Source organism: Callospermophilus lateralis, chromosome 1, assembly GCF_048772815.1.
Source record: "Callospermophilus lateralis isolate mCalLat2 chromosome 1, mCalLat2.hap1, whole genome shotgun sequence".
Classification (NCBI taxonomy): domain Eukaryota; kingdom Metazoa; phylum Chordata; class Mammalia; order Rodentia; family Sciuridae; genus Callospermophilus; species Callospermophilus lateralis.
Genome location: NC_135305.1, coordinates 72,270,071 through 72,414,249, shown reverse-complemented (window position 1 = coordinate 72,414,249; position 144,179 = coordinate 72,270,071). Strand labels below are relative to the sequence as shown.

Genomic DNA, 144,179 nt, shown 5'->3' with positions numbered 1-144,179 from the left:
GATTTAAGGGGAAGAAAGGCAAACATATTAAGAAGAGTTAAGAGGTCATTGTCCCAGTTCAAGTGTGAGATGATGGAGGCCTGAACTAGATGTAAGCAGTGGAAAAAAGGAAAAGTAGCCAGAATCTGATACATTTGAAGAAAGAGTCAAGAGGATTCACCTTTGTAGAGTGTGAGAAAGAAGGGGAAATTTGAGAATGTCTCAAAGTATCTGGCAAGATGAATTTGCCATCTGCAGAGATGGGGAAAGCTATGAGAGAAGTAAGCTCACAAGCGAAGGATACGAGGAGCTCTTTGTGAGGCCTGTTTAATACACATATTTGACATCCAAGTGAGTAGGGAAGTGGTCCACACTGCAAATATTGAGTTTAAGAATATTCAGAATAGAGGGGGCATATTTAAAGCCTTCAGTCTGGATAAGACCTTTGAGAGTTCAGAAACAACAGAAAAGGGAAGTTCTTTTAAGTACCAAACCAGGAATTTGGCTGATGATCCAGAAGTAGGAACGTGAGAGGCAGCAGACAGTAAGGAAATAAAGAGGCCAGGAAAGTGCATGTCCTAGAAATCAGTAAGTTGAGTTTGAACACATCTGTTCTGCCAAATGCTGCTGGTAGGTCATATGCAATAAGGACAGAGAACAGACCACTGATTTTAGCAACATGGAAATGCTTGGTGGTCTTGATTAGAGGAATCTGGGGAGGGTCAGAGTGAACTGAAGAATGAGTAGGTAGAGAGAAATGTTTGAAAGTATAGAAACATATTTGATGGAGTCTCACTGTAAAAGAGGAAGGGAAACAAGGGATAGCTTGAGGAATAAGTGAGGTCGATAGAGACTTTTTTAAACTGGGAAAAATAACAGGAGGTTTGCATGCTGATAATTCATTTAAAGAATATAAATAGTTGCCAGAAAATGAAGCAAAAGTTGGAAGTAAGATATCATTTTTAAAAATGCACTAATTTCAAGAAAGAAACTAGTCTGTCATAATTATTTTTTAAGCTAAAAGAACAGATTTTTAAAATTCTACTCTGAGTGCACAGTGGAGAAAAAAATGCAAGGAGGAATACAATCTAATGAGAAAGCAATAAATCTCTTTATTTCAAGATCTCTCCTCTCTCCACCCTACCTTCTGTATTTTTAAATTTATTAATGAAATATTTGTTTTTTATTGTTGAGAAAGAAATACAATTATATTTCCTGATTCATAGTTAGTGCAATGTATATTATTTCTCCTTTTATGTAATCCTTTTCATAATCATGAAGTATGATATAGCAATTTTTTCCTCTGCAGCATTAGGGTTATAGCATGAGTAAGAACTACCTGAAAGGTGGGTAAAAAGAGAAGGTTCCCTCCTCACAATGTCCAGAAAATTATTGGTAGATTTGGGATAGTGCCAAGGAATTTGCATTTTTTACAAGCATGTCCAGATGATTCTGATTAGGTAGTCCTGAACGAATCTGATGAAAACTCAATAGAGCTACAGCACCTGATGGAGGTCTTTGAGATTATGAGGAGATGCTGGGCTGCTAGCTCTAATGCTGGCAAAAATGCGGATTGTAATGAAATAGAAGAAGGCTCCCAGCTTTTTCAGACTTGGGCTATGCTGCTACTGGATTAAAATATAAGCATATTTTATGTGTTAGTTAATTATTTCTTTGGTTCATTCCAAATCTGCTGTGAATACTAAAAAAGATTAATTAGTTTAATTTTGAGTAGGATTACAGAATTATTTATGGGTTTCTGTTTTGGAGCCTATGCCTAAATGATTGGGCAATGTCTTTACCAATAGGAGCTTTAAACAATGTATAACACTATAAATATTTGCTCTTAAGAAGCAACGTTTTAGCAGTGATAAGTAGCCAACTCTCAAATATTTAAAAGAGCCTATCCATCACACAGGTTACCCATATTCCTTCTTTCCTTTTCATTTTATATTCTATACATTTTAACAGTAAGCCTACCAGAGAGCAAAGTAATTAAGAAGGAAAACAGGTAAACAAAATGCCCATGATCAAAAATCCCATATGCTTTATGTGTTTGCAGAGCAGCCTAATATGTAAGGCAGCAAATAGCTTGCCTTGAAGAAATAACATAATAAAAAATGATGTTTTAGTCAGCTTTTTTCGCTACTATGATTTTAAAGACCCAACCAGAAAAACTGAAGAGAAGAAAATGTTTATTTCAGGGCTCACCTTTTCAGAGATCTCAATCCATAAACAGCTGACTCTATTCCTTAGGGCTCAAAGTGAGACTGAATATCATGGCAGAAGAGTGTAGCAGAGGGAAACAGCCTACATGATGATCAGAAAGCAAAGAGAGAGGTCTCCACTTGCCAGATACAAATATGTACCCCAAAGCCATGCCCCCAATGCCACACTTCCTCTAGCCACACCCCACCTGTCTTCAGTCACCACTCAATTAATTCCATCAGGTGATTAATTCACTGATCGGCTTTCATAACCCAATCATTTCTTCTCTGAACCTTCTTGCATTGCCTCACATGTAAGCTTTGGAGGGACACCTTATATCCAAACCATAGCAAATAGAAATTATGTGGACATTTGTGTCATATTGACAAGGTAGATGACTTACATAAATACAAACACCAGAAAATGACCCATACTTAAGACTTTTGAAAACAGACACATAAGTGTGAATTTGTACATCATTGCCAGGTACAAAGGAACAGAACACAAGGAATTTGTCAACATCCATTTTTGGAAGAACTGTGTTAGAAACAAAATATTAGACAGTGATTTTCTTCAAAGAGTTTACAGTTTAGAGAGACAACTATACACCTATCGTATAATTCACTGAGTGCTAGAAGAGAGCAATGGTTATTGCTGAAAACTTAGGAAAGGAACACAGTCTATTCTAAGGCAATGGTTAGGAGATCTCTGGGGAAGTTGGTGCCTGGGCTCAACATAAAAAGGGTTGTTCAGAATGAAGGCAAAGTTGGGGTGAAATTTAGACAGAAAGTTTGCAAAGGCATTGAGGTGTGTGCTGCATAAAAAGAAATGAAACTACGAAATTTGAACTAACAGATGAGGAAAGCCAGGACCAAATCAAGCACAGGACTCTTCTGCAAAGCCTAGTAGTTTAAAGTTTATCATGAATGCTCCAAGAGGTCAGGTAACTGTGGAACTTTGGACCAGACTTGGCTGCCTACAATCATACTTGCTTTAAACAGCACAGTTTTTACAGAGGAAACTGGAGCTAATATTTAAACAAATCAGAAAAAAAATCATAAAATCCAGTTTCTTCCCTGAAAATGAAAAAAAAAAATTGATGCATAGAGTACTTAGGTTGGCATAATAGCTTAGGAGGCACAGACAGAATTTCAACATAGACATAACTGGCTACAGAGTTCCTAGACATGATCATGACTTTATGATCAAGATAATGTAGGATTTAGAATGGGAGTGTAGATCAGTGGTAGAGAATGTCAAGGGCCTGGGTTTGAACTCTAGCATCACAAGAAGGAAACAAAGAAGAAAGGAATGAATGAAGGAAGGAAGGAAGGAAGGATGGAAGGAAGGAAGGAAGGAAGGAAGGAGAAAAGGAGAGAAGAAAAAAGGAAAGGCAATCTAGGATTTAAAGCACATGGCATGGGATGTCTAAGTGACAGCCTGTCATAATGTCTATGATGTGACAAATATCAGAAAAATTTACACTTGCCTTTTTGTTCTGTGAGTTATGACCAGATACAATTAAATTTGGAAGAGGTAGGAAAGGTTATTGTATAATAAGGGTTTTTTTAAAAGATTTTTTGAACACAACTTCTGTTTGTCTTGTGCAAAGATACTGCCTAATTCTCATCACAAAATAGATGTCATAATGTCAATAGAATGGATGTAAGGTGTTGTTACATCCTTCTAATCAAATGGACCTCCTCTCTGTGTGTTACCCTCACATACCAAATGGTCTATAAAGACCAACTTAGTGAATGAGTGATGATACTGATAACTTTGGAATAAACTTCTACAAGGTTGATGTAGGTAGCAAGTCCATCAGAATGGCAATAAAACTTTGGAATGCCTTGGAAAATAATCTATTTCCTTAATTTTTGTTTATGTCATTTTTCAAGATTCAGGAAATAATACTTCTTGTTCCCTTTTCATTTTAAAAACACACCATATTTATATTTGAAGATAAGAAAATTCATATATGCAGAACTTTTAAAAGGAAAAATTACTACTCTTCTTACAATCAAGGGATAACCACTATTAAAGTTTCTATGTATTTCCTTCAAGATATGTGTGTTTGTGAACATTTAAAATTATATTCACATGCACATGAAAATGTTGGCAAGTTGAATAAACAGAATTGAGTCACAATTACTATCATCATTCTAAATGGTTGGAGAACATTCTATTAGATGATTCTGCCATAACTGATCATATGTATCCTCAACTGTTACCGGTTTAGTCAGGCCTAATTTTTCTGTGTTCAAAAATATGCGAAATTTCTATGCATCCATGTCTTCACATTTCTCCATTGCTTTTCAAATATGAATTCTCACAACTTTTTCTTTCATTCCTGCTGCAGTTAGAATCTGGAATGTCCCCCCAAGGCCCATGAGTTAAAAGATTGCTCCCCAGAGTGGTGCTACTTGGAGGTTGTGGAACCTTTAAGCGGTAAAGCCTAGTGATAGTCATTAGGTCACTGGAGGCATTTCCTAGAAGTGGAGAGTGGAGTAATAGCCCCATCTTCTTCCATCTCTTTTGGCTCCCTGAGGTGAGAAGCTTTGCTCCAGCACATAATCCTGCCACAAAGCATGTGCTGACACAGGCCTTGAGCAACAGGGCCAATTGATTCTGGACGAAAACTTCCCAAGCTGTTAGCCAAAATAAACCTTTATTATTTTAAAATGGATTTACATCAGGTTATTTGTGACAATAATGGGAAACTAACACAAGTCTCTTTATGTGCATTTTCACTTTTTTGATACATGCTGTCAAAAACTTTGATCAAATTTTCAACCGGATGATATTCAATATCATCATATTTAGTTTATTCAAAACTAATTTTTTTAAAAAAGGTAATATGATAAAGGAACTATTGATGTATGATTTCCCAAATACCAAATATTTAATTATGTTCTATTAATCAGCAGCTACATCATCATATTCTAGTTATTATGTACATATTGAATTCTATTTTTATATTTACTTTTTCTTTCCAATTATGTGTTTATTAATCTTATGCATATACAACATTTTACTCATTAATAGTAATATAAAATATATTTCAAATTATATCTCAAATACTCTTCTTTTGATGAAACTTTGGGACATTTTCTTATTTTCTCATTTATCTAAGAAAATTTTAATTGGGCAAGGTGCAGTGGCCCATGTCACTAATCCTAGAAACTCAGGAAGCTAAGGTAGGAGGATCACAATATTGAGGCCAGCCTTGGCAACTTAGTGAGACCTTGCCTCAAAATTTAAAGTAAATGTATCTCAGTGATAAAGCTCTCCTGGATTCAATTTCCAGTACAAAAAAAAAAAAATTTTAAAAAGAAAAGAATAAAAGAAAAGCCTAAAAATTTGAATGGGATGTTTAAAGAAATTGTGGTAAATTTATAGATCCACTTGGAATAACTTGACATCACTTCAGTATTGATATTCTCATGTTTTCCCTTCAAATATGCAAAGTTATTTTATAAAAGACACCAATTTTATAGTTTTTGATATATGTTCCATCCATTTGTATTTGGTATTGTATTGTTATTAGAAATATAGTCCTTTTATATTCTAACTATTTTTGATTATATGTAAAACTGCTATTGATTTAGATGTATCATTGTCTACTTACATTTACACATTCTTTTAATCTATTTCAGTGGACTTTTGCTTTGATTTTCGAATAAATGAACATATTTTGGCATTCTGTCCTTAGTCTTCCATTGTTATAAAAATCTACTACCAAGCTGTTCTTACATTATTAGACAATCAAAAAGTATGCACTACTGGGCATGGTGGTGCATGACTGTAATCCCAGCTGCTAAGAAGGCTGAGGCAGGAGGATCAAAAGTTCAAAGCCAACTTCAGCAATTTAGCTAGGCCCTGTCTCAAAAAGGGGGATGGGGATGGGTGGAGATGTGTTGAAATGCCCCTGGGTTCAATGACTGTTTAAAAAGAAAAAATAATAATAATAATTCTACCAAAATGTAAATCAGAGAACATATGTGGATAGGACCTGATGGGTTAAATGTATCTTCTGAAAGCAAAAAATTTTAACACTACAATGAGCGAGAATTTAAATAATTTTTAATAACATTTTCAAACATCTGTTCTTTGTCATGTCCCAAACTTTCTGCTCATGGTAGCAAGTGGGCTTTTTATTTTTCTCTAGTTCTTTCTGACTTACTAAGTTCCTTGAAGATATAAAATACACAGCAAGCTGGATACAAATGGAAAGAAAAGCAGAGAAATCAGTGCTCACTGATCAGTGCCCACACAGAGTTTAGCATGGTATCTAGGAAATATTTGATTCTGAATAAACTTCAAATAAAAGTTTAACTGTGAATAAACTCCAAAGGCCTGGAAAAAGAATAAGAACTTAAAATTGACTTGAACTACTAACTTTAATATTAAAAAAAAACTTTTCCAAACACTGTGATCTCACTTCTGGGAGCAAAGGGAAAATGTGACTACATAAAAGAACATTGCTTATAAGAAAGTAACTAAAAACGCAGTATCCACTTAATGTGATGACACACTGCCACCACTTTTTCCTCAGTTGTCATATTCAAGAATAAAGGAAATCATAATGAATAGCTGTTGGATTCAAAACTGGAGAATTATAAGTAATCTCAAATATTACTCCAACTCATGGAAATCTGGTGTATTTTTTCCTTAAGATTGGAGTGTGATATCTATTAATTTTCTGTTTTTAAGCCTGTTTCTCAATGGAATAGATGTTAATTCTGACTGAACTTTGACTACTTTGACTATAACCCATAAATATATTTTACCTCATTTTTTTTCTGAAGGAAACATAAACTACTACTGTTTCCTGTATCATAAGTAATATAGGTAAATGAGTTCCTTTTGATACAAAAAAAAACTGCACTAGTTTGAGGCAAGAGACAGTTGAAAAGAATAAAATTAAATCTGACTTTTATCATGTTTTATTGTGGGCCATTCCTTAGACAATTAATGCTTAGGCTTCAAGATCACAATTTTATTTTGAGATGTCAATTTTGAGACAGGGAGAAAAAAATGTTCAAGGCAATGATAATGTCCCACTTTAAAGTTCTTATGTTTTTGCTTAAATGGTTATAATAACACATGCTGTAGAAATTTTCTATATTTATTTTGGAATTACTGCTATGTGCATATGTATTATTCTTGGTAGGATGGGCATCTTCATATCTAGGGCATCCCACTATGATGTCTGATTATGTTCCAGCTGGTCTTTCTCTACTTAGGAATGAAATTTTTACTGGAGTAAATTTAATCAGGCAATCTTGTTAAATGTGGCACTGGTCCCAATCAGTTGAAACTTTTGAAAAGGGAAAGAACAAGAGGAGAGACAAAAGTTAGTTTTTAATATCATAAATTTCTCCAATGTGCGTTCTGAAGTTGGATAATCTTTGGTTCATATCCTGAATTTGTCCCTTCCTAGTTCTATGATTTCAAAGTTCTGCTTCATCCTTCCAATTCTTAATTTTCAGTAAGTTGGAAAATAATACTAATAGACACATCTTAGCCTTACTATGAGAACAAAATGAGAAAATGTGTGTATGCATACACTTAACCAATTATCTGGCAAAAGGGAAGTGGGCAACAAATATTTTATTTTCTTATTACTGTTATGTTCCCTAACAAGTGTTGAAGAGTGATTTTCAGACTTTTACTTGAGGTTCATATTAATATATAGATTCATGGATCTCTCATAATACCTATTGCTTCAAGATTTGTAAGGTTGCACCCCAAAAATCTGTATTTCATGAGAAAATTCTTATGCACATAAAAATTGCAAGACTGTTACCCAAATACTTTTTTTTAAAATTATTTGGTACTGGGGATTTAAACGCAGGGTGCTTTACCACTGAGCTACACTCCTGGTCTTTCTAATTATTTGAGACAAGTCCTCACTAAATTTTGTGATCCTCCTGTCTCAGCCTCCTAAATTACTGGGATTACAGGTGTACATCATGGCACCTGGCTTGAATTTCATTTTTACAATGCTGTGTTCTTATAATATAGGAATAGTATAAAGCTTCTTTTGTAAAGGTTTCATATTATCTTATCAAAATGCTGCCTTTCTGAAAGAAAATAAATGTACATATCTGATGTTTCTGTTTAAAATGCCCAGGGCCTGCAGGGGAAATGCTGGGGAGTGATATGGGCCAAATTATATTGTTATATTGTGTGCATGCCATTATATACAAGTATAATGCACTAATAAAAAATGTGGAAAATAAATTAAATGCCCAGGGCCACTTTCATGCAAATCTGCTTCCATTCTAGAGTTGTCTTCTCTGGAATTTCACTTTCCTCCCTGCTCCCCCACTCCCAGCCCCCAACACTACTAATTAGAGCTTTCTAAAACATTCACTGCATACTCTTCTTTAGAATCATTCTGTACATGGTTCTGCACTCCTGAAAATAAAACCCAAAATTCTCAACAAATATGATGTGTAACCTTTCTTTTCAGCCATATCTGCATCTGATCCTGCTCTAGAGTACTGCACTACAATAGAAAAGCTCAACATTGTAAGTAATCCATTGTGCCATGTTTCCATGCCCTTCCTGTTAACAAATGACCTTAAATTTCTTCCTGTTGAAATCATGTTCACTAAGATCCAGCTCATAAGCCATGTCCTCCCAAGAGCATTTCTTAATCTCTGCAGGTGAAGGAGATTATCCTCTCAAAGTTCTTAGTTTGTAATATTCTAATGACAACTTTTCTTTTTCTGTATTGAGATGCCCCCTTCTAGATATTTAATTCCATATAGCAAAGAACACATCACCTCTGCATTTTATGATCCCCCAAAGTGGCATAATTCTGGATTAAAGATGTCTTAAAATAACCCCTCAATGAATAATGGTAGTAATATGTAATTTACCATAATGGTTCTCTAAAGACACTCAACTTATACTTATCTTCTTGTACTTTCAGTTATTTTTGAAATAAAAAGGCATTCTTGCATTATTGAATGTATATGGTTTTAAAATTCACCCTACCTAATACTATCAATATAGTTGAAAACCTGAGAACCACAGTGACTTGGCCAGATCAAACAATTAAGACTGGCACTGAAGCCAGTGCCATGGCACACACCAGCAGCTGGTGAGGCTGAGACAGGAGGATCAAGAGCTCAAAGCCAGGCTCAGCAACTCATTGAGGCTCTAAGCAATTTTACAATACCTTGTCTCTAAATAAAATATGAAAAGGACTGGGGATGTGACTCAGTAGTTAAGTACTCCTGGATTCAATCCCCAGTAACAAAAAGAAAAAAAAAAGAAAAGAAAAAGAAAAAAAAAAAAAAGACTGGCATTGAGTTCAGAAGTATGTTGGATTAATTCCCTGTTGAAATAATTTATACATTTATTTCATCATCAATTAGTGTACTTATTTTTTCTTTTGTGAAAGTTTGCAACAATGCTGTATAATCAACAATCACAGTTACAGTGGTGTGCAAGAAGCATCTACCCTAAAGCTTAGGAGACAGGTTAACTGGTTCATCTGAACAATTAATCTATAATTATGCAGTTAGCCATACTTTTTGTTGATAATACTGAAATAGTCGAATTCTTAAATTTCTTTCAAGCCCCTTTGATAAAAAACATGAAACAGCATTAAAACAAAGTAATGTGGAGAACTTAGAGCTCTAGTAACTGTTTCATAAGTCCTCCCCACCTTGGAAATTAACATGAAATTGAGCCAGAAACAGTGACACAAGTCTGTAATCACAACTTGTGTAGATTGATACAGCAGGAGTAGGAGCCCTTTATTGTAGGACTGAAGGGGTATATATACATTACACACAGCTTATCTTAATTAACATAAACTAGATACAGCAGTCAACCAATAAGGAATTTTCACACTTAATGGCTCGCTGGCATTACTTCATAAATCACTCCCTCTGCAAAATGCCAGGTGCCATCTTGACTTGTTTACAGACTCTAACACTAAGGCAAGAGGCTAACTTGAGTCCAGGAGTTCAAACCAGCAAGGATGCCATCACAAGACCTGGTATCAAAAAATGAACAAAAGTAAACAAATATTCATGATGTATATGAAGGGATAATTCATTGAGATACTAATTTGTGCTTTGTTTTCCCTGCTATGAAAGGCTCAGAAAGAAATAACACTCTATTTTTACATCTATCTTCTCTTCCTTCCTCATTTTAAAAAGCAGCCAGCATTTCAGTTCCTTTTTTTTTAAACCTGAAGATGAATACCCTTCCTGATTTTGTTTTCAAAAGCCTCACCTCAGCTTATGAAGAGGTTATGCTGAAGTTTGAAAAGAGAAGCAGAGAAATGAGGAAAGTGCAGGGGGCGGAAAGCATCAAAGAAGAGAGAGAAGACTGACTAGGAAGAAGATGGACATCTCCTGGGCCATCTAGGCCCCATTCTTATTGAAACAACAGAGTATGGAAGAACTTAGGGCAGCTGGTTCCACATTTTATTGATGTATTATAATTGTACATGATCTAATCATAATTCATACATGTAAACAGTATAACAACATAATTTCACCAATATCATTCTCCAACACTTCCTCTTTCCCTCCCCTTCTCACATCCCCTGATTCCTTAGCCTACCATTAGACACTCTAGGAATAGACTGAACTGTTTCATTACCCTCTATGTCCAATTTCATTGGCCAAAGGAAATAATTGCAAAACCTCTATTATTACTTCTAGTGGAAGAAGTTCCAAAGTCTCATAGCAAAGTGCATGGAAGCACCAGAAAGATGTGAAGACTTGAGAATAAGATCTACCTACCTCATGTGTATCTACAGTTACTTTCTATTCTGCATATATCTATATAATATCTGAAAATGAACATAAATTTTAAAATAGTTTATTTTTAAAATTAAAATCATAAGTATTCCTCATTAAAAAAAGTGCAATTTGTAAGAGAGTAAGGGAAATTAAACCTATAGAAATGTATATTCCATGTACCCATTATAAAAGTGACAAAATACATACAGACAGTTTTGATTTCATATTTGACAAAATGTATGTATGACTGGTTATACTAACTATTCTTTATTACTCATAGTTGTCATAGTGTGAGACATTACAATAATTTCTTTCACAGCAGAAATTGAAATGAGTAAAATTATGTTTAAAATATTAATGGTTTGGGTTTTGTTTCTTGCTTGTACCAAACAGAAGAATGAAAAATTCTGGTTTTTAGTCTAGTGATAGAATTCACAAGAAAATTGCTTAAGTTTTAAATTTTTAAGTCACCTTGTTTGACTCCAATAAATGTTACCAAAAATTTTAGACGCAAATAAATCCTTCCTTAGAGAAGACTTCACAGAGCACATTTATATAAATACATTCAAATATATTTTGCACATTTCCATGTGAAAATGACCATTAAACAAAATACTCAACATTTAATAATTTTAGCAAATCATTGCCTTCTTGCAGGATTGCTTTTAACCTAAGCAAAGGCTTATATAAAAATGCATTGATGAGCCATATTGTAAAGTAAGATTTTACTTTAGGAAGCTTGCCATTTTTATCATGATACTTAACATAATCTATAATTATGCAGTTAGCCATACTTTTTGTTGATAATACTGAAATAGTCGAATTCTTAAATTTCTTTCAAGCCCCTTTGATAAAAAACATGAAACAGCATTAAAACAAAGTAATGTGGAGAACTTAGAGCTCTAGTAACTGTTTCATAAGTCCTCCCCACCTTGGAAATTAACATGAAATTGAGCAAGAAACAGTGACACAAGTCTGTAATCACAACAACTCTGGAGGCTGAGATAGAAGGATGGCAAGTTTGAGGCAAACATGAATAAATTAGAGAGGCCCTCAGCAATTTAGTGAGACCCTGTTTCAAAATGAAAAGCATGAAAGCATGCCTGTAGTCTCAGCTAATGGGAAGGCTAAGGTGCCGCAGTCTGGCTGCAGCAAAATAACCGGGGGATGATGAGCAACTTGTGTACATTGACACAGCAGGAGTGGGAGCCGTTTATTGTAGGACCGGAGGGGTATATATACATTACACACAGTTTATCTTAATTAACATAAACTAGATACAGCAGTCAACCAATAAGGAATTTTCACACTTAATGGCTCGCTGGCGTTACTTCATAAATCACTCCCTCTGCAAAATGCCAGGTGCCATCTTGACTTGTTTACAGACTCTAATATTTCCCCCTTTTGTTTAATTTAAATAATGACCATAGTGGTTTTTACATAAACACCATAAATAATCTGCTACAAGCAGAAGGGGAGGATACAAAATGTCACAATACCAAGCCAATTGATGGCTCCATGCAAGAAGCCTTTGGAAAAATTATACCAGCAATGACACCGTTTGCAAAGATACCGAATTATAATTTGTTGTAGATTACAGTTTGTTGTCTCAGTCCAGGTAAAACAGTGTCTCAATAGATTAACTCACAGTCCAGATAAATCATAGTCCAGCTAAGTTCTGCAGGCAGCTAGCTTAAATCACAGTCCAGGTAAGTCCTGCAGGCAGCTAGCTTGATCCGAAGTCTCTTCTGTTTCTCAGCAACACTGGAAATTCTTCCACCCTCGTCCTCACCAGCACTGGGATGAGGGCAGGAACTCCAGCAGTGATGTTAAAGAAAATCCTGTAGTATTCCAGAAGGCACTAAGAAAACAACCTTCTGAACAATTTAGTACATTAAATTTTACATTTGAAACAAGCCTCATTACTCATTAGGTTCCAGGTGTGGGAAAACCATTGTAGTTTAGTTATTGGCATTGAAAATGACCAAACATCAGGGACACTGGTAGCGTCTTCTGCCCCTGTAGCATCTTGGGCAGTCCTAGATGGCCCTGGGGAGTGTTTTGGATTCAAACTGCTTCCGTGCACAGGGAGCAAGTGCCCAGGAGACTGTGCCTCCAGGTCAGGTCTAGATTTGGGCTCTCGTAGTAGCGTCCCGCTCCCCGGGCGGGGGGCAGGGAAGAGCCAGCTGTTGTCGCTTGGAAAGTCCTTGTTGCGCCATGACCAGTTTATGCATGTGGCAACCGCCAGGCCCATTCATGTACCCTCCCGGTAAGGAAAAGTATTCAGTAATAGCCTTTTGTTGCAACTTTTTTCCTGATAATCTTTCCTCCTCTAAACTTTTTTCTTTCTGACTAGAGTTCCTGGGCTTCTATCAACACATGCCCCAATTATTCTTGGTTCCATTGGGGTGTCTTTTTCCCTTAGTAATTTACTTAATATCCCTTCTATATTTTCATCACAAAGACAATACAACATTTCAAGACAAAACACAAACATACTGTATCAATCTTCTCCATTTTCTCAAAATGGCCATTTTTCCTATCACCCTATCTGCTTATGGATGAGCAGATTTGTTCCTGTCCTATCTAGGGATGGGAAGTTTTTTTTTTTTTGTCACTCACCCCCGAGTGTCCCAGGGCTCCCCGGACGGGCCACCATCTGCCTCAGTCCCCCGGCTGCAGCAAAATAACCAGGGGGTGACTAGCAACTTGTGTAGATTGATACAGCAGGAGTAGGAGCCCTTTATTGTAGAACAGAAGGGGTATATATACATTACACACAGCTTATCTTAATTAACATAAACTAGATACAGCAGTCAACCAATAAGGAATTTTCACACTTAATGGCTCGCTGGCATTACTTCATAAATCACTCCCTCTGCAAAATGCCAGGTGCCATCTTGACTTGTTTACAGACTCTAACACTAAGGCAAGAGGCTAACTTGAGTCCAGGAGTTCAAACCAGCAAGGATGCCATCACAAGACCCGGTATCATAAAATGAACAAAAGTAAACAAATATTCATGATGTATATGAAGGGATAATTCATTGAGATACTAATTTGTGCTTTGTTTTCCCTGCTATGAAAGGCTCAGAAAGAAATAACACTCTATTTTTACATCTATCTTCTCTTCCTTCCTCATTCTAAAAAGCAGACAGCATTTCAGTTCCTTTTTTTTTTAAACCTGAAGATGAATACCCTTCCCTGATTTTGTTTTCAAAGCCTCACCTCAGCTTATGAAGAGGTTATGCTGAAGTTTGAAAAGAGAAGCAGAGAAATGAGGAAAGTGCAGGGGGCGGAAAGCATCAAAGAAGAGAGAGAAGACTGACTAGGAAGAAGATGGACATCTCCTGGGCCATCGAGGCCCCATTCTTATTGAAACAACAGAGTATGGAAGAACTTAGGGCAGCTGGTTCACTACATGAACCTTTTAGGAAGATCAATCTTGAAAAACTTAGCAAACATTCTTTTGACTGACATTTTCTTCTTTCTAGAGGATGTGGATTTGTATATTGAGCATGTCACTACAGTCCCAATTGACTGAGGCACAGAGAGCTTCTCTAGTTTTCCAGTCATCCTGTGAAATTACTGAGTTCTTACGCAAAAATCCCTAGACAGGTGAATGGATGTTGCCAAAATGATAGAAGTTGGCTCTCTTACCAGCCAAGGAAGATGAAGCATAGTGTCAGTTTTGATTTGATTTAATGACATAAAGATAAAATGAAATTTTTTGTGTGTTTGTATGTTCCAATAAAATTTTACTTGTGAACTGTGAAATTTAAATTTCATGTATTTTGTTTTTAAAATTTTTTCTTCCACATTTTATTGATGTATTATAATTGTACATGATCTAATCATAATTCATACATGTAAACAATATAACAACATAATTTCACCAATATCATTCTCCAACACTTCCTCTTTCCCTCCCCTTCTCACATCCCCTGATTCCTTTGCTCTAAAATACTGAGATAAATTGAAGACATTTTTTGTTTTGAATTGAGGAATTAAAAGTTATAATGGCTGAGGGTATTGAGTAATAAAATATATCCTTTGAAAATGCACTAGGACTGAAAATAGCTCAGTAGTAGAGCACATGCTTAACAGATAAGAGATCCTGGTTCGATTCTCAACACCACACAGATTAAAAAAAAATAAAGAATCAATATGAATGTAAGAGTCTTCTCTACTCTGGAAAACAAAAGGCAAAGTTCCAACTATATGTAGTATGTCAAAAAAACATGTTTCAATAAAATTGAAATAAAGTTGTAGTTTGTTAGAATGGCTTATTCTATAGGTTAAAAATCTCCATAATTTTTCAAAGCATAGAAAAAATGTGAAGCTCTCAGATTTATTTTTAAAAAACCAAGAATGAAACCCAAAATTTAAAAAGAATGGAATATTCTTTAGTACTTGCCGGTGTATGTCACCTCTACCCAATTTGGTGAACTAACCAAAAAAAAAAAAAAAAAGGGACAAAGGAAACATTACCTATCTTGTTTTATTTGTGAGATGCCCTCCATATGGTTTCAAAGAAAATCCACCCTCAAATACTCTTTTATATGAATATTTTCAACAAGAATGTACCATCAAGAATACAAATAGTAATAAATGCAGAAGAGGTCAGGTGCAATGGCATATGCCTGCAATTCAGAAGGTGATGCAGGAGAATAACAACTTTGAGACCAGCCTCAACAATTTAATGAGACCCTCAGCAATTTAAGGAGACTCTGTCCTAAAATTTAAAGAATTAAAAAGCACTGGGGATGTAATTCAGTTGTAAACCACCTCTGGCTCAATCCCCAGCACCAAATAAATAAATGCTAGTGAGAATGCAGAGAAGAGAATACTTATACACTGCTGATGGGTTTGGAAGTTAATACAACCACTATTGAAATCAATATGGAGGTTCCTCAAAAGACTAGAAATGGAACCATCATGTGACCCAGTTGTACCACTCCTTGGTATTTATCCTAATGAATTAAAGTCAACATACTATAGTGATATGTGTGTACCCAAGTTTATGGCAGCACAATTCACAACAGCCAAATTAAGAAACCAGTATAGTGCTGGGAATGTAGCTCAAGCAGTAACACGCTTGCCTGGCATGCGCAGGGCGCTGGGTTCGATCCTTTTTATTTTATGAAAATAAAATAAAACTGTTGTGTCCACTGAAAACTAAATATTAAAAAAAAAAATTCTCTCTCTCTCTCTCTCTCTCTTAAAAAAAGAAAAAAAGAAAGAAAACAGTCTAGGTGACTATTAACAAATGAATGGATAAAGACAATGTGATATATTTATGCAATGGAATTTTATTCAGTCATAAAGAAGAATGAAATTATGTCATTTGCAGGAAAATGGATGGAACTTGAAAACATTGCATTAAACAAAATAAGCCAAACTCAGAAAATCAAGGGTTGCATGTTTTCTCTCACATGTGGAAGTTAAAGAGAAAAAAAGAAAGAAAAAGGGGGGACTCACATGGAAATAGAACGGAAATCAGTAGAGAAAGTGAACAATGGGGAGGGTAAAGGGAAAGGAAAGGGAAGGTACTTGGGAATGAAGTTGACTAAATAGTATTTTTTTCTATTGTGTGCATGTACAAGTCTGAAGCAGGGAACTCCACTCTTATGCAAAATTAAAATGCATGAATGTAAAAAATAAAAAAAAGAAAATATTTTTCTGTTTAAATTAACAAGCATGGATGTCCAATGATGATGGAATATGGAACTATAAAGGGTGAGATTTGAAAATGTTTTAGGCAATAACAGTGTCTTTGAAATAAGTATCCTCCTTTAGCATATGTATTGTATTTAATTCACTAAAGGTAAGAAAAGTGTATTTATTTTATTTATGATTTTCTTAAATAAATGCCCCGTTCTAGAGGCATGTACTAGACATATGCCAACTGCTAAGCAAGATCAGAATTTCAAAATGCCAGCATTCTTTTAAATTTGAGTTCAGAAACATTACTGGAAATCAGTCTAATCACTGTAAAGTCAAAATATGCATACATATTTTTTTCACATTTGCTTTGATCAATAGGAATCATTTGTAATACTTTAATAAGATTAAAATGAAATTATTCACTTAAACTCCAAATATGTGGACTTAATCACATGGTTTTAGGACAGAAACAAAAATAGAGATGAGTAGAAATTTCTTTTTTTATAGTTAAGCAAACTCAAGCGTAGTCATGATAGAAATTTTGAAAAGTTTTGGAGTGGGCTATGTCAAATCCAGAACACAGAGAATTTTATGTCATTAATCTTTCATTTGAAGAAAATAGAAACAGACATATTAAATAATTTTCTCAGTATATTTCTGACTACACTTTGTATTAACTGAAAGGGCAAAAATATTTGGTCAATAAAGTAAGTTTTCTCCCATTTCCCAAAGAAAAAATACAAATAACTAACACAAAATAGATGATATCTATTATGATACTTATTTCACTGTCTTTTTGAAGTGTCCAGGAAACTTTTACATCTAAACACTAAAAAAAAATTGTATCTTTGCTTTCCTTGACTGCCAGAAAATATGCCAGTCAAACTTTTAATGAGAAGACAGATTATATTATGAATATATTTTCTGTCTCCCCCTTTATGGGTTTAAAAGATGTATTTATATTATATAAACATGGACTTACCCTAAAGTGCTCTCCCTTTTAATTCTTGTCTTAAAATTTCAACTCTTTCCTTTATAGACTCCCTGTGCCCAGAAATTATGCCCATATATATGACTTTAGTCAGGAAGCAAATTCTTTGTTATAGTTGAAAGCTGCCTCCTGATAATATCAACACCTATTTATTAAATTCTACATATTGTATCCATTTTACCAAACAGAAAGGGGACATTCCTTTTCTTCATAATTCTTCCATTAAATATATGCCATTTCATGAAATGAGAGACTTGTTGAACCCAAGCTAACCATGAGAATGAGATTATGAATATGAAATATGTGTATACATTCTATCTCTTTTCATTCTTAAAAGTGGGAGACAATAGAAGGGAATAGGAAAGAATCTGGATGCATCCAGTGGTTCTGCCCTTTGAATGAGACATATGAAACTCCGACTTCATGGGCTCCACATATCATACCCATAGAAATACAAAGACACAACGTTTTAATGCTTATTGGGTTTTGCATTTTAATTTTTTCAGTGTTGTTGTTTTGTAAAAAGTTTGGATACATTAGGGTTTTGGAAAATCTGGTGCCCTGTTGGGTACATGAGGATTACAAGAGGGAGAGTTGGAAGAGGATGGATGTCATCAGATCAGAGGACCAGAGTGGCAGTATGGATTGTGGGGAGGACAGGAACAAAGCTTCTGCCCTGTAAAACAGAATGGCAGGGTATGTTGAAACTAGACAATACTCCAATCTCCCAAGGGAGAGAATCTGGACTTGCTTCCTGGGATAACTACTGTGCTCCTTCCCTGCTCTTTCCTAGGCTGGTCTACTTTCAGAAAGTGATTTATCTGTCTGAGGATCCAAAAAGGGAAGAGAAAGTAAAGTGAGAGGAGGGAAATGGGAATCGCAAACCCCACAGCTTGAGAACCTGGACTGAGATAGTCACTGTCCTGGGTCGAACCTCAGCCACCCCCTGCCCTTCTCTGAGTGGCAAAGGCTCCAGCTCACAGGCTACAGTACCCAACTTCTCTAATCGCTTGCACTTGGATCTGGTTTGGGATGAACACTTTTGCCAGGCTGTGGGCTTTTGCTTAAATTTACAATTTTTGTGTTCGCTAGAAGCACTGTCTATGGGCCTTCACTTGTACTTTTGTCTCAGGCCATGAAAATATTAAGAATTTGGCTTGTTTTTAAAAGTCATTTTAGCCATTCTCAGTAATAGTTGTTCATCTAAGATTCTCCTTGACTCACAGGGACACTTGCATACTAAAGGCTCTCATAAATGCAAGAGTGCTATTTTTTTTTTAAAAAATGGTTTAATTATTTTCAACCAAGAGTTCCTTAAACTTTCAAAGTTTTCATGGCAACTTTTTATTTGTTTGTATTTTCCAGATAAATCCTCTAATGTCCTTCCCTCAAGACACACTTTGGGAAACTGTTCTGTTTATTGTGTAAGCAGAGTTGTTCAGAAAACACCTTGGAAAGTGTTTAAAATCAGATCTAAGCCATTATCCATTAGTGTTTCCCTTTGCTGGTTCTTCATGTTGAATCCTCTTTTTAGCATCTTCTCTGCTGCAAAACAGGACATTAGTGCTGCTATGGTGGTTTTGTTCAAAAGATCCAGTGAGAAAGTTTGTGCAGTGTATGATTTACCTACTACACAGCCTATCATAAACCAGAACTTTAGTGTCTTTTTCCAGTTTTCCCTCTACTCCCCATATTTTGCAAATGAACAGTTAAAAATCAAGACAGAAAATTCTTTTTTAAAAAAGAAGTTTCTCCTATCCAAACTTTTATGAATTCCTAATGGTCCATTTTACTTGTCGTGGGCTAGTGAGCTACTTGCTAATTCCATGGCTACTGAAATATAATTTTACATGAAGCTAATTGAAAGCAGATCAATTTTTAGAAAAAAATGTCCTTGAAAATGTCTCTTTAATTTTCATTTAATTTGAACAGATTCATTTGCAGTCCTTACTTATTCATGCAAAATTCACATTGACATCACTTAGTTCTAAACCAAATTAGGTAATATAAGTTATGGAAGCAGAATCACTGAAGAATAAGAATATCGTGTTGGGGCTGGGGATGTGGCTCAAGAGGTAGCGCGTTCGCCTGGCATGCGTGCGGCCCGGGTTCGATCCTCAGCACCACATACAAACAAAGATGTTGTGTCCGCTGAAAACTAAAAAATAAATATTTAAAAAATTCTCTCTCTCTCTCTCTCTCTCTCTCCTCTTAAAAAAAAAAAAAAAAAAAAAATATCGTGTTTATATTCTTTCTACAACCTAAATGTAAAACTGAAGAGGGACTAGAGGTGTGGCAGAATGGTAAAATGCTTAGCATATCAAAGGGTGACAAGCAACTTGCATAGATTGATACAGCAGAAGTAGGAGCCCTTTATTGTAAGACAACAGAGGTATTTATACATTCCACAGCTTATCTTAATTAGCATAAAATAGATACAGCAGTCAACCAATAAGGAATCTCCACACTTAATGGCTCCCTGGCATTACTTCACAAACCACTCCCTCTGGCATTTTGCCAGGCGCCATCCAGACTTGTTTACATACTCTAACATTTCTCTGGCAAAATGCCATCCTGACTTGTTTACAGACTCTAACAAAACCCCATGCCCTAGGTTTTATCCCTAGCACCACAAAAATAAGTATAAAAAATTAAAAATAAATAAATAAATAAATAAATGATAGAACCAGAGGAGATGGAATGGTCTCAATGAAAAACCAAATGGGATCAAGATGTTGCAATGAGGTGGGCATGGTGGTTCATGCTTAGTCATCCCAGTGGCTGGGGAGACTAAGGCAGAGGGATCCAGAGTTCAAAGCCAGCCTCAGCAACTTTGTGAGGCCCTAAGCAACTCAGAGAGACCCTGTCTCTAAATAAAATATTTTTAAAGGGGGAGGGAGATGTGACTCTAGCTCTCCTGGGAGCAGACTCTGGTACCAAAAAAAAAAAAAATAATAAAAAAATAAAAAAAAAAAAGTGTTGCCATGAACTTAAGTGAAAGCACAAACGAAGCAAAACAAATTGTATGCTTTGTTGTGGATAGTCTGAAACAGGACTCATAGGATAAAGTAATATTTTCCATCTTACCTTGAGCAAGCTAAATCCTATGATGAAAATAAAATAGGTTAATATGCTAGAGAGTGTCTGATTTAGGATTGTTAAGGAACAAAATTTTACCAAATTGAGTTTTAAAAATTTAACTATTTTTTTTTTAATTGTTGACTTATGAACCAGGCTCCATCCAGACTATTAAGTAGAAAGGAGTTCCAATGAGCTAAGCAAATGGGTGAATTTTACTGGCAGAAACAATAAAAGAGAGATGAAGAAAGGAAAAACTGGCAGATGGATTATCTTTCTTATAGGAATATAAGAAATATTTTGTTGAATTAGTGGCATTTGGTTATCTTTTATCTCCCAGTTTCTTGGAAGGTCAGATATTACAAATAAACAACTGAATTTTCTTTGCTGATATGGAATCTTAGTGCAAATGACATCATTTTGCTTCTGTTGCATTTTCTTTTTCAGGGGAACCTGAGCTGGGTCATGGAAGAGCCCTCTGAAGAGGTGTTTTGCTGTTTTGTGTCTCTACTCTTAGTTTATGATCTTGTCTTGGTGGGGAATGCTCTTTACTATGCATTCCTAATTTAACACAATATCTGCATGTATATAATGATGAATGTCCAATGAAATTTCAGATGAGGAAATAAGTTTAAACATCAGCATAATTAATTTAGTTTTAACTGAACAAGTCTTTAGCTTGAGATGTCAAACCCTTATATGATACTGTACCTTAAAATTCTGTATTACCTTTGCTTTAGCAGATTTAAAAATAAAGTATGTATTAATTCTATCAACAAATAGGCATTGGATGGCTACTACTAGGCAACCATTCTATTATGTGATGGGAATATAATTACTAACAAGCTAGAATCCCTCTGTCTTGGAATTTCAGGTCTAATAGTAGAAGTAGTTTTGTATAAATAAAGATAGCAAATATATTTATTCAATTTGTGATGGATTAGACATATTGAAAAGAATAAAAGGTCTTGCAGCCAGTTCCCAAGATGGCCACCTATGATCTAGCCCCCTAGTCTTCATCCCTTCTGTTACCCTACTCTTATGACGTAGAAAGGTCGATCTGTGTCATCAATAGCATAGGACAGAAGCTACGTAGGTCCTTTCTAAGAGAAGATTGTGAAAGGATGTGGCCTCCATCTTCGACTTTCTCTTTGGACTTATACTGGGGAGGCCATGTGGTTAGCAACATTATAGAGGAATCCACATGTCAAGAACCTGAGGTATATGGCCAAGGGTCAACAAGAAACTGAGACCTGACAAATACCACAAGTGCACTTGGAAGCAGATATTCCAGCTGCAGATGACTCACCCCCTTCTCAATAGCTTGATGCTCAGCTCAAGAGAAACTGTAAGCCAGAAACACCGAACTTCTGGTGTTCCAGGATTAAGGTGTTTCAGGATTCTTCAGTCACATAAACTAGTAAGTGTAGATGGATTTAAGCTGCTAAATTTTGGGATACTTTGTAATTCAGTGATAGATGACTAACAAAGGTCTTTCAATGCAGATATAACCTAGAGTGTTTTGACCAGTGACCAGATATTGAAGGCTTAAGTAAGAATTGGCAAGATCTTTTAAAGTATGGCTCTGTGTGTTGGAAAATAAAAGTAGTTATGTCATTGATAACGAACTAGATGAGCTATTGATGTGTCTTCCTGTTAGAAGGTTGAATTATCTGAATCTGAGCACTCTTATTACCCATTATGTCAGGAATGAGTCAAATGACAAGAGCTATTTATAATAAATGTCATGGCCTTTTCCTCTATTTTAACTGATAACACTTATTAGTTTAAGAATTCTGAGTAGATTTCAGTAGGAATTGGTGTGACAACTAGTGCCTGTATAGAAAAGAATATCTTTGTTTTGACTCTAAATGCAAAGATTATTTTTAGGTCCCATCAATACACATACTGCAAGCAGTGAAATTCTGCGTTTTGGATGCCTTTTTGAGAATGCTGCCTTTCTTATTGACTCAAATGATGTCAAAAGTGTCACATGCGAACCTTTCCTAAGAAAGTTTAGACCCCCATTGATAAATAATTGATAAAAAAAATTACTTCTGGGTGGACCATATTGCTCCTGAATATATTTGACAAACCAATGAGGATTGATGTTATCTGACACATTGAAGAAGGGAATAATTTCAGTTTACAATCTAGTGAATCAAGAACAAAATCCTGGGTTTTATTTAGAATGTGTCAAACAGATACAAAGGAGATTTGTAGCTTTCTTTGATGTGCTCACATGAAATGCCTGTAGTCAAACGGCTATTTTTAAACTTGAGAAGAAATTCAGGACAAAAGGAACATTTTAAATATAAAAGGGAATTCAAGAAGATCACAAAGAAGTGAAATCACTATTACAAAGTTCAAAGACACATTGTTCTTCAAATACCAAGAAGCTGACTTAAATATCATTGGTGACCCTTATTCAGAGGAGACTTTCTAGGGTTTAAGGAAGTGATGGACACAAGGCCATTCTTTTTGCCCCCTTTTAGAAACTGCTTGGTTTTGGACTACTATTATGTTTTAGTTTCTTGAGACAAAGTCTCCTGTTGTGCTAGACTTTTGAACTCAGTAAGGAGATCTTAACTGCAAGATAATGGGTATGCTGTGACAGGCATCAAGTCAGCTGACCACCATAGAACAGGGAGAGGACTCTGATGTGTCAACCTCATGTCTGAGCAGCAGACAATCCCTTGTCTGCATTGGCACCTATATGGATAGAAAGCCAGGAATTTGTTTTAATCGTGGGCAGGGCTATCAGGCCCGTGTCAAGAACAGTCCTGAAAGCCATATAGAATGTTGCATGGACACATCTCAATGGCTTTAGACAAATGCAGGTTGACCTAGAAAGGAGATATCTACTGTCATATGCTATAGAGAAGTTCTAAATGCATAAGGGTGGCAACTTTTATGGAGTACCAACTCAGCTAGACAATTCACATGAATTAGTTCATTTCTTCCTGGCAGCAATTTTGGAAAATAGGCTTTATATCCATTATACAGGTATGGAAATTGACACTCAAAGAGATGAAATAATCTGACCTGTGTGAGAGCCAGAATACAAACCCATGCTTGTCCTATGCCATTTCTCATTCCACCACCACACAATGTTTTTTATTTTTTTTCAACATAATCATCGATTAAAAATATGAAAATTGGGGGATTTATTTTATAAGGAGTTGCAAGAACATGTAGTATGAACACTTCATTTAATAAATAAAAAAGAAAGAGGTTACATTAATACAAGCTATGATTCTGAATTACATACTTCAGATATTTTGCTGTGATATGTAAATATCACAGCCTCAGAAATCACAAAGAATATATTTCTGTGCCAAAAAAGGAAAATTAGAAATTAATAAACCTATATATTACAGAAATATATTTAGATTCATGTAACTTTTTAACATTTTTTTCAATAATAATTGAAACATAAAAATATTTTCTAGCTTTATTGAAGTATGATAAAAAATAAAATTGTTAATTTATTATAATGAAATGTTTTGATATATATGTACATTGTGAAATAATCATTACAATTAAACTCTAACATTCACCACTTAGTTACCTTTTATGTGTTGGGGTGGGGTAGTGAAAGCACTTACCTGTTCTTACCTGTTCTCAGGAACAAGAACAGATTTTTATCTAAAAGTTATTTGTACTCAGATTTTTCTTGTCTTTTTAGTTTAGTAATTGTGTGTGTGTGTGTGTGTGTGTGTGTGTGTATGTGTGTGTTTTGTTTGCTTTCAGAGCAATCATTGCCACAAAGTACTTAGGTTAATAGTTGAAATTTGTTTATATTTTAAAGGAAAACAGCTTATAAGCTTCCTGTCCATTCATTTATTAATTCATCTGACAACATACACAAACACCTTCTATGTGCTTGTGACTAAAAACACAGGATTTCATGGAATTTATTAAATGGAAAGAAATAATAAACATCTACACAGAATACAGAACAATGAACAAATATCAGCTTGAGATCCCGTAGTGAGTTTCCCTAAGTCTAATTTGGGGTTGAGAACTAGGAAAACATATTTATTCCAGGAGGAACTCACAGGGCAGGTACTTTGGGGAGTCAGTCTGAAAATATTATTCCTCCTAATGTTTAATATACATAAAATGTTAACTTTATTCTTAGTGCTTTAAATCATTCTAAATCAAATTATAATTCAGGAAGATAAAATTATTTTTCTATAATGGACTTTTGCAATCATTTTTTTGTCTTATTACTAACCTGCCTTTTACATTTGAAAAAGCATAGTAAACACATTGGCATTTCTCATTGATGTCCATAGAACAATCACAAGAAGTGGTGATTAGTGAAAGTCTATTGATATTTTACTGTTTAAAGTTACCAATTTAGCATAACCAATTAGAAAAAAAAAAAAACAAAAACATTCAAATGATTCCCTTTCCAAAGGATTCATGCTTTTGTCCTTGCTTATTAGTTATTTCAAACTTTATCTTTCAAAGATAATACCCACTGCCACCTATTCTGTAAGAGTTTCTGTTGCTTTGCAATACCAACTCTAATTTAAACTATTAATTTGTTCTTCCATTAGGTGGATTTTTTTTTTAAGTATGCCTATGATACTTGCATTGTAACAATCCATTTCAAGTACTAGAAGAAATATTTATTTATCTTTTATTTCCTACCTCCAACCAGACCTACTAGTGGTAACTATAACTTTTGATGAAAGATGGATGGATATCTTTCCATGTCATTCTTTTTGATGATAAAATGAAAAAAACAAAAACAACGGGCTGGGGTTGTGGCTCAGTGGTAGAGTGCTCGTGCTCGCCTAGCACATGCGAGGCCCTGGGTTCGATCCTCAACACCACATAAATATAAATAAATAAAGGTATTGTGTCCAACTACAACTACAAAAAAAAAAAAAAAAAAAAAAAACCCAACATTTACAGGTAAATACAGTATCTATAAAAAGAAATTCAGTGTAAGTGTAATCATTCTCAGTGATGATATTGTCCCCGAATGCTGAATATTGGTTCTTAGAGGGATAGATCTTAGGTATCACAGTGGTCTTTGACTCTCCAAGAATAGAAGATATAAACAGGTGTACATTATAATTGCATTATTAAAATGTAATGGGAAGAAAGCAAATAGGAATAAAAGTAAATGTTGTAACAAATTTCTTGGGGAACAATAAATAAAAAAGTTTGAGAATATGTATATTGTTTATATAAATTGGCACACACCCATGTTTATATATATATATTATTTGTTTTTTTTCTTTTTTAAGAACAGTTGTATGATACTGAATATTCTTTTTCCTGCTTTTTTTCCCAGTTAATATGATACACCAAATGTAAGTTGTGCATGGCACATGTAGATCATTACAGAAGTCAGGTAGTAGCATAAACAAGACAAGCAAACATTGAGGAAGAGTGAGGACCGTGGTAAAATTGAGGAGTGCATATTTCTTTAAATGAATCATCAGCTCTTTTAAATCAACTCCTGCAGATGGTTGCCATGTGAGAATTGGGGCCCAATGTTATATTCCCTGATTTCCCCAGCAATACTGGAAGGCTGGATTTTTTTGTGTAATCTGAATTTTAAACTTTAAATATGAATTCTCCACGAATATCAACAGTATATGGGTCAAGCAAAATACATGTTTGTACTAGTACACACTGCAGGCCTCTCAAGATTCTCCAAGGAATCTCTGCTGCGAGATCAGTTGCAGAAAAATTTGCATCAGAAATTCAATGTGACTTGTTTTTTGCACCCCAGGTCAATCCTGCTGAGTTAGAAATCCTCTGCATCCACTTAGGAATTTGTTTTGGGTTTTTTTTTTTTTTTTTTTTTTGTACCAGTGATTGAACCCATGGGCACTTACCACTGAGCTGCATCCCTGGCTCTTTTTATTATTTAGTTTGAGGAATCTAATTTTTTTTAAATACAATGTTTCTTATGTTATCTCAAGTTTGTGAACCAAAAAACTAGCATACCATAATTGGCACATAACCATAATTGAATTCCAAAGATTGAGAATACCAAGCTTTGTTAAAATATTTTTTTTTCATTGATGGATATTAAATTGCTTCTAGATTTTTCTTTCTATAAATACTTAATTATATCCTAATGTATCACTGTTTTAATATTTGTGGTACAACAAATCAGGATTATTGGATCTAATTATAGGGTCTAATAATATTATACATTTCAGGATCTAGTACATATTATAAAATTACTTTTGAAAGATAGAAAAAAGAAAAACATTCACATTTCAACTAGAATATATGTGAGAACCTTCATCCTAATATTCATACTTCTGTATATTTGAAACACTCCCAACTTGAGATAATAAAAATGTTCTTTATTTTTAAAATATCTGTTGTCCTCACTTCCAGTGAAGAATTTTTTTTATCATATGTTCATAAGTTACTTATATTTTCTCTACTTGAGAGAGTTTACAGATAGAATGGGAAAAGGAATATCTTCTACAATGTCTTTCTTTGATACTTTTACCTTCTTCCTAGGCTCCACCCTCCTCCCAAATTCCTGCTTCCTTTCCCACAGAGAGCCTATTAAAGCCACTGATAATCTGTCACCATTCTGTTAGGACTCTTTTTCCATTGGAATTATTTTTAAGTGTTCATTTCCTTTGCCAGTTTTGCTACTTAGTAGTCTATTTTTTTCCCTTATCTGTTAGATATAGCCCTGTGTAAACTAGGCTATCAAAAATTTGCATTATATAGTATTTTATAAAACAAATTATTAAAGTATTAGTTTACTTAATCTAATTTTGAGAAAATTCCATTTTAATCATATTAACCCTTTTAAACAAACAGCACTATTTTAGTTTGCTTCTTAAACTGCTTTAAGAAATTCACTTTAACTACACGCATTTTCAGTATGATGCCATAAGTTAACTGCAGAAAACCAATTAATGAATATTACTTTACTTCACGAAATAACAGCAAAGGAACCATAAAGATTTAAATAACTTTATACACAAACTATTTAAAAGTTTTAGAACTTTCTAAACTAAAAAATGGACTTTTTTGAGGGGGGATACTTTCAAGAGTTCTTATTTTAAAACCCAAATGGGATTTCAAAATACAAGTAAATAAATGTCAAAGCTTCTTGGCCTCTGCTCTACCATTCTATGTCTGAAACCCTGCCAAAATGAAATTTTCCATTCAAAAAGGACTGGCATTTACTAAGTTGATTTTTAAAAGACATTCTCAAAAGTAGTGGAAACTTTGTGCAACTTTTGACATTCTTCTCTTGTGGATAGAACTGTTGCCTCTGTGGACATTTTCCACCACTGTAACATTTTCTAAAAAAGTTTCAGTCTTTCCAATGTCTGGCCACTAGGTCCACCCCTCCACCCAACCCCTGGTCCAGTACCCAGCATAGTAGATAAACAGCCCCCAGGCCAGAAAGTAGTGTTTCACTAAGTTTCAAGGCACAGAAATGATGAGAGAATATATCTCACTAAGTATCAAAGTAGAAAAAGAGAAGAGAAAGTGAGAGAGAGAACCGGCAGGGTTCAACCTTTGGCTCTGAAGGGGAGGACTTGTAACTCAACGGGCTCTACTGTTTAAAACAGAGCTGTAGCCAGATGGTTGCTTATTCACATGAGAACTTCATTTTCAGTTACTGGAAAGTCATATAGTTAACAGATACGAGTCCTTTAAAAAAATTCAAAAGGGAAAATATGGAGTCTCTGCAAAACGTAGTAAAATTAGAGGCTCAGTGCGCCGCTCCAACTGCCCCTCCACCCTAGGGATGGAGAAGGGGCGCGGGAGCTTATCCCGGCCTCTGAAAGAGTGATGACATTACCCCGGCCTGGGAAGGAGTGATGGAGTTTGGAAATGGAAACTAGAACTATCAGTGAAAACCTCCAATATTCCTAAAACAAGCTTTAAAAAATTGTCACTGTGGAATAAATCAAAGGTAGAAATGAAAATTACAGCGCGTTAAGTGAGCCAACGGAGATCTTTCTATAATCGATCTGTTGGCACTTTTAACACACCTTTTGAAGCAACAAGCTAGTTACTAGTCATTCCTTAAAGCTTTCTCCCCATTCTCAATTCTCTTCCTTCTCTTTTGCGCAGCTTTTTCCTTTGCAGCGCACCCCGGAATTATTCCCGTGTGAGCATTCCTTTAATTTCGAACCTATTTTTTTCTGTCCTTATTGCTCCCAGATCCAAAGCGCCTCTTCCTGATCTAGTATCTGTTTCACTGATGCGACTAAGAGGAGGTGGCAAGGCATTAAAAAAAAAAAAAAAAGTTTTGCTGTTTGGGAAACTTGGGCCTTTGTTGTGTCATTTCCCCTGCCCCTCCACGCCCCCAACCACGTGACCCAGAAAGGCCGGAATTTTGTGAATGAAGCCGAAAGGTGGCTGAGGGGGCGGGGTGGACTCCGCCCCCTTCCCTATGTCGGCCAATCTCCGAGCGGAGCGCTGCGGGGTCAGCAACAAACAACAATGGGCTGGGAATTTACGGTTCGTTATTGGCTGCAGGAGAAGCTCGCGGGGGCTCTGAACTGAAGCTCCACCCTCTCCCGGTTACCCTGGATACCCGTCAGGGTCCGGCGGCAGAGGTCTGTCAGAAACTTGCTCTGCTTACAAGGTCTTGCTTAACCTGGGAATGCATAGTGGCAGGACACCCTTCTTACCATCCCTTCTAGTAGTTGCACCCTGAGAAAGCACCCGAGAGCCTCGCTATTCCAACCTCCGGGCCCAGGCTGTTCCCGGGATCCTTTCTTTGCAGGAGTTAAAACACAGTTCCCGCTCAAAATGCTTCTAGATAAGAGCGCTGTGAACTCAATTTTCAGCGAGTGCACGGTGTGTATCCTTGCTGTTCATGGCTATTAGTTGTCCCCCCAGCAATAAATGCTAGGTTTTGTTTGTTGGTTTTGACATAGATATTGTCCCTCCTCCATGGGTCCTTAGTTGAGTCTTCGGCGCTCACACTCCATTTTAATGCGTCTCTAAAGGTTCTATTTAAGGAAGGGAACTTTCAAATAGAAATTGAGAACCGCAGCACGTTTCCTAGTAGGCAAAACGGCTGCAGGAAACTTCTTTTGGTCACTAGCTCTGGCTGCTACCAGATTCACAAATGAATTTCGTCACCATTCAGTTCCCGGTTCTTTCCCCTTGGCCTCCTACTTCCCCAGTAGGACCAGGGCTTCCAAAGAGACATTCAGTCCTTCAAGTCCTATAGGAGAGTCAGGGAAAGTGACTTCAGAGATGCAGTTCTCACTTAACGTCCTAGTTATTGTCCTTGTAACTCGAGCTCTCTCACCACTCGCCCCCAACTCCCGGCTCTGTCTGTTTAAAAGCTGGAGAGGAAGTGAAAGCGTCAAGTACAGTAAGTGACACCCTCCGCCTCCATGTATACATAACAAAAGCTCAGGAAACAAGTCCTTAGGATATCCAAACCACCCTATCCCCTCGCAGTTCCTCCCCACCCCCACAGTGGACTTGTAGTGCCTTTAACCAATGTTCACGTAGGGACAAATGTTATTTTTTGTATTTCCTTACCCAGATTGCAATATAGTTCTCCCTCCCAGTATTACAACCTCTCCTAATAAACAATTCCTCGATTTTATACCCAGATGTTTTCCTCAAAGATTCTTTATTTTTTCTGTCCCATGAGCTAATTTTAGTTAGAATGGGTCTTAAAAAAAAAAAAAAATGGTTCGATAAGCAATGGTGAAGGTTAGTATTGAAAAACTTGGGCCAAAAGCTTGGTGGGAATGAGGCTAGACTGCGAGGTGGGATCCTTGTCAGGTCAAGAGTAGAAGGGTTGGAGATCTTGGAGGGGAGTGCGAGGAGGAAGCACGGGCTTTGTGGATCGCTTTTCTGAGTATATACCTGAACCTCAACAACAATGTTTAAGGAAATCAGCCCAACAGTGGACCAAACACACCAGTATTGAGAACTGGCGATTCGGTACACATGGTTTCAGTATCCCCAGGCGCCTTAACAATAAGCAGCGAGTTAGGAAGGAAGTCGATTTCCTCCATGGCTTTTCCAGGGTGCGGACCCTGCGCCTGCGGACGGAGAACTCGTTTGGGCCGAGGGGCACAAGAGACCCGCGGGAAGGGGCAGCAAGTCTCCTGATTGACAGCCCGAAATCTGATCTTGTGAAAGAGACGTGGAGCCAATGGGAGGCAGCGATCCATCAGTTTGGATTGGAGGCCCCTGGAGGAGAAGTAGAGGAAAAACCACCGAATTGAGCTCTGTCAGAGTCGCTTTCGGCTTGCAAGGGGAAGTGCTGGGCAATAATTAATGTTTTTATTAAATTTGGAGGGAATTTTTTGCAGCCGTTCGCCCAGCGTGGCCTTCAGGTGGGTCTTTCCAACAACTTTTTATGTCTCTCCAGATAATTGCATGGTTGTGGGTTGCAAAAACTATCCTTATGAAAGAGGTGTCTCCGTCTCTTTAGTCCCGTTAGGTGCAAAGCAAGTCTCGCTGATCGCCATTGCTAGTTTTGCACACGTTTGCGAGTCAGAGCTGCCCGGGGTACACCGACCGCGCAGGGAAACATCGAGAGTGTAAATAAATACATCGCCTCTTGTTCGGATTTTTTCTACTACCGAAAATATGTAAATTGTGAACTCTCTGGGCTCTCTTTGGATCCAGGTGAAGGAGGCGGTGTAGGGGAGGGTTATTTTTGTGAATGGGACTGTCGGAGGGTAATTAGCTATGCAAATTCAAAAGCTTCATTCATGATTTTTTTTTTTTTTAAAGCCTAAAAGCCATCTTGTTCCCCTCTAGGTTGATAGAAGTCCAGATCCCGAGGAAATCTCCAGCTAAATGCTCAAAATATAAAATACTGGGCTAATATTTGCGAAGAGCAGCAGAATGGATGGATTTTATGACCAGCAAGTGCCTTACATGGTCACCAATGTGAGTGATCAGTTCGAAAGTTGCTGTTTATAAACTTGACTCCAACGGGGGGTGGGGAGAGAGAGAATGAGAAGGGAGGGGGCAGGGGGTTGGGATTGCAGATACTTTATCTGCTTTGTTGCCACTGTAGGGCGACTGTGCTTCTAGAAGCCCAATCTTCAAAATGAGCTTACCTTTCAGTGATTTGGATAAGGCATATTTTTATTTTTAAGACTCCTTTTTCTGATTAAAGTGCCCAAGATGAGTGGAAGAGGAGATGGAGGGCAGCAGCAGCTGCTGCACTCAAAGTTTGTGGCTGGGTTTGTCTGCCACATTGAAAAGAATGAAGTTGAGACAAATGCTGACACTTTTTGTTTACATGGGTTTTTGTTTTTTTGTTATTTTTTTTCTCATTTTTTTCTCTCTTTTCACTTCTCCACTCTTTTTGCTTTTTGGGGGGAGGGACTATGTGAGAGAGAGGATATAATTCACTGTATTTTAATCTAGTATTGATCCAGCCTAGAAACAATGTTAAGTGTTATAATTTAATGTTCAATGCTGAGATACCCAGAATATGTATGACTGATAAACAGTGTTAGGATCGGCGGTGGGAAGCAACTCTCCATGCTTATTGAATCCTCAGCATAAGCTTTCACTGTCAAATGAAGGCAGAAACTGAATGTTAGAATTGATCCTGTGAACTTTTATTTTTTTCTACTCAAAGAGAGGATCCAGTAGACTTATGTTATATATGCATGTATTTTTTTGTGTGACATTTGAGGTTTACATTCTTTTAAAGGATTTTATCTTTCCCTTTGTAGAGTCAGCGTGGGAGAAATTGTAACGAGAAACCAACAAATGTCAGGAAAAGAAAATTCATTAACAGAGATCTGGCTCATGATTCAGAAGGTGAGGTTTGATTTTGAGCTGAATCCTCCCTCTTTACCTACACTCCATTCTCCTAAACAAGGGGAGCACTTCATTCTTACCTTAAAAATAATAAACTTTGAAATTACTGAATTTAACTAAGACCTTACTTGGAACAGTTTACATTATATGATGGTTTGCCCAGGGAAATATTTTATGGTCCTGTCACAAACTAGTAAAAGAAGGAAATAAAAACTTAACAATGACATTTTTCTTTTAATCATTGTTTTGTGTTTGCTTTTGTCCATATGGCATATAACTAATTCCATGCTCTAAGATAACAGTTTAAATATATCCAACACAGTAGGAAAAAGTAAGCAGTTATAATACTGCTTATGTTTTTCTTTCAGCTTTATTATAAGTCAAACAATAAAAAGATTGTTTGATTTCCCATCTACTTTAAACTAAACTAATACACCATTATCAAAAATCTTCATGGGTGAGTTTGATGACTACATTGTGAAGTCATCACATCTTGTTAATAGGCCTTAAAGTGTTCACTGAATCATACTTAAGGCCTAATTAATAATTACAATACTATTTAGGAAATTAGGTTGCAGATTCTTTTTATGAACTGTTGGTAGGAGGTTCAATGTATTATAAATTATTTCAGCCATATGTGTGCATTCATATTGAACTGAAGATACTTAGATTTATTTAACAGATTACAGACTGCAACTTAATTAGGTATTAAGTTGAATTCTGAAACTTCCTCAAATCTTCATACTTATTGAGTATCCCTTTCTCTCCCCAATATGACAGGATATGCAGTTTTAAACTTGATAATAAACTGGTTCCAGGGGATTATCAGTCTCTGACTTTTATAAACCTATTAATGTGGAAATTTTTCTTTAAAAACTAGTATGTAAAGTTGTACCTTTTACTTTTGAGGCATTAAACCTGTAAACAGTACTTTGAGAGTTACCACAAGTTCTGTTAACATCTTGTATATAAGATTCAGAAGACAGACAAAAAATGCCAGTCTTTCCAATCTTTTCCCTACTCCTGTTTTAACCAGAGTTGAGTATATTTAAGGAAGGTTTTTGTGACTAGAACACCTTCACCTCAGTCTTTTTGTGAATTCTAACATGTGATTTTTGGTTTCGCTGAGCTACTTACTTATTAAGCTATTTGTTAAATAAAACTGGGGGGGGGGGGAAGAGGAGATAGACTATAATTTAGTAGATTAAAGAATTTCTTAAAATGTTGTTTAATAGGCATCAAAAGTAGGCAGGGTGATTGAGATAGTTAAGCTAAATAAATCCTATTTTCTTCTATCCATTCCTTTTCCCTAAATTAAATTCATATTTAATGCCAATTTCATGACAAACATTTTTATTTAATGAAGTCTAAAGATTTGCAAATCTTATTTTTATGTCTTTGATTTGTTTTTTAGAACTCTTTCAAGATCTAAGTCAATTACAGGAAACATGGCTTGCAGAAGGTAAGGCAAAAAAAAAAATTGCTTAAAAGGGGAGAAAAGCAACTCTAGAAGGGGGGAAAAAAGTCCTGAACTTGCTGTCTTAATGTTCAGCCCAATTAATTGAGCTCTAAAAGAGCCACCTCATGTGTCATGCATACATTAGAGCCTCTGATGAGTTTGTCTTTGGGGACTCTGGGGCTGCGCTACCCAGTGTCATCACAAATTACCAGGAGAAATTGCTTCCAGCTCACAATCACATCTGCTTTTGGCAAGAACTAATGCACCAAGACTTCAAGTTCTAAGCCTCTGTTCAGATTTTAATTGCAATTGATCAGGTTTATATTATTGTACCTCGAGAGACCTCCTAGAGCCAGAACCCGGCTGGCTTGCTGTTTCCTTTAGAGCAGCGCATATCATTATTTGGTGTTCTGGTGGAGGACTTTTCTGATGGCAGAAATTAGTTTCTCTGGGTTCATCAGGACGGGATGCTTCAAGATTTAAGTGCAAGTGTCTTCTTTCCACCTTGCTCACAACACAGAACATTAGGTGTGTATCCAATACTTAGGAAATCTTGGGGTTTAAAATCAACCTTTGGGAGATTTGAGATTTAAAAAATGTTTTGTGTGTATTACTGTGTATGTGATATTTATTGAAATTGACCTTTGCTATTTTGTCACTTTTATTAGGATTTACTTAATATTTAGCAAGGAGATATTTAAAGGCATTTTGGATTATCTTTTTGATAAAGTTTAATGGTGTAATCTATTATATATTTATTGTGTGCAACTTTATTTAAAGAAACAAAGAGGCATTGCATTAGTAGCTTTATACTTCTTCAGAAATGTCTGATATTGAGGGATTTTTGTTGGCAACTATGATTTGAATTTTTTTTTTGGATTTGATATGATCAAGGTGAAATATTAATTTTATGATTTGTTTTGTGGGAAACAGAAAATTATAGATATTTAAGTGCTGGCTGAGTATAAACTGTGTTCTGTGTTCACATTCTATGGGAAATATGTCATTTTTGGAAAAGATTTTTAAGATGGTTAACGGGAAAGAGGGTCTCTGAATGGAACCCAAGTGCTCTTGTGGCTATTTTAAGGCAGACTGATGTGTTTCATCCGGTGGTCTTGTATGCAGTTGACCAAGTTGCTGTTAGCATGTAAAATAAGTTTCTTTGTTTTGCTGATATTCTAGTTTTCCAAAGAGCTTTTGCAGTCTTTATGAATCTTTTAAGTTAAATGGCTTTCCTAGTAGTCCTTTGAAAGAATGATTGTATTTGTATGTTAATGAAAGGTAAGTATTAATGAAAGTTTCCCTTATACTTAAAGGTCATTTTGCTTGTCCCTCTAAATGAATCTTATTGTAATACATTACTTATTATTGCAATGTAAGACATACATTCTAACATTACTTTTTATGGAAAATTTGCAGAGATTCTTGTGTTAACTTTCAGCTATTAGTTTTGAAAAGTTGAAGACTGAAAGGACTTTATATTTATGAGGGAATTTATTCACTTATCCAAAATAACTTACAGTATTTCTTTTAATTGTTGTGGGAGGTTTATTGGTTTTTAAGATGTTTAAATCTGATTGATTCCAAGTCAGTGCACTTGCTGGCAGATTTTGAATGTGCATAGCAACTCTGTTCCTGGAATTTTAAAATGTGGAACTGACAGACTCTTAGTATTTTATAATCAGTTTCAGTACATTTTTTTTTTTTTTTACTTTTGACTTGTTTGTGTTTTGTAGCTCAGATAAGTGATTTGAATAATTTATTTGAACTTACTTTTAAAAATTGTACAAAATATTCTTATTCACGATTATTAACATTCCTATAAAACAAATCTGAAGATTTAGCTTATATTAAATAAATCTAGAAAATTACTAATGTATTGGTTGGAATATAGATTTTTTTTCTTAGAAAAACACTCATAAACTTAATTAAATTCAGGAATTACTCAGGTGTGCTACAATTCACAAACTGGACAAGATTGCATTTTAGAATAATTTAAACATTTTCAAAATAGTTTATATTAATTTATCAAGCCATGCTGTAAGCAAAAAGTTGATAATGTAATTTAAAAAAACATCTAATAGTGAAAAAAGTTGTTTTTACTATTACTTTCTCTTCTTAGTAATTAAATATATTATTTTGCATTAATATTTTAACTGTACTAACCCAGATCTTGAACAATATTAGCTAAGAAGAGATGGCCAAATTACCTTGGTTTATTTATAGCTAGATTTATCCATTTAATCTCTTTCTGGATATCCAGAAATTAACATTGCTCCACTGGCACACTACAAACGATTTATATATTTCTTTTCATAATGCTCCATAGCCAAGAAAATGACCATGAATTTTAAGGCATCTTGACCCTAAAAAAAAAAAAAAAAAATTGGCAACTAATCAAATTTTTCCCATGAGTTAGAATCCCACTGGGAAGTTAAACAGTCTAAAAATCTTATTTGACATGAGAATCAAGTTAGTTGTAATGTGTCATATGACTATCACGTTTTTAAAAAATTATCAAAGTCCCTAAATCTTTGAGAAATAATATATATAATATGCTTATTTGTTTTTTTTTCTGTAAGAATTTTTACATATTAGACTAAGTGCAATACATGGATTAGTCATGAGTAAATTATTATGAATTATCAAATGTGTTTTATCTCTAAAAGGAAACTGGGAAAGGTAAGGCAGTTCTATTGAGGATTTTAATGCAACTAGTATTTTCAATTCAAAATATTCTTTCACTTACCCCCATATTTGATTCCAATGAAGTGATGTAAAATATGTTTTTTTAAGAATATAATGTCATACTAATATCAATATCACTTTCTAAGCACTAGCAATGCAGTTTAAAGTTTTTTAATATGTATATCACAAATTAAAATATTCATCTTATTCTAAAGAAAATTAAAATGCTAGTATTTTCAATGACCATAGCAGCAGTTAAAACAAAAACAAAAACAAAAAAGAAAACTCAGAGAATATGCCTATTTTAAATTTTGCTACAGATGCTTCATGTTGTACTTTCACCATGTACAATCCTTTATTGATTCTTTGTCTTTTGAATTAGATTGATATCGACAGGAAGGCAATTGCGATTATTTGATCCCATGAAATAATGAGTTCAAATATCAATCCTATCAACATCATGGATAACTTCTGTACTTAACCTATTTGGAGTGCTGTAGTGTCTAGTGTCCTAAAAAGTCCTACTTAAAATGGAACCTCTTGTGTATGAAGGACAGAAATAGAAGGATGGAAAAACTGAGTGAAGAAAGGGTTATATTCTTCCAAACTGAAGTTTATCACAGCTTATCTACTAAAACAAATTAAAGAAAAATAATACATTTCAGTAAATATCTGATGTAAATGCATAGCTGCTTTTGACTTATTTTGTGTGAGTCTAAGAGTCTTGAGGTTCCATTTCATCAGTAATATTGAGGAAGAAGTCAACAGGGGTTCACCGCTTTCCGGGTAAAATGTTTTTCAATGGTGTAGTAAGTCACGTTTCATGCAGCTGTCATACTTTCAAAGTTTTGTTTCTAAGAACAAACTTTCTATTCCAAAGTTTATTGTTACTTCATGAAAATAAGTTTTTTTTTTTTTTTTTCTTTTGCCTTGATGTGACCTTCCAGTAATTGTCAGGCTATCTTAAAAGTAGAGATGTCATTACTTTCCCCTCAATTGCTTTTAAGACTGAAGCTAAATTTATATTCAAATTCATTTTATGATGTTTCTTAGTTAAATAATATGTGCTATTTTTATTGTTTAAATATTCTACTTTTTAAAAACACGATATTAGATATGTGCTTTTTTTTTTGCCTATGTTGCAAAGAAAGGAATAAAACTTCAAAAATGACATTATTTTATGTGATACACACAAAACAGGAATCAAGAACTATACATTAAAAACATTCATACAATTTCTTAGAAATTGATATGGAGGTGTTGTTAGGGTGGCTATCACCCCTTTATTTGTTGTAACAGGATATACTATAATATAGAAAAGACTTGATTTAAAGATAGCAGGTAGAATAAATTTTACTTCTAAATGTTCATGGAAAATATGTAAATGGTTTTCATTTATGGGCTATTTACAAAAAGAAAGATTTCTTTTTCCTTTTTTTAAATAGAAAAATTGTATTTGTTAAGGGAGTGTAATTTTTTCCAGGGGATCCTAATAAATGTTAATGAAATATTGCTGAACTTTTCTAGTTCAGTTACAAGAAATTTGTAATTTCTTGCATTTCAGAGAAAAACTTTATTCCCTTTGATTTATGTACAATTTTGCAATAAAATGATAATAATAATACTGTCAGACTTCTGTGGCATTAGAGAAAATTCGGGGCTGCAAATAACTAGTTGACTCTGAGCTTCACTTAAGTTTTCAAGTCACTGCAGATCAATTTAGTTAGAAATTGAAGCTGATTTGAGGTTCAAGACAAGTAAAAAAAAACTTACTCTTGTTTTTTCCAGAACATATATCAATAATATACTAAAGGTGTTTCGGTCATGTGGAAATAGCCTGCTTTTTTTGTTTGTTAAATGTGTTTATATTTCTGCATTAATTAATGCTTTTACATTGGAACAATCATTTTAATGTTAAAACCGGATGTGGTATAAAACTATGCTTAGTGAACTGATGATTATTTTGTTCCATGGCCCGAAGCAGCTTCAATTTAGGATTAAAAGGAATTCACAGCGCAAAGGTTGATTTTCTTGTTGTTTTACTTTTACTTAAAATAAAGTATAATTTCTTTGAAAAAATTTGTTTCTAACCTTTTGATTCAAAGTGAAATGCTACCAAGTTCAGCAATTATCTGCTATAGTTTTAAGTTAATCAACTTGAATATAAGCCAGTAAAATAAGATATTTTTTGAATGGTTTTTCTTTTCCTTTCTTCTTTCCTTCCTCTGATACTCCCTTCTTTTCTTCCTTAGTTTTGTACATTTGTGTTTCCCTGTAAAGCATGATAGGTTAAATATATGTGTGTGTATGTATAAAGTTGTCATTTATTTAAATGTGTTTCTTAATGGATCTGAGCTCTATTTGAGACAGAGCAATAAAATTGGTATGTTTATATTTCAAGTTCAAGTTTACTTGCTTTAGCTCTCTGGAAGGGTGTGACATGAAAAGCTTGTGGTTGGGCCACATGGCTCATGCTGGACTGTGTTTTTGTGAATGGAGGCAGAACTCCAGTCCTGCCTGCTTGTCTTGAGGAATTGCTGAGGAGATCAGCTGTCTCATTCACGGCAGAAAGAATGACTCATACATCTTCCGCCTTGTTTGGCTCCAGGTCATTGTTACAGTGGATAGAACTGGTTTTAATTAAATATTAACCCCTTTTATACTTGACATTTGCTTTATTTGTAATTTTTCTGCTTTTTTTCCATAGCTTTAAAAGAAAACCCAACAGGCACCTAGTTTTATGAGAATATGGGGGAGGGGGGGTTACTTACTTGCCTGTGACCTTGAAAAATTTTTAAATGCTAACTTTTTTTTTTTAAAGTAGTGAATATTATTTTATATAAGAGTTAAAAATAGGCATAAAGTAAAGGCAAGCTATATTTATAATTGCCCATCCTCAATGTAATGTTAGCTAGGGAGGATATTAAAGTTAAAATTGGGCATTGATGATTTTCTGACATTTAGGTGGTCATTAATATTTTTATGAAGTTCTCTCCCACAATCTGTATTGTGATGTAGTAAAAAGAGAGAAAAATTAAAGAACAACTTTGGATAATAATCTGGGTAAAGCAAGTAGCTGAGAGTGCAGATATTACCCTTTTAAAGCCCAGACCCTGGACTTGATGGCAACTTGTCTTAATGTTAATGAACTGATAGAGCTGCTCCAGCTATTACCAATAAAATCTACATGCTTAATCTCCTTGAAAGCCTTTTATTGGTCTTTTGATATATATTTTTTCTTTTTCTCCTTTCTTCCTCTTTCCCTTTCTCTTTAATCACATAGTGCAGAGAAACATTTTTATTCCCCTAAGGTGATTCTTTCAACTGTAGCTTATAATACTAGACAGCAGTGAAAAAAAATTTTTTTTTCACCCTTAGGTTGGTCTGTATTGTTAATTTTCAACTTTGTAGTTGGAATGGCTTGTAACAAATTTCCAGGCAGCTGTAGTTTGCTCTTTCACAAAATTCTCTTGAATTAAAGAAAAAAGGAAATGTCTGATACCAGTGTGGCAATACTTTGTCATATTTTCCTTGCCCAGATCCAACTTGTGTTTTTAGTTAACTGCTTTCCTTTTACTCCAACTTGAAATTAGAGGTCTACTTAAGCCTTTGTCTATTTAAGTAGCATGCTGCTTCATTTGGTCTATTCAGTTTCTTAAGATTAGCTTCTGTGAAAATGTGAGTCATATGTTTTTTGTTAAAATTCTGTAATATGTTCAAGCCTAAGTGTGAAGTATTTATTCAGTATGTAAAGAAGTTAGAACAGAAATAGCAGTTCTTATTCTTACTCTTTTTACGAATTGTTAGTATGTAGCTATTTTTTGTGTATCTGTGAAGTGCAGCTACTGGATTCTTTTGCTCTTGTGCCTTGCCTTCTTCCCCCTACATGTGTCCCAATACATACCACACACCACATCAGGCATTTTGCTGCTGCTGCTCTTGCAAAGATTGTGTATGGAGTTCTGACTTGGTCGTATGATACTAAGAAAAAAAAAAAAAAAAGAAATTAGCCTTCAGGACATTCATACCAGCATGTTCAGTTACAAATATACTTTTGTTACTCACCAGCTATTTTTAACTATTCCTGTAAAGGGATATTACATTTTTATTAGATTCTTATAAATGTGGATTTTTAAAAAGCACAGTAATTGCTGTGGTTGATAATTTTGCACCTCAGTTGATATATCTATTTAGTTAAGTTAGAAGGAAAACCAAAAGCTTGTGACATCAGGAAAAAATGTGCAGGATTTGATTGTTTACTTGCTGTTATTGGTTGAGTATTTATTTAAAACCCTTGCTTTTTTTTTTTTTTGGTGTGAAGACTTATTATAAAGTATAGTATAGTACACTCATAATTTATAAATCTATGAGACAAGTCAAACTTCCAGTAATGTCAAAAATATGTTGTTAATAGCTAACACAATGCTAATGTACAAAATTTAGGGTTTTTTGTTTTGTTTTGTTTTGTTTGTTTAAATAATTTTTTTTGTCTCCAATAGAATTCATTAGAAATTAAGATATGAGTAACTGGCATGTAATGATTGTAGTACTTTTCGATTATGATTTGAAGGAAGAGAGTAGATAGTGGAGGATTGAAAATAAAAAAGTGTATATCTGGCATTGGGTAGAGACTTTTATATAATTCTAACAAAAACCTGTATGCTATTGCTCTATACTGATGAGTAAAATGACATTTACAGAGGCTAAATAACTTACCTAAAGTTACATAGTTAGCAAGTCATAGAGCTATGAGTTGAAGTTTGCCTGACTTTCAAGCTGTTACATAATAATAATAGATACTGGTGGAAAGTGAAGAGAAAACTTTCCCTTTCAACTAATATAGGCTAATCAAATAGGCATCAGTAGAAACTTGCAGAATTTCATAATTTGTTTGGTTTTGTTTGGTGGTAGGGGATGGTGTGACTTTAATAAGGTAAAGTATTGGTGTGTAAGAGTTTTTGGAAGAACAATTGAAATGTCAGATCACATATACTTCACAAATGGGCGAGCCTCATTAGACTGTGATGTTCTTAATAATATAACATAGATTTATTTAGACAAATATTTATTTAAAGAGAATACTATTAGATAGGCTGAGAAAAACAAACTTTAAAAAGAATACCAGTTTATAAACTAAGAAAAACAAACTTTAATTCTATGAATGGTAGATTTCTTTTTTATATAGGATATTTAATATGAAATTCCACTTTGTACAGATTTGTCTTAACCCATTCAATTATTAGCCTGAGACATTTTTAGCAGAGACTGATTATTTATTTTAATTGGCATTCCCATCCAGAATAAGCTCATTCTAAAAAATTAATTGATGTCTGTTTTAATATGATTTAATGAGATAAAAAAGTTTCAGTATTGTATAAGACTATACCAACTAATCAGATCCTCACTAAAGTTAATTAGTATGATACTTTATTATGTGTTTACCAAATTCAAAGTAACCTAACTTCTGTTTGTATAGTTTCTGTGAGAGTCTGTATATTTGTGCAAACTAATTTTAGTAATATTCTGTCAGTTTGGAATAGGTTATTTCTATGCCTAAATCAATTGTGATAAAAACAATTTAGTAGTGAAAAAGTTGAATTTGTTTTGATTGTTGCCGAATGCATTAAGTCCTTGCTATTCAGTATTTTTTCTTTACTTGAAATAGGAAAGTCATTTGACATTAGAACTGAAGAAACAGTGATATTCTTTTTATTAATGCTGTATAGATGCCAGGAAAATATTTTGCATGAAAAGATGGCATTTGTTTTATTATTTTTAATTATTATTATGACTATAATCATCAAAATATATTACTTTTGTTAAATGTGACTCAAATTAATGATTTTTCTTTCATTTTTAAAACTTAATAGCAACCTCTTGTCAAATTTAGGGCAAACATTTTGAGGTACTGGAGATTGAACCGGGGGTGGTCTACTGCTGAGTTGCATCTCCAGCCCTTTTCTAAAAATTTTAATTTAATTTAATTTAATTAATTTATTTATTTTTGTTTTGAGACAGAGTCTCACTTATTTGGCCAGGTGGGCCTCAAACTTATGGTTCTCCTACCTCAGCCTCTGGAGTTCCTGGGTTTACAGGCGTGTACCACTGAGCCATTTTTAATTATGCCAGTCTAATTTGTAAGAGGTGGAACATATCAAAAGCAGTAGTTTGTACACGTGCAGAGGGATGTGTGTGATACCTGTGTATGATTTAAAAGAATCGTGTGCTCATTTTAATCGTGTGCTCAGCTTAAGCACTGGCCGTGGGTGAACTGAAATATTTTTTGCTCCACTCTTGCAAAATGAAACCCTGCAGGAAATAGAAATCCTAGAGCTTCTTTTATTTTTATTTTTTTGTCTCTTTTATTTCCATCTGGCAGGGTGAAATTCCAAGGGACTACACCTGCCACTGTCATATTTCTGACATATTTATGTTTCCTCGTTGACATCAATGATCCCTTCTGTTTCTCCTTCGAAGTAGCGCTGTCAATACCATTTTAAATAGGAGCTTATTGGCAAATAATAATAGGTTTGATCTCAGCCTAAAAAGACCGTGTTTGACAGATCTGAGTTGACATTCCTTATGCCTTGGCAGTTTTTCTCTTAATTTTTTTTTTTTTTTTTTCCTTCTTCCGCAGCTCAGGTACCTGACAATGATGAGCAGTTTGTGCCAGACTATCAGGCTGAAAGTTGTAAGTATAGTATGACTCATCTCTTGTATGTTTCATTGTCTGTCTTGTTTCCTTCTTTCATTCTTCCTTTTGGGGTTGGTTTGCGCTTCTAGTATTATTATTATTATTATTCTTGTATTATACCAGTGTCTTTTTAAGCTTACAGTCATTAGGTGATTTTATTTGTCAGGTTGTGACATCAGCAGAATCATGTATGATCTGAGCAAAACTTCGGCCGGCGAGGACAACTGATTTGTTTAAATGTTCTGTTCTTCATATTTTGTACTTGTCTTTGGAGAGGAAACAGAGTGTGATCCATGAATGTGCAAGTGTTTACTTCCATTTGGCCAATATGTTCACCAGGAAAAGTCTGAGGGGAGGCAGTTGGAGTTAAAATCCATATGAGATTAGTTATTGTATAGCTTACAAAAGATTCTTGACCAAACATTCATTGCGTTCATAAATTGTCACCTGCTTTGATTTAATTTTAGTCTGAAATTTTCTGCTTCCTGTTTGCAGGCACACAAATGGAAGCAGCCATTGGTTTCTTTCAGGGTCCTTTCAGGGTTCCTTTTCCTGAACCTTACCCCAGGGCCCAACTGTCAGAGAAAGCATGAGGAGTGATTCATGGGGTGCTTGCCCTCCCTTAATTGCAGAGTGAGCATTTTGCCTGTACTAACATAGTTGCCTTAGGGTTTACTGCTAAAATTTATGCTTTGCCAGTCTACCAACTAACTGAACCTATTGACCTTAGAAGCAAGTTTTACAGTAGTTTCCCCTTTTCTGTGAGGGGATATGATCCAATATATTCTGTTGCTGCCTGAAACTACAGATAGAACTGAACCGTGTACTGTGGTGTTTTTGTTTCTATGTGTACATACCTATGATAAAGCTTAATTTATAAATTAGGCACAAGTAAGAAATTTGGAAAAATAAAATAGACTAATTAAAAGAATATATTAGAGAGAAAGGTATTTTAAAATTATACATTATTTCTGGAATTTTCTATTTAATATTTTTGAACTGTGGTGGATAGTAGATAAATAAAACTGTAGAAAGTGAAACTATGTATAAGAGGAATGACTGTAAATGCCATCTTGATTGTGAAACTGGCCTAATGCATTTTTATTCTGTCGGTGCCATTTAGAGCTATAACTTGTTTCATTTTTTGAGATCATATTAGCTGAAGCAATGTCAACAGTAATATTAGAATACCTTACAATCAAACTCATTTTTACACCTTAGTATCACAACACATTACTTCAAGTAACAGATATTGGCTGGATATGTTTTCAGATTTTATATTTATTATCCTAAATTTCCCAGGTATAGAGGGTTGTGGGAAACTTCTTTTGGATTTTCTTCCATGTTGCCTATTTTGGGTCAGCTTGATCAAAAAGCATATTATGGTAAAATATGTATAACATAAGATCAATCATTTTAACCTTTTTTTAAAGTGTACAATTCAGGGCCATTAAGTACATTCACATTGTGCTACCATCACCAATATTCATTTCCCCGACTTTTCCATTAGCCCAAAGAGAAACATTACTCATAGAACAATAACCTCCCATTCTTCTATCTCTGCAGCCCCTGGTAACCATTGTTCTATCAGCTTTATTTTTTATATGAGAAGAGAATTTTGCATTCAGTTTGATCTGAATGCAGGTATTTGTCATATGCTTTCAAGAAACATATTCAGCAATGATATAGACCCAAATGAGAGACCCTTTAAAACATGTGCAGAAGGCTGATGACCAAGGACAACAGCCAAGCAAGGTATCCCCTTACTGATGAAAGTGGGGGAAGGCAATGGTTATTATTTCTAACATTTTGCTTTCTGTGGGGAACTTGAATTCTTCTCTCTAAAAGCTAAATCTGTCATCTGAGTCAAGGAATTAATCTCATTGAATCATTTCACATTTGGAGAAATTGGTAACAATTCCAATACAATACCAAATGTCAGGGTAAAATAAACTACCTAGAGGTAATTTTTTACTCCTTTTCTTATTTGACCTATTTTCAGCTTTTCTCATTCGTGAGCATTTTGTTCACTTGAACTCTCTTCTCTTGGTCAAAGTAGTATGATATATTTTTTTCTTTCTCTTTTATTCCTCCTTTGATCACTCTTCATTCCTCATATCTTTCTTCTCTCTTCTTTGTGCATCTCGTCTTTCCCTGGGGTTCTGTCCCCAAAGATTTTTTCTTCTACTGTATCACAGTGCTGTCCCATGGAATGTTTGCTGTTGATGGAAATTACATCTGTGCCACCGACTGTACAGTAGCTGCTAACCACATTGGCCATTGAGCACATGCAATGTGGCTAATGGAACCAAAGAACTCAAGTTTTTTTTTTTTTTTTTTTTTTTTTTTTTTTTTTAAAGAGAGAGTGAGAGAGGGGAGAGAGAGAGAGAGAGAGAATTTTTAATATTTATTTTTTAGTTATTGGCGGACACAACATCTTTGTACGTGGTGCTGAGAATCGAACCCGGGACGCACGCACGCCATGCGAGCGCGCTACCACTTGAGCCACATCCCCAGCCCAGAACTCAAGTTTTAATCTTAGCTAACTTTGATTAATTTTAGACATGTGGCTTATTGGTTACTCTCCTGGTCAGTATAGTCCCCCAAAATGATGTCTGCCACATTGTTATTTCCAGCCTGGGACTCCCTTCTTCAGCTACTGGACATCCTCACCTCATCCACCACTAGGATCTCTTCAATTTAGAAAAAGGCAACACCTCTGGACTCACCCCTCCATTCTCGGCTTATGTTGGTGTAAAACACCACTTACACACCAACCCTGATCTTTACTAGGGTGCTCAGCAAGTCCAGTGTTGAAATAATTATTTTTCTTGTGCAACATTTCTCATTCTTGTTTCCTTTAAATTGATGGCATTATTCTCCAAAGTAAAATATCTGTGATTTCAATGCGGTTGCCTCGAGCCGAGCCCGTATTACCATCCAAGATTGCTAACCAAATTATTGATTCTTCCTTTCAAACACATCTTAATTCCACGGTCTCTACTCCATCCCTGTTTCCTTGCTTTAGTTCACACCCACATTTGGCTTTGACTGAACTTCTGAATCAGTCTTTTTTTTTTTTTTTTTTTATTGTTGTTTTTGCTTCTGCTTTTATTTTCTTCCTGCCCTTTGCAGTGACATTAGCACACAGCTATCTGGCCTTGTTAATTTTCTCTTTAAACTTCCAGCAGGACAAAGTCCTAATTCTTTGATTGTACAGAAAATTGTTGTATAACCCAGGCCCTGGTTACCTTTTTAGTTTTGACCCTTGCTACTCTAGCACCCCTGTCCCTTTTCATTCTCAGAACTTTAATCCCAATTTTTCAATCCTCCAAGCAGATTATTCCATTTCATGCCTCATTTTGCTTTAAAAGTTTTCACTTGTACTTTGCAAGCTAACGATTCTCCTATATCGTACTCCATGTAAACTTGACCTTGCTGAAGCCTGCCTCACTATTTTCTTGCTACCCACACTCTGCAGAATTCCCAGGATTATACATCATTTTGTATCTTGGATTATGTATTAGAATTTGTTAGATACATGTCTGCCTTCCGTAAGAGTGAACTCCTTAAGGATTGGGAGATGACAGATTCAACATGCCCTACATGTTATAGAAGCAAAGTAAGTAAAATTGTCATGTAATCATGATTAGCTTCTTAGAGCTTATTTCCTCTCTAGTATTTTCAGAGTTTTCATTATTCTCTTAAGGGAGAAACATGTAATTGTGTCTAAAACAATATATATAGTCTCAATCTAAGAAACTTGCTGAAACTATGAAAGTTTAAGTTTTTTTAGATTAATGTTTTATTTTACTTTAATGAATATCAACATGTTAACTAACATGGCTTTGGGATATGGGAATAAGAGGTACTTCTAATAACAAAATTAGAAGCCAAAAATAGTCTATAATAAAGTTGAAGCGTATTTTATTTCATGTTTCTAATGACATAAAAAAAAAAAAACTTGTTCATATGAGGCTGACAGCTAATTTCAGTCCTTACTAAGGAGAAAACAAGAGGAAAATGGTTTGAAGAGGAATACCATTTGGAATAGATTGTAAGGAGGATTTCTGAATGGTGAAGCTTATGAAATACTAGAACTGGGAGTTAGATGGTCTTTGAAATGCCTTTTATAAATGCTTGGTTGATGTCTCTCTGTAGATGCTTAGTGGGTCAGAGGGATCCTATCTCCCAGCAGCTTTGGAGGCTGAGGCAGGGAGGATTGAGAGTTCAAAACCAGCCAGCCTCAGTAAAATTGAGGTACTAAGCAACTCAGTGAGATCCTGTCTTTATATAAAATACAAAATAGGGCTGGGGATGTGGCTTAGAGGTCGAGTGCCCCTGAGTTCAATGCTTGGTACCAAAATAAAAACCAAACCAAAACAAAACAAAACAACTTCATCCCTGCTGTGTGCCCCTCTATAAAGCCTATGGAGCTACTTTTTTCAATGTAAATAATTGAATTTCCTTATATACCTTAATGAAATAAAATGCTTCTATTTTCATTTATTGCTTTAGTCTTTTAGTAATTGAAGGCTAGCCAGATTAACAGTCATATTCTATTCAGTTAAGAACATGCATTTGATTGTAACATGTTTGAATATATGTGGAAGAGTAGTGAAGAGAACATTCAAAAATTGTGAAAAGGAAATTAAACCTTAACACTTGGGAATTTTCTAATAATCTTTCTGAGTATTCCTTGTTTTCTAATATATCAGTTAGAAATTTGAAATACAGACATGTTATACTATAGCTTACTAAATTTTGAAGATGCTAAACTTTGAAACAAGTATAGAAATTAGAAAAAAATAAATCAATTTCCTACAAGTGCATGCCAGAAAACAAATAACATGATTTGAATACATTTATTTGTTTGTGTTTTAGCAATACATTCTTCCTAGGTAACTCTGTTGGTACACATTGAATTACTTTAGGATACACTTTAGTCTGGAAAAAATGGAAGTGTATCTGTATCTCTTTAGAATGGAGAACTCCTGCCCAAAGTGGTGATGTACATCTACAGTCCCAGCAACTTTGAGGCAGAAGGATTTTATGGCCAGTCTGGACAACTTAGCAAGAACTTGTCTCAAAATAAAGAAAACGAAAAGCACTGGGGATGTAGCTCAGTGGTAGAGCAGCCCTGAATTCAATTCCCAGTACAGAATGAATAAATAAGCAAATAAATAAATAGAAAGGAAAACTCAGAGTATTGAAAACATAGATGAGCCTTATCTTTCTGATGTAGATGCAAATTGTACATAAACTGAAACTTTTATAAATCATGCTTTAAAATTTTACCTTAATAATCTTATATTTTAAAATACATGTTTTAAATTTACTTACATCACTAGCCTTCACATATAATTTTCATTTTATTCATTACAAAGTTATGTAGTGTTTTTATTATAACTTCTTTATTTCTCTTTGGTTATATTAGTTCATTTCAGTCTTCTCTACAGTGATAGCAATAAATGAAAATAGAAGCTTCTTATTTCATTGAGGTATGTAAGGAAATTAAATTATCACAGGATAGATGGATATTCACCTTTATATTTCACAGTCTTCCAGAGCACCCCGCAGGAGGATAGCCAGGGTTATACAAAATTCCCAAGAGATCCTTGTCCATCTCCCCTTTCTCTTAACTAACGCTAGAGAAGACATTCTAGAATGCAAGTCTATTGCAGTGATGATATTAAAGGAATAATAACCTTGACTCCTATTAACATATTTACAAAAGTAACTATTTTCAAACTTTTATACTTAATATTTTTAATAAAATACTAGTGTAGCTTCTAAAAATAATCAGGACAAACCAGTGTGTGGGAATTCAACTGATTAAATATATAGCAACAGTTTCTTCAAGTAAGTGAAAGTCATAGGTACACTTTGTTTTCTTAGGATTTTTTTTTTTTTTTTAGAATGGCACTTTGACTATTGAAAATATCACAATTGATTACAATTATAAATCTTCTGTTTTTTGTGGTTTTTGTTGGTGATGCTGGGGATGGAGCTCAAGGCTTTGCCCAGGCTAAGCACATGCTTTAACACTGAGCTACACCCTCAGCCCTTCAAATCTGCTTCTTATAAAACTAAAGTCAGATAGGTCTATGAAGTCCCTGACTGAATAGTTTGTTTTATGTTACATTTGCTCAGCATTGGAAAGTTCCATTAATTATTTGTGTTTCTTAATTTTTTGCTGACCTACTAGGCTACATCTTTCTTCATTTTGTTACTTTCTGCACATACAGCAAATGCTTTATAAAAGTTGACTTTTTATTATAGTTTTGAAATCTTTCTTGTCGGATTAAATTTTTGGATACGATTGGCTAAGGAAGACTTTGTTATCTTTTTTCACTCCTCTGACTACTTTTATTGTAGAAGAGTATCATGCTCAAAAAGGAATGGTGTTTTCTGAGATCTGTCTATCTATCTATCTATCTATCTATCTATCTATCTATCTATTTATTTTCTGGACTGGGAGTTGAACCCAGGCATTGTGCATGCTAGGAAAGTGCTCCACCACTGAATTTTTTATTTTTTTATTTTTTTGAAAGACAGGGTCTCATTAAATTGTCTAGGCTGGACTAGAGCTTGTGATCCTTATTCTTTAGCTTCCTGTGTAGCGGGAATTATAGGTATGCATCATCCCATGCCCAGCTACATTTCTGAGGTTTGAGACTATGAGTTTGTTACTGTGTTCAATTTTTTAAAAAATTTTAAATTTTGCAGGACAATTAAATTTGTTACTGATGTGGAATTCAAGCTAACCATTTGAAGGTTAAATTGTCCCATCCTTCCTCACTTGAGATAACTTGCTTGAGACCTTAGTAACAGTTAGTTCTGGAAAAGTTTATTCCTTTCTGTATTTTGTTGTTGTTGTTGTTGATAGCTTCCCCCCGCCTTTTTTTCTTTCTTACAGTTAGGATATTTTATTAGGGCAATATACCAATATACTTATAGAGTTGGGAAAACACACACACACACACACACACACACACACACACACACACACAAAGTCATTCCTTTATCCTACAACTCTGCTCTTCTTTGTAGAACAAAAATTTATTTTTTCCCTTTTACTTGTACCATGTTTTAAATAACATGCTGGTACTCTAACTTCTAAATTCATCAGTTTTAAATTTTATTTGTTGCCCTATTGAAGTAGCATTTTGTATAGGTTTTAATTATTGGACTGACAGTAATCTGCTGTGCAGTTCTACTCGAGTCCAGTAATCTTATTCACACCTGGCCATGAATAAGAATCATTTGGGAAGCTTCTCCAAATACAGCATAGTATTTCTTATCCTGTGAGAGTTTGACACTGTAGATCTGGAACTGGGTCCTGAATCTCTGAAAAATGATAGATGATTATGATGCAGGCTTTCTTTGGAACCTGAGGTTGGTCACTGTGCCCGCCCTGTTATTTACTTAATTGCAGAATAATAAAGGTGGAAGTGTCAAAGCTGATGGACCCTGTTATGCATACAGCTATACAATTTATAATATAGCAGATGCAATCAGCTTCTGAAAAATTTAGGTAAGAAATATACTGTCATTTTATTTTCAAATATACTAAAGAATTAAAAATGAAATCTACATAAAAATTAAATTTTTAAAGCTTCTTATTGTTTTGCTGTCTTTGCTATAATCATGCATATTTTCTAATTCTGAAGACTATTTTCCAGTTATTTTCTCTTACTTTTAAATTTGAGAATCGTTCCTGATTGTAACTCACTGTCATACTGGAGCAAATTCTGATTTTTAAGCCTTACTAGTAAATTATAAAATTTCCAATAGTGATTAGAGGGGAACCAGGGCACTGGTGGCCCATCCTGTTCAGTTTTTCTGGTAGGGATTTTTATCATTAGATAGTCTATTTTTCCACTGGTGCAGATGTGCCCTGTGTCTGTCACAGTTTAGAACCTAGCAACCACTGTTTCAGGAGGGAAGAAATTTTAGTTTGGTGTGTGTTTGTTTCACAAGGAATGCACTTTTCAAATCGGGTCATCTTCTAGCAATCCATCAGATCCGATAGAAGAAACAAAATCTCAGTGGCACACTGAGGACATTTCCTTAACCTTTAACTTAACTAAAAGTTGACAGAATTAAATCATCTCTTAGACACAGCACATCACATTATGATTCTATGTTTCTTCTTCCACATTCAAGTAGAAAAGGTAAAATATAAATATGATTGTATGCATTTTGAAATTAAAAGTGGACCTTAGGAAAAAACATAATTAATGGGGGAATAATGTGCAGGTAGAAACTATTAAGAAAGACTGTACACTTACTGCAGAAAATTGCCTAGATCTTAATTTTAATAAAATATTCTGTGGTTGATAGTTTTAGATATATTTTTTGTTGTACCTTTTTTTTTTTTTTTTGTACTAGGAATTGAAGCCAGGGGTGCTTTAGCACTAAACTACATTCTTAGCCCTTTTTATTTTTTATTTTTGAGACAGAGTTTTATTAAATTGCCGAGGCTGGCCTCAAACTTGTGATTCTCCTATTCTCCTGTCTCAGCCTCCTGAGTCGCTGGGATCATAGTTGGGCATCACTGTACCCAGTACCGGTTCATTCTTGTTAAGATACATAGGTCAGACATAAGGTTTAATCTAAAAAACAAAGCAAAATTAAAAACTCTGTAAAACTGAGGCTTACTATTCACCATAGCTAAATGCTAAAAACATATATCTCAAACCAAGTCTTTAGCATTTTCCTCCTAGATTCTTTATTCTTAGTTTTGCCCTTCATGTAGCAACATATCTTTTAAATTGACTTCTAAAACATGCTCAAAGGAAGTATGTCAACAAATATTTTCCACTAAACCATGCCTATAATTAGTAACAAATTATTTTGAGAAAAGTAATCTGTGCCATCTTTTTTTGAAGTTCACTCAATATTAAATAAGTATCTTCTTTCTTTCATTTGTTCTTTATGGTTGCTTAACCACTTACCCACATCTCAGTCCTTTTTTTTTAAAAAAAATACTTTTATTTAAGAGACAGGGTCTTGTTAAGATGCTTAGGGTCTTGTTAAGTTGCTGAGGCTGGCTTTGAACTTGTGATCCTTCTGCATCAGCCTCCTCCTGAACCACTGGAATTATAGGCATGTACCACCACTCCTCCCATATAAGTATATTCTTATGCAGGGATTGGCCCTTTAGCGGGTACAAGCCAAACAATATTTTTTTGGAAAACCTATGTAAAGAATAGGGTGGAAAATAATTTGCAGAAGAAAATTTTGTAGTGGGGCTGGGACTATAGCTCAGTGGTAAAGTGCTTGCCTTGCATGTGTGAGGCACTGGGTTGATCCTCAGCACCACATAAAAATTAATAAAGATATTGTAGGTCCATTTACAACTAAAAAAAATTTAAAAAAGAAAAATTTGTAGGCTTTGTTCTAATATTTTAAATATATTGAAATACACAAATATTCTGTGATGTGTATAAAAGCAAACACAATATTTACTAGTATTGGAAAATAATATCAGTCATGAAAATAATTGTATTTTTGGGACATGATTTCATAGATTTTATAAATTCTATTAAATCAGATTTAATGAGGAAATAATATGAGCTAAACTAATACATGTGGACCTTTATGTCATAATTGTATATTAAGTATTTGCTTTTTGTGGGTTTTTATTTATAGCCTTATTTTTTTCCATTTTTTCCTTTTATAATGATAAACATCTACTTAAAATTCACAATGCATATGTGCTTTTGTCTGTTTATTCAATTTTCTTCTAATGAGAGTTTCTGCTGTGTGTCACTAAGTAAAAATGTTGGTTTGATACTGTTTGCTTTTTAAAAATCTAATGAATTATATGCCAACAAGCTCTACTTGCATCTGACTGTAGCTGAGAGTGATGGTAACTGAAGAGCTCAATTATTGGCATTATATCAGGAATGGATAGATTAAAAATCTGGTTATACAATGTCTAATTAAGCTTTCAATAAATAAGAAATATTTCTGTGAAATGATTTTATATGCAATTTTTGAATATTATTTAAATCTAGTGTTTAACAAAAAAGGGTTTTTTTTACTGTAGGTACAACATTAAGCTGTTTCATAGTTACTCCTATTTATTGGCTTTATAATTCTAAGTGATTTTGAAATTCTGTAGAAGGTTCAGTTGTGATGATCTCTTTATTTATCTCTTATATTAGGGATATATTATATCACTTTTCTGTTAGCAAAATTGGAATAATTGTATTGTTACAAATGAAATCCATATCCATAATCATAAAATTAATTATGATTTCAAATATGAATAATAAATTTATTTAACAATAAATTGTTAAAATAGAATAATTCTTACCTTATGAGATTTCAGCTTAACATTTATTTATTAAGTACATATGTCTACACAATTGTGTCTATACGGATGACTGATAGGTTTACAAAACTCTACAAGTTTTTTTATTCAACAAATATATTTTGAGTTCCTATCATGTGTCTGGCTTTGTTCTATGCAGCAAATGACACAGTGGTGAAGTAACAACAACAACAAAGAAAAAAACCCACAAAAAAATCATCTGCTATCACAGAGCTTATGTTCTGTATCTGATATAGGAAGTTATATTCATCCCAAGATAGGTGTTGTGAACTTGTATGGGGGAGAGTGTCTTTTCATAACCATTGTGTATTCAGACTCTGATTCATTAAATTCTGCAGAAAATGAGCTTAGATTTTGTTTCTTTCATATTAAGTTTACTTCTAAAAATGAACTCTGCCCAAAGGTGTGGCTTTGTGGCCCACTGAATGGCCTTCAGTGTCTGTGATGAGGGAATAAGCAAATTATCTTATAACTTTTTAAAAATCACATACTATAGTTTGTTATTAAGGTTGTTTTTTGTTTGTTTGGTTGGTTGATTGGTTGGTTTTTTGTGGTGCTGGGAATCTAACCAAGGCCTTTCACATGCTAGGCATGCAATTTATCATGATGCCACACTCCCAGCCCCATGTATTTAATGTTCACTACTATTATTACTACATGGAGAGTACTGTCCAACTCTATTACTCTACTACAGATTTGTTCTCTAAGATTCAGTTCTAATGTCACTTATTTTTTTGGAGGGGAGGAGGGATACTGGGGATTGAACTCAGGGGCATTCAACCACTGAGCCACATCCCAGTCTTATTTTGTATTTTATGTAGAAGCAGGATCTCACTGAGTTGCTTAGCTCCTCGACATTGCTGAGGCTGGCGTTGAAATTGAAATCCTCTTGTCTCATCCTCTCAAGCTGCTGGGATTACAGGCAAGCACCACCACACCCGGCCATCACTTATTCTTTGATTCTCTTAGTCAAATTTAGTGACCTCTATGTGCCAACAAATGCTGTATATACATCCAACTTTACTCCTGTTTCATGAGCTTGCAGAGGGACGGATCATGTACTGCTTATCTTTATCTGGTTCACATTTAGGAATTCACTGGATATTGAATTGAACTGAATAAATAACTTCTTGGGTATTTAGCATTTTAAAAAACATTAAATGTACAGAGTTGTTTGAGATCTAATGCAAATATCTGCTTTGATTTTTTTTCTCTCCCTGTTTCATTTTTCTTTGAGGGATAATGGGAATATGTTTGCACTCATGTAACATTAGAGCTAGACCTCAGTTATTAGATAAGGGCTCTCTAATAAATATTATTTGATACTCCTCTCTCACAATATATTTCTCAGTAATCTCTATTTAGCACAAATACTCTGAAATAACTTGATATTGTTCTCAATTGATTTAAAGGGAAATTCTGGGCATAAAATAATCAAATAACAAAGTCATGAGGAGATGGAAGTTGCACAGCTCGGTTGAACTGTCCCCAGCTTGGTTGCTTGGTCTGTGGGGATATTCTTCTTTCCCTGACAGCCAGTACTCAGACCACTTAACAAATTTTCAAAACTGCTTCTACACTGAAAAAGTATAAGCAAAAACAAAAAGGACATGGTTGGGGCTGAGGATGTGGCTCAGTTGCAGAAGGATTGTCTAGCTTGCGTGAGGCGTTGGGTTGAATCCCAAGCAACACAACAACAACAACAACAAAAAGAATTATAAAAAGTACATAGTTAACAAGGAATGATCTCCATGCAGGACATTGATGATACTTGAAAAATCAAGGCATGATAGATTAAGAGAGACCAGGAGAACCTTCTTGTAGAAATTTTTCCCAGGACAAATATTCTGTGAACTCATATGGGCTTATAGCTGTGGGAAAACAAGTTGGGACAACTTGGTATTTGGGAGATTCTCTATTTGTTATCTGGGCTACAGGGCTTGCATTTCTCTGCCTCATGGATATTCTCTTGTTTATTCAGAATTTGAGAGATGTTTCTGATGATACATCTTGTCTACGCACAGGTTTTTGATTTTTCAAATATTTCAGCCTTGACACATTTTCCTTGCTGGGGAGAAGAAGCATTTGGGTAGTGGTGGCAGTAGGAACAGCAACTGAGGTTTTTAGAAATAGTGCTGGTAGTACTGGTTGCATTCATGGAATTTTCAGTGTAATTGTGAATAGAAAACCCAAGCTGCAGTTTGGGAAGAGATATTATAAATGAATGATGTCAACATTTTAAGCTTTAAGATGAAATACAGAAATCCAAAATGGCTGTTGGACTTTATATGTTTTCTTTTTTTTCCATCTGGTTTTAAAAGAAGAAAGAGTGTATGACCTTAGTTATGTGTTGGGAAAAATAGCAAATAAATCAATGAACCAAGTGAACATCACTTCACTTATTAGTGATGTTTTCTTTATCAAATCCTCTATTTGTGATACTGGAATAAGACCACATTTATCACCCATTTTTGTTTTTTAAAAAGATACTTTTAAAATCTACTACTCACATGCACAAAAACGTAAATGTAGGATGAAAGGATGAATTCGGCTCAATATCTCTTTTGTTTATCCACTTCATTAATTTTAGCGTGTCTGCACATAATTCTTGGTTGATTGTTATTTAGATTTTTCACATTAATTATGATCAAGATCTATAAACCCAAACAAAACTGAGTGCATTTTTATTATAAATACATATCCCCCTTTCTCTATTTTTCCCCTTAACTTTTCAACACTGACATTTAGTCCTAAAGCACAGGATGCCCTTCTTAGAATTCTTTCCAGCTGCAAAGTTGCCAGCAAAAGTTCTGTCAAACACTATCAAGGTCACAGGACTGGGTTAAGAATGGCTCATTCCTAGCAAGATGTATGGATAGTATTGAAGTAAACCCCTCAGTAGTGTTAGCTTTTCCTTTGAAATGGCATTCATGCTGTGAAATGAACTTTTACCGCTGTTTGAGGTTGTTTTTCTCTATTCTGATGGACACAACAGCCTTATTATGTTGATTTGATTAGACTCTCCAGTCTTTGGCACCAGGGCCAGAATGTCAGGTGATTCAGTGGTCTTAAACTCACAGGTCTGCAGTGATAGCCAAGTAACTGGAGGTCAGTGCTCTATTTTTCTTGATTTTTTTTTCCTTCCCAAGAATGTTCCCATTCTTGTTTCTTTCCAGGATAATCAAACCCTATTTCCTTTTTTTTTGAGAATTCAACTTTCATTCACAGTTTTATTGCAGATTAAAGACTGGTACATTAGAAGGTTATCAGCTAATCAATAACTGTCAGTCCCATCTTGTGATAAAGCTATCCCTCCCATTGATCAAAGAGGAAATTTAGGCCCTTAGCTTTTAAGTGGCAGTTTTTTTTTTTTTTTAAGAGAAAGAGAGAGAGAGAGAGAGAGAGAGAGAGAGAGAGAGAGAGAGAGAGAGAGAATTTTATTATTTATTTTTTAGTTATCGGTGAACACAGCATCTTTGTTTGTATGTGGTGCTGAGGATTGAACCCGGGCCGCACGCATGCCAGGCGAGCGCACTACCGCTTGAGCCACATCCCCAGCCCCAAGTGGCAGTTTCTTAAGGTTTAGATAATGTGCTTATGGAATACATGGTCCTATCCTTTTGTGTAGAGAGGCAGACATACGAATTTATGAGTTTATATAATGTATTCATAAATTAAATTACCTGTATAAATGGCTCCATCTGAATTTTATGCCAAATAGTACATTCTCACTGTTCTTAAAATTTTGGTCAAATGTATTTATTAGTAACCCCACCACCTTCATATGTGTACGCACGCACACACACACACACACACACACACACTTGTACACACATAGCCTTTTTCTGTTTAAGTCTGGTATTAACATACCTCCTAAACTCCTAATGTAAATTTCAGTGATTATACATGTAGCAAAATACACATGAATCTTATGATTACAAAATTGAAAATAATATGCTTTTATTCCATATTATTATGTAGTCAAGTTGAATAAGACTTTTATTAAGATTTAGCATGTTTCTTTTGGCAAAATGCATCTTGTCCTTTTAGTTGAATTCCTACCATGGCTTTCTCAAAATGAAAACCAAGTTAAGCCAATATACATTCACAGTGCCAGGCATTGTGCTAGGTGCTAGGAACTGAAAGATAAATGTAATACTAGTAGCAACACTAATCTCTGATATTTGTTTAGCATTTTAGAGTTCAGAGACCATTTTTATATCCCATATCTCATTTGCTTCTCAAAACAACCCTGGGTTGTATGGAGAATGGACAAGGTCCATACCACTTTGGTGTAGCTCCCGAGTCTCCTAGGTCGTACATGCCAGAACCAGGACTCATCTGGTAACATGGCCTTTTGTCTGCTTTCCAGCAAATTGTGCTAATCATGGCTTTTAGTGACTTGCTATGACTATACAAGTGAGCATATATATACATATATATATATGTATTTTTGCTACATGCATATATACATATATAAATTTATATGCTTGTATAATGCAGTAAAAAATTGAAAACAATTTTTTTGTTACTTACAGGGCTCTTCTAACTTATAGTGTACAATATAATACATAAATGAAAGCAAAGGTGAAGTAGGCAGGATCCTAATTTCCTTATTATTCTATGAAAATCTTCATCCTGTTGCTTTGAATTATAGAAATGTAGTTAAGTCCTATGTATACATAGGTATTGAGCTTCAGGAATCATGAATGTTTGCTTAACAAAATAATCTCCCAAAAATGAATTTCTGAATTTCAGTTTGGACAATGTATATCTCTGGATAATGGTATAATTAGGCCAAAAACATTTGCTAAAATTTGCTAAAATTAATTTAACATCACATTTTGCTTTCTTACTACTTGAAAAAAAAAAGAAAAACCATTTGTACTATTTATAGTTTCAATGTTGTAGACACTAAAGCCATGTACTATAAACAGGACAAGCATTATCCAGGGAACTGAGAACAGTACATCACATAAGAGCAGAACATTAGTCATTTGAGTTCAGATCTGTGCTATTTACTAAGATGTATGATCTCATACAAGCATCTTAAGATCACTGGGCCTCAGTTTCCTCCTACATAAAAAGGGCATAATGATATTACCTTCTCCTATTTGACCTAATTACTAAATGAGTATGTATCTGACTATGTGTTTGTGTAACACTGCATATGTTTTTATGAAATATATGTGTGTGTGTGTGTGTAATATATATATATATATATATATATATATATATATATATATATAAAATATGTTAAAGAAGACACTATATAAGCTTTTATTCTCTCTATAAATTATAGGATATGCAGTATTTAAAAATATACCATTCAGGGCCAGGGTTGTAGCTCATCAGTAGAGCAATTGCCTCACACATGTGAGGCATTGGGTTTGATCCTCAGCACCACATAAAAATAAATAAACAAAATAAAGATATTGTGTCCATGTACAACTAAAAAAAATAATAAGAAACCATTCATATTATATCACAAGGACCTTTTATCTGATTAGTTTACCTTTTTATATTATATGTTAGTTTTGTTTCCATGCCAGGAATTATATCTATATCTATGAACCTATAGGCCAAGTCTACACATATTATAAAATAGTAACAAAAATAACTGCACATTTTTTTTGTTGATTTTGTTATGTAGTTGAGGGCATATCTATTATGATATATTGTCAGCAGAACAAGCTTAGAAATGTTATTGGTTCAAACCTACTGACACTTTGACCATAGGCATTCACAAATAGAAAGTTCAGGTAGAAACATAATGATACTTGTAATATAGGCCCAGTGATAGGTTCAGTTAGCATCTTCTATTTGAGATTATGGGTTATGAATTCAGGTTGATCAAGGACATGTTAATTTGTGGGTCTAGCAAAATTGCTTGCATCTTCAGTGTTTTTGTTGATTTTGAAGTTGATGTATTCATTGAAAGGGAAAAAAGTGTTGATTTTTCAATTAAGATGCAACCTTTACAATGCAAAGCAATAATAATTATAGTGTTCATTCAGCCTGAAGAAAAAATTTCACTAGTTAAATAGCAATAATCAAGATGAGAACTACATTAGAAGGGTGCTAATTTTATGATCATCTCTACTTAAATAATAAAAATGAATCCACAGGACCCTTGCTGTAACTCTACTTGCAGTGAAGTGATATTAGGCTTTATAGGTGGTCCCCCTTAAGCCCATATTAAAAGTAATTACTGCTTAAATTGTGGATGACCAAAGACCATCCTTAGAAAATAGCTCTTCCTCAATAAATCGTTTGTTAAGTAGTAGTCAGCTCCTACAGTACCAGACATGTTTGACCCGAAGTATTTCACAAGCATTAGTGTAATCATCATTTGTAACAGATTCTTATATTTTCCAATTTCACAGAAAATCAAAAACAATAAGAAAATAATTTATAATTGAAATTTCTTCAACTGGATTCTGTCTGCTAAATATAAGAAAAAGAGAATCCAGTTTTTCCCCATTCCTCAAAGGGAATTATTAGCATCAGAGAATTATTTAGCATTGCAGTAAAAAGTACAGCTGTAAGCTTAGGAGGCAAAGTGTGAATTCTGGAGTCCATCATGTCCAGCTTCAAATCTTGGTTTTATAATTCACCACTTTTGTGATTTGGAGCTCATTACTTCTTTGAGCTTTGTGAGTAAAAGGTAAAAGTAAATGGGTTGATGTAATGAGTAAAGGACATAATTTTTGTCAAAATTTTAACATATAGGTTGGTATTGAATGACTCAATAGTTCTATAGAAGTAAGACAATACCAATATGTATTTAATTTAGGTATCTTTTTGACCACAGAGGATTTTATAAGCCACATTAAGAGTAATGAATATTCAGAATAGTAATATCCATAGTATGATTGAAAGAATTTGAAACAATTGTATTTGATCGACCTAGCAATAAAAGAGTTTGGTTTGTGATGTTATTCTTGCTACCACACACTGGTAGGATAACTTCCCTAGATAGATATTATTGCTCATTACAGATCTGCTTCACTTCCACTGAGCTTCCCTACCCACTCAAGAGAGGAAGCACAGCAGATGCAGCAGCATATACACTGCAGATTAGTAGCAGACCCTGCTCCTTCTTCAGATTGTGTGTCAGTTGTCTATGCACAGAACTACCAAATATTATATCTGTGTTTTCCAATTAAATAACAACAAAATGGTTCTAGAGAACCATTTGTTCTAGAGAGCAAACTATATATTTAAAATACAGTTTTAATTAGAGAGTCATTCCATTGTAGAATTTATATGGATGACTTCCATAGTTATAATGCCAAGATAAAGAAAAGTAAATATTTAAGTATTTATTTATATGGAATATAATTCTCCAACATTAAAATATGTAACAAGAACAACAACAACATGATTTCTGCCTTCAGAAAGCATAATGACAAGTTTGGAGGAAGAAGGGAGACACAGGTTAGGAGCAGTTAAGATTCAGTGGATGGGGAGTTAATGTAGCAGCTGGAGCTTGGCTACTTTCCAGTTGAGGGACCTTGGTGAGTCCCTGAATCTCTCAGTATTTCATTCTTCATTTTCCAAAGGGGATTGGAATAGGAAGGATACCATGTATGTGTAATAAAGATAAAGAAAGTCAAAACATTCATAATTATTAACATGATTGCTATTATATCAACATATAGGCAGTACTATCTGACTACAGATTAGTTCTATAGACACTAAATTCTGTAGTTTCTTTTTAGAGAGATCAATACAAATTGAAATAGTTTTGAAAGGCCTCATGGAAACAATGAAACATGATCTGGAATTAGAAACTCAGTCTCATGAAATATTAGAAATGATATGGACTTATAGCCTCCCACTGACTGGGTAATGATAGTTAGTACTTACATAGTGCTTATTATATGTTATGTCCTCTTCTAAGACATGTTTGGGGTTCATTGAAATAAAAAATGGGCCAACCTGGAAATTTCTCAGGATGAATTTAGATGTCACATTTCTACAGAGAAAGTAGAGAAAAAAGATAAAGAAGTCCAAGTGGTCTCATATATATATATATATATATATATATATATATATATATATTGTATTTTAGCAGCTTGGGTGCCATGGCTCATGCCTATAATTCCAGCAGCTCCAGAGGCTGAGGCAGGAGGATCACGAATTCAAAGTCAACCTCAGCAACTTTGTGGGGCCCAAAGCAACTCAGTCAGACTCTGTCTCTAAATAAAACATAAAAAAGTGCTGGGGATATGGTTCAGTGGTTAAGTGCTTTGGGTTCAATCCATGGTACCAAAAAAAAAAAAAAAAGTATTTTAACATATAGGTGCACTTGCATTGAACCACATTTAAAACAGATATTAAAGAATGAACTACATTTTATAATTATTTCAGTAGAATCTAATGTGATAATTCAGTGAAATAGGCACTGGCTAAGAATTTATGCACTATCCTAAGGGAAGAGGAGAATCCAGCTTTATCTGACTTAACTTTTATCCCTATGCACACCCTCAATTTACAAAGCGCCTATTTACTTCAAAGGGGTGAGGAGGAGAATGCAAACCAGGCCTATTATGTTTGTGATCATAGGATTGTTTTGCAGGTGGTACCCATGTGTTTTTCCAAAGCTCATCTTTTCTGTTTGCACACTTGGAAGGAGAGCAGAGAGCTCTTTCATCTTCATATTTTTGTAGTTTCGTGGAACTATCAATTACAAAGAGCACTGTATAAATCTTCTTTGTCTGTTTAAGTGCTAATATAAGCTGCTGAATCTATCAGGCGGTTACAGTATTTGATGCACCTAATAGCCACCTTACACCTGGAGTTACAGGAGATACATTGGCAGGACTGTGCTCTAAAGAATTAGATTATAATTCAGAAAATAAAAGAGGAATATTTAAAAAGTCCATTCAACATACAACTCTCCTACATTGCACTGTGTTGGTAAACAACAGGGCTGTTTGTTGTCATTCTCTATCATCCTCTTTGATCAGTAAATTTCAGAAAAATGACTGTTCCTCTAATTAATCTGTGATCTATAACAGGCATTATAAAATCTATTTATTCAAATAAACTAATATCTGAGAGTCTCAAAAGGTTAAATTTAAATAGATGCTTTAGATTGAGATAGAAGTAAATGTTATTTTGACAATTTAAAAGAATGCAGTTGAATATTAGACTGCTTCAGTGTTTAGATGTACCACCTTATTTAAGAAGAGAGATTCATTTATAACTGGCTTTCCTTTATAATCACATCTTAAAATTTCTCAAGGATTAGTAGCTAATAAGTGAAATTTGTGTAAAAATAAAATCAAATGCAGAAGTTATTTTTTAGCTAGTCTTCTGTATATTACGAATAACATAAAAACTTGCATTATGCAGAGATCAGTATGATTTGATTTGTACTTTGATGTTAACACTAAACACTCTGCCTAAGACAGAAGTAAAAAGATTTGTAATGTTAAAATAATATTGCCTCTGTGCTGTGAGTTTCCATTTCCAATAACACCTGTACATCACTGCTACCTAGTTCTGTATTACATTTTATGTTTAATGTGGTAATCTAATCTCTTCTTATTTGCAGTTAACAAGTCAAAGTAAAAAATATACATTGGAATGTTGCCATGACACTGTTTCTGTGGAGCCAAATTTAGTAGCAGGTGAGATGTGTTGGTTCCTATTAGATAGGACTTGGTTCCTGAAGGATCAGAGGATCTCTTATGGAGTTGTCCTGTGGCACAACCTAAAGGTGTGGCTTATAAGTAATAGTGAGGTTCTAGAGTTGATTAAAAAAAAAAAAAAACAAACAGTAGGAATGCTTTGAACCTATCAAATGAGAAGTTACATCAATAACTGTATAAAGTGTAATAAAATTTAAGGAATAATTTTCTATACATTTAAGAAGCCCTTCTGAAAATTACTATTAATAGTATTAAACTTAAGAACATTTCTTAGGTTCCAAGTATATGCATTAATGAATAGTCATATATTACTCCATTATATATTTTCAGCTATTCTAATAATTGCAAATCATTAGATCCTATCAACTAAATCAAATAATATTGTAAATTTGTCTAAATATGTCATAAATTGCCTGCAGGATACTGAAGTCAGATGTAACAAATTTTATCTCCATGATTGCTTTTCAATAATTGCTCTTTCTAAAGATTGTGAAGGCAGATAAGAATAATACCTTAAACTCCTTGTGAAATACTGTAGTAAGACCTTGTTCATTTGTGATTCATTAACTCCTAACTGGGTAACAGTGAAAATTAGAGGTGTGTTCTTGTAGAAAAAAAAAATGAGTGTGTAAAAGAAACCACAAATATTAGATCCAAAAATGTTAATATAAATCTAAAATTCTTCATCCCAATGTTAGTTTTCTTGGGGTTATATCCGGTAGCTATTGAAATGTGATCTGTGTCATCACTGACTATTTACATTTTGTTCCTCCGATACTTAAAAAGTAAAATTAGGATTTTTTTTTTCTTTTTTGTGGTGCCGAGAATTGAACCCAGGGCCTTGTGCATATGAGGCAAGCACTCTACAGATATAGGTCCATGTGTGTTTTCTCTTGTTTATGTCATGGTCAAGTTTATGTCTTGCTGGGAATCTTTGTTAACATTGGGCTTGTTTGCTTCCTGTTTTGTGGGTGGAGGATGGGCTTGTCAATAGAGACTTAAGGTTTATTATTCTGGCACCACTCGTGCTGTAGGTGTTAATATTGATCATTAGGAAATGACAAAAAGGCTGGGTGTAGTGGTGCACATCTGTAATCCCAGAGACTGAGGCAGGAGAATTGCAAGTACAAAGCCAACCTGTGCAACTTAGCAAAGTCCTAAGCAACTCAGTGAGACCTTGTCTCAAAATAAAAAATAAAAAGGGCTGAGGATGTGGCTCAGTTAAGCATCCCTGAGTTCAATCCCTGGTGCCCACCCCCACCCCCCCGCCCAAAAAAAAAAAAAAAAAAAAAAACAGAAAATGGACAAAGGGCTTGATCGACAGGGAAAAAGTACCTTCCCCTTCACTCTTTGCTTTTATGTTTCATACATCTCTCTTTCCTTTTGGGCGATTCTTAATCTAGTAGAGTTAAATGAAGAGTATGGATGAAATACTTTTAGATAAACATCGTTCTGTGAAGAGTGGTGATTCCTCATGGAAATTGCTCTAATACACACTGAATTAAATATTACAAGCAGTTTTAAAGGACATTTCCCAAATTTATTTTGGGATATAAATTATAAAAAATAGTACCAAATGAGTAGTTGGTTTAAATAAAATGTGTTTGCAGGAATCGCCCCAGCTAGCATTAACAGCTATAACAATTGAGACCAGGTGACAAATCATTTCTTTTTAAGAAGGTGTTTATTGTCAGGAAAATTGCAAAGTTTCCTTTGTAATCACTCTTTGTTATTTTGGCAGCCTGTAAAGTTTTATTGGCATTTACAGAAAGGTACTTTTTTTGGCCCTAGCCAGCTGGCTTTCTTTTTCAGGCAAACTTTCCTAGCTCCGGTATTGAGAATATATTTTCAGCTTTGATTGTCTACCGATGGGGTCCTTTTGAACAAGGAGCCAAGTGGCTAATGTCTGGATTGATCTCATTCTTGTCTTCAGGAGGGTGACATCAAATGCTGCAGGTGTACTTCAACCATTTGAGTGTTGCTTCATACTTACCAGCATATCATTTTGGTGCTAAAATGGTCAATTTAAGATGATGCAAATTACAGGCTCCTTTCACATCCAGACTCAAAGAAAAGCATGTGAAATTGTGAATCAAAAGTGAGGATTTGATAACTCCAAAGAAAATGGAATTTTTTCCAGTAGCAAAGGGTCACCAAATTTACATCAAAAGATTGTTTCTAGGGGATAAATATTTAAAAGAAGTAATATATAAACATTTGAAAAACTAGAACAATAGCATAATTTTGCTACACTTGCGAGTGTGGTATACGGATTTGGAATTTCAGGAGGTCTTCTCTCAATGAAGGCCATATACCTTATGCCTTACTTCCGGGTTTATAGGAAGACTTGTCCGGATCATATTAATGCATGTAGATTAATTATAAAATTAGAATTATACTGCTCTAGTTTTTAAGACCACAGTAATGAATTTATTTAAGCAAGTACTTGCATCACTAATTACTTATTTCATTGACTTTAAAATACTGCTGGAGAAAATGGTTATATTTTATTTTATAAAAAATGTTTATTTGACTACTTGTTCTTAAACGAGTAAAATTTACAGATCTTAGAAACTGCTTTTTAGTACTTATTACTCCAAGTGTTGACAGGCATATTAGTATTTGGCAGCGGTCTGTGGCAATGCAATATTATCTTAATTCTGTTTTGCATATTAGTATGGCCCATAGTTAAAGTAATTAATGTAAAAATTTTGGTTGGAGCTTCTGTGTTTGCGATTTAATTAAAAAGGAACACTGAAGATCACATTATTCTTACTTTTAGGTAAGATCTCTTTAGATGCAATTATCTTCATGAATTGTGATGTGTCTATGTTCTGCTTACATTTTTTTGGAGCACTGAATTTTATAGAACATATCTACCACATTTTTTTCTGAACTGTTGGTTAGAGAACTGTACAGGTCATCTACAGAAGGCAGCACTCGGGGATTTGTTCTGGAATGGCAGATGAGGCAGGGGATGCAGGATAGAAGGAAGCCCACCTTTCACATGTTCTTCCGTGGTAAGAACCCATCTTCTGGCCAGTCAGAAGTCAGGACAGAGCCCTGTTGGTGTCTGGATATTCCGCAGGCCCATCTGTCATAGCATTCCTTGGAACCTCTTTGTGCCGGACTCAGAAACACTGGGAAGTGTTGGGATCTTCCAGCCCCAACCAAGCTAGGAATGCTCTTCCAGCCCCACCCCAGCAGATACTGCATATTCTTTTCCAAATACCTGTTATCCATTATTTGGAAGAAGTTACCAGGTAGAGAAGTAATCCTTATTTTTGAAACTTTGCAAGCCTTGAAAAGTATATATATCAAGACAAAGACAATTTCAGTAGAAGTGGTCTTTTCCATGTTCATAAAGATCATAATTAGGAAATTTATTAAGCAGAGCAATGTTTGAAAGGTACAGATTTGGATGTGTATCTTGATTCAGGGACTTCATTTCAGTTTATTAGATCTGTTTCTCAAATAGCTGCAGCTTGTTCAGTTTTGTTCCTGCCAGTTGGATATGAAGTACTGTATGTTTGGGCTCACTGTACAGAATTTGTTTCCAAAAAAAATGTGTCGTGCTGCTTTCCATCTACTGGACCAGTAGGGGTAGGAAGATCTGATCTGAAGCCAATGCAAAATGCAAAATCTATCGGATTTGGATTGTTCGTATATTAGGCCTTCCTTTGCCTGTTCTTACCCTTTTCCAGATGGAAGAACCAGTTTCCTCCCAGGGCACTTTTTCCTGGCAATTAGACTGAGAAGATGAGGATCATTTAGTATCACTACTGCTGAAGTGCCATTATATTAAGTTTAGACTTTAAAATTTAGAGGGATAGAATCAACACATTGTGTATTTGATCTCTTTGTTTTTCAATTAATGATGCTTTTAAAATTAGGAATGTAACTTTCTGTCTTTTGATTCTGCCTTTTGTTTTATTAATATAATAACATCTTACTTTCCCACATCAACTGGAAAATAGGTGGTCCATGTAATCGAGTTTAAAGGAGACTCGAAACACCTTTTAGAGCATCCAGTGTTTTAAAATGTCAACCACATTGCCGCACATCTTTCTAATGTGCATTATGCACCTTCCCTTCTTAAATAGGACATTTAACCTGAATTTATTCTTTCATGGTGATTGAGGGTCATTATCAAGTCAGTTGCTTCATAGGATGCCGTGATACCTTCAGCTTTGTGCCCATTTTACTAAATGGCTTCAGGATTTTAGACCCTTGACATTCTTGTATCAGGTCTTTGTCCTTTTCCCTTTTTCTTTTACATCAATAAGCAGGAACTTATACCTGCTTTTATTTTATTTAAAATAATTTTTATTCATATACTATAATTATATATACTAGTGGGATTTATTGTTACATATTTATCCATGCACACAATATGACAATATAATTTGGTCAATTTCCTTCCCCAATACCTCCTCCCCCTTTCTCCCAGGCATGATGTTTTAGAATTGCAAGGAAAGTTTACTGAGTCTAAATGCCTTCATTTTGGAGATTAGAAACAGAAGCTCTTTCACAATTTTCTTACGGTCATACAGCTAGTTGTATTTTGGGTAGGAATTAGGTAGAGATTCTATGACTCCCAATGGAGTGCTTATTTTATTATATCAGGCCATACTGTTTACTTTTTTTATTTTGTCAGAATATTCTCCTCTAATGTATTTCTTCTCATGTTTAATTTAATTTTTTAATTTTTTATTTTTTTGCTAATAATGTGTAATGGACAGAGAAATTGGGAACAAGATAAAAAAAGAACAGGTGAGGTAAGTCTGAGGTCTAGCAGGCTTATTTCTGTCATAGTCACTTTACTTTCTTGAGTCTCAATTTAGCTTTTGTTTGAGGAAGTATTTGGATCAACAATAGTAAAAACAAACATTTTCTGAAGACTGACCACTTCTTGGGAGGTACTGTTCTTCTTTCTCATGTGTGTTACCTTATTTAATTCTCCCACAAAGCCCTCGAGGAAGGTCTGCATCCTCATATCACAGAGGAGGAAACTGTTGCATAGAAGTTACCAGGTTTCCCAGAGGCCTTTTAGCCTAGCGAGTGGTAAAGGCAAGAGTCAGTCTCCTTGTCTTAGCCACTCTGCCATCTGCTTCTGGGCAACCTATGTGTTCTTACTCAGCTGTAACACCTGCTGGTTCTGGGTTTGAATAATAATAACGCTAACATCTCGCATTATGAAGTACTCACTACATACCTTACATGTAGTGCTCCATGAAGCAGGTGCTATGTCATCACATTTAAGTGATAAGGAAACAAGCACAGAGAGGCTCAGTGGCTTGCCCAGAGCTCAGCTACTGGATGAAGGGGTAAGACTTAAAACCAGGCAGATTTTAGTGTGTGCCAGCTTTGTTATTGTCTGAGGATGTAAGCCATAAGTGTAACATGAGTTTCATAATATTTATGATTAGAGGCAAGTTGTGTGTGAGGAAAAGAAGAGACACTGTGTGCACAGGTGCATGTTAATGACTTCTTAGCTCTGTTTTAGGTAAGGGGTAAGATACTCAGAAGCTAAGAAGACAAAAGAGTGCAGTGAGTTTAGTGCAAATGATACTGGGAGTAGAGCCTTGGGGACAGTGGAGAACATGGCAAGTAGGAAAACCCAGGTCCTGGTCAAAGGGGCAGCTGATAATGGGCTCATTCAATTGCTGACCTCTTTCAAACTGGAAAGTGGATTAGTGTTGCTGAATATTGTGTGTGTTTGTGTGTGTTTTCTGGAGAAGCTATTAGTTTGATTTTAAAACCAGAAAAATATTTTGAAGCAGCATTTTAAATGATCACAACTAGTTGAAGTTATTTGGAACCACTCTGTGAATCAAAAAAAAAAAAAAAAAAACAACTTACAACCTCTGATTTAAATCATTAGGATCTCCATGGTGGAAAAGTGACTTTTAGATGAGTGAGAGTTGACCACATCTTGGTGCCTCCACTATTCTTTGAAGAGATGAAGGACAGACAGAAACTCAGAACACATCCACTTTATTCTGTTAAGATGTTATAATGGTACTCTGCAATGGAGAGTGGAATTCAAAGTCTGCTTTTGAGAAATAGCCACCTCATGAGGCTGTGCCATTATCAGCGGGCTGCATTCTGCAGACTACAAGGAATCCTGGCTTCTCATTCTGTTTTACCTTCAGTTTCCAAGTCCTTAGACATCTCATGTCAGATGCGGGCGTGAAGTCCAGGGTCACCTTCAGGACTTTATCCATATCTCCTCGTCTATTTTCTATCTGTATTTTATATGTAGTCAAAACAACATGAGGGGGTGAACTAAGTGTGCAATCTCTTTAAAAACTTTTGTGTTGCCTTTCTTTAGCTGTTCTGCTTCAAGAATCTTATTTAAGAAAAAATAAAAATCAACTTGCTGTGCTAGGGTCTAAATTTCTGTCTCAGAAATATTATAGGTGAATATATTTCCAGATGCTGCGAATAATGGAAAATCATGAAAACTCGAATCAGGGTCCCTGTCCTTAAATGTGTTTCAGTTTGCATTTTGATAGCGGTTTAGAAATGTTATTGCTTGTTTTGTCACAGACATAATTCACATCTTTCTTCAGGCACTGTAAACAAGAGAAATGGTTTAATGGCCCCATAAAGGCACTCTGCTGATAGCTGAGATTAGGCTCTTTAGTAATGGATGTTGGTGTGCCGGTGTGAGTGGTGTATGTACATAGTGAAGAAGGGCGGGCTTGGAAGAGGTGAATGTACTGGGAACGAAATCTTTGAGAGGCTCAGATGCAGCTCAAATGGCCTCTGCTTTTCTATGTGTCTTAGAAGACGAATTTATAGAGCATGTGACACCATTGTCTTTATTTGTACATAAGCCTTCCCCTTTGCTTCTGGAATTTAACTGAGCACTAATTGAGGTCATTGCCATCCATTTATCACCTGAAATGGAAGTGATATTAACTTAAAGTGAATGCTTTTCATCTACTGAGTGTATTCCTAACTACATATATTTGTATAAAAGGCTGCATGCATTTTTCATGCCATATTTGTATCTGGTCTTAAATAATCTAATTTATGTACACCATTTACTTTTTTTCACTTTTAAGAGGTTTTTTTTTTTTTTTTTCCATCACTGTTATAGCCAAGTGATTTTTTTTTTTTTTTAATCTCCAAGCATTTTAGTGTCCATAGCATGATTTGTTTTGACTTTTTCAGTTATATTTTCCAGACAGGTATAAAAAATTCTCCATGTTATAAGTCACCCTGGTCTAAGTAAATAAATGCTTTGAAATTTCTCAAAGCTCATAAATTTATAGTGTTTTAGAGTCTCAATTTTGTGTCATTTTCCATTAGCTAGTTTGTGTATGTCCCTATAAATTGACTATGCCCATTGCACACTTTGGGTTTTGAGAGTTAGAGTAAACAAAGTGTTAGATTAAAATTAAGTGTCCTTTGTTGACCGGTTTAGTTGTATCCTATCACTAACAGCTTCTGTGGTTCCACTCAGTCTCTTTTATGTGTTTTTCTTTTTTCCCTCCATTCCTTTTTCATTATAGACCATATTTTGGAACAAGCATCAGAAAATGGTTCTCTGTAGAGGTGATAAATCTTTTAGGCTTTGTGGTCTCTATGGTTGCTTTCAGGACTACTCTTTTCAGCCACTGTACCTTACCAGGAGCCCTGGACTACATACACCCCGAGGAATGGTTGGGAGAGTGTCCTTCTAAAAGTTCATTTCAAAAACAGCTGGGAGGCTGAAGGTACCCCACGGGTCATAATTGGCCATCCCTTATTCCAGAACACCATATAGCAGACTGTGCTAAAATAGTATATATATATTTTAACAGACCAGAAATCTCAGCAGTGAGATATGAAGCCTCCCAAGTCTAGCCTCAAGACTCTGTATTACTAGTGAGGTTTCCTCCGAGAAGGGATTCAAAGACAGGGTTCTGTTTAGAGAAGAATTAAAAACGTCATGTGTTTCTTTTCCCAGTATAATTGTTTTATATGCACAGAAATTGGTACTTTAATTTCCTCTTAGGATAAGAGTTAAGGAGGAAAGCAGAGGGAAAGGTCAACCAAGACATCTTGCCACCATATTTTCATTAGCTGTCCATATATAGAAGGAGACCTTTCCTTCCCTTGTGACATTTTGGTTATCAGGGTGTAGGGGAAGATTTAGATGTTGGATAGCAATATTTTTTCTTCAGTGGAATACAAGTAGTGTGAATTTTTAAATGTCTTTGGTCACAGTAATAAATTGAATAAGGCAGAATGCCTAAAAGCAAGCATGAATGCTCTGAGAAGAGTTTCTGCTTAGAGAGGAGTGCCAAGAATATGTTTGTAAGGTCACGGATACAGACGTCTGTATCACACACATGCATTAATCAAACTTAGAGAATATGGTACTGGGTAGTATATTTATTAAGGAATTTTTTAAATGCTTAAGTCAAGTTTGAAATAGACCCCATGGAACTCTTGTGGGTAAGGACTGTGTTTTACTCTTTGTCTTCATTCCATATCTGGGACATAGTAAATGAATTAATTAGTGAATTAATTATTGAAGGCGTGAATGAATAAACATCTAAAATAATGTTATAGTGGTGCTCATGCATGAAAGGAATTCTAAATATGTATATAAATAAATTTGAATTATATGTTGAAAGGTTTAATATTTGCAGCCAAAAGCCCAGGGCTCTAATACTTTCCCTGTTATAATTTAGTTTTAGGTCTTTAATTAAACATGATGCTTAACTTCATTAGGCTTGTATTAGTCAGCTTTCTGTGCCTATGACAAAATACATGACAAAATCACCTTAAAAGGAGGGAAGTTTATTTTGGCTAATGCTTTCAGAGTTTTTAGTCCACGGTTGCTTGACCTGTCACTTTGGGCCTATTGTGCACAGTTTGACATGGTGGTTAATGCCACCATCATGGTGGCTAAGAAGCAAAAGAGGGAAAGGAGAGGGATCAAGATTCACTGTCCCTTTCAAGGGCACACCCCCGACCTGTCTTCGAGGAGGCCCCACTTCTTAAAGGTTTCACCACCTCTCATTTTCGCCATAGCCTGGCAACTATGCCTTCAACACCTGGACATTTGGGGAACATTTGAGATCCAAACTATAGCAATGTCTCTTTAAATAATCCACACAATGGGAATTATAATAAATGTTCTTGTCTTGGATGATGAGAATAAAGTATGAGACAGTTCTTTGAAAATGGTAAAATATATAAATTTGGTTTTTTAAAGTATTATAGCATTATTCTAATAGGAATCTAAACTCAACTGCAATTTATTGTCAATACCTGAAGTTAAACATATTATCTTTCTTCTTCTTCTTCTTCTTTTTCTTCTTCTTCTTCTTCTTTTTTCCCCATGGTGCTGGGAATTGAACACAGGGCCTTGTGCATGGAAGGCAAGCACTCTTCCACTGATCTATATTCCCAGCCCTATCTTTCTTAATGTAACAAGTTAACATCACCTTTACCATAGAAGTATAAATAGAGACTTCATTCATTTATTTTCACTATTCATTTTCTGAACAAACATTTGCTGGGAAGTTGTAATAAACACGATGTGTTTTCAATTTAAGAATATAAATAATGCCTCAGTGTCACAGATGTTTAGGAGATTATTCTCCTTGAGCAAATTTTAAATGTGTTTTCTCCATCTATATTTCCAGTATTCAAATGTGATTTTATATTAAATCTACACTCAACCAAGAATATGTTATACTCTAGCATTGTTGGTTGTGGAAAGCTAAGGGCATCTCTGTGCTTCAGTGGAATCATGACAAGATTGTGCCTCCTTTCTAAAATCTAGGTGGAACAAAGTGGAAGCAAGATGATGTCTCATAGTTCATAGTTCAAAAATGAAAGCACTTACTAATTTAATAAACATTTAACAATGAATACCATGACCCTGAGTAAACTTTTGAATTAAGAAGTGGTTACGTTTATTTTGGAAGTGCATATTTTTAAGTCCTGGTATTTTTGATCTCTTAAATTTAACCATTAAAAGAACTCAGTCATCATTATTCAGCCTTAAGATGTGGTTTTAAAGGTCAAGCTTCCATCAAAGACAAAAATGCAAGAAACATCTCTTGAGTTTTCTCTTTCCCTCTCTTCCCAAAGATTGGATTGTCTGGAGGAGTTGTGGATCATAAAAGTTTGCATGAGAAATGTGTCTTAGGAATGCCTGAGAAACACTGTAGATTTCATAGATAAATTATGAACTGTCTGAAGTCAGGGATAAAGATATAATATCATTTTGAACTATCATCTCTTTGTAAATGAAATGAAGGAGTTAACTCACTTGATTTGATAGACTTGAAGAAGGAGAGATTCACTTTAATTAAAACTACAAACAATACAGATGCCTGTAGCTCTCTGATCCAGACCCAGTGAGGACGGGACTGTAAGTGAAATGAAATGTACCTCGCAGCCTCGGCAGCAGGCTGGAGCCGTGTTCAGCACAAGTAATTTAATTAGTGTTGATCATGACTCCAGATGATGGTGATTTGATAAGGAATAATTTAGTACTTAACAGCCTTTTACATGCACCAACTCCATGTGGGAAGGTAAAGCAAATTGCACAAAATGAATGTGCTGCTTTCACTTGTGCCTGTGCCAATGAGCTGGAAAACCGCCTGTTAGCAGACGCTCAGGCTCTCAGCCCTGTGATGAAATACCCAACATGTTTCCAACCCAGCCCTCTCGGTGGGAGTCTCTAGACTACCCTTATTTCAGGATAAATAAGAGAAGTCATTTTTGTGACCTAGCATCTCCAGGAAGCAGGAAAATTAAGGTGAGGAAAATAAAGTAGCCCAAGATTCTCATGTAGAAAGTTGAAGATCTTCAGCGTGGCTTCCTTTTTCCCTCACATGCAGCAGCTAAGAACAACAACAAAAAAACAAACCAAAAAGCGAACAAAAATATCCTCACCAACTCAGATTCATGGGATTACTTAATTGGCTTATGATCAGAAAAAGCAAGATCAGTTTTGGGGGCCAATGATGATTTTAAGAGGCCCATATATATCAAATATGCTATGAGGAGGAAGAGTCCTCAACTTCTGGAGTTGTAGATAACTTATACGGATCCTTAAGTGTTGGCATCTAAGACAAAAAGATGTTCGACATTTTTAACACTATTTTCAAGTGCTAGAATGAGCTGGATACAGCATACACTTCATCCAGATGTTGCCAAGCATCATGACAGATTCAGAATTTGTCCAATTTATGAGGAGAATCACCTAGAATTTTTTTATAACATACAAAATCCTGTTCCATTCAGCCTTGGTGAATCAGAATTTCTGCGAGTGGGGTACTAGTCTGCTGGGGCTACCATAACAAAGTACCACCTGCAGGATGGCTTAAAATGAAAAAAAAAAAAGTCTCAGAGTTCTAGAGGCTAGAAGTCAGAGACAAAGTGTCAAGCAGGGTTCTAAGTACTGGGAGGGCATCTGTACCATGTCTCTCCACTGGTGGTTGGCTGGCAGTCTGGCATTCCTTGGCTTGCAGAAGCATCACCTTGACCTCTGCCTTCATTTTTGTTTGATATTCTCTCTCTGTGCATGTCTCTATATCCAAATTTGCACTTTTTTTTGTCACATTGGATTAGAGCCCATCTTAGTGACTTCATCTTAATTTAACTAGTTTTCCAAATAAGTTCAAATAGTAATCAACAGAAGGAAATTCTTTTTCTCTCCGTTTTATCTGTTTTTGAAATTTATATACTCCTGTGCTTGTTTTCTTCTACTCAACTTCATGCCTGGGAGACCATATTTTTTGGATGCATTGGTAGGTAGTTTGTCCCTTTTTATTTCTGTATAATATTTATTATATTGTATGATTATGGCATGGTTGATTTATCCATTCTCTCACCAATGGATATTTTTCAGCTCTTGCTCTCATGAGTAAAGGTTCAAAACTTTCTTACATGTGTCTTTTGGCAAACATATGCACTCTTTTTTTTGGATATATACCCAAACGTGCAATTATTGGATCCCAGGGTAGATATTGCCAAAGTTTTCTAAAGTGGTTTTACCAATTCATATTCTCAGCAGCATGTATAAAATTTCCCATTGCTTTATGTCATCAACAAAATTTGCTAATGTCAATCTTTTACAGCTTAGCCATTTGAATGGGTTTGTAGTGACCGCTTAATGTGGTTTATTTGCAATTTACTGATGAGTAAAGATTTTGAATACATTTTCATTTTTCTCATTGTTTTTGTAGGCTTTTATTTGTTGTACATTTTTCTGTTTTGCCATTTGGATATTTTCTTTTATAAACTGCCTGTTCAAGTCCTTTGTTTATCTTAATAGGTAAATTGTCAAATATCATTGATTTGTAGCAATTATATTAAACATGAATTCTTTGTTAGATCTTTCTATTGCAAACACTTTGTAGCTTGTGGCTTACTTTGTATTGTTCTCATGATGACTTTTGATGAAGAGAAGTTCATAATTTTAGTGAAGCCTGATTTGTTGATAGTCTTCTTTTATGGTCAGTGTTTTTTAAATCCCATTCACTACTCCTTCTGAACCTCATGGCTCCAAATACTTTAAAATATATGAAATGTAACAGTCTCTGATGTATCTGATATTTTGATTAAGATGGTGAACCTTGAATCCTACTATAGTTATCAGCTCCTGAGTTCTTATCGATTTTTATTCGTAAAAAGTAAATCTGAGATCTCAGGTATAATATGATTTTTTACTTCTCTGAATGCAAGTTGAGTTTCTTATTTGTTATTATTTTTTTTCCTTAGGGAAATGTAAAATGAATAGTTAGGATACAGAGAGCTAAAACATGAAAATATACATTTTGTTGTATGTGTTCAAAGAAGTAATAAATAGTTGAAAAATATTTGACAAAAAAGCAACAAATACAGTTTAATGTACTACAAATGTTGCATCATACTGTATTTTTCTAAGAAGTAGCATGCACATATACATTACCCATATACAGAGGAGACAGAATTTTCTTATACTATAAATATTTGGCAATATATATATATATATATATATATATATATATATATATATATTGGAAACTTTTGTAGTGGATATTTAGGACTTAAATAAATGTAAAGAGAACATGGTGAACCCCCACGTTCCCATCATTCCACTTTTCACATTTATCAACCTTTTTCTAATTTGATTATTTTCATACATGAATTTTTCTGGGGCATTTTAAAGGTTGCAGACACCTTATTGTTTTACCTGAAAACACTTTGTTAATCTTTAATGTTAAAATTTTTTTGGACAACTATTACATTATTATCTCAAGCAGCGAAACTAACAACAATATCTTGAATTGTCTAATATCCAGTCTATATTCAATTTCCCTGTTTATTTCAGAGTTATATTTTTAAGTTTTTGAAATCAGAATACAAACAAGTCTTCATAATTGATTTTTGAGATTTTTTAATCCTCTTTTATCTGAAATTAACAAATTATGATTTTCTTTCAACTATTGAAGATTGAGCCCTAGGCTTCATGAATGAAAGCATGCACTCAATCACTGAGCTGTATTCCAGCCCCTAAATTATAACTTTCTGGTTTTGTGAAACATCTTGGCAAATGGAGATAGATAAAATTTCTCCCCTCCCCCCCCCCGCCATTTCTTTTCTCTCTACCTTGAATAGTCATATTTAGCATGTGTTTGCACATACAGTACATTAAGAAAATATGTTGAAGCAGAACACCCAGTATAATTAAGTTTCCTTAGATAATGAATTTGAGTAAAATTTGCTTAGTTGGTAAATTTGTTTCCTAGGGTGTTTTGGATCTCAGGTACCACTGAATACTCATCAAAACTGTGTTCACATACAAATGCACAGTGTTTGCTTCCTGAAACTTGATAGTTTTTGAAATCCAATTCTTATATTAAAAATTAGTTTTTCAAATTGAAGCTAATTATTATAATGGGATAATCAGAACTGAACTGTAAACCACGCTGTTTCTCTTAACATTGTCTTGCTTTATAAAATTCATACTTAACGTTTTGTGTTTTAATTGCAGTTTTATAGAAATTACAATAATTTCTAGTGACTAAAGCAGACAAAAATATAACTTAATGACCAAGAATTAACTGAACACTGTAATAAAAGTTTAATAAGCATTATTGAAGGGAAAATGCCTCCAATTCATCAATAGTAATTGTTTAATGGAATGATAATCAAACTATGACAAAAAAATTCAGATTTAGATTCAGAGAAAACTCATGATACTTTGGGCAAAAAAATACTCAGCATCTTTAAGTCTAATAGTAATTTATCAGCTAAGCCAATTATAAGTGATTTGATTTACTTTCAAGTGAGAAAATTTAGGCTAATATTTTGTTACAGTATAACAGCATAAAAGGAGTATACAGAGATTCTTCAGAATCTTTCTGCCCCTGAAATTCATCAAATGTAATTTTTCTAAATATATGTAAGTTAATAAGAATTATTAATGACATGTTAAATGAGAGAAGCCAAAGAGATTAATATACTTAATTCCTAACTTCATTTAACTTTTGTGGATTTTTTTGTTTTGTTTTCTAGTGGCTTTTCATGGCCTACCACTGAAAATCAAGAAAGAACCCCACAGTCCATGTTCAGAACTCAGCTCTGCCTGCAGTCAAGAACAGCCCTTTAAATTCAGCTATGGAGAAAAGTGCCTGTACAATGTCAGGTAAAGCAACCAAGTTTATGCATAGGAAAGTGGTTCTTATTGAAGCAAATAGTCTAGAATAATATAAAATCTCAAGTCACATTTTTTGAGTTATATCTTAAGCCTGGAACAAGCTAATTAGGTGGTGCATTTAGCAGAACTCTAAAGAACCCTTTACCATACAATCACACACTTTCAAGAAACATTTTAAAGCAATCATTTTCATCCAAATCGTTAGTTGCTTTTCTCTATAGTGATGCATCTTGGGTTTGTAAAGAGGGTCTTATTTGGCACAAGCAGCTTTTGAAAGTTCCCATTAGAATGAATGCATTATGCACTTTAGATGGGAAGTTTGTAGAAAAAAAAATGAAACATTTGGCAAGTCAGAGCAGTACATTAGTTATCTGACAGGCTTTGCAGATGATCTATACAATGCATTCATGGACAATTGCAATAAAACTAGAATTTCATAAGGCTTAGTAGAGGCTATTATCTATTAAAAAGCCAGTTGTTCTTCTGATGGTAATAAAGGGTGGTGCAGTAAAAGTACATTGTTCATTTGTTAGAAAATTTGATAACATATATGTTCATTAAAAACTCTTCACAGTCAATTGCGTGCTTTTATTTTCATATTGGCCTCTAATTGCATAAAGAAAAAGTTGGCTCTGTCTATTGAATATTGCTTTCAATCACATTAGAAACTTTGTTCTTAAAATAAGTTGGTTTGGAAACTTATAATAAAAATATTTCCAAATGTTTATACTGTTTTATAAGAACATCATTTTAACCTCATAATTCATTATGAAACAAAGGGTCTTCTGTTTCTTCATACATTTAGGACATATTCTCTTTGTATCCAAGATATATAATACTTGGATACTTAGATTTGTACCATCTCACAGCAGCTGATCAGCAGCAGCTCTGATATTTCATTACTATTTATTCTTGAAAATAAATATCTTTTATATCTGCTTTTCTAAGAGGTTTGCCAGAGCTTGAAATTACGGGTCAGCTCAGTTGAAACTCCAAAGCTTTTATAAAAAGATCTCTTGGAGTGGGTATGAAAACATACTGAGTTCAGTATAAGACAATATTGATCAGTCAGAGTTTTATAGTTTAGTATTATTTTTAATGTTTACTCCATAAGGTGCTGTGTGTCCACAGCATAGCTATTTAAAATATTAAAGAATTTCCAATCAATGAAGCTGTTAGATGTAGAGTTGTCATTGCATTTCAGCATTGATCAGAACTGTGATTGAAATCACTGCTGTTCTGTATGACATATCTTGTAGCCCATAAATAAACAGTAAAGGAATTGTGTGAGTATTTTGAGACTTTTGGGGGGACCAGTAGCTCTCCAGTGATACAAGGTATATGGAATAAATTTGTGTTCGTTGCGGGGGGGGGATAATATCTCAAGATAGAACATGTGTCATTTGTTTCTTTTTTTCATGGAAATGAATTGGGGAACCATTTTATAACAGTGACTTTTATTCATAAATATTAGTAAAGTACAGGTAGAACCAGCAGGGTGTGGTAGCTCATACCGTAATCCCAGTGGCTCCAAAGGAGGAGACAGGAGGATCATGAGTTCAAAGCCAGTCTCAGTTACAGCGAACATGCAACTCATTAAGACCTTGCCTCTAAACAAAATACAAAATAGGGCTGGGGATGTGGCTCAGTGGTTGAATGTCCCTGAGTTCAATCCCTGGTACCCCCCACCTGCCAAAGAAAGAACAGGTAGAACCAAACCCAAGTTTTTTTTTGTTTTTTTGTTTGTTTGTTTTATTTTATGAGCACAGTGGACTTTACTTTAAAGCTAGAGCAGACATTTGTAGCATACAATACTTCTGAATTTTTGCACTTGGATATAATTCTTTACATCGATGGAAGAATAATAAATTATTACATGTCAGCTATTTTATAGATTACAAAATTAGTTAAATATATTCCTGAAAGCCACATATAGGAAAGCAACTTAAATTCATAATATAAAATCAAGCTTACTCATTTTATTCTCTTATAATTATGAGTGGAAGTTAGATTACAGTGCGAATTACTATTATTATTCCTATTATTTTTCTTAATAGTATTATTTTATACTTATTCTTATATTCCAAGAAATTTTGAAATTATCAGAGACATTTTAATTTATCTTATTAATATTTATTATCCCATCTGAGGAAGTTAATGGCATGGATCATTTATTTAATATAAAAAAAATTTAAAAGGCAAAAGCGTTGCCTAAATTTCCACCACAAATAAAGGCAGAGCAAATATAGTCTCCATTATATTATATTAAGCTGATATTATTTCTTGTTTGAAATGTAACATGGATGAAGAATTATAATTTCGGAACTATTTAATGATTTAGAAAAGATCAATCAAATTTATTCGAAGGGATGGGCATTGGAGGTGCATGCCTGTAATCTCATCTGTTCTATAGGCTGAGGCAGGAGAATTGTGAGTTCAAAGCCAGCCTCGGCAATTTAGTGAGGCCTAAGCAATTCAGTGAGATCTTGTCTCTAAATAAAATATAAAAAAAGGAGGTGGGGATGTGGCTTAGTGGTTAAGCACCCCTGGGTTTAATCCTTGATACTAACAACAAACAAATAAGCAAACAAACAAAGAATAGGTGGAAATAGTACTGCTGCTTTTATTAATAGTGATTTTTTTATACTAAACTGTCTATATATGTATTAAAATATATACTTTAATATACACATGTATTTATGCCATTATAAGATTTTGTATTATCCTATTTTCTGTTTAAAGGTGTGATGATTTTGAAGTTTACATGGTCTGACATTAAAAACAAAGAAAAAAATAAATTATTATGACTAACATATAAAATAATTTTTCTTTCTTGGATTAGAAACATTTTTTTTAATTGCTCCAAAGAAACAAATGTTCTGTTTTCTTTTGTTCCCTGGGTAGTGCCTATGATCAGAAGCCACAAGTGGGAATGAGGCCCTCCAACCCCCCCACACCATCCAGTACTCCAGTGTCCCCACTACATCATGCATCTCCAAACTCAACTCACACTCCGAAACCTGACCGGGCCTTCCCAGCTCACCTCCCTCCATCGCAATCCATACCAGATAGCAGCTACCCTATGGACCACAGGTAAACTGCAGATACCATTTTTTTTTTTTTTTTAAATCTTCTTAGCATTCCTGGAAGAAATTCCTGTTACTAAATCTGACAACCTATAGTAGTTTTAAGGTGAGCATATTAATTTTACACATCTGTGCAAAATATATTTAGAAAGAGCTGCTCTATCTATACTTACAAATAATTTTTAAAGAAGGTCATTTATAAACATTCCTTTTATAAACATTTAAATTTGTTGCAAAAATGGAAAATTAATCTATATACTGACATTTGAACATTTTCCTTTTGCTTTGCTTGAATTAAATTGCTTCACTTAAACTTTAAATCAGATCATCCTATTTCTATGAGCATATGTGTGTACTTGTTCTGTAAAGTTAGGAGACTAATTTTAGTAGGTGGCTTATGGAATTAGGTTCTTTACCTTAGATTGAATGGTTTAGCTATACATAGTTTTGCATAATATAACTTACTTGGTTAAAAGCATTTACCTTCTTTCCTAAGTGATGAATATTTAATGTCAGCAGACCCATGACCCTGCACACGGAGAATATTCAAAGATACAGAGGCTTACAAAGGAACAAGGAAAGAACCCAAATGTGGAACTAGGGAGAATGCTATAGTGGGCAATTCTTGACTCCTAGTGATGAAAAAATTCATGTTTAAATAAAACATTGGAAGATTTTTGAGGTTCTGAGATACAGCCTTAATATGCTTAAAATACAGGTCGGTTATATGTACCAAATCTCCTTCTCTCTTCTCTGTTGTACTTAAATATAACCACTGGTGTCCTGGCACCAGTAGACTGCATGGGAGTAAAAGAAAGACCTTATCTATAGCATTTGCTGAGTAGATGATGTGGCTGCTGCCTGATGGCTGACTCTGAGCTGATACTGTGACAGTCCTGAGTGTTGAGGTGGAGGTAGAAAGAGATGTGCAACAGCCAACAGCATACCATTATATGGTTGCCGTCCGGCTGCAGCAACTAGCCAGGGGGTGACGAACAACTTGTGTAGATTGATACAGCAGGAGTGGGAGCCGTTTATTGTAGGACAGGAGCGGTATATATACATTCCACACAGCTTATCTAAATTAACATAAACTCGATACAGCAGTCAACCAATAAGGAATCTCCACACTTAATGGCTCGCTGGCTTTACTTCACAAACCACTCCCTCTGGCATTTTGCCAGGCGCCATCCAGACTTGTTTACAGACCCTAACATTTCTCTGGCAAAATGCCAGGCGCCATCCTGACTTGTTTACAGACTCTAACATTCGGTATTTTTCTTTTTCTTTTTCTTTTTCTTTCTTTCTTTCTTTCTTTCTTTCTTTCTTTCTTTCTTTCTTTCTTTTTTTTTTTTTTAACAATTAGGAGCATTTATAATATGTAAGGATTGTGTTAAGATTTTCAATAGCATCATCTCATTTTTCTTATTCACATACAGCAGCTATGACCTTGGAGCATAGTTAATAGTGAAATGTAGTAAAATAATTAGGGAGTAATGAGTTTTGATTTTCTCTTGCCTTTGTTTGAATATGTCTTTTAATTGTGCTGTTGTATAATCAAATTCTTAATAATAAGTGTGTTTAACAATCAGCTCAAAAAATTCCTGAACATTTATCCATAAGCCAGAGCTGTAACTGGCTCTGACACACCACTGTAAAAATAACTCAGCCAAAGGAATCCCCTAGATCAGCAGAGGAGAGCAGAACATGTGCCATAGGCAACTTTCTGTGTATAAAAGAACAGTTGAATCTCTCCTTTATAGCTTATTCTTTTTGATATAAAGGAATATGGGGATAACATTATTTCCAGGGTGAAGATAAGCCATATATTCTATACCTCTGCTTCCATCACTAAGTCCCTTGTGTGTTATTATTGAATGCTTCCTATCATCTTCTCACTCTGTGGACTTGAGACTTTGTTAGAACAAAACAGTATGTGCATCTGTGTAAACAGTTTTGTAAATACAGATGAAAGAATGCTTATTGCAGGGTGGGCCATTAAACAGATGCACATTGTGTAGGGCTAAAAGAAAAAAGGGTCTGAACCACAAAAAGCAACTTTTGTCTACTTCTGGTGACTTCCCAGAGTTCTCAATAACCAAGTCCCTCACACTTCAAACGAGAGCCAGAATTTCAGAGTATTATGTTTGCCCTTAGTGAAGACTAGTCATTTCTTAGGAAGATGACTGCTGAATAAGCAGTGTGGCTGTTTTTAGGTGACCTAACTTGAAATGCTTTCGCCAAATCCATTTTAATTTCACAACTTGAAGTCATATATTTGAGACTGAAAACAGCCGGCCGGAACTACAGAGGGAAGCTCAGGGTCTTTTCCCGCTGCCCCCAACTGAGTTTTGAGGACAGGACCAGCTGGCCAATCCCAGGAAAATCTCTGAAGCCTTATGTTTCTGAGGAGGATTTCTTAGAGGGCTCTGGCCAACAAATGACAGTCCCTTAGTTATAAATGGCAAATTTGCTCTGGGAACAGATCCTTTCCCCAGATAGCCCCCTCCAGCCAGGCACCCCACCTCACTCTGGGATTGCTTTATGGCCAACTGGCCGGCACTCTGCTTCCTTTCCTCAGCCTCCCTCCACTCCTCGGGCCAGCCCTTTGGCACTTTTTCCTGAACCCACTGTGCAAGAGCCCTGTCTCTGTTTCTCAGCATTCCCTACCACTTACACCCTGCTTTTATTTATCCAGGAGTTCATCAGCATGCTCTCCTTACCCATTAACTTTCTTCCAGAAGCTTCTTCAATCACTTTTCCTTTACCATTGGTCAGTGGATCATGAGATAGGCACCAAAAGCACACACAGCCGCCTAAGGACCTTGGGCGTTTGATACATACATAGTCCCCAGCTAGGACCCACTGGAATCAGGTCAACTTGTAGGAACAAATGGCTTGATTCCCCACAAAGCTTTCAACACAAGCATTATTAACTTCCTTTTAAGGCTTCACAAGCGAGCAAGTTCTTATTTTATCTTCAAGTTACAATTTTCTGATTCACTCCTTGACAGTTCCTAATGATAATTTCTGTTTCTTTTTTTGGCTAATGAAATAAGCAAGAGAAGGGAAATGAATGCAGTGCCAGTCAGCCTAACTGTTTTGCAGTATCCGAGTTTCTAAGTTTATTTTCTGCAGGTGTAGGTGGAATTTCAGTGCTTTTCATGGCAGCCAGTGAGCCTAGCGTTAAAGATGGAGTGTTCTTAGAAATTCTAAAGCAATGATTTTGCCATTCTTTAGCTTTCACCTTATTTTCATTTAACATTACCGAAATTAAATGCTAACTTTCCAAATTAAAGTCTTAGGAAAGCTTTTAGTTGAAGGGGGGCGGTTAATGGGCTTATATTTGCTCATAGATATGTTTTATAGGTTATTTTTAAGCACTCCTGGGGCATTTTTAGAGCACTTTTAAATCTTTAATTAATCCACAGCTTTGTGGTGGGTCAATGATATTATGGATGAGAAACATGGAACAGAACGATTATGTGATCAGCCAATCGTTACACAGTGTAACCAAGAATGAAGGAGCACAGGACTCATTTTCAGCCTTCTGCCAAGGCCTCAGGACATTCAGAGGACCTTTCAGTCCGACTTGCTCCAAATCTGCACATTGCATGTTATCTACGTCTTTGGTGGTTGGCTGTATATTTATGCTTATTTTTATCAAACTGACAGCTTATTTGAAGCAAATTGGAAGCTGGTATGTTCTGTGTTGCTATTTGACAGGAAAAAAAGTGGTTTCTTAAAAAACGGGTTGGATTTAACTCCTCATGATGCCAAGTTTTATTTCTCACTAGAACATACTGTTAGCTAGGACATTGTTGAAGAATTAAAATCCTGGTGATTTAAGAAGGGAATCATTGCTATCTTGCTTCCTCAAAAACTGGTGATCACAGAAGGAGAATGAATAATTAGGTTTTTGTTTAGTTTGATAACGGTTAAAAGACTGAAGATGCAGTCTGAGAAAGACTCTGTTTTTCATGCTTTTTCATATATATATATAGATATGTGAAAACCTTTTCCTGTGGAAGGTATGTAAATGATCCAATTGACTTAACATTGGGCATTTTAGCAGTTAGTATCCAGATTTACTCAAAATAGTTCACTGTTCTCTACTCTACTCAAAATACACCTTTAAATTGAAAATATACCAAAACCATGTTATAAGGGATAGATTAGAAGGTGAACACAAGTCATTGTATAATTAGAAGTCATAGGAAGAGAAATCTAGTGTGCATTAAATGTTTACACTTCAGTTAGTAGGTAAATATGTTCATTCACTAAGCAGATAAAAATTCTACTGGTATTTTAAAGAATATTCGGTGTTACCACCTTATCTGAAACATACTCTTTCATTCCCCAGATTTCGCCGCCAGCTTTCTGAACCCTGTAATTCCTTTCCTCCTTTGCCTACAATGCCAAGGGAAGGACGTCCTATGTACCAACGCCAGATGTCTGAGCCAAACATCCCCTTCCCACCACAAGGCTTTAAGCAGGAGTACCATGACCCAGTCTATGAACATAACACCATGGTTGGAGGTGCCGCCAGCCAAAGCTTCCCCCCTCCTCTGATGATTAAACAGGAACCCAGAGACTTTGCATATGATTCAGGTAGGCCTGTGCTTTGATGGAATTACACATAAATCATCTTTTCACCTCCCTTGTCGATTTGTTTAGTATTGTTGTCAAACTGGGTGGCTCCTGATCATTTTTAAATGGGTTCTTTCTGGTTTTATCCCTTATTTGAAACTTTCTCTTCATGTGAAGGGTTGGACTATCAAACCATTTTGGCATGAGCAGATAGTCAAAATAGTGTCTGGAAATGAAATCAGTTCAAAGAAAAATGCAATTTATAAAATTATGCATACTCTGAGTCCCAAGAGAGTAACATTGAATTATTATTGATTCTATTTTTTTCCTATTTTGTTACTACAGTGCTATTTAAAAACAGTGTTCCCATAAAGCAATACTCTTCTGTACTGGGCATTTTATTGTTTATAACTTAAAATATTATTGGTGTCGAAGACTCCAAGGGTCCATAAGTAAGAATTCTTAGAGATTAGGACAGGAATAGCAAAACACAGATTTATGTTTCATTTATGGAGTTTAGCTTTGTCTTAGTGAGTTAGAAAGTACTAAAAAGTGTAGTCTGTCAAGGAAGGAGAGGTTCTTTCTGAAACTAGAAAGGCTTAAGATCTATTTCAAATGTTTTTTTTTTTTTTTTTTTTTTTTTTTTTTAGAGAGAGAGAGAGAGAGAGAGAGAGAGAATTTTATTATTTATTTTTTAGTTTTTTTTGGCGGACACAACATCTTTGTTTGTATGTGGTGCTGAGGATCGAACCCGGGCCGCACGCATGCCAGGCGAACGCGCTACCGCATGAGCCACATCCCAGCCCCTCTATTTCAAATGTTAATATCAATTTGCTAACATTCAATCTAGAGACTTTAGAAAAATTACTAAACTAATCTCTGCTGAATTTTTCATGCTATAATATGGGAAAACAGGACATCTGCTTTTTACACATCTCAGGTATTTTGAAAAGATGCATGAAATAAATGCTAGTGTGTATAAGAATGGCATTGCATACCTCTAAAATACTATTGTTAATATTATTATAACAATGGTTAATAGATGGCTGCAGACATGGACATATTTGAGAACAGTATAGTTTTCTTTTGTCTGAATGCAAAGATATGCAGTTTTTATGAAGGAATTATTGATTCCTGATTAATAATTCTGCTGAGATTTTGTATCAGATCTGTTTGAGGGGAAAAGAAAACTGACTCTAGGTCTTAAGTTTACAACTTGAGTAAAGTTACCTGCTTTCTTATGAACTGCCCTTAAAGCTTGGCAAGGAGACTTATGACTTAAAGGCTCTCTCCCCTGAGATCCTTTGACTGCATCCTTCCAGACTGAGGGAGTTGGCCTCTCTGAAGCATGTCTCAATCAAAGGGCACATAAGCTCCCCAAGACCCATGAACATCCTTCCCAACTGGCCCTGAGTCCTATTCCAGGGCCTGAGCAGGTTCATCCAGATATTTTTTACTGAAGGCAGGGGACACTGCTCCTGTGTGTCCCCCTAGGACTAAGAGGGTGGCCAAAGTAGCTGTGCGGGAGTGTTTGAAAGTAGAGCTTAGATGCCCCTACACTTGTATGTGAGTCCCCCACAGCGTGACATAAATAGGTTGAAGGATAGAATGAGAAGCAAGATGGTAGTTGGATCACTATCTGAAGACTGGTCACTGGTGATCTCCACACCATCCTATGCCAGAGCTAATCTTAAGACATTTCCTTAAATAACTAATTTGACTTGATCTTTCCATATTACTATCATTCTATATCTTTAAAGATGGGGAAAAGAAAATGTGTTTATCCATTTTTCTGGCTGATTTATAATTTAAAAAATTTGAACATGGCATGAAGGCCTGTATTTGAATTTTTGCCCCAAAGATTATAATTTGGGATTTATCTTGAAATGTCTCATAGTAGTTTCAATTGAGATCCTCTTTATATCTGTCCATGGATCTACTTATTGAAGAACCCTAAAATTCAGTGGACTTTATTACAGATAAAATGTATTTCTCTAAATCCCCATCCTGTTAACTGATTTATCCTTATTTCACAAACAATATTTTAATTTGCTGCAATATTTTTTCATTTATCAATACTTCAAGAAACTCTTCATGGAAAATACATAAATTAGCCCAAATAATCATTCCAAAAATTTTGTATATCATATCATTTAAAAAGTTTTTTCTGTATTCTAGAAATGATTTTTATAAATATTTATATATATAATACCAAAAAAGTAATGTTGAAACTCCTTTCTTGATTCTGTGATTTTCTCCTTATATATCATCTTGTTTTTATATTATATACACAATTATATGTTGCATAGTATTGAGCATTTATCACTATTTTTGAGGAGATATAAATGAAATGGAAAAGAGATTTAAGGATTCTAATGAGAGTAAAAATAAAAGAGCTGGTACTGAAATAGTCAATTCCATTATTTGTGGACCATACATCTTATCTCATGAACTTCACAGTTAGTCACTGTGTGACCTTCAGAAGTACAGAATCTGTAACTCGTAAGCTTTAAAAGCACAGCCCATCATCACATTTTAAAGGTCCATAGGGCATTTCTTCTAAGTGTTTTATATATATTGCAAAAGACTTGTAAACTTCTTGTTTAAATTGAGAAACTATCAAGTTATGCTATTTTCTCCGCTTTTAGCTATATTTAAATTTATATTTACCACCTTTGAATTCTAATTTCAATGTTGCCAATAGAATTCAGTTTTGTTTTATTTGAAGGGTTAAATGGTAAAGATGGAATTTTTGGATATGATTTAAAAGAAATGTTGTAACAGTATCATGAATATATATCATTTCAGTGTCTATGAAAAATTTAATATTTCAGTATCACAGTATATATTTTAACCACCAAATTGCTGTCTGAAATTGATACCTCTGTTTATATATTGCAATCAAAAAGTATGAACTAGATAATTTGTTTTGTTGTCATTAGTTTTTTTCACCTTTGCTGAGAGCATATAGAATAACTTAGGAAATCTAATATATTTATCCCTGAGTACCTGCTTGCTTTCTTTGGTGTTCAACACACAGCACATTCGGAAATATTTTACATTTTCTAAGTCAGTTAACTCAGCATCTATGATCCAAAGGTTATTCTTTGAGAAGGCCTCTTGGATCCTTTATTGCCTAATTCAGTATACCATAAGTGTTGTAACAATAAAAGATGCCTTGTAAGGGTAAAGATGGCATAATTGTGCTCTAATAAAGCCTGACATTAATTATGACATGGGAAATGGAAGGTCTATTAGTTATAATTATAATTACAGGAATGCAACATCAAGTACTGAATATTTAAGATAAAAAATTCTAAATATTATGTTACTAGAATAGACATTTTTCCTCAGGACATGAGAAAAATACTTGGATCAGGAGACAGAGAAGAGATTAAAAAAATAGATATTTAAGAAGCCAATTTGGTGAGCTAGTACAGTGTGATCATAATAATATCTTGATATTGTATTAAAACTTCCTATACAATGTATCTACTAATGTTGCTTTCCTTCCCTCTTTTAGCTCAGTAGTGCTTCATAAAGCAGTGCATAGGGTTTTTGTTTGTTGTTGGACTTTTCCAAATCCAACATGATCTTTTTTGTTTTAATTCGGTTTTTTTGCTCTATGGTCAAGTGACCACATAAAGAGTTACATGTGTCAAGTGATTCATTTGGAGTGGTTTATGCAGAGTCCATATACCGTGTCTCATTTCGTAATGTCTTGGGTATTCACCCATTTTCATACCCATGTGGTTTTGCAGGCTCAGAGTGCCCAATGAAACAGATACTTTAAATACTTATGACAATATATTAAAGTTGTATGTGTTAATTGGTTGACATTATGTATTATTTAATTTACTTTAATTTTTTGATAGCTTAGGATAATGTTTGAGGCGGTTGTGGGCACATGAAATAAAATTTTGGTTGTAAGAAAATATTAGCATATAATGTTCATATACTTCGATCAGGTAATTTACTTTCAGGAATTTATGCTAGAAATGGCGAGGGATGCCTGATGAATATTTGAGACAGACAAAAAGAGAGTGAAATATTTCAAGTATAGAGTGGGTGAATGGTAAAATAAGTTAAGGCTACAACAAAAGAAATATTACACAGCCATTAGAAGTCATGTTTTTAAAATATTTAATAAAACGAGGCTCTTGAGTTAATAAAAACAAGTAAGGCACATGAGTTGCAAAATAAGGCCCAATACAGAAATACTGGGTGATGATGACAGGTGATTTGTATCTTTTGATTATTTACGAAGTTCTTTCCTCTTCATTGCTCTCCTATTCAGACAGAATAAGCCTTCATTACTTTTCTGTTTTAAATCATCTCATTTAGAGTTGGAAGAAGTATTCAAATTAATCATATTATTCTTATAAGTGAAAAGATGGCATTATATAGATTCATATGCTGCAAACCTAAATGACTCTTCTATTAGTCTGAGTCCAGGACCAACTTAGAGGAAGAAAGGAAAATTAATATGATGCTTGGTGGGGTTCATATTCATCTGCCCACAGTGCTTGTGATCCCACCAATATATATATAGTTATAATTAGTATTAATAATATACACTTGGGGTATATTAAGAATCTTAACCTAGGAGTTGGTTGGAGGGGTAATATATTAATATGTTGTTTTTAGCCTTGAAGTCTATTCTATTGCTCCCATTAGTTTAAAAGATTCTTTTCAGTGAGGTGGTGGAACAGTGTGATCAAAGAGTTGGGAACAAAGAGGGTAAAAAAAGAAATTTAGGGACAAGAGGAAAGTTGCTAAAGTAAGAAGATGGGAAAAGTTAAGCTTATGTAGAAGAAGAAATAGAAGACTACAGGGGCAAACCTACGTATCTACTGCAGAAAATGTTTTTACATTTTTAATTGTTTTTATAGGGTCACTCCTGCTGCTCTGAATTAGGCCTTTTGATTGGAGGCACAACACTTACTGGTGACAAATGTTCGACCTGTTTTAATTGGAAAAATTGATGCAAATAGATGTTTGCTAGAATTACAAATAATTTTGTATCCATTAAAGCTCTTGGAGAAAACTACTTCATATTCCCTCTCCACACCCAGGTTTTACAGATAAATTGCAGAGGTTCATTCAAGTAGGTAACTTACATTCAGTAATATAGTTATACCCTGAAGTGGCCCAAATCCATGAAAAAAAAATTCTGATTCTTAGTTTAGTGCACAATTCATGGTTTCTTTTTCTATGTAGTTTTTCAAAATAAGGGGGAATATTTTAGTTTGTTACATACATTATTGATCATTTATCTCAATCTGGATTTTTTTTTTTTTTTAAATTCTTAAAGGCTCTCTACATGATCCACAAATAAAGACACCTGCTTTAACATCATAAAGCGATGCCTTTTCCACTTTGGGAAGAAGTATATTTCATATTAGATGGTTCCCAAATTTTACTCTTATTGTTAGGTATTTACTGCTTCGAGGCAGGCAAATTCATAGTCTCAAATTATATAAGTGATTAAGATGCCTACTACTTTTATTTTTTAAATGTACCACAAACATTGTTAAGAATTGAGAGTATCAAAGATGTGGCCTTTTGTAAAAAATTCTTCTGTAAAAGGGTGAATAATAATTATTTAAAAGATACAAATTAATGGTCCACCTTGATGTAATTCTTTGTGTGAACACTGGTTTATCTGGGTCTTCTTTCTGAAATTGACTCTTTCTTTCTTAAAATACTTGATAGCTTGATGACTTGCAATTTAATTAGAACAGTGGGTTTCAAACTGCTGTCAGCTGGATCCACTTTTGACAAGTAAGCTTATGAGGTACTCCAGTATCTAAAACAGATGTAAGGAAAGTTGTTTGGGAAGAACAGTGTGTGCCTTTTTCATTCTTCATTTTAGCTCCATCCATTATTCAGCAACTATCCCAGAGACATCTTGATCACTTTAGGACTTTAACAAAGGCCAGCAGAAAAACTTTTAAATTTAAAAAATTATTCTCTCTTCTAAGCTTGGAGAAAAATTATGTGTAGGCAGAGAAAGGATGAAATAAACACTAAAGAGAAATAAGTCCTAAAATTATTAAATATGTTAAATATGTTAAAACTGGAATAAGTATAACTTTCATCTGTCAGAACTGACAGATATATCTGGTGTTCCCAGGGGCTTGAGCTGGCACTTTAATGAAGAGATTTAAATGCTCCTGGATTTCCGAAATGGCAAAAGAGGAAGATTTTTATATTGTAAATGTTATTCTGTTTTGCTGTGTTGGTGGATACTCATCCTAATCAAATAGTAGAGGAAATAGTGAAGTCATTCTTAACGATGCCTCTAGTAAACACTGCTTGGGCTTCCCTTACAGAGTTTATAATATGGTCATGCAGTTAGAGTTATAAGATGAAATCGTTAACAGGAGGAATAATGTGCTCACTTTCTGCATTTGTATACAAATATAAATAGATAGTGCTTCATATCTTTGGAGATGATTTGCCAGAACCTCAATCCACTGACTAAACTTGCAAAAAACTTTTTAAAAAATAACAATACAGAGTTCAAAATCACAGTATGCTTTATCTCTAAATTGTTACTGTTGCATTTGTTACTCTAATAGGGTAGCAATAGCTCAGAAATAACTGTTACTTTTAAAAACAATTTCTTATTATTTATAAACAGAATATATATTCTAGGGAAATTGACTCTCTACATATTTGCTACTAAATTTACTTACATCCTTTCCGAACAATTGGGACACATATAGACAGTCTAAAATATTGTCCCAGAAACACAAGGAATACAATGATTATAAAAGAAGTTGTTTAAAAAAAATGCAAGTAAAGTTAGATGGGACACAGGATGTAGGAAGTAAAGATAACAGATATTCCTCCTGAACATCCCAGGCATCATAAACTAGCAATCTTTATAATTTCCAAAATGGAAGGCCTACCATCCATAATTTCCCCTACTTGAACATTCACATATGACTTACAATCCAGTGATTTCATATTGAAGAAATTATTTTTTCTTATTTTAGTGATTTTTAAAACCAAATCATGGTTGCATTCTTTTTAGATAAAGTGGGGAAGGAAGTGGGACAGTATTTTCTGCTCATATTCCCTGAGAGGGATGGGAAAGTCCCAGGTTCTTTCCAATGTTTATCTTCTCTTTTGTGCAAAGACAAATCTATCACAAGAACTGCCTTGTTCTTATAGGTAAAAGGGAAGGCCTAAAGTTATAAAAAACACAGTATCTAGAACTCTTAACCCCTCAAACTACCCCAAATATTGCTCCTTGACTTATGATGGATTGCATCCTGCTAAACTCAACATAAGTTGAAAATATTTTAAGTCCATAATGCATTGTAAGTCACTAATGCAACATAGCTGAACAATGAGTATAGGCTATTTACCTTTGTGATTGTGTGACTGATTGGAAGCTGTGGCTTGATGCCATTGCCTAGCATCTTGAGAGAGTATTATACCACATTTCTCTAATAGAAATGATTGAAATTATAAAGTTGAACCATCATATGTTGGGGACTATCTATGCTTTAGCATAAACACTGCTCCCACTGCTCCAACCAATCTATTATGGATATTACATCCAGCCCCTAATAATTACAAGATTGTCCATGTATTAATGGTCATCCAATTTTAAACATATTGAATAATGGAGCTTATACAGCATATTAAAGTGTTTTAAAATATGCAATATTACATTTGCAAATATTCAGATTCATGCTGTCATTTTTATTTACATATCTTTGAACCATCTTAAAAAGTAATACCTAAAGGAATACTGAATAGTTCTTAAAACCTTGAGGAAAATCTGTTAATTAGTAATTAATAATTTAGTGAATGTTCACTCTTCAGTAGTTGTTTGTTCTGTGTTTTGTTCTTTGAGGTAGGTTATAAACTCTCTTTTCACATTCTTGTATCAGGTATTTCAATTTGAGCTCTGAGATATGACCATAACTTTATTCTCTATTGTTTTACTTGACAAATGTTATAAATTCAAAGTAAAATATTAAATTGTCATAATATCATATTAGATAAATCTTTATTGGCCTAAAACAAATGAGGTGGCCACTTCCTTGTTTCTCTTTTTTGCTTCTATGATCCTAGTAAAACTTCCTTGATCAGTTGTTGAGGGATTCACAGAGGCACTGTGGACTGCAACTGTTTTCCTATGTGACTTCAGGTCACTAGAAGATGGAAATGTTTTCTTTACTCCAGAGTTAAATCCCAACTTAAAGATGGCTGATAAAAGCCATTATATATTTAATTAACACTCTTCAGTCTAAGACTGACTTTTCATAAGTCATTCCCATAATTGCTCATTTGTAACTTCTTTTATTCCCTAAAAACTTTATTTTCAAGCATTAACATCTTTAGTAATTTCCAGTACAGTGATGGTTATGCTTCCATGAACTTTGGCTTTTTGTACCTGGTATGTAACACTCCCAAAGGCTGAGCCTTGGCCTTATTCCATTACAAAGCATCATTTGCTTAAGGATACATTTTCTCCTGAAACACACCAGCTTATTTTTTACCTCCTAACTCTGAAACTATTGCTTAGAGAAATTCAAGTGGAGAAACACTTGGGAATTTTAAAGAATGAGCTATTGATCCTTTAGAAAATGTTGACATCCGTGCTCGTTTCGGCAGCACATATACTAAAATTGGAACAATACAGAGAAGATTAGCATGGCCCCTGCGCAAGGATGACACGCAAATTCGTGAAGGGTTCCATATTTAAAAAAAAAAAAAAAAGAAAAAGAAAAAAAAGAAAATGTTGACATCCTGTTTTTTCAACATCCAAAGATAATTTTCTTTTACTCAGCCAGTGATTTGTGGACTAGTAGATCACTTAATCTTTGATATTTTTAGGTGCTTCAATTGTGAAAAGTGACAGGGAATCTTTCTGTCTTTCTAATTGATTTTGTTATTATAAAAGAGGTCATGGGTTGGCCCCCGGATTTGACTTTGCTTTTTATTGCTTGGCATGTCTATTCATAGGAGTTTTTTTTTTTTTTTGTTTCTGAGTTAAAATTGCAAATCTCCCAAACCAGTACTCCAGTCTACTATATCAGTTTTTCTAAGAAATGCTTAAATATGCTCTAAATCTACAGTTACAGTAAGTGGCATTGGCTAGTGATTTGATTTGAGAATTGAGAGTACGATCTGGATTTACTCTTTATGCATTAACACAGGTCAAATGGACAGGGACTGCATTTTTAAGTCAGTAATGGAAGGCTGTAGGCTGTCTTAAACCAATCATATCAGTTTTACCCATGACTGATTGATCCCTAGGGGCAGAGCCCTGTAAGCATTCCTCCTACATGAATGGACTCTATAGAGCCTGGAGTTTCATTCATAAAATGGAGACTGAAAGGAAACACACACATGCACATACGCAGGCGCGCACACACACAGTCGCACTCCCTGGAATGTCCATTTATACAGAGCTGAGGGTGTAGTGTTCCATCAGCTGCTGCTTTTGCTAGTTGACTGGGAGTGAAGATTAATGCCCATTGGTCTTGCTTGCTTGTAACCTGATACCATTATGGCCTTGCCATTCCTAATGTATAGTGAATGAGAAGACAACATTCTTAAATCAGAAACATAAACAGGAACTGGTGGGTCTGAATTCCATTCAAATATGTCATTTCAGCCCCACTCTGTTTGTCTAACTTGAATTTTTCAGGAGGAAAGGGGGAAGGGAAGGATAATCTACTTGTTAGTTGTACTAGCTTGGAAAAAGGGAATTAGAAGGGGGTGGATTATACTTTTATAGCTCGTAATTTATAGTTTCTTTTTAAACAGAACAACCAGGACACTTAGGCCTAGAATTGCTTACTGTCAGTGGGTGAAATGAGCACACAACAGTTTTTATAAGCAGGAGTGAGGTTTGAAATTAAATGAGACAGTTTAAGGATGCATGCTTGGATATTTCTATTTATGTGGGTTTCATGAATGTGAACAAAAAAGGGAAGAAAATGCAATTTTTAAAAAAAAAACCATATCATATTATTTGATATGTGTTTTTAGGTTTAGAATATTGTTATGAAATGTTTTATGCTTCAATACTTAAGGGAGTTAAATATTTCGTAGGTAAAAGGTTGAGGGAGTTATTTTATTTCACAAGATGTTTCCATCTAGGATTTGAATAACTTGAAATAATTTTTAAGAACTTTTTCTTGGGTTCAATAGATGCTTATTGTTTTCTGTCTGTACATGTGTGCATGTGGTATGTATGAGCTTCCCATTTAATTATTTCTAATGCAGTCTGGAAATTTTTACAAGGGTGGGTAATTCAAAAAGCAACATGAAAAGAATCAGAAAGCAAAACAAAATTGAAAGAATGACAAGCATGTTTCATTGTGATTTATTTAATTCTTCTCTGTGACTTAGGGAAGTATTTTTGAACTCTTCGTTCTGGTGACCTTTCTGTTTAATGTACTGGTCTCTACAGTTATTGCTTCATCTGTGTGATCTGTTTTTTATTTATTCTTTGCATTGAAAAGTAAAACCACCCACTTTGTATGACACTGAAAATGTACTAATTCCGGAGCTTGACATCTATTTACTATTTGTGTCATATGGAGCATGTCCTCAATTTCCTTATTTATAAAAAGGGGTTAATAATTCGCGTCTCTTAGTGTTTTCATAGGCTTAAATGTGGTTATGTTTGTAAAGTGTCTGGCACATATTAGGGGTTCAGGAAACAACAAAGAAATTTTTTTGGCATGGATTTATCTTGACTTCTACAGATTTTTTGAAAAGTAATGGCCCTTTAATAAGATGGCATTATTATTTCTTTTTTTTTGTTTTAATTTTTTTTTTTTTTAGTTGTAGATGGATACAATACATTTATTTTATTTATTTTTATGTGGTGCTGAAGATTGAACCCAGTGCCTCATACCTGCTGGGCAAGTGCTCTACCAGTGAGCCACAACTCCAGCCCTCTCTATTATTATTTCTAATAATTAAAAATATACACTCATGTCTAGAGGATAAAACCAAGCAAGAAAGATTTTCTTATGCAGAAGCACTCATATAGTGTAAGTTCAAATAGAAACTGTTCTGTTCTACTGTTTCTGACAGGAAAACAGCTGTCCTGAACTTACTGATTGTATTCATGTTCAAAGCAAACAGAATAAATTATCTGGATGTTGTAGGGATTCAAGGAGAAATGAAACCCAGAGGACAAAGCTTACCATGATGTGTTTGTTGCTAATTGTGTGGATTCTAACAGGTGACAACTGGGGACTGAAACTTGCATTAAATCCTCCATGACTTCATAATTTTTTGTGATCCATTGTGACCATTAATGGCATCCTCCCTTATGTTTTCTTTTTTTTTTTAAATATTTTTTATTTTTTATTTTTTGGTGGACACAACATCTTTGTTTGTATGTGGTGCTGAGGATGGAACCCGGGCCGCACACATGCCAGGCGAGCGTGCTACCGCTTGAGCCACATCCCCAGCCCCCCTTATGTTTTCTTTTAAGCTTCGGTTAATTGTCAGAGTATGGTAAGACCTAATAATTACCAAGTCAAAATATACTTGTGTTTCCTATCACTTCAATGTCATTTTAAACTCCATCTTATTCAAACCATCACAGGCTTGTAAAACCTGTACATTTCTGAGCCTAGTAAATCAGATAAATCAATCCTGTTTGTATCTGCTCTTCATTTGTATGGGAAATTTGTGATTTCATAGGTAAAATTCTATACTGTTATTTGATGCTATTCAGACTTTATGTTTCAAAAACATATGAATTTTTTTAGCTACATCATGTACTTCTCCTTCCTTCATTTTACAAACACTATTGTGGGCAACTAAAGTCTAACATTGTTCTCTGCCTTCAAAGTCTATTAAGAATAGATTTAATGTACCTAGGCTGTGGTGGAGAAATAGCTCTGCAGATTTTATATTTTCTGTATTCACAGTTCGCTGAAAACCCTAAAGAGAAAGATCCCATCTAAGTGTGAGTGAGGTAATACCAAATTCATCACTCCCTTCTTAAAACCATGTCTGTCTCCCTTGCCTTCTTCAAGATGGAGATATTTTGTTCACAGAGTTTTGTGACTGGCCACAAATAGGCCTCAGAAAACCTGAATGTTTGGGCTGGACTTATTTTGGAGTTAATTACTTTTAGATTTGTTCTGCAACAGAGTGATATTATGGATATAAAAAATTATTTGCCATTAGCATCCCTTTTCGGAAACTTTATAAAATAAGAGCTTTCTTGATTGATTATTCCAAATCTAAAGTGGCACATGTGAAAGCAGAAGAAACTTGTAGTGAGGATGTTTCTGCATTTGCATTTTAACATATCTTCAAAAAGATATGTGATCTGTGAGAGTACCAGGAAATGAGAGGAAAATAACAAACAAACCAGTATGTACAAAGTTGAAGAGAGAAAATATTGATAAGATAATGTCATAATATTCACATTTGTTGAGTGAGATTGGTATCATTAGTTTTTTTTTTTTAATTAATGTTTCTTGAGATAATAGATATATTTTTGGCAATTTGTTGAACAATAAAAAAACAAAGCTTGTTGACTCATCTAGGTATGTATAGAACACGCACAAACCTGTAAACACACTTTTTAAAATCAAGTACATGACAATTTCAAAGGTATGTTTTACATAACACATTTTGGTTCTTGATATTTAATGTGTCAAATTGTCTTTCAACATCAATATGCAGTGAACCAGTTTTTGTGGACTGGATTTTGTCACATAACTCTACAAGGAGTCAGTCGAGTATATATCAATCTATCTTTGCAGTGTATACTTACACAAAAGTAAAACCACAGTAAAATACAACGTTGAACTTTACTTCTATTTTCTGGGATTTCTCATTTACTTTAGGAAATTTAAAAGCTTAAGTAAGTTATACACTAATTATTGTTACAGGAATTTAATGAGAAGCATCACGTGAAAGGTAGTTGCTTTCTTTTTTTTTCCTTCCCTGTTCAGAGTTTATGATACAAAATCATCCTACTTTTGCACAATGTTTGATAACAAAGAGATTTCAGTAACCTGTGTAGAGAGATTTCAGGCATTCATGGCAAATCTTTTCTTTCTGCTGTGTCCTGATGTAGCTTTTAGAAACTTTAGGCAAATGATGCCCTGAAGGGGAATTTTCATTTTGTACAACTGGGCAGCAAATATGCAAATCAGAGGAGTGTCCAGCAGTATTACATGTGCAAATTCACAACTGCACGTTGTGGTCAAAGCTTGGGTAAGACTTCCCAGATCGGTATTATGTTTCCCAGCACAGCTTTAAAATGCAAGTCAAGAGACAGAAAAAGCAACTTTTTTTTTTTTAAATTTTTTTTTTTAAGGTTCTTGCCTGCATGTCTTAATTTGAACAAAAATGACTTTAATAATATTACCAAAAGTGAAGTCTAACCAAATCTGGTAGTTTGTAGTGTTCATTTATGTTAATTCTTTTTAATCTGTACCTACATTAACCAATACATTAAAATGATAGCAGTGCTTCACTGCTTTGAATTTTTGGAGCATATTAGATCAGCTTTCATCACCATGAACTCATCTGTAACAAATTGTAGGCAGTTTAATTTCTGCAAGCTGGTTTGGGCAGTACTAATGTCATGTTATAGAGCTCTTTGATCCACCAGTTTCTAACTAACTAAAAAACCTTACATTTATTTTTCATAATTTATAAATTGAATGTAAAACTTTTTGTACCAATACTATTTAAGAACAAACATTAAGGGCTAATATTGTAAAAAAGAAATTTAAAAGATATATACTCAGGTGTTTAAAAAAATCTAATGCAGATTTGGAGGTATACTGTATAAATCGTAAATTTATTGTGAATTCTAAATCAGCATATTTAAGTGTCAAAGATTGATAGATTTGTACAGAATATTTAGGAATAACTTTAACAAACACACAAATCAAGCATCTTATATGATTTAAGAACAATAGTCAGTCAGATGTGGTGCTACATGCATGAAATCCCAGCTACCTGAGAGGCTGAGGCTGGAAGATCACAAGTTTGAGGCCAAACCATGCAACTTAGTGAGAACCTGTTCAAAATAGACAGTAGAAAAGGCTGGGGATGTTCAGTGGTAGAGCATTCCTGGGTTCAAATACCGTGAAGACAAATATATAAATATATATATTTGCACATCAAATTTGGATAAAAACTTAGATACAAAATTATTTGGATATAAAATTATTCTTAGTTTTAAGTGCTATTCTTTATTCTGTGTGGCTACTTGTGAGGATCACTTAAAACAGATTCTGTTGTTAATAATAAGTTCCATGTGTCAAATTCTTACTGTGTGCAGATACTGTGGGAAGTGTTGTACCTGATTTACCCCTTGGGGTCTTCCAAAAAACTAATATCAATATTAGTATTCCCATTTTACAGTTTTAGGAGATTGTGAGTTGATGATGCCAAACAACCAACAAAATGCCATATACTGCCCTGAAATGTCAGCTATGAGATTCAGAATCATATGTGTTAGATGACAAAGTGCTTATTTGTAATCACTGTGCTACACTAGTGATTTTAAAATTATAATCCAGAGAGCTAAGCATGGTAGCACACCTCTGTAATCCCAGCAGTTTGGGAGGTTGAGGCAGGAGGATTGTGAGCTCAAAAGATAGCCTCAGCAATTTAGGAGGCCCTAAACAACTTAGTGAGACCCTATCTCCAAACACAATACAAAAAAGCTCTGTGAATGTAGCTCAGTGTTAAGCATCCATGGATTTGACCCCAGTACCAAAAAAAAAAAAAAAAAAAAATCCAAGAATGCACAATAGGACAGTGCAAATATGCTGTCATCTTAACATTTTGTATAGGTTAAACCATAGCTTATTATTATTATTGTTAAATTTTTCAAGTTTTATTTCATGAAAAAACAGAAGTGAATATATATGCAGTGCCTCCATTCCCTACCACAAAACGTTTGCCTTTGAAGTGGCCGCTTAGCTAGTTTGGATCTTAGTTGAGCATTTAGCAAAAGTTAAAATATAATGCCAAACTTCGTCAGTTGGATTTTTTATTAGATAAGGTAGAAATGAAAGCAGCAGGCAATTTAATTAGCAGTAATTTTTCTGGGCAAGTCATTACTTTGATGAACTTCAGAGCAATGTTTATGGCTCCTAATTAACCATGTTAGTCATTTGATTGAATAATCACTTTGGAAATGTTTCTACAATTTGATTAGAGTCTGACCCACTCTGATAGTCATAAATTAACTGATATCACTTTAGGATAACATGACTTTAGTTACTTTATGGGAATAAGCCTCTTAGCCATATTTTTTCAGGCTTTTCTGGACCATAAAAAGGATACCGATTTAAGGATAGACTGGATTTAAACAACGCTAGCCAAGTGTCTCAATTTTAAGAGCTAGATGTTAATTTCGTTTACCCTAGGGTGTAATAGCCAGTAGGAGGAATTGGTAAAAACACAATTATATTCTCATACATGTATTTTTTTTTCCTAAATTGTTATTCATTGCTTTTTTTTTTTTTTTTTTTTTTTAGAATTTAGATCATAAAATAGGCCTTTGGAAATATAATGATATTGGCATGAGCCTTATTATATGGTTAGCAGTTTATTATGGATTTTAAATAAGTATATTTTAAATATCATAGATGAATAGTTAGAATTTTTGAAGACTCTTACAGAGTTAATACAGTGGAGAACAGATCAGCTAATTCAACAGATACATGAGTGTTACAGTGAAATTTGGCATTTTATCTTTGATGTCATAATCCTTTCCCAGGATTATGTTAGTTTTGTATTATATTAGAACACTTTTGTAAGGTGTCCATCAGCTTTGAATAGCAGATTTCTCAATAATGTTGCATTTTCTCTCTTCCTTCTTTTCTCCCCCTGTGGGAACTCAAGACTTTATTTAGTCACACTTACTGTAATAGAATTTAGCCTATGTATTTTCCTCTAGCCACCTCCAGAGTCAACCAGCTGTTTTTACAGCCGTGTTCCAGGTGTGCAGCAGTCAGTAAAAGTATTTTGTGGCAGGGTGTCAACATTGGTACAACAAAGTGCTTTCCTCAGAGCAGCTGTGGAGCTGATGGCTGTCATTAACACTGTCCCTTCCAGCCCAGCTGTTGCCAGCGACCTTATGCCTGGTAATAAATCAGAATAACACGAAAAATTAATTTGAAGTGTCATTGTTTTTAAAAAGTTGGGATAAAATGGATTGCCCCACTATTTAGCAACACAAAAGATCAACTATATTACTACCCTGTTATACATGCTGATATCGGGACACAGGGTTAACTTTGCCTTGTGTACAGTGAGAATTATATGCTCTATAACACCTTATAAAAAGAAGGCATATTATAATGAAATATTTGATAATGAATTTTATAGTATTTTCAACTTGAAAGATATCAATTCCTTCCTACATTTAAATGTTGTTAGTATTATGGATTGCCATTATGATGTTTTTTATCTAAACCATGTTAGATAAAAATTTTTTCCGTGAGCAAAATCCCTCATTGTGATTGACATTCATCAGTAGACACCCCCCTCATCATCCATCAGTAGACAAAGTTTTTTAAATATGTCGAATTTAAAAAATGGAACATTCCAGATCCCCCTGGGGTCAGAAAATAGTGCTATCTATTGTAACAACTTGGTGTATAGCTGGATGGTTATGAAGAGATAAGGGCCTTTGGGTTCCAATTCCTTTAAATGTTTATCATTACTTTTTCAGGGGTCATCTATTTATCACAAGTGATGGCAAAGAAGACTTTTTGTGTCAAGTAGTCCATTTTTATATGCATTTTTAAGCTTATTTTTGTACATGTTGTTAAGAAAACTTTAGTAATGCATACAGACATACAGAAGACTATCTGAACACATGTTTATACTTTCCTGCAGAACTTGTAGTTGCTATACACTGGGTTGGGCATAGGTTTGTTGGAACTAAAACATGTAAAAATTTGGTGAATTCCTCTTTAAGAAGAAGAAAGTAAAATGGCAAATCCAAAATGAAGTACAGGACCTCAAAAGGGACTCTTACAAAAGTGGAAGGTCCTGAGGTTCACTGCTTCACCATTGATCTACCTCTCTTTATGTGAGTGAACATCTATATTCAGAATCAAAGAACTTGGGGGAAGCTGTAATTGATTTCAGGAATCGCCAGACCCAACTCTTTGCTTTATAGAAATATAGACACAAACTAGTCACAGTGGTACACACCTATAATCCCAGAACTCGGGAGGCTAAGGCAGGAGGATCATGAGTTCAAAGCCAGCCTCAGCAACTGAGAGAAACCCTGTCTCTAAATAAAATAGAAAATGGGCTGGCAATGTGACTCAGCAGTTAAGCACCCCTGGGTTCAATCTCTTATAAGAGGGAGGGAAGAGGGAGGAAGGAGGGAGGGAAGGAAGAAAAAAGGAAGGAAGGAAGGAAACAGACACAAAATGGTTTGTAAGAATTTATGCAGCTTAATTAATAGTAAGAGAATGACTTGAATTTTAATCCATTGTCTCTAATGTATACTTATTTCCTTTCTCCCATTTCTAAACTATTAGACAATTTAAATTTGGAGCCATCATTATGACCCAGGTGTACCCATTACTCAAGTTTATTTTCTCAGGAATTAAATGCTGTAGTCATGTAGGCAAAGCTTCACACTTAGGGTAATACGTATTTGCTATGAAGTTGCTCTATCTCTGTTTTAGATTCTTAGTGGCTTTTAGTTTGATCTATATTCTTAAGATGAAAAAGCCAGTCAATAGCAATAGCAATCACCTTAAAAGTTTTAAGAAATTTAACTGTTTTATTTTTTCATACTTATTTCTACCTTGTGTTCATGAAATAAACTATGGGCAAACCATTTGTTGATTTCTGCTTTGCATATAAGTAGCCAGGAGATACATAAATTTATTATATAAGTATTCCCAAAACATAACTCAGGATACTATTTGAAGGACATTATTACCTTCATGTGGAGATGCTATTAGGACTGAACCTGATCAAGTTTGATTTTGGTAAACTTCAAATTTATGAGCCTGTCCTGTTCCAGAGAATCAGTGTTCACCATGATATACTCATTCTTCTGTTTTGTTTGTGGGCCCCCCTGGAAATGTTGACCACGGGTTGACAGGTTCTTCTCATGGGAACTTGTGCCAGTTTCTGTAACTTTCTGTTGGTCTGCACCCTGTCCACTGACAGCAGTGTCCTTTCAGCTTCAGGCCCAGCTTTGACCAATGCTGTTTCCTCTTTCAGAAGTGCCTAGCTGCCACTCCATTTACATGAGGCAAGAAGGCTTCCTGGCTCATCCCAGCAGAACAGAAGGTAAGTCCTTACATACTTGAAATTCTGCATTAATATTGTTAAAAATAATTGGACATTCCAAATATGGGATCACTTAATGAACCATTTATATGCTTTTAGAAAACTCATTCATGCTCCCTAAACCATTATTTTAAAACTTTATATTTTTAAAGTAAAAGGAAGATTTTTCGGGTCATGATACCTTGTGTTTGGTTGTTAACGTGAGTCATGTACATAGAAACAGCTGAAAAGTGCATTTCTGTGTTCATTTTTTTGCAACAAACCACATTCTTTTGAGCTAGAACTTGTGCTCAAAATCAACTCACCTTACTGCACTGCAATCTACTGAAATGATCTTTGAGTAATATTCAGGTTTGCTTTTACAGACTTAAGTCATGGGTCTGTTTCTTGATAAAACATGTAGTTTTAACAATCCTGGATTTTACACAGTTAGACAAGTAATTGTTAAGAATGAGATTTCACATAAAAGGCCTAGAAGAGTTTTTATTGCAGCTGTATTTGTGGTAACCATGGTGGGAAAGTTTTTCTCTAACAGACTTTGACATCTGCGAAGTAGTAGATAAAAGTAATTCCATCTGGCTATCATCCCCACTAAAGGATTTCTGGAAATATGTGAATAGTTCTTGACCTAAACACTGTTTCTTCAGTAAAACTTAGATGCATCCTTTTACATGAGATCTATTATTGGTTATTTTACTTGGATGATATTAATAGAGGTTTAAAGGATAGAATAAAATGGTAAATCCAAAATATTTGAGACTCAGTTTTGCACAAATGCAATGTCATTATCATTGCTGACATTTCTAGTATGTAACAACCAAAGAGATTAATACACTTGAGAAAAAAAAAAAACTATAAACTATGTGAAATTTCTTCTTTTTAAATTATTTATTTATGTATTTATTTATTTATGTGTGTATGTGTGTGTGTGTGTGTGTGTATGTGTGTGTTAGTGTGTGTGTGTGTGTGTGTGTGTGTGTGTATGTGTGTGTGTGTACTGGGATTGAACCCAGGGGCACTTTATTACAGAGCTGCATCATCCAGTTCTTTTTACTTTTAATCTTGAGACATGGGTCTTGCTAAATTGCTGAGACTGGCCTGGAACTTGCAATCCTCCTGCCTCAGTCTCCTCAGTCCTTGGGATTACAGGCCTGAGCCACCATGTACCACTATGCCCAGCTGAAATTTGTTCCTGGTAATTAAAGACAACAACAATTGGATTAAGAACCAGTCAAGAATATTTGGAAGAGAAAAAATGATTATGGAAAGCTGGAATTTATTTTGCAATTTCTCTGTGGACTAAGTTATGTTACAGCAAAAATAAAAAAAAAAAAAGGAAAGAAAGAAAGAAAGTCCCCCCAACTATCTTGGCTATTAAAGATGAGATTACTTACCTAGATACTTCCACAGGAAAGTAGGATTGCGAAATAAATATGTTCCAGAACAACAGAGTAATAATGCAAAGTAGCCAGTAATTCACTTTGATTTCACTCTGTTCTCATTGAATAAGGAAACTAAAAGAAACTAAAAATGACTTGATACATTATAAATCCTAGGTTTGCCAATATTTGTGTGACAATTAACTTACATGTGACCACGAGCTAGGCACCATTCTAAACTTAAATATACCTTAAATCATATAATCCTCACAACAACTCTATAAGGTGGTAGATAGATGGTATTACTGTGTTTCTGTTATATAGAGTGGAATCTGAGTCAAAGAATCTAAATAAATTTGTTCAGGGTCACAGAGCAGAAAAGTCATAGAATCATTTTCTACCATAATTTTTGTGCTAATGATTATATTTTAAAGTGCTAACCAGCTCAATTTGTATTATGAATAAATGTCTCCATTTCCCCCCACAGGGTGTATGTTTGAAAAGGGTCCCAGGCAGTTTTATGATGACACCTGTGTTGTGCCAGAGAAATTTGATGGTAGGTTTTTCACTGTGCTTCAAATTTTGTTTTTTTTGCGAGAGGGATTGAAGAGATCACCCTTCCCTCTTCTGAAAATAGTTGACATCACTACTTAAAGATATCTATGCACTTCATTTATCATGTACTCAATTCTAATTAAACATAACTTATTACAAATTCTCTCTTTCTTCTACCCATTAAGAACCTTTTTTTTTTTTTTCTATGAGAGAGTCCATTTTTGGAGATATAGCCAACGAGCATCATGCTTGCCGAGTTTGTGTAGAGTAAGAAGGGTCTTTCCATTGCCCTACTGAGCACATTCAGCTTGTTATTTGAGATTTACTGAAAGCTGATCCTGTAATTAACAAAGCAGGACAGAAAGCATGCTACTGTGGATGCACTGAGAACTTAATGCAAACGCTCCTCTCTTTTATTGTTCATGAAAAGATGCATAATGGAAGACAGAAACAACATAACTGCCCATTTAGTTAGTGATTGTTAGCTCCCCCTCCCCATTTTTTTTTCCAAGGGAGATGCACATTACTAATGTAGCATTGCTTTATAATTGCTTAAAAGGGAGGTAGGAAAGCATCTTTTAAAAAATCACTCACTGCTGCAATGGAAAGGTCTCAGATATTATAAGAAAGTGTCAAGTTAGATAGAATCTTCTTTTCTTGACAAGGTGGCAAAAGTCGGCATTTATGAGGAAGCTTGGGTAAATAGTGAACAGTTAATTCATTTAGTGGTTCTTCAGAGTGGTCTCCATATTTCCTGCTTTGATTGTTAAACAGGAAACGAGCAGGGGCCCTCTGATTAGCTGATTGCACAAACTTTGGGGATCATGGCTATAATGACTTGGGAGCTCTCAGAGTTTTTAATTGTCATTATTTAAACAGCAAAGTACATGTTCAGATTGCTTTTCAATCTCTAATTAGTTACTTGAAGTCTATGTTCCCGAGCTTTTGCTATTCATTCTTTCATACCATTCAGAAGGGATGGTGAGTCTTGGGAAAATACAATTCCTTTGCCTCCTTTAAATTGTTAGATTTATTCCAAAGTCACTTTGGGGGTCACTTTTTTGGCTTTATTCTGTAATAGATACTTTAAGCCTCGTTTCATATGTGAGAACTGGCTATTTAACACCATTAGAAGAGCATCACAATTCTTAACATATAGTCTTTTCTTTCAGGCGAAGCTTAAAGCTTTTACTTGTAGGAATGACCTTTGTCAGTTTTTTTTGTTTGTGGTGAGCTTCATATTTTAAGTCATGTTAAAATTAGTAAGAACACATGAGGAGGAAAACTATCTTAAAGCTATGGATAAGATTATGTTATAGTTTTACAGGCCCAAATTACACTGATGTTTAGGGAACTGGCTGTCTTCATTATTGATTCCCTTTGACGTTTAAATATTCTTCAATTTTATACTAAGAAAACATTGTTGAAAGATAGTATTTGCCATGTAATGGAGAACAAGAAGAAAGAAAAACAAGGGATTGTTTTTTCATTGTACATGGTCAGTGCATTCAGTCACATTTATAGGCAGAAGTGCTATAGAAACAATAAAAATGTCAGTGTTTTACTCTATGTGCATAATTGTTTAGTTACCCTCATGAAAAATTTTATAAATCTCAGAAGAAAAAACTAAGATAAATAAAACTGTCTTTGAAGCCAATATAAAGATACACTCCTGTATTATCTAGTTTAGAACAAAACAACACAATGATTTTTTAGCAATTAGGGATTGAATAACTTTGCAATTTGGTGTGCAATTCTTTTAAGAGTTATATTTCTCTTCACAGACCCCCCTCCCCCCAAAATTATAAAGCTTATGATTTGGTCTGTTTTAAAATTCACACTAGTGTCAATAGATCCACTTGAGTTATCCTGTCTGAATTGTTTCTTTAGTGGAGAAGAAAACTTCATGCATTAACAATGATATACACATTTGACTGTACACACTCAGTCCCCAATGTGACCAGTTCCACATATTTTGAGACAATTGACTGGAGATAGCAGTAAATAATCAATGGTTATGACACTAGGTGTTTTGCTTTGTTAAGCCAAGATAAATGACCAGATTTATAGCAGAAGCATTACAATGCTAAATAACCTTTATTGTTATTTACTAGATTTTTATACTATATATGAATGCCAAATGAATCTAAAATAAACAAATCTTCTTGCTTAAAAATAGCTTTTTTCCACAGAAACATCTGATGTACATATTTTTAAATTGGCAATTTCATATGAATGAAATACAAATAAGAGTTAAAGAAATATGAGAGAGAATTTTTATTTGTTGCCAGGTAAGAAAGTGATAATTTTTCTATGAAGGTATATGAAGGTGTGGAAGAAAGATGGTATGATGATAATCTAGTATGCTATGAATTACCCAGGAGATTTTTCTAATTTATATAAAGTGCACATTACTTAACTCAGAGTTTATGATTCTATTACATTTGCTTTGAAATATGTGCATTAAAATTTTCAATAGTTTGTCATGCATAGGTCAATAAGGTATTTGCAAATTATAGTTTGCACAATTTAATTTGTACAAATAAAATGCCCTGAGCTTAAAATTGATTACTCCCTCTTCAACGTTGCTTAGAGAAGTGAGTAATATCATTAACAAAGAAGCAAATAAGTATGATTAGATACTATGGTAATTATTATTGTTGTTGTTACTATATTTGCTTGTAGTGCTGGGGAACGAACCCAGGGCTGCATACAAGTTTGCTAGGCAAACTTTCTACGGCTGAAATACATCCCAGTCCCTTATATCATGGTTTTCAGAGAAATCAATGAAAAAAAAAAAATTATACAAAACTTTTGTAAGCAAATGACATCCATGGATTTTTGTCTGCACCTTTTTACAATATTTTTGATGTGAATATATTACATATAGTTCTCTGTAAGTTTGTACAGATTGCAGATTTAGTCGACCATTTAACTATTTTAAATATTTAAGGGTAACATTATATTTCACAAAGTGGCTGTGTTTAGCCATTTTCTTAATTGGTTTAATAAAAAGTTTACATAAATAGCATAATATTGATGCTAATGATGAACCTTTAAAATTTTTAATTTAGGGGATATCAAACAAGAGCCAGGAATGTATCGGGAAGGACCCACGTACCAACGGCGAGGATCACTTCAGCTCTGGCAGTTTTTGGTAGCTCTTCTGGACGACCCTTCAAATTCTCATTTCATTGCCTGGACTGGTAGAGGCATGGAATTTAAGCTGATTGAGCCTGAAGAGGTTGGTTTAGTAAATTTTATTTAGGAGAATAAGATGTGCTATGATGTAAAGGAGCTGATACATTTGATTAATATGCTAAACATGTAATTTTAAAATTCTAGCTACCATTTGAATTAGACAGTGGGACAAAAAAGAATAATGTCGACATTTAAAACTACTAATTTATTCTATAATCTTTCCATTGTAATACTGGCTTACAGAATGTTGAAGAAAATCAAACAGAACACCATTAGCATGGTTCTTTATTCAGGAAGGCCAAACTGGAGAAGTCTCTAAAAGAGCATTTAATTTGGGGAAGGAGGTAGGAGGTTTCATGGTCCTTAGGAAAGAAGGGAGATGTCTGCTGAAGCGCAACTAATTTTGTAGATAGAGGAATTGTTCTTTTGAATTAGCAGTCATTATTTGGACAATCTGGATTTTATCAAGAGGTTTGGAGAGGAGTATTTAAGGACCAAAGTCATGCATAAGGCAGAGGTGAAGTACAGCTAGGGGGCGGGGAGAGACACCCAATGCCACAGTATACAGTGGAAAATTCACAGACTTAAGAGTGTTTTACAAGACACAGGCTTGGTAGAGACGTTGTTTCCTTTTGAATGTTAATGATATCTGTTTCAAGTCATCTGGACTATGTAGACTCCATTGGAAATTAGGGATAAACTTTAAAATATTGCTATAGTATACAAGGGATTATTAAAATGAGACATTCTGGATAGAGATAATATACATATATGGAACACACTTTCAACCAAGTATTCAACTGTCTCTCAATCCTGCCTCCTTACCTTGCAATGCACACACAAATCAAGTATTTTCATAAAGAATCACAAATGAAGTAATTCCATGAAGAGCTCCTAAAATTAAAATTTTCTTTCCCCCAGGACTTAGTTTAGGTGTAAGTCTACTGTAGTTACTATAGCATAATCCATCGATAACACTTTGGACCTCCAGGAAAAGGTGACTGACTAATGAAATTTTTGTTTTATTAAAATGCTTTCTCTGTTATTTTAAAAATTGACTTCAGTTAATATCAGCCAGGATTTTTGGCTGACATGCCTGTGACTGATTATATTGGCTACTGAATCTAAACACCTCAGTAAAGCTGAAAAATTAGTAAGAGTCGAAAATTTTTGGAACCCAAAGTGATTTGTTTCATAGACACTGGATATCCACAACCTGGCTACTGGGCCCATATATCTTAAATGTTCTGGGTTTATTATTTGATATATTGAACATAATCAAATAATATGCCTTCTTTTGATGTTCAGAAGACAAAATTACATAACTTATTAAGAGATGATTTATTGCAAGAGTGTATTTTAAAAACTATGATTAGAGGAGCTCGTTAGTATCACAGAGAGAGAGAGAGAGAGAGAGAGAGAGAGAGAGAGAGAGAAGATAGAGAGAGAGAGAGAAAGGGTGCAGTAGCAGAAACTGAAAATGCCCCTTATTTAGAGTGGGATAAGTGTTTGGGTGTTTAAATTTTGTAGTCTGTCTAAAGCTCAATTTGGCTGTCAAAGAAAATTAGTTTTTCTGTAGATGTACTTAAATGATGTAAGTGAAAGAACCACAAAAATGTGAAGCAGTAACAAATTGAGACTAGAAATGCTTAACAAAGTAATTTGAAAGCCCTTTAACATGATGGGAGAGTGTGCTCTTCTCTTCATGGAAGATGCTAATAATCACTGTAAGACTTGAATCATGCAGCAACTGAGCATATCCAACAGGGATTTGTAGTAGTTAAACAGTTATTTCCCTCCACCTGTGATTAAAATAAACTGAGCAGAAATAGGACTTTTTATTTTTGTCATGTATTTGTTAAGATAAGGGACATTACTGAATTATGTCAGTAATTCTTGATCCACTCAGAAGCATAAACATTCTGCAAGTGATTAAGTTCTTTATATAACAACTATTGACCTTTCTGATGTTTGAGTTTGAATAAGTGGTAGATATGACCAGATGACCATTAAGTTCCATCAAATTCTAAGGTTCAGTGATTTTTTTTTTTAACACAGAGAAGGAATATAGTTACATCTGTTATGTACTATAAACCGACATTTCAACAACTTTTCTGTAGCAGACTCATAAAGTTAAAAAAGGACTGGGTAATTCAGAGCCAGTAGACCATTTACAAATGGTAACTAACTCAATGGGAATTGTGCAATAAGTACTGAATATTTCCTAAGGCTTTTGTTCAAAATGAAGTGAATCTCATTTCTGATTGCTGCATTGCTTACTGTTGGAATTGCTTCCATCAGGCAATGACTGTGATGCCTTGCTAAAATTTCTTCTTTGTAACAGGTTTCTGAAATTTCTTTAGCCTGTGTGGCCCATAGTTCCCCTCTGCCCTTACATGGCAGCTCTGTGTACATGTCTGCACAACTCAGGAAAGGTGTCTCCAAAACTATTGACTTGTGGCTTCTGTTTTCTTTACATTTCATCTAGATCTGTGCTGAGTATCTGCATAGATAACTTTAGCAAATTCATAATCTTTAATATCTCTTTTTGAGATATTTGAGATATTATTTTCAAGTTAATCAGTAATCCTAGAGAAATGTTCCAGGCAAAAGTATTGCAATAATTAGTAAGGCATCTATGCGACTCAGTGTCAAAGTCTTTTTATAGTAGTCAAGATTGTTGAGCACCAGGATGTCTGATAGCTGGGACCCCATTGTGATTTCCATGTATACATACAGGCAGGTCTTTTAAAAAAAGTTAACTAATACTTATTCTATTACATTATCCTGTTTAGTTTGTGGAAAAATAAGGAGGAATGCCATTGTGCCACAGTTTGCTCTCCCCACTAACACCCTAAGTTTCTATTTGAATGAGTGTTATGAGGAAGTCTTGAAAGTGTTGTCTCCACTCTCCCACTCCATATTGACAATTGTGCCTTAGCTTCAGGTGGTGCTGGATACCATGCATGGCACTGGAAGGTCACAGGTGGAGACTGAGTGGACTTCCTTAGCTTATGGGTGGTCTACCTGGCCTGGAAATTTTTTGTGTTTTCTGTTAATTTTAAGCTTCTTTCTTGTCTGCATCTCATAGGCTTTTTTTTTTTTTTTTTTTTTTTGCCTCATTCCCCTAAGTTTTGTGAAGAAATGTCACTAAAACAAGTCTAAGAATGCCTTGTAGTTTTCTTAAATATGAACTAGTACCCACAGTGATGAGAATTACCAGGCCTCATAAGAATCAAACTCTGTAAAGATGGAATACTCTTTTGTGGTATTAAGAAAATCATATTTATCTCCCCAGAGATCTCCAGAATGTCCTCTTAAACTTTGTTGTGGATATTTTATTTTCCAGGTGAATCCTGGTGAGGTTTTAGAAAAGAATCATTTATAAATGAATAATTATTCCTCAATTTTTCTTTAATTTAAAGAGATAAGCATTTATTTTCACATCTCCTCAAAGTTTGCATGCTGTTCAGCTGCTATGTCTATTAAAGATTCACTGATGTCTATTGTGAAGTTTTTAAAAGATATTTTATTTAGAAAATACTTTCATTTCTTAACACCACTTTTCCCCACACCATTTCAGCATTGCTCAGAACCTTAACATTAAAATAAAATTTATTTCGGGAAAACTAAGATATATCTGCCACTGTTATTGGCAGCTTGGGTATGTAATCTTGTCCCTGTGATATCATATCTCTCTACCCTGAAAAAGTATACTAATTCATGTGGCTAAAGTACATCTTCATTGAGAGCATACAAACAGCAGAGAGAAAAATAGCAAGGATGGGTATTTAAAAAAAAAGAAAGAAAGAAAAAAAACCCTGGAAAAGGTTGTTGCTAATGAAGTGGAGACAGACAGAATGATCTCTTAGAAAAGATACTTTAGTATATATGACGTAGCAACAACTCGGAATTTCATGGAAATATATGATGTAGCAACAACTTGGAATTTCATGGAAACGAAGGAACACACTAACCCTGTTAGATAATGCTCTCTTGGGGTTGCCTGGGTTTGCATGGCAGCTGCAGTTTTTGCTCAGACTAATAAAAGTGGAAATGAATGAGAACACTTTAGCTGGGGAAGGGAAAGCAGGCTACACAGTATTCTGTATAAGGCCTCTGCTCGCCCAGCCTAGTGGTAAGGTTAGGGAGGTGTGTACATTGAGAAAGGAGGTGTGTTTTTAAAGCTCTTTGAAGAATTCTGCCAAAGTCACATGTTCAAAAGCTCTCAGAAATTTTAGTAAACAATAAAGCGAACATTCTGCTTTAAAGATATTTGTTTGTGGACTCATGCATGATGACCTTTTCCACTTCCTTCTTATTTTTAGCATCCAACTATGTATGAATGCTTGATTCTCCTGTTTGGTTTTGGATGCAGTTTTATTATGATGCTGCTTCAGGCAATAAAAATTATTTGTAGTTCAGTTTATTAATTTGTATATTTCTCTGCTATATATATTGCCCACTTGTTTATTATTTTACATAGAGTTAAGCAGGATATCTTTTTTCTTTGGTTTATCATAATTTCAATAAAACACCTTTACAAAGAGATCATTAAAGCAGCCTTTAATCTATAGTTTGGTTTGAAAAACTAAGAAAGAAAAAAAATGGTGTATCTCAGAATGGAAAACTTGCCTCATTTTGGTGAATTGCAGTCTGTTCATTCTGTTGTAAACACATTCCCTTATTTCCATTTAATTTTGTATCCAAAACAATAGTGACAAAGAATTCTATTGTGATGTTTCAGAATGATCACTGCATGCCTGGTTTAAAAAGCAAACCAGGGCACAGGAAATTCAGATCACAATAGCTTTTGCTACTTGTATCTTTGATTTGAACAAGTTTAGGTGGGTTTAGAAGTAGTTAAGTACGTAATTTTTGTGAACCTTTGCTAATCCTTAACACTATAATGTAATTTTGTTCTGGTGGCAGGTGGCCCGGCGTTGGGGTATTCAGAAAAACAGGCCAGCTATGAACTATGATAAACTTAGCCGCTCACTTCGCTATTATTATGAGAAAGGAATCATGCAAAAGGTGAGCAGCTAATACAGCATTAAAATTCATTGAAATGTTGCACATTAATCTGCATGTCATACTTTAAAAGCCACATATCATTGCATTGCTGAAGCAAGGTTTTCACTCATTCTAACAAATGCTTAGCTCTTGGTTTTGGTATTCTAAGCCTTTCTGTTTATAAATTCATGGACATTACAGACAAATGTGTAATAATATTATATATAAAGTAGTAGGCTTTCTGGAAGTTTCCACTTTCCTACACAGAGTAAAAGGAAAAGTTATATCCGTATTGATGCTGCATCTGTAACTCTCCAGAAGAAGTTGTTATTCTGCAGCTTTCTCCACAACTTTGTGTTTTTGAAATATTTGTTTATAAATTCCAATGCAAATAAAAATTCTTAGGCTAATGAATTCTTTCTTTTTTTCTCCTTTTTTTTAAATGTTCTGATTCTTAAACATTCAGATATTTCTTATACTCATTAGGAGAAATACTTTTTCTTCTGGCTGATATCTTGCCTGGCTTTGTCACCTAATAGCTTATTATGCTAAACTACTTATTCTCGGTCTTATTTGGTTAGTAGAACAAAGTTTAATATATGTCGTTTTATCCCAAATGAGCTTCCTTTAATATTTGAAAGTAGCTTAAAAATACAGTAGAGATAAGTGAATCATATAATAAAATATAAAATCTTTGAAGGAAGCAATGAATAAAGATTAAACATTCAGATATTTGTTATGATGTCCTTCTGCCTTGTATTTGTATTCAAATCTAATTGCCTTGTTGATGATTTATTCATTGTGGAAATTTCTGTTTTACAATTTATTATTTGTTTATTTGGGAGACAAACATAGTTACATGTTATAGATTGTGGCATATTTTTATGGCATCATAGTTGTGCCAAGAAAAACTGGCAGTCGCTGCATAAAACTTAATAGAGGGCAGTAGGACTATTGAGTTTTCTGGAACACAGGGAATTGGTGCTCTGGAATTTGCCAGCTCAGAAGTTAGAACTTTTAAAATCCTTATAAGATAAAGTTGAATTGGATTTTCAATTGCTCCCTATTTCCTGAATCTTACCTTCAAAATATGTGACTGTTTGCTGTCTCCCCACCCCTCACCCCACCTCCATACTCAGTTTGTAACCCTATCCTTTCACATACATCTTATTCTTCATTTTCATTCCCCTCCTCTTCATATGGGAGCTCAGTACTAGTCCATCACAGTTTCCCTGGGCAGCACTACAAAGTAGTGAAGGATAGTGCAGGCACATTTAGGTTTCAATGCTAGGGTCACTTTCTTGAACAGATTCTTTTACTAAATGGTGATGTTCTTACATCATTAAAGTTGTCATGATTATTAAATAAAAAGTACTTGAGATACTTTGCATGGCACCTGACATAATTAAAGTCTCTATAAATTGATAGATGCTTAGCCTAGCGTATATCTGGAAGTCATGGTAAGCCAAGACACGTGTGGTTTGTCTAGACCATCAAGAGCTTTCTCAGCTAAAATTATTATAAGACCCATAACTGTACCTTTGGTTTTAAACACAGTATTTGTATTAGCTTTCCATGTCGATGAAAAATACTTGAGATAATTCACCTTATAAAACCAAAAGTTTTATTGTGGCTCATAGTTTTAGAGGTTTCAATCCAGATCAATTAGCCCTCTTGCTTTGGGTTTATGGCAAGGCAGCATATCATGGTATAAGAACCTGCTCACCTCATAGCCAGAAAGCAAAAGAGAGAAAGAGAAGAGACTAGGGTCTCACTACTCCTTTAAGGCAGGCCCCAGTGGTCTAAAGAACTTTCACTGGGCTGCACCTCTTGAAGTTGCCACCACCTCCAGCAGCAATATGCTTGGGACCAAACTTTACCACATAGATTGTTGGAGAACACTTAAGATCCAAACTATTGCAGTGGTAGACAGAGATCTACAGAATGTTGTACCTGATCTTAAATATTCTCAAATATGTTTAAACTTATTACTAGTAGGACCACTACTGATTTCCATTTATTTGTTGTCTTATTCCATGTCCTCTTATTTTAATAAGTTAATAAGGCAACCTGCTATCACATAATGATATAGATCCTGAATTATACCAGTAAAAATGTCATTGTTCCTCATATTGGCCCTTGGTAGGCTATAACTGCCAATGAAACTATTTACCACTAATTTATAAGTTAATTTAGGAAAGTAAAATGCTAATTATGACAGACCTTTTGAGGTGTTTCTTATGACTTAAAGAATGGCAGGATGCTCAATAGCTCAATGCAAAAAATGCATTATATTCATGGCTAGCACAATGACGACACTTACAAGTTTAATTGTGAAACTTATCCCTCCTCCTCATGCCTACATAGCCATTCTGTATCTTGCTGTTCCTAGACACATCTGTACTCCAGTGCATCACTCACATTCTTTCTAGAATGTTCTGCTCTTCCCTCTTTAACTTATGCACCGTTCTGTTGATTAAGTCAATTCTAGTATATTCATTCAGAGGAAAACTGTGCCATCCTTTTTATTTTTTTAAAAAAAAGATGTAGAATTACATACTTCAACATGTAGGGGAAACATTTACCATGACCATATTTATTCATTGACAAAACTCAATGAATTGACAGTGGGCATTATGTAGAGTACACACATACAACACACACACACACACACACACACACACACACATTAAAAGGCTAGAAAATTAAATAAAAATAACCAATGAGTCTAAACATGAAAAAAATTTAAAATTAAAACTGGTAATTAATTTCAGTAGTTATGAAAGAAAGAAGAAATGGTGTAGTAATGCTCGTTGTACCTAGACAATAGGAGTGCTCTATTCCAAAATTTAGAAATGCCTAGAAAAATATATACCAACATTTTAAACAGTGATTATATTCTGGATGATATAATTAGGAAGCTTTTTTTTTCCCTTGATCTGTCATTTCTAATTCAGTAACCAATAACTCTGAATTACTTTTGAAATTTCAAAAGCTAAAACATAATTCAAATATTTAACCTTTGAAAGTACAGTTTACAAAGATGCCTCCTTGTTTTAATCTGATTCATTTGCCCACAAAATCCCTGTTTTTCCTCTCTCAGTGTTGTAATTTGGGGACACTTAATGTACAGCCCTTCTCACATTGTGATTGTAATGCTAATAATGGAAGACACCACTTTCATTGTTTGGATGTCAGCTCTTGTTCTAAACTCAGCAGCACTTAATATAGTTCAATAAATACAGTAGTCAACCTAAAAATGTTTATTCAAAATAAATAAAGAAATAAAGAAAAGAAAAGAAATGGGGAGGAGACAGTGAGTAAAGATAAAGTCCTTAAGAGATTTTATAATCTTGATTGCATGTTATCCATTTAAATTCCCTGTGGTGAAACCTTTTTCATTTATCACATCACTTCTAATTATAGCCAGTATCAACATGTTGGACAAAAAAAGCAAATATACCTAAATATATACCTTCTTTTTGAAGCCCCAAACAAAATAAAACAGGTTATAAAACACTCAGAGATATGCAGGCCATATACTTTTTTTTCCTTTTCCCCTGAAAATACTTTGAACAATGGAGGGGGAAGAAAAGGAAAACTCGAATTTAATATTTCAGGTTGTTTCTGGTATTTTGTACTTATTTTTTATGATCATTTCACCAGTTCACCTTTAAGAAATTAATTTCCTTTGCATAAAGCAGGAAAGTAAATAATTATGTGAGGCTTCTGTTTGCAATGCACTGTGCAAGAGACTTTCCTCTCAGTCCCACAGTGGCTTTCCAAGGAGCCATTCCTGTTTCTATTTCACAAGGCAGGGAACTGAGGAGGGAGTTAAGCAACCTGTCCAGATTCATAAACACTACTAAGTCCTGGCTCTTTTTAAACTCAGGCATATTCAGATTATTTGACTTTGCTAAAGTGGTTCCTCTTATTTAAATTTGGGGTAAAAAAAAAAAAAATGTTCTGAAATGGAGTTCGGAGGAGCAAGACTTTGGCAGTTGTTCTTTTCCCCCAAAACTTACACAAATAGTTTAGAAACCATGAACACACTGTTCCCCTACACCACAAATGCAATAGTAATGTCTTTTTGATACATGGGAGCACAAAGACATTGAGAAATTTTCAGCTTTCTGAAATTATGAGCTACACACACACATACACACACACACACACACACACACACACACACATACACACAAAACCAAAGTGAATACAAAGAACTATGAGTGTGCACCCCTGCCCTGGTGTTGAACATGTCAGCACTATTTTTTAGTGGGAGCTATATTTGTCTCCTTCGATTGCTTATAATTTTCTACAGAAGCATTACTCTTCCAAATTTAAGTTTGAGGTATGTCATTCCCTACACATTACGGTATGTCTCTTTTATTTCAGGCAGTTGTCACATTTCTTTTTCTCATTTCCTCCGTATACGTTGTATATTTTAGATTCCTTTCACTTTTTTACACCTCTTGCTTCAATTTGACACTTTACACACATCCTTAAGTTCCATCTAATGTATCTTCCCTTCATTTTTATAAATGTGATGTACCCACGATAATGCTGTCCTCTTGATTCATCTTTCATTTAAATAAGGCAATGTATCTTTGCTTTTTTAGATGAGAATACACAACACAAAGCAGGAGGTGGGGGATATTAGGAATAAAACACATTTTTCTTTTAAACTTTCAAGGCTTAGTTTTTCCATTGTTCTCAAAATGGAATATTGAGAGGGAGATACCATACCTTAAAGATATAAATTTTTACAAATGTAGATGTTGCCTTCAAACAAAATAAAAAAAAAATATTTCCAATGCCAAATGCTTGCATGAGATCATTGTTTTTAAAAAGTAACAACATAACTTTGCTTTTATATTAAAACAAGCGAACTGCTAAAATTCGTAGCTATATCTGAATGGATTAACTCAGTTATCATTTTGTATTTTTCTTGATTGAATCACAATTTATTGTAAAAACGAAGAATCTTTTTTTTTTTTTTTTTTTTTAACTTTGTGTGTGTACCTGCTATGTATTGGTTGCCTTTGTTTATTCAACTTTCTCCTATAGTAAACCATTTTTCCCCCCTGCCTTTCCCCTCCCCATCTGGGGATGGTGAGGATGGGCTTTTTTCTCCGTGTTCTCATCAGGTGGCTGGAGAGAGATATGTCTACAAGTTTGTGTGTGATCCAGAAGCCCTTTTCTCCATGGCCTTTCCAGATAATCAGCGCCCACTGCTGAAGACAGACATGGAGCGTCACATCAATGAGGAGGACACGGTGCCTCTGTCTCACTTTGATGAGAGCATGGCCTACATGCCTGAAGGGGGCTGCTGCAACCCTCATCCCTACAATGAAGGCTACGTGTACTAACTTGAGTGACAGTCAAGGGGGCATCCTCGTGCTTTCTCTTTTTTCTGCGAGATATGGAGAATCACTGAATTCTCTTCAGTCTTTGTTTTATTTTTGTTGTTTGTATTTTATTTTTAAATAATAATACAAAAGGGGGCTTTTCCTGTTGCATTATTCTATGGTCTGCCATGGACTGCGCACTTTATTTGAGGGTGGGTGGGAGTAATCTAAACATTTATTCTGTGTAACAGGAAGGTAATGGGTGAATGGGCAGAGGGATTTGGGGATTACTTTTTACTTAGGCTTTGGGATGGGGTCCTACAGGTTTTAAGTATGAAGCTATATCGTGTCTGTCGATTTCATAATAACATAAGATAATGTTCATTTTCTCTGGATACCTATGGTACAGTTAATTTCACATTGTGTAAATATCCACTTGGAGACTATTTGCCTTTGAGCATTTCCCCCCTGTCATTTCTGAGGCTCTGCAGGTGTACAAAAAAACCTACTGTAAATGGCAGTTTAATTGTTAGGAATGACTGTTTTTGCACCTCTTGTAAAAAGGTATTTAGTGATTGCATTTGCCTTTTGTTTTATTTTGTTTTGTTTGCTTTATATATGACTCGTAGAGGATAACCATGCAAGTGGGCAGTTCTCTCTGAAGCTGAGTAATCACCATGACTGTAAATGAGGGGCACAGTTTTGGACTCTGGCTCCAATCTGAGCCATAGGCCAGTAGCATTACACGTTATCTGGTGCCACCTTGCTCTTTAGTTACATATCATACTGTCTTTTAAGTATTTTGAAGCCTGTTTCAGTTAAATAGTGACATGTCATGGTCCTTTGGAATCTTCATTTATATGTTAAATCTGGGATCACAATGAAGCAAAAAATATCTGTCTCCTTTCTCTTCCTCCAGTACATAAATACATTATTTAATCAATAAGAATTAACTGTACTAAATCACATATTATGCTGTTCTAGTTACAGCAAGCACTCTTTAAGAAAAATATCCACTACACTAAATAGGTACTATAGTAATTTTTAGACATGGTACCCGTTGATATGCATTTAAACGTTTTACTGCTGTGTTATGTTGATAACATATATAAATATTAGATAATGCTAATGCTTCTGCTGCTGTCTTTTCTGTAATATTCTCTTTCATGCTGAATTTACTATGACCATTTATAAGCAGTGCAGTTAACTACAGATAGCATTTCAGGACAAAATAGATGACTCAAACCATTTATTGCTTAAAAAATAGCTTATGCCATGCTATGCTATGAGCAGCTTTTATGCACATTGACAAATGAAGAGTAAGCTTCAGCTTGCTAAGGGAAACTATGGAAACTTTTGTAACTTTTGGCGAAATGGAAAATTACAAACTGTCAAAGAATATGAGGAAGTTTGCTGTATGACATAGTGCTGGCACTGATATTATCCATCATCTCGTTTTGGACACTCCTGTAAATGTGACTGGATTGTTTGAAAGAAGATTTAAAGATTTTAAGTTTCAAAGATTTTGTTTTGTATTTTGTTTTGCATTTGGAGAAAATAATCTAAGGCAGGACTTGTTCCATTCACTCTGAAAGAACCATAAGTAAATGGTATCGCTGAATAGCTTGTTAAGTATCAAGCAAGTGACATGAATTTTGTTCAATCCATTAATATCCTAGAAGCAATTTTTTCAGAGTCTATAGCAAAATGTTAAAAAAAATCCTATACATGAAGCCAAAATAGACCTATGAAAGCATTTCATGATAAGCACCAGAAAGACTATTTAAAGATGGTCTCTTTCTACCCATTACTACACAGAACATAGCTATTTCTCTAAATAGTTATTGGGGAACCCACATGCCAAAATTAATACTATTCACATTATTCCTACAAAAAAAAATTCTACTTCAACATATGTATGTAACCTGTGATCTCAATGATTGTTCTATATACTTGTCACCTATCATTTGGTCCTTTATGGGCTAATAAGTATGCCTTAAAAATAAGAAGCTTTTTTTTTTTTTCTTTTAAATCCCACTATGCTCATGTGGCCATTTGCAACACTTAGGACAAAAACAGATTTAAAAATATTCAGTGGAAATTTTATTGGAAAGAAAATGGTTATATGAGACATTTGGTGAAACTGAAGAGAAAACTTAGTGGGTCATTAAAGTATGTTTTAAATGAAAAATCACATTGAGGATTTTTTTTCCTCTTCCTTTTTTTTTGTTCCTTTTTTTCTTTTTATGTTCTAACTCTAGTCAGTCAGTGAGGAAGAATTAGGCCATGAGTTATCTTAAGGGATCAAAGAAAGAAATGGCATTCATTATATAATATTTAAGGACAGACTACATATTGCTGTTTATGGTAGTGACTCACTGAACTAAATAAGTAATTGGCCAATAGAAAATATATTTCCAATACAGAAGGGTTCAAAATATTGCATTATAAACTCTTTTGGGAAATGTATCAACTTTTTTTTGGTTTTTATTTTTTTACGTTTGGATTTTATTCTACTTTTTGTTTGGTTGTATTTTTATGTTTTTTTTTTTAATTTTCAGGTAGATTAATAAATCTGACAGCTGATTTCTGCAAGATTCTCGTGTTTTGAATTTCTAATTGAATTGGCTATTCTAACATAGAAATTTGAAATAATGTCTTCTTTCCCCTTTGTAAGAGAAACTAAATGAAGTATCTCCACTAGTATTCACTGCCTCTTGTTGATGACATGCTAATATCCAACAGATTAACTACAAAGAATTTTATATCTCAAATAACTAATGAAAAAATTCTTTTTCTCAATTTATACCTATTTAAATGTACTTGAAAACAAAAATACACAAAGCAGGCAATGCAGGGCATTTTTCTCAAATCACAGAAGAACCTTAGAGATCCAGTGTCCTGAAGATATTGTGTAAGTTATAGTAACTTTAGTAATTCAACACAAGACTATTCTAGTTCTGGAAATACAAAGTCTAACATTAGCCTATAGAGCTAAAACCAAGGTGTTTTAGGGCCAGTTCTTAAGCCAAGATGTCTGTAGGACTGGCTCCTTTTGGAGGCAATCCTTGTTGTCCCTACTTCTGGAGGCTGCCAGTATCTCTTGGCTCCTACCTATGTCATGTCAATCTCTATTTCACTAATCACATCCCTTCTATAGTCAAATCTTCTTCTGAAATCTTTAGGATACCTGTGATTATACTTAGATTTTACCAGCTAACTCAAGCTTATCTTCTCCATCTCAAGATCCTTATTCATATGTGCCAAGTCCCTTTTGCCAGAGAAATTATTCATAGGTTCTGGGGATTAGCATGTGGGCATGGGAGGGGACCAAGGAAACCTGTTATCCAGCCTAATATAATGAAGACCCTGTGTAGCAAAAATGCTAACTTATTTAATCAAGGGCAAAAAAAAGTTCTATCAAGGAATCTAAGTTTAGTATTATGAAATGTTTTCATTTACCATTAAGATACTCTGACCCTTATACTTCATAGATTTGAAAGCTTGCTATATTAAAGTTTAGTATTCCACTAGTCCATCTGGTAATCACTTCAATTTATTAGATTATTCAGATCACCCCTTCATTGCAGGTAAACATTGTGTAATGAGAAAAAAGAAAGGAAGATGTGATAATAACAGTAATAGCACAGTTAATCTTTTACAAGTCAGATTATATTTTTAAAATAAATTTCTTTTACTGTTATTATGAGTAGTTATTGATCTGAACATTTGCAAATGATTACTTATATGGTAAGAACAGTACATAGACTATGTCTCTTGTTAATTAAAGGAACAGTTGTAAAAATGTCTAACTTGTCTTTATATGACAAGGAAAAAAATTATTGCTCGATGTTACAGCATTTGGACAGATCACAGGAGTTTCTAAATTAAGCCACTCTTATCTATTATGCAATGCAGTTCAGAGCTTATAGTGACAAAACAATACAGAGAAGAAGGCCATTTGAATTTTTATTACTTCGAATCTTAAAATAAAAAGTTAAAATTAAAAAAAAAGAAATGAGTAAGCTATTTTCCCATTGCTGTTTGGTACAAAAAGGAGGGAATTAGAGTTATTAAAAACCATACAATTTGAATAAAAATAATGTTAGGAAGAAATTTAAAGAAGACTAATGTACATATTGTGTAATTGTGATAAGAATTGCATATAAGTCAAGTTTCAGAAAGGTATTTGTGTTGGACAAAACACAAGAATTTTACCCGGATTGGGGGGGGGAGGGGGTTCCACAGGAGGTTGGGAGGGGCCACCTGGCTGCCTCCTGGGGACTTTGGAGAGCTGATCTAATTTATTTAGAACTCAACTAGCAATTTTAGGGCTTGATTTTTCTTTGAAAGAGACATTTTAAAAGTTTATGGAAAAGTATAGTTTAAGAAGAAAGTTTGGTTAGACTAGTGTATGGCTTTATAGAAATACTGATGATTTTAGAATGTTCAATTAAAAGTGTATATATAATAGCTTGACTTATGAATTCATATGTAAGGTAGGTTTTCTTTTTGCATATGCATAGACACCAATATTCTTATTTGGTTACATTCTAAAATTATATTTATGTTTCTATGGGAAATAAATTTTTTAATTCACTTGGTTGTATTAAAATTATATTTACAGTTTGAGAAAACATGCTATGAAATTCATGTAATTACAGCAAGTTAAATATGCTCAAAATTTGAATCTAAAATAAAAGTCCAGAAATGGAAAATATGGAACTGTCTTGATCACTCTGAATAGTGGCACATCTAAAACTGACAAATGTAATCTAAAGTTTAAACTGCATTCTAATGGTGTTAGATCATTTTAATTTAATTTATGACCAAATCATTTGAGTGATATCTTTGCACTACTTCTATCATTTTTTTTCTCATTCACTTTCTGGATAATTTAGATACTAGGACACATGATAAATTTTGTTTTTCCAGTTCTGTGTTCCAATTTCTTAAAATATTCTTTCATTTAATCCCTTTGATCAATATATCAGGAAGAACTTTTAGGAAAAGAATTATCTAAATCATTTCAGTAAGTCCTTTAGGCCAAACACCATGGAAACATGACTTATATTACTGCTTCCATCTTTCCTGGCTTTGTCCAATGAGAAGTTGAATCTAATGGCAAAAATGAAATGTCATTGTGTTAAGATACCAAGTGATCAAAGGCAAGTTCATAACTTGGACCTAGATGCTTCACTGATGTAACTCTTAATCACTAAATGTCTATTACATTGACTCACATTTTGCAGAAGCATGGGTTATTAAAAATTTTTATCAGTTTTTGAATATTATTTATGGAAAAACCTAAAAAGGAAATCAAGCACTGCTTATTTAAATAACAGAAGCAAGGAATCATGGATTTAAGTAAAATTTTTAAAATTCTGAAAGCATTTAGAAAACAAAATGATTAAAGTACCACTCATTTTCCTATCAGAGAAGTATACAGCTTAATAATTCCTGTGCAAAAAAAAAAAAAATCTTCAGAAAGTCAAACACACTGCCTCCATAATTTGCATTATTTACTAAACATGACTTCTGAAAACAAGAATTCTCAGAAAAAATTATGATGCCTAAATGTTTCAAAGTCACATGACTCAGAAGAAACAAAAACTGTTTATAAAGTAGAAAGTAGAATTAAAAGAATAGAAATTATTTTAAATGCATATTAATTTTTAATATCTTTTCTGCAAAGGGGGCTATGACATTCTTATATAAATTGTAAAGAATCTCTTTTTCCCATAGGAAATTTAAAATGCGAATTTAACTGGCATCTTCGGTGAAATTAAATAGTAAAGTAATGCATGTGACATTACTTCTTAAACTGCAAAATATTATTCTATTTTTAATTAACCACAGAAATATTTCTTAACTCTTAAAAATAGCCTTAACTATTTTTTAAACAAAACTTCTCATTCTTTATAAAAAATTGTAAAATATACTGAACATAACATTTGCTACTTTAGTCATTTTTAAGTATACAATTCAGTGGCATTACTTACATCCACAGTGTTGTACAATCATCACCCCTTCTTCCCCAAATGTTTAGATTTTTATTCTTAATTAAAATATTATTTAAAATACTACAGGCAATACTTAGTTGTGCATTAAACATTATACATTAGGATCAGAAATGTAAAAAATGCAATTTTATGTTTCTAATAATGTAATTGTTGTTCATTTACTAATAGGTTGGCTTTGATTTTTATACTGTAGCTTGATAGCTTTTTTAAGAAAAAAAGATAAGTACTGTGTATAAACACTATTTCTACATAGCTCAATAATTGTGGCAAGAAAAAAAGTACATTCAAATAATTAACTTATCGGGTATTTTGGAACAACTCAACATTTTAATTTATGTTAATAAATACAAAAAGTCTCTTAAAACAAGAGACTTATATGGTAAGTAAATAAAAATATTTTGTACTCATGCTTTCTTTAGTTTGAATTGACATATTTGATTAACATATCATATAGACATGAACATATTGAAACTATAGTCTATGATTAAACTCTTTAAGACAGTGATAATTTCAGACAACATTCTTAAAGAGAAAATTCTCAAACTGAAACATATGCTGTATTCATGCTAATATTTAATTAATGTGAAACTAAACTAACAAGATAAATGGGACCTCTCCCTACCACCTCTTCACCATATTTTTAAGCCTGAGCAATATATTAACACAGCAACTGAATATTTTTCTAACTTTCCAAAGTATCTAATATTCCTTTCAAAACCTGTCCCTTATGGTACTTAATAACATAAATTAAAGTATCTTAGTTAGAATCATTTACTGTGGATTAAACTTGGTTCTTGATTGAAACATTCATTCATCTGGAGAGACCAGATTCTCTTATTTTGTGTAATTTTCCCTCAAATATGTAACACCAGGCCAAAAGAAGATGTATTCCAAATTGATAGTTCTTTGCCTTTGTTTTGCAGGTGTTAATAGTGCATACTACAAATAACCTAAAAATGGTCATTCAAATAAATTTGTAACTTAGCTCTGAAATTTAGTGTCAAGGAAATTATGAAATAGAATAAACTGGAAAAAGTTTCTTCCCCAGAATTTATTGCTTGCTTATTTTCACAAAAAAACTTTGATATGTACAACCCCTGAGGCATACTTCTACAACCAAAACAAAGAGAAACATGAAAATAAATATTTAGATAATTTAGATCCTAAAAGAGAAAAAAATATCGTGTATTGAATCATTTAATCATATTAGAATAGACTTTGGATTAGTCATTTCAATGTACTCTTGGTCGGGAAATACATTTATTTAATACTTCAAAAGCCCCAAATGCAAATATTCTACAAATTGGTATTAAACATTTTTATAAAATCAGTTGATTATTCACGTTTTCTGGGTCCAAATTAAATGCATAAGTAGACTCTGGAAGATACAATGATTTGTAAAAAAATGATTCCTTTCTTCAAACTAAAAAAGGCAGCCCACGTATATCTAAACACAATATTATATGGGGTATATTATTTAGTGCCAAATAATGTGCTTTAGACCCTGTGCAAAAGAAGTGCAACAAAGAAGTAGATTACATCTTGCTTTTGACAATAAAAGACAAGGATACTTTCATTCAAATATATGAGTGTTTAAGTTCATTCACACCTATTGATATGAAGTGAAGCATTTAATTAATCACTAAGTGTGAGTGTATATAGTACCTAATGCAGCAGAGTGTGAAAATTTAAAAATGATGCGGGGCAGGTTGCTTACTTATTAACGTCTTCACTGCCTTGAACCTGAGCATCTTGATTAAATGCATTGATTAAATGCCTGCTTGCTGTGTACATGTACACACTGGGATTCCTCACTGTGCTGTGTTAGTTGTTTTTGGGTTCTGTGTGACAGGAACCGCTATTTTTGGTATGATGCCAACAACTGGCCCTACCACTGATGCTCACAAAAAGCGATAGACATGATTCACATGATCTGTCTAACCATGGGTGATGCCAGCCCTCCATCTGCTTGTACACTGCAATGGCCATTTTATAGCATGAAGCCCAAAAGTTGGTACATGTCAGTACCCAATGTTAGCTAGGATAGTTTTTGTTCACCTGGGATGGTCTCAGCTTACACTTATTATTCCAGAATATTATTAGCAGTGCCCACTTCTATCTCAAAGTTATGAAAAATAAATTCGCTCTTTATGTGAATTCTAGATAAATAATTCTATATAAGCCTGGTAAAATACTTACCTTGGGTTGCTTTATGGAAGAACCTGTTATGATCAAATCATCACACTATCTGCCCTGGATAAAATTGATCTGTACTTTTTTTCTGTTCTCTCTATATGGTGGTCCTCAACAGTTATTATGAATTCTGTTTTTATATTAACACACTTTGTAATTTATCAGTCAAGGAATGACAAGAATTTATAGGAATTAGAGACATATGCATCTGGGCTTGTGTGAGGTTAAACTGAATATATTTTAAGGCTTATGAACTGTAGACATGTCCTTGTGAAAACGGATACAGCACTATTCTGCCCATTTTAATCAGAAAAGCAACTTACTTACCAGAATGAACATGAGTAGGTGGCTCAACTGATGAAAATGATAGAACGTAGCTTAAAAACTACAATGTCCCAGGACCAGGAAATAATCAGAGATCTAATTTAAGTCACTGTTGTTGAAGTCATTAATTGTTAACCTTCTTCCCATTCTTGTATGGTTCCACTCAAAATTCATAGCCCCAGAGGAGAGAACACAAGGATTTTCCCCTTTGTGTTCACACCCTTTTGCTTATAAAAGGACATGGGGACTTGTCTTATAGTCTTATCAGGTTCTGAACAATGTATTAAAAGTCATCACCCAACTAACTAGCAACTTAAAAAGAAATAAAACTATCTGCTCGATGTTCAGTGTTTCTTAAAGCTACTAGAAATACTATGATTGTCCATCTTCAGAGCTGGAAATGAATTAGAATATCCTTTGTGTCCTTTCACTTTCTTCAAGAGTATTTTGATGCCTTTAAGATCTTGCTAATGTGGTACATGTGCATAAAAACAGTGATTAGTAAGAACCAGAAATATTTACCAGGTTATAAAAAAGGAATAATGATTAGAACAATGTACATATAGGTTAGGTACTACATTAGTTTTCTAAGTGGCAACAAAGCAGAAATAGTGGCTTCAACAATAGAAATATATTATTGTCTTACAATTCTAGAAATTATAAGTTCAAAATCAAGGTGTTGGCAGAAGGTGTTATTGTCTCAGGGATGGATCTGTTCCAGGGCTCTTCCTTTGATGACCATCTTGTCCCTGTCTTTTCTTACATGGTCTTCCCCCTACACATCTTTGTGTCTGACCAAATTTCCCACTTTTACAAGGAATCAGTCATATTGGAATTTGGGTCCATTGTAATAAGCTCATTTTAACTTCCTTTTAAAGACCCTATTTCCAAATAAGGTCCCATTCTGAGGGACTGAAGTTTAGGACTCCAACATATCTTTTTTTAGGGAGACACATTTCAATCTCTTACAAGTACTTAAATCATGCTCAAGTGAAAGCAAAAGTAGAAGAATTCATAAAAATAAAATCATTGCCCTCAAGTTTTAAGTTTAAGAGAGAAATTGCAACTGTATGTTTCTTATATGAGTAATATAGAGAAAGAAATCGTACAGATATAACCAAGGCACTGCCCTTTATTCTCAATGGAGATGCTTGAGACAAAGTTTATTTTCACAGTCCTGTTGTCCCTTCACTAATTAACTCTTTTCCTAAAACTATGTTTTAGGAAAATGAGAATAAAGGAAGTATCCATATAATAAATTTAGCAAAAATCTAATAAGAAAATGTGGAGATAATAAATGGATAAAACAGGGACATAAAAGCACAAAAATAGTACTATTATAAAGCCAGTTTGCTCTTTCTGTTCTCTAGATTTTAGGGCTTAGAAACTAAGTATGTGTCAGGAGGCAAAAAGTCTATGAATAAAAACACTATAGAGTTTACTGAGATGAGCTAAAATGAGAAGTTAGATGGGGAAATTTGCGTTGAGCACTACTTATCATTTAAGCACCATTGAGCAATAAGCAGCATGGGTTTACACAGAACAAATCATGCCAAACAAATCTGATTGCTTTTTTTTTTATTGAATTACAAGATTAGTGGATGAATGCAATGTGGGAGATGTAATACATTTAGATTTTAGAAAAACATTTGATGCAGCGTTTTGTGAACTCTAAAACAAATTCAAATAGTCGGGAATATTAACACGAGGGTAAGAAATGGATATTAAATGAAAGATTGCAAAGAAGAAGAAGTAATAATCAACCATGATATGCAACTTGGGAACACATCATTATAAGGTGCTACAGTGATCACAGAATTTATTCAGTCTGCATTAACATTCACATGGCTTTCCTGGGCTTGATGAAAAGAAATGGAATAAAAGACTAGGAACACCCCATATGACTCTAGACAAAGTACACAATCAATCCAGATTTAGAAAAAACGAAAACAGATTTAGCTTCATAGATTTTGATTGTTTTCAAAAGTATTTACTTTTATCACTGGGTCACTTCATGCTCAAACTTCTGTTGTGGACTTGTTTATCTGATCTTTTTCTGTAGCTCAGGACAAGCCAATTTTTAAAGTCAACACATTGGCCTGGCATAATAATAAAGATACATAGAGATGCTGAGTGGGCAGGTGGAAGCCTGTAATCCCAGCTATTCTGGAAGCTGAGGCAGAAGGATCACACGTATAAAGCTAGCCTGGGCAATCTGATGAGACCCTGTCTCAAAATAAAAGATAAAAAGTTAAAAGGATGCAACTCAGGGATAGAAGACTGCTGGTTTCAATCCCAGGTCCTGCCCACCCCCCCATAAAAAAATCCATAAAGAAGAAGAAGATAACATAAGTTCTGTTGACTGCTTGACTTTTTAGTGTTCAGGATTATTCAGGATACTTGGATTCCATCAGAACAAGTGGGTATTTCATGTTAGATCCCACTTTCAAGGAGCAAGTTAAATATGATACCTAATTAAATGAACAGGAGGGGACAGAAATATTCCAATGAAACTCACAGTTCATTACAAACTAGGAGGTGCTGCTAAAGGCCAGTAACACTACAGCTGCACCCAGGTATAAGTGAAAAATGTATGTATTAAATGCAAATCACTTGGGAGGAGAAAAAACACCAGAGAATGCAATCAGTTGACAGAAAACAGCAACTTACTTATGAGTTTACAATGTCAGATATCACCCAAGAGATGTAACTTGATGCTTGATCTATTAGATGATGTTGGAAAAGATTCATCGATTTTGGAATATATTACTAAAGTTCCTTCTGGAAGATGGAATTTATTTTCTTTAGAAACATTTCCTTCTGGAATAACAAAAAGGTACAGAGGAAAATCAGAGCATAGCAACAAGGATGATTATGAAGTGGCAGGATCAGCATATGATGAAAGATCAAAATATGTTCAGTATTGTTAAATGAAGGGGAAAAGAGTCATAAAGTCAGTCTTCAGATGTATAACACATGTTGGGGTTAGTAGCAAAATAGAATAAATATTTTCAAAAGGGCAAGAAAACATACAACTGGAAAAACTTGGAATGAATAAACTTACACCTATATTAGTAACAATTAAAATCTTGTTTAGGGTGGGGAAGACAGTATGTTGAGAGTAGAGCCTTCAAATACCACCCTTTCATTGAAGAAATATCTTGACAATGTACCATAATATTAGAAATGCAATGAATTTCTGAACAAGGGTTTGCAAAGAACATGAGAACATTCTTCACAAACTAATAGATCCAACAAGTTATTTGAATAAAGATTCAAATTCCAGTGCAAAGTTTTCATAAATCACTATAAACATAAATGTGAATCTGCTTAGTTTTCACTAATGTGTGAAGGCCAGTAAGCCTCCACCAGAATAATGGGCATTTGGTCTGGATAGTTCTTTCCCAGCAGGATTCTGTTGCATTGTAGGATGTATAGCATCTGTAGCCATTGGCTCTACCTGCCAGTAGATCTCTAATTAACTTTAATAGTCACATTTCTACATACACAAACACACTCACTCACACTTCTAAGTATCCCTTAGGTTGGCTCCTCCTCACAAAGAAGTTCAAAAATATTTAAACACATTCATCAAAGCAAGCCAACTCGTTAAGTTTTCCATGTTCAGTTTTATCATCATAACTACGTGGGGAACTCCACTTATGGTTGTTCAAGGGTCCAATGTCACAAGAGCCTTCTATCAGTCAGAATATACCAAACATTGCTATGTGGCTTACAAAAACAAAACTTGTTTTGGTTTTACCCTACATGGTCCTTATGGGTCAGCTTCATTCTATTCTAGCTTCCATTCTGATAATGTAGTCTCAAACCAGAATGTGGACAGTTGTGATAGCCTAGGATAAAGGATAATGGAACTCATCTGCTGGCTCTTAGAGCTTCTTCCTTGAAGACACACTCTGCTCTTCATAGTGATTGGCCATAGAATACCACACAGCTGTGTTTGAGTTCAGTGAGTGGGAGTATTTTTTCTAGGTAGGGTAATATAAGATATGTAAACAAACTACCCATGTTCCTTAATACTCTTTTTGAATTTCAAGGCAAGGAACACTGGAGTTCATCTTGAATTTCCCTAGTAGAGACAACACCTTAAAATGAGGTCATGGTCATTACAATAATATTCAGACAAGAAATTTAAGAAAATGTTAATTGAACTGTTTCACATATGGCCACACAGAATTTTCTAGAGATAAGACAGTCAAAATCACCCCCATACATGTCATTCCCTCTTACTCTCACTGAGAAATTTATTCTATTGCGTTTATAAAAATACACAATTCTTAATTGCTTCAACATTGAATATGGTGTGGATATAACAAATAAAAGGAAGTCAAAGCACCTTCAAAGGAACTCACAGACTAGTAGGGAAGAAAGACATGGAGGCCATTGACTATAATTCAGTGTGGGGGATTTTGTATTATAAATATATAATGAATATTTGAGGACAGTTATGACAGCAGTTAATCTTGTTTGAATGTGAATATGGAGACATCATTAGAGATGAGTTGATATATGACCTAAGTATATGAATTTGATGGACAATTTCAGGTGGTTCATGGGGACTGGCAGGTGAGAGGAGGTGGGGGTTGGGGATCCGAATCTTCTGAGAATTTTTTTATAGTCTGTGTATCCAATCTCCCAATTCCAAAATTACAACAGAAAAACTAGAGCCATGTGCATTCTGTTCGAGCTTCCACCATAATGCTAATGTACCTTAAGCTGTATGAACACCACTGCTACTCTTCATTTAATTCATTTAAACAACTAGGGCTGGGCACTTTAACATTAGAATCACTTGGAATTTTTTTCTCCTATAGCTATTCCTGAGTTTCAGTATCAGTCCTTGAGTGAGGTTCAGGAATCAGAATCCCAAACAATTCTACTACAGATGATCCATTGACCTCACTGATGGGAATTGAGGGAAATTGGAGAAAGTATATGGGGGATGAGGCTAGTGAAAAAGGATCAGATCAGAATTTGATGACAAGGTAAGGAGAGAGATTATATTTGTTATGGTTTGGCTGTGAGGCTGTGTGAGACAATGCAAGAAGGTTTGGGGGAGAAATGATTAGCCTTAACCTAACCAGTGAATTATGTCCTGATAAGATTAACTGAGTGGGAACCGGAGGCAGGTGGGGTGTGGCTGGAGGAGGTGGTTCATTGGGGGCATGGCTATGGGGTATATATTTTATATCTGGAGAGTGGATTCTTTCTCTCTGCATTCTGATTATCAGGTGAACTGATCAGGTGAACTCTGCCACACTCTCTGCCATGATGTTCTGTCTTGCCTGGTGCCCAGAGGAATGGAGATGGCTATCTGTGGATTGAGACCTCTGAAACCACGAGTCCTCAAATAAACTTTTCCTCCTCTACAGTTGTGCTTGTTGGGTCTTTAAGTCACAGCAGCGAAAAAGCTGAGTAAAACAGAAATATAGTTTTTAGGCCAAATCATTGGCATTAGGATATAGTAGCATGAGTCTTCAAGCGGTTCTTAGGAACACTACAGTGGAAAAATAATCTATTTGGTATTTATCAATTTTTCCTTTGCATTTATTATTGAGATGGAGTCTTGCTGAATTGCCCAGGCTGGGCTTGAACTCACAGTACTCCTGCCCAGTCTCCCAAGGAGCTGGGATTATAGGTATGCACACACCATGCCTGGTTAGAATGTTATTTGGGACTAAATATTTTTTAAAACTGCAAAATCACTTGTGGTGATTGTTGAGAGATTTGGGATAGAAATACAATATGACCCCTCAAAAGGGGTCCACAACAGCAATTCAGTGTAAACCAGATAAGGGTGAACTCTGATCTGGTGTCATTCCAACAGGAACAGGAGTGGATGGGGGCTGAACAAAGAATGGCTTAGTCCAACAGGATCAACTGGCCAAGGCTCATCAGCAAGGTAAACAGGAACCAGTAGAATAGAAAAGATCACAACAGGACCTAAAGTTTGACTATAGCCAGAATCAACAGTGGTAGGCATATTACACCCAGGAAAACTAGAAGAAATGTTCTTGCCATGAATCAGATATTTCAAAATGGACAAGGCAATTTCTTCTCTGCATAGAGAGGGCATGTTGAAATGAAAAGAGTTTTAGCATTTATAGAAATTTCAGTTCTAGGATGATTTTTATGGGATTTAGGGACAATGCTTTTGGTAGCATGATTACTTTCTCTGTGTCCAAGAGGCTTCCAGGTTTTCTTGGTCTTGCCTTTTGGGTCACTACTGCATCCTCAGTTTGAGTTCTTTCACTCTAGTGGTATCCTTGTTTCTAGCCTTACTTGCTGCTTTTCCCTGATCTCTTTGAAGCCTATGGTTTCAGTTACCACTTATTCTGATGTGTTTTAAAATTCTAAATTCCCAACCCAGTTCCAAATCCTACTCTCAAACATACTGCTAGACATCTCAAACTGGATAGTCCATAAGTCCCTCAAATTTTAAGGTTTCCAAAACAGAACTCAGCAAATCTCTTACAATACATCCTTTGTTCTATAGTGATTATGCCCTATTTCAGTCTATAGACACCCCTCTCTCTTCCTGTAGCAACTCGCCCTTCCTACAGAAATTTGGGGTTGGCATCTTAGAACATGTTTCATCCTACCATTTTGTTAGTTACTGAGACCCAATTTGCAAAATTCTCTGTATCATCCTTTCATTGCATTGCCCTTCTTACTGCTGTTGATCTACTTTAGGTCCGTATCATATCTTGCTCTCTGAGAGTACCTTCACACAAGCCTCTTTACCTGCAGTTTTGCTCCCCTCTCATCTGTTTCCCATAATTGCAAACAGAGATTTTTTTTCTAAGTTGGACACTTAGTCCTATTATTCCACTGCTTAAAACAACTTTTCAGTGGCTATCATCATAAAAAGCCAGATAAAATTCTTTAGAATATTATTCAAAGCCCTTTGTATTTGATCTATGCTATCCTTCTAGAGGCATCTACTTTATTACTCTGACACACACACACACACACACACACACACACACACACACACACTCCCTTCTTCCCTCCAGAACATGTTGTGTTTTCCTGAATGCCCACGATTCCCCCTAATAAATCTATGCTTTTGTTCATTTTTTTCCTCTGTCTACAACTCTTCCAACTTCATCCTCTAATTCCTTCTCATCTTTCAAGAATTTTCCCTCACACTTTGGATTTTCTGACTAAAGCCACAGGATAAAAACTATGTGCTAGTATTTAAAAAAAGTTCACGAAGTCAAATATTTTATCTTACTTCATTATATAATTAAACATTCTCCTTAATGAGAGGAAATTCTGAATTTTTCTTAACTGGACATATGAAAGTGAAAAGATTGTTTATTTCAGGTCATAGCAAATGGATTTGGCTTGGAAGCAATCCGATATGATGAATGGCTTTTCTTCCAGGGTCTCATACATCACTCAGTATTAGTCACATACTAGCAACAGAATTAGAGACAATGGTCCTCAGAGCTAACCTGCCATCAGGGACTAACAAATGAGCTTTACTTAGCCATCCAAATATCAGTATGTCTGTTTATGGAATTTTGGAATTTCTAAATCAAAGTTGATTCTTTTTTGCATCCAGTTCAATGTCTATGGGAAATCATCACAAATCAGTGTGAGTATAAAGACTTTAATTGAAAACTTCTCATGCCCAACATTTCTTTGAGATGAAGAACTATGCTGGACTACTTAGGGCAGAAGGATTCACTTCTTCATTCAACAAAAATTTACTCATACACTAGGAATGTTCTAACATTTGTAAAATATTAGTTTAAAAAAGACAAAAATGTATACCTCATGGATCTTAATTCTAATAGAAAGAGAAAATATATAATAAAGATCACAGACAAAATATACAGTATGTTAGAAAGTGTTGGGTCCTATGAAAAAAGTAAGAACAGACAGGGGTTTTGGAATGTGTGTGTGTGTGTGTGTGTGTGTGTGTGTGTGTGAGAGAGAGAGAGAGAGAGAGAGAGAGAGAGAGAGAGAGAAGAGAGAGAGAGAGAAGTAGGAATATAGTAGGCCTGATGGAGAAAGTGACATCTAAGAAAATACTGAAAACAAGCAAGTGAATTAACTAGGTAGATCGGTAGATGGGAGATTTTCCAGGCACAGGAAATAGTCAAAGAGAAAATGTCAAGGTGGTTAGTGCCTGCCCTATTCAAGGTCATTAAGAAAGTCAGCATAACTGGCATGAAGGTTGGGAACAGTAGTAGGACATGAAAAACTGGAAGAATGTAGTTGCCAGCAATTGAGATGTTGAGTGGAGAAGACCAGGACTTTGGTTTCAGATATGTTATGTTTGAGGCATCCACCAGAAGTCCAGTGGAAGTACAAACCATTGTTGGCTAGAATGTGCAACATTTATAGGTGAATAGGATAACAATTTGGAGCTGTGGGAGGGTCTGATGATTTCATAAGAAACAGTTTGTGCAGAGATATTAGCACTCAGGGGCAGGATTTGGCATCATGAAATATAAACTTGATTTCTTAGTGGGTAGAGTGGTGTTAAGCTTGATTTTCTAACACTACATATTGTTGCATTGGACTTAACAAAAGCAAAAACAAAATCAACTGATTTAAACAAATTCAAACGAAGTCAGTTTGTTGGTACAGGTAACTGGAAAAGTTAAGAATAAATAAAAGTTTCAGATGTAATTTGGTTGTGACTACCAGATCCGCGGTACTCCCAGCTGTTCTCTGTGTGTCAGCTCCATCCTTGAATTGAGTTCCTCATGGTGATGAAATGGATCTTGATGTTCAAGGTCTCAAAGTCATGCACTGGACTATCCAGAAAAAAAAAATAACTCTTCATTTCATCCAAATCTCCAAATAAAAACCTGTGGCTTTATCTTGAATAGACCAACTTTGGTGACATGCCCTGCTATGAGCAAATCACAGAGGGTAATGGAATTACTCTTACTTATTTACTCCAATTATCACCCATTCTTAGAACATGGGAAGATTAGTTCTAAGCAAATCATTGAGTTGTAAAATTCTGGGGAAGTATGGAAGTATAGTGAATACTGTAAAGATAACTGTAATATCTACTACTTTATATACAAATTAGAATGTGGATACATAACTATTTACTTAAGATAGACCTGTGTCATTTGAAAACATGTTTACTCTCACTGTATATATAGTCCACTGCTCCTTCAATTTTTGTATAAATTTAAAATCATGCCTAATCTCTAATCCAGTTGCATCTTCCAAAGACCAGGCTTACCCTTCTACTTTATAGGACATACTCATTAATTGTATCCTTTGACTAGAACAAATTCTAGAATAACATTGCCACCTTTTTACCTATGTGTTCCTTATGTTGTTTATACTATTAAACACCTTTTTCTCTCTGTTCAGTACAGCATAATATTTAAGAGCATAGACTTGAAGTCAGGCAGATCTGGGCTCAGAGTTTGATTCTAACTTAGTGTATAAATTTACTTACATGATTGAATTTTTGAGCCTTGATTTCTTCATCTGTAAAATATAATTAACAGTTGCTTGTATTTTACAGGAAAGTGAAGATTAATAAAGAAAAACTACCTAAGTGGATTAACATGTAACATCTAGAGAGCAAGGGTCAGTAAGTGATAACTGCTGCTATTATTATTTCAATTAAATTTAAATAGTTGTTCCTTTGTTGCTTTCTCTATCTCCTGGAGCTAATACTTTCCCAGGTTTAAAAAACAAAATTACTGTTTCATGTTTTCTGAGTTCAACAATTATTTTACTGTGTTCTTTTTTAGATATACATTAAAGTAGACTGTTTTTTGACGTATTTTACATACATGGAGTAAAACTTATTTTAATTAGGATGCAATTTGTGTGGTTGTACATGATTTGAAGTTTCACTGGTCATGTATTCATATATGAACATAGGAAGGTTCTATTTGATTCATTCTACTGACTCTTCTATTCCTATTACCCCTCCTTTCCCTTCATTCTCCTTTGTCTAATCCAGTGAAATTCTATTCTACTTCCCTTATTGTGTGTCAGTATCCATATATCAGAAAGAACATTCAGCCTTTGGGTTTTTTGTGGGGAGGTAGTGGGGGTGGGGGTTGGCTTATTTCACTTAGGTTGATATTCTCCAATTCCATTCATTTACTGACAAGTGCCATAATTTCATTTTCATTATAGCTGAGCAATATTCAATTGTGTATATAGACCACAATTTCTTTATTCATTCATCTGTTAAAGAGCATCTAGGTTGGTTCCATAGCTTAGCTATTGTAATTTGAGCAGCTATAAACATTGATGTGGTTATGTCACTGTAGCATGCTGACTTTAAGTTTTTGGGTATAAACTGAGGAGTGGGATAACTGGGTCAAATAGTGGTTCCATTCCAAGTTTACTGAGGAATCGCCATACTGCTTTCCAGAGTGGTTGCATCAATTTGGTTGCATCAATTTGCAGTCCTACCAGCAATGTCTGAGTGAACCTTTTCCCCTACATCCTTGCCAACATTTTTTGTTACTTGTGTTCTTGATATTTGCCATGCTGACTGGAGTGAGATGAAATCTCAGAGTAGTTTCAATTTTCATTTCTCTAATTGCTAGTGATGTTGAACATTTTTTCATATATTTGTTGACAGATCATACTTCTTTGATGAAGCTGTTTAGTTTGAATCCATCCCAAATATTGATTCTTGTGTTGCTTTAGAAGCCTTAGTGAGGAAGTTGGTTCCTAAGTAGACATGATGGAAAGTTTGGGCCTACATGTTCTTCTAGTAGGCACAGGGTCTCTGGTCTAATGCCTAGGTCCTTGATCCATTTTGAATTGAGCTTTGGGCAGGGTGAGAGATAGGGGTTTAATTTCATTTTGCTGCATACGGATTTCTAGTTTTCTCAGCATCATTTGTTGAAAAGGCTATCTTTTCCCAATGTATGTTTATGGCACCTTTGTCTAGGAGAGATACTAGACAAATGTGGGTTTGTCTTTGTATCTTCTATTCTGTTTCATTGGTCTACACATCGGTTTTGTGCCAATACCATGCCATTTTTGTTACTATCATTCTGTAGTATAATTTAAGGTCAGGTATTGTGATGCCTCCTGTTCCACTTTTCTCTCTAAGGATTGCTTTGACTCTTCTAGGCCTCTTGTTTTTCCAAATGAATTTCAGGACTAACAGATGTTTTCGTTGCTTTCTATCATTTGACCAAAATACACAAGAGCAATTTAGAGGAGAAAAGTTTTATTTGGGGCTCATAATTTCCAGAAGTCTCATTCCACAGACAGCCAACTCTTTGGCTCTTGGCCCAAGGTGAGCTAGCACAACATGGTTGGTGAACCTGGTGAAGGAAATCTGCTTGCCCATGTTGAGGTCAGAAAGCAGAGACAAGGAGTGGAGATAGTTACTGCTCAGTTATTCAAACTGGGATGGACTGATAAGGTTATCCTCTCACAGTACAATACAGGAGATATTTTAGCACACTTAATATCCAAACCTTAGTATTTTACCCTTGGTGCCCAAAAGTTCATTTCCATTTTACAATGCAAAACACATTTGGCTCATCTTCAAGTGCCATAGTCTTAACAACTTCAGCATCTCCCAAAAGTCTAGTCCAAGTCTAAAGTCTCCTCTGAGACTCAAGGCAAACTCTTGGATGTGAATCCTATAAAAATCAAAAGTAAGTTTCTTATACAAATATATTGTGACATGAAGTAAGTATTTCCATTCCAAAAAAAGGAGGAATGGGAGCACAGAGAGAAGGGATGGAACAAAAACAAGACTGAAACCCAGCTGGGCAAACAGGTTCTATAACTCTGTGTACAGCATCTTGGACACAGAACTGTGAGAAGTTATTTCCAAAGGGCTTGAACACTCCTGGTCTTTTGGCCTTACCAATTGTATTGTACAAGGCCTTGCTTTTAGCCTGGCTCTTCTTTTCAGAGCTGGCAGCTTTTCTTGGCAGACAGTTCATGTTGATAGCATCTTTTAATTCTTGAGGTCTCCATTCCAGCTGTAGTTTCACATTTATATCTTCATGCATTGCCTTCCCAGGGGCAGCCTGCAGGGACTCTGACCCTGCTATACTTCATCTAGCCTCCCAGGTATTCTTTTGGAATCTTGGTGGAATCCTCCATGAAACATTAACTTTAGCATTCTGCATTCCTCTAGAACCAGCACCATAGATGATGTCAAGGTCTACTGCCTAGTAGGCCCCTGGAATCATGGCAGCAGTAGCCTCTGAGTGCCTGGATGGCTTATCATGGTGAAATAACTTCTTAGGCCCCCTGTGCAAACATGGTGTCCCCATGATCTCTTCCCAAAGGAATTGTCCCTTCTACATCCTGAATCCTGCAGTGGGTATAGTCCCGCAAACTTCTGAGACCCCCTGAAGGCATTTTCTTATTGTCTCTGAGTTAGCATGTCTTTAGGGGTTTCATTCACTTCACCAACACTTCTTCCTTGGCTCAAGCTTTATATGCCCTTCTCTGGCAAAATGACAAGTTTTAAAAATTCTTTATCTCTGTTTCCTTCTTCTGTTTCTCACAGAAAACCTCGCAAAAAGCTGCCAGCAATAATCCACATCACTGCCTGAATGCTATGCTCCCTTGAAATTCCCTCCATTAGATTAGTCTATCACTTTAAATTCAGCGTCCTATGAAGTCTCTGCACAAGTGCAAAACCTTTAAATTCAGCATCATACAAAATCTCTGAACATGAGCAAAATGTAGCCAAGTTCTTTGCCAGACTACACCCTGAGTGACCTCTATTCCAATTCCCAAGAGAGTTCTTCTTTCTCTCTGAAACCTCATGGGCACAGTCTGCCTTCCCATTACTATTCTGATCTTCTGAGCTCCCACCAGAACCATCCATTAAGCTCCACTTACAACCTTCTAAAGCTTTTCTGACTTGCATCTCTAAACTTTTCAAAAATTGGTACTGCAAACCTACTTCAAAGGCTTCTGAACCATATGGTCAAGTTAGTCACAGCAATGACTCCACTTGTCGGTACCAATTTCTGTTTTAGTTAACTTTTTGTCACTGTGACTAAAATACCCAACAAAACCAACTTAGAGTAAGGAAAGCTTAATTGGGGCTTATGGTTTCAGAGGTCTCAGCCCATAGACATCTGACACCATGACTCTGGGCCCAGAATGAGGAAGTGCACCATAGGGGAGGGGCCCAGGGAAACAAAGCTGTTCAGCTCATGACAGGGTTAGAAAGCAGAGTGTGTGTTGGGGGGTGGGGAGGGACTACAGGGAATATGCACCCTTCTGGGGCACATCAGTTGGGATGCTCCTCCTCCATCCATGACCCACCTGTTAGCCCATTGAAACTGGCTGGATTTGTTAGATTATAACCCTCACAATCTAATAACTTTACCTCTGAACCTTCCTGCATTAACAGGAGTTTTGGGGGGACACCTCATATTTAACCATGACAGCAGATAAGTCATAGTCGCTGCTTTAGTAGTGCCATTTATTGAAGTTTCACCATCCCTGTTGTATCTTGTTATTTTGGTAGGATTATGGCATGTGGTTGACCCATGTGATTGTCTTTCTGGAGATCCTATGGTACACTGTAGCAGTTGTGGCAGCAGAAACCCATTTACCCTTTTGTCCTTCCCAATGCTGTCCTTGGGCCTTTTCCTTTAACTTTCCTGAATAGCCACACATCTACTGATATAAGAAAGAAAAAAAAGCATATTTAATTGCTACATTGCAAATAGATATACAAAGTGCCATGGATATCTATGAGGTACAATTAACTATGTTGATATTTAATCTAGTTTACTTACAATTAATATTTTTATTCTAAATTGTTAACTAAAGCTATAAGTATTATTCCTTCTTTCCTCTACATTATTCTTCTGAAAATTACCTTATAGTTCTCTTTCATTTTTGCTTTTTATATATCTTGATTGTCAATGCTTATATTTTTCATTTTGCTACTCAGATTTCAGTTTTATGTTTCCTCTTTTCAGTGTCTCATGTCTTTTTTTTTTAACCCCTTGTCCTAGGCAGACATGGATTATCAAGAACATCACTAGTTTGCCAAGCATTCTGGTTTCCCACTCAGAACTTCAGAAGTAGTCAGAGATACACCAGACAGCTTTCATTAAATTTTGAGCTCTGACAAAAATCTATAGAAGAGTCTGTCATAGGCTTCTTACATCCTAACAGGCTCTTTGTTGTGTTATCTCCTGCATAATAGTGAAATCTACAAAATTTTAAAAAGCAAGCAAACAACCCATATAGGAAGAATATAAAATTTTTACAATGTTAAAATGAGCTCAGCTACTGTACCCAGAAAACTATTTATTGAACCTGGTAAAGGAAGGGCATGTTTTGTCGCTTTAGGAAAAATGATATTAAAACTCACTTGGCATAAAACTGTCAAAAACAAGCCTATTGATTAGTGGAGACAAATTTCTAATTCTTTAATATTTTTGATCAACTTTTATAAGATTTTTTCTTCTAATATACCATACAATAATGGATCAACTCTAGATATAAATTTAGTCTTTCTTCCTTTTCTCATATTAATTTTCTCAAATGGGCTCAGGTTCTGATGAATAAATGTGCCTAAAAATGTCATTAACTGTGGGCAATGGTGTGCTGGACAAATGTGTTGGTTTTGAGTTGTAACATTTCTGGGATAAATTGTTAAATTTTAAAAATTCTAGATGGAATTCAGATCCTAGTGGATCTGAAAAGATCAGTAGACAGTAGTAAACTCATCAATCAGCTTTTTTTTTTTTTTTTTTTGGTACAAAGAAACCAAGGGGTGCTAAGCACTGACTTAGTTTACAAGTTTAGCTCATGAGAGTTTGAATACTTAACTAGTGGCCAACAGTATTCAAGCTGTTTGGAACTGAATCACAACTGCCATTTGTATTATGATTCACAGGAGAAAGGAACTTTCTTGTTCTTCTTTTATAAAACTGGGATTTAAAAAAAAAAAAAAAAGGATTATTTAGTGGGGCACATTGTGGTGCATGCCTGTAGTCTCAAGGACTCAAGAGGCTGAGGCAGGGGCTAGGGATGTGGCTCAAGCGGTAGCACGCTCGCCTGCCATGCGTGCAGCCCCATGCGTGCAGCCCGGGTTGGATCCTCAGCACCACATACAAACAGAGATGTTGTGTCCCCCGAATACTAAAAAATAAATATTAAAATTCTCTCTCTCTCTCCCTCTCTCACTTTCTCTTAAAAAAAAAAAAAAAAAAGAGGCTGAGGCAGGAGGATCACAAGTTCAAAGCCAGCCTCAGCAACTTAGTGAGGCTTTAAACAACTTAGGGAGAACCAGTCACAAAATAAAATATAGAAAGGGCTAGGGATGTTGGTCAGTGCTTAGCACCCCTTGGTTCCTTAGTACCCCCCCCCCAAAAAAAAAGAAGAAGAAGAAAAGGATTATTTAGTATCAATACAATAGTTTGGAAAAAAAAGCATGGTTTGGATAGTGTCCAAATTCTGCATCATTTTGCTCTTCTAAATACTTGCAATATATCAAGGACTATTAAACATTTTGATAACAGTATGGGGATATAATTAAATTGTTAAATATTTATTTAGAACATACTCTGCACCAGATCCTGGCAAGAAATTAGGGTCTCTGTTTTTGACTGGTTTACTTTCTTCCACAAACCTGTATGATTGAGTCCCACTAGAACAGAGAAGTCCTGAAGTGTAGGGCTTGGATTCAAGGCCAGCAGAGTAGGTTAATGTATGCATATTCATTAAGTTCATAAACCCTGGGAAATTTAGTTATGACTTTGTGCTACTACTCCTCCATGATCTGGTATCACTAAATCTCCAAAGGAGGCATTGCTGTGGTTTAGATGTGGTGTCCCCCAAAAGCTCAGGGTGGGTGGACATTATGAGACATAATGAAAGAAGGTTTGAAGGAGAAAAGTTTGGGTTACAGCCTTAATGTAATCAGTGAATTATGCCCTGATGGGGATTAACTGAGTGGTAACTAAGTGGTAGGGTATAGCTGGAGGAGGTGGGAATTGGGGGGTGACTTTGGGGTATATATTTATATCTGGTGAGTGGAGTCTCTCTTCGTTTCTGATCATCATGTGATCTATTTCCCTCTGCCACAGTCTTCTACCATGATGTCCTGCTTCACTTTGAGCCCTGAGGAATGGAGCCTGCTGTCTATGGATTGAGACCTCTGAAACCATGAGCCCTTTAAATAAACGTTTTCTCCTCTGT

The 144,179-nt window shown here is 34.7% G+C and overlaps 1 protein-coding gene and 1 non-coding gene across 3 annotated transcripts; both read left to right on the top strand.

Annotated features, from left to right (window-relative positions):
* The first annotated feature begins 30,788 nt into the window (after positions 1-30,788).
* Positions 30,789-119,610, top strand: Etv1 (ETS variant transcription factor 1). Of its 2 annotated transcripts, none has more exons than XM_076862992.2 (13): positions 30,789-31,028; positions 31,459-31,590; positions 32,391-32,478; positions 33,893-33,940; positions 43,263-43,316; positions 77,847-77,976; positions 80,893-81,081; positions 85,438-85,685; positions 103,896-103,964; positions 105,831-105,899; positions 108,973-109,142; positions 114,032-114,133; positions 119,260-119,610. In XM_076862992.2, exons 2-13 carry the CDS (start codon positions 31,546-31,548, stop codon positions 119,479-119,481), a joined length of 1,434 nt encoding a protein of 477 aa, XP_076719107.1. In that variant the 5' UTR covers positions 30,789-31,028; positions 31,459-31,545; the 3' UTR covers positions 119,482-119,610. The 2 variants fall into 2 exon arrangements, with proteins under 2 accessions (XP_076719107.1, XP_076719100.1); XM_076862985.1 differs by lacking the exon at positions 30,789-31,028 and adding an exon at positions 31,181-31,323.
* On the top strand, positions 94,286-94,392 carry LOC143384461 (U6 spliceosomal RNA). The gene has a single exon (XR_013089334.1). It is a non-coding gene; the product is annotated as a U6 spliceosomal RNA (small nuclear RNA).
* Positions 119,611-144,179: the final 24,569 nt, after the last annotated feature.

Excerpts from the sequence above, each read along its gene's own strand:
- Etv1 (XM_076862992.2), top strand. The coding sequence starts at position 31,546 with ATGGATGGATTTTATGACCAGCAAGTGCCTTACATGGTCACCAAT. Across the intron at positions 43,317-77,846 it reads AGACTATCAGGCTGAAAGTT|TGGCTTTTCATGGCCTACCA; the intron begins GTAAGTATAGTA and ends TTTGTTTTCTAG. Across the intron at positions 77,977-80,892 it reads AAGTGCCTGTACAATGTCAG|TGCCTATGATCAGAAGCCAC; the intron begins GTAAAGCAACCA and ends TTCCCTGGGTAG.